Here is a 140,401-nt window from a genome sequence, read left to right as displayed (position 1 = left end):
ATAGTAAAATGTAAAATGTTGCAAATGGCAAAACTGTACATATCTATATTTTTAGGAAATTTAAAGTAAATCCTTTTCTTCAAGGCAAGCTTCAAGAATACGGAATACTGAAAACAAGCAGTTCCTCTTTTCAAAACAGCTAGCAACTAACAATATTTTTTTTTACTCATTCCTAGTTTCCCCCTTGTTATTTTGTTACTTTCTAATCCTCTTCATCTAAAACAGTGCGCATCTCTGCACCGTCCCGTCGACTACGTCTGCCTGTTAAGTTTGTGCCCCATCTCCCCCTCCCTCCCACAGGAACATTTCAGTATTTGCATCTCAAATATTGTAAACGAAAGGGTGTTGTTTTATTTGACAGGTTGGGCTGGCTCGCGGGCATGCTGTGCTGTATATGTGTGAGCGAAGAGCGAGGAGGCAGAGGTAATGAATTCCTCAGTGAAGCAGCGACACACAACAGCTTGCAGATCAATTTTTAATAAGAGATCTGCAGTTCACAAGCAGCGCAGAAAACTGAGTGTGCGCGTGTTTGATAAGGACCCTGCAGTTGCACTTGCATAGTGATAAACATATTGTAATCAGAGGCTTTGACCACAAATCTAATCCCTGACAAATCAGCATTAAGGACACCGACCTCCTTGCGTTTGTTCATTTAGAGATATTATTCATTTTTGTATTAACTCTTTTCTTGGTAAGGTAAGCTTTTCATTTTCCCTGTGCCAGTCCCGTGCTGGAGAGGATAAATCACAATCTGTGATTACACGGCAAGGTGGCTGAGTGGCCAGCAATCTCGCCTCATAGCAAGAACGTTGCAGGTTCAACTGCAGCTTTCTGTGTTGCATTTGCATGTTTCTTCCTGTGTCAGGGTGGGTTTCCCTCTTGCCCTCCTGGCCAAGCCAAGCACATGATCTGGAGAGATGGGTCCCTGCCCACAACTCCTGACACTGAAGTCCTCTACATCCGACCCATCCTTCAATGCCAGGAGTGCCTACAATAACAGTGACAATAAAGTTTACCTTAACTTTAATCATACCGTACCTAATTCATTCGTTGGGTTCAGGCATAAAGATTCCTTCCTGATTTGAAAGATTTCGCATGACAGCGATGGACAGCTGTCATAGAAATACCACACTTCAAATCAAAATATGATATACTCTGGATGTGTATGCTCCACTCAAAATCTTTAAACCAGGAAGGAATTATTTGCTTAAAACCCATAACTTCATAAGAGGCAGGTAAACAATGGAAATTTATCAAAATGGCATGAAAAACCCTGTTGGATCTTTGTAAGGATGTGTAGACATAAACATTGTTAATCAAGCAAGTCCAACGTCTTAAAGCACTTTTACCAGCCTCAGTTAGCATTCTTAGCTATTTATATAATTAGTGCCACCCTGTTCTCCTCCATGTCTTTCGTATTTGGCTCAATGCAGTATGTATCCATGTTTGTTTTTGTAGTTGTTAAAAAGTAGGCAATAGAACAGCTATTCTTCATTAGAAGCAAAAAGTATTTTTCTCTCCCCACTGAGGTTACCGCGGATACCGAGAGTATGTGCCATGCTTACTCAAATCACAAAAACATACTCTTGGCCACGCTGGTGATCACGCTCAGGCTTTTTGAATTTCCATTCCAGCAGGAGAAGACACAAGGCAACAGTTCACTTCACATTGTTAATAGGTGATTGGGGACGGATTGGTGCGTTCTGGGTAAAACGCTGTGTACAAGCAGTAATTTGTCAACACACTATGAAAACATTGTTACGAGAAATCATAAACTCAGCAATTTTCCTCATTTATTGTTCTGCCACGTTGCCGTAGACATTTTATCAGGATAGTAACTTATACTAAAGTTTCCAGTTGTTTATTCTAACACTCAATATAAATTTCAACTTGAAGATCATATCTTACTTTCCACATGCAGTTCTAAAACACTTAAATCTCATCTTTGTGAGCATTGAACCTAGTAACAAATCTAATAGAGTACTGAAACCATAAATATTTCATCCGGGCTGACATTTTGAAAGTAATAACCACCACTCACTGCACAAAAGTAAGTAATAGTCATCCTTCTCTGCCAGTAACCTGTAATAAGTTAACAGAGTGGGCCTAATAGACCCCCCCCTAGAAGAAGCAGCTTAAAATTCTGAGCACACATTTGAGGTGTAAGTATAAGTCTCGTTCAAGCCAGGTGACTGCAGGGAAGGCCATTCATATTCAAGCCTAACACAGGCCCTCTTTTCACATCCATTATTCATAAGAGCACACACACACCACTAACCTTCCTCCAAACGCACATTTGCACCTGAACTAGCTGCAAAAGTGGCTATTGGGTGAACATTAGAGAAGTGGATGTGGCCAAACGCTCAGGTGTGGGAGGAGCCTTGGGGTTTAAAAATGGAAGCCCTGTTGGAGGTGCTGGACTCATGAATCACCCCAAGAGGAAGGAGCTTAAGAGGAACAACCCTGACACTTTATCAGCCCCTTGCCCTTGTCTTTGTACTCGCTCCCGACCTAACCAGCTGCAAAAAAGATGCAATTCCTATAGTTCACCCAGTATGCATAAATAAACAGTCTGTTAAAGGGCTCATAATCTGAAAGTTGGCAATGTTTCCACAGCATCTTCCTGCTTTTAACAAATAGAAGTCTTTTATTGACTAGTGACGACTAAGATCCATTGAAGAAATCAGAGAATAAATCACAGACACTTAATCAAAGAGACAACAGAAGAGCAACACTCATTTATTAGCGCCGCAGAGCGTAAAGAACATTGACAGTCACTTTATGCAGACTGTGGTGAATAAAGCTATCAGGTAAGCACATCACACAAAACAAAGACTCTGAAAGGAGCTAAGATGTGCGGCTAATCACTTAAAGCACCCACAATAATTGGCCAACATTGATTGTGCTTATCTCAGTCTCCACATCAGCAACACCCTCGTAGTAAACACAGGTCCCCATAGTATTTACAACTCCATTTCAATGTTAATCTACAGTTTTATTCAAAAGATCATGATGGACATTTTTAACTGCATTGATATGAGCATGGCAACATATTTTATAAAAAACAATAATTTTGTAAATAAAGCAACTGTGGCTAATAGCGGTAGAAAATAGATGCCCTGTGTAGAATGAATATATGTTCTCTTCCTGACATATCTTTGCCACATTAACTAGGAGAGCATATTGTCCGGAACTGTGTAGTCTAAAGATGCACAACGCTGACTGACTTTGTCCACATTTAATGTGCAACAATCCCAACAATGTCAAAAAAATGATTCCTTCCTTACTCCGCAATTATGGCCTTCAACAACATAAAAATGCCTCAAGCTACAGGACGTTTGCTTTGTCTTCTTAGTTTGATTAGTCAGTCGAAAGCAGATGGACCCATATACAAAGCTTGCAGTGTCTCTCTTCAGAGAGAGCAAGAAAAGGTTTAGACAAAGTCGTAAGGTCTGGCCTATTTTAATCATTTATGTGATGCAGCGACAGTTAGATAGTTATTACAAAGGTGCAGTGATCCGGGGCGTGGACTCCCTACGCTTTCTTGGCACCACCATCACCCGGGACCTCAAATGGGGGCTCATGATCAGCTCCCTCATCAAGAAGGCCCAGCAGAGGATGTACTTCCTGCGGCAGCTGAGGAAAGCCAATCTGACAACGGAGAAGATGGTGCAGTTCTACACGGCCATCATTGAGTCCATCCTCACCTCCTCCATCACCGTGTGGTACGCGGGAGCCACAGCCAGGGACAAACAGAGACTACAGCGCATTGTGTGCTCTGCTGAGAAGGTGATTGGCTGCGAACTTCCATTTCTGCAGGACCTGTACGTCTCCAGGGCTCTGGGACGAGCAGGTCGGAACACAGCCAACCCTTCCAACCCTGGGCACGGACTATTTGAGCCACTCCCGTCAGGCAGGAGGCTACGGTCCATCCGGACCAGAACCTCCCATCACAAGTTTCAACAGTTTCTTTCCCTCTGCTGTTGGACTCATGAACACTTCCTAAGCATCTTGCACTCACTGCACTGTTCACTTCCTATTGCACTACAAAACCTTATATTTTATATTTTATTATGTACATATCATGCCGTTTAGTACACAGTGTTCAATGTTTTGTTGTTGTTGCACCGAATCACAAGGATAATTTCCTATTTCTGTGAATTTTGTTCATCGACAAATGGCAATAAACCCCATTCTGAATATTCTGATTCTGCACAAGTGTGGTCGCTACCACCACAAAGCTGTGGGTTTGACCAGGATCTACAGCACTGACATTGGGTCAGTGTAGCATGAAAGTAGTCCACACAGAAGGGGTCTCACTCCGAGAAGGAACAATAGTACATTGTACTACATTGAGGATGGATACAAGTACCTTGAAATACTACAGACAAATGGCAACCATGAAGAGGTAACAAAGAGAGCGAAAACAGCCAAATACCTACAATGAATAAGGTAAGTCCTGAGAACCAAGCACACCGGCAAAAACAAGTGCCGGGCAATAAAAGGTGGCCAAAGGAAGCGATACAGACCACAGATGTTAAGATGTGAAAGCTCCTCACCGCGCATGGAGAGTTCAACCCCAAATAAGATAAGATATTCCTTTATTGTCCCACATGGGGAAATTTCATTGGTGCAACGCAGGTAGATACAGAGGTAGATACAGAAGAACAGATCACTTATAAGAAGTCTGAAAAACACTTTCAGTAGAAGATCTCCTATAAATAAATAAAAACTCCCATAGACAAATAAATAAATAAATCCAACACCCTGAGACTGTACACTCGAGTTTTTAAATCTGTTCCTATAATTGAACTGCCCTGATTTAATTGATGTGTTAAACAACTTGAAAAGCTATGGCATTTGTGTAAAAGATGAGCATTAGATAGTGTTAAGATGTGTATTAGAAAGAGTTATGATTTGTAATTCTGAGATTAATTGTATTCTGATCTTTTACTTTGTAGAAGAAAATCTTATCTTAATCTAAATCCAAATCAAAGATGTGCAGCCCAAAAGTTAAGCAAATGGTGAACCACGTGTAGCCGATATTAAAACAAAATAATGATTGCTCAAAGTCAGTGAAGATTTGTGTGATAATGATTTAAATATAGAGTGTCTGAGGTGTTGTGGGGGGTTTGTTTCAACATTTGCAGCCAGGAAAGAAACTGAGCGCAATTAGAACGAATGCCAGACCTCTTCCTCCTCTCTCTCCAAACAAAATTGAAAACCCATTGCTTTTCTCTTCTCCAAGAGCAACAGACACATCCAACAAGCTCTCAACAATTCTTGTTCACAACCAACAATCGAATGTGTTTCTGGGAGCTGTGGTGATCTCAGGGCAGCTCATCTCTACCACTTATATAAGAAGCCCTGAGGACATAAGAGCACGATCAAACAGGATTGTGCTCTATGTCCACTGTGCTGGATGAAATAAAACATTAAGCGCTACAACTATGATCTAATTGGTTCCTCAGGCAAGATGTTCACCTGCGTGCGTTCCTCAATCTACCATAAACAAGCTGCCAGTTGGTCTTGTCAAAAAATGCTGCTGGTTTTTACAGCAAGCAAAGGGTTAGACATCACTTGGGTGAAGAATTAAGATAACAGTGAAAACAAAAAGGACAGAGGGTGCTACGTGTAATATTTTCAGATTAATTGTGATAAAATGTGAATATATGATTATATTTCTGTGATGTATTTTATCTGCATCATTAGTCTCGGAGAAAAATGGGTGTGTGACAAACTGCATTTGTGAAGGTATCATAAAGATGGAGCAGGAATGTTTACTCTCCTAGGGAGGGGGTGCAAAAGCCCAGGGGGTTTGGGTAAACATTACCCAAGGCTTGATCTCTAGGAAAAATACAAGCTGTAAAACAAGTGCCTTGATGTGAAGCTGACCAATGAGAAATGTGACCCGCCTATTCCAGAATATCTAATAAAACCAACCAGCATGGGAAAAAAACGGGGTGAGACGCAGGAGGATCACGCAGGCTGTGGTACGCAGCCTGCGTGATCCTCCTGCGTCTGTCCCCGTTTTGACTGCATCAGTTCCGGCGTTTTCTCCCAAGCTTGCCATACAAATGTCTGATATTTCTGTGTCGTTTCATATTCTAAGTTGAATTGTGTTCTCAATGTGTTAAGGAATAGCATCGGTGTAATGTCTGATTCCATGACATTAAAATACTTATATTAATACGATACTAATATTGTGTTATTCACTAGTTTCATTTATCATTACAATCATTATTTTTTCAATCAATTCATCTTTAGATTTAAATAACGCCTTTCATGACACTCAAGTGTATTATTCACTCAACACTTGGTGGTGGTAAACTACTATTGTAGCCACAGCAACCCTGGAGCAGACCGACAGGAGCGAGGCTGCCAATCTGCGCCACCAGCCCCTCTGACCATCACCAATCATTCACTCACACATCAGATGCATACAAGGCAACATGTTGGGGCGGCTTGCTTCAGCCACTGTGACCCCTGGTGTTCCAACGGTCTCCAATCCAAGTACTAACCGGGCCCCTAAACCTTGCATTGCTTCAGAGAACTGACAAGATCAGGCATTGACAACAGGTATGGCTACTTATTCAAATCACCCAAGGCCCATTTTGAAATGAAATTGAATTGAAAACTGTAATTGAATTGAAAGTACAAAGTTGTTTAATGCGTATTGAAAATAAACCACAGTATTGTAACTTTGGCACTTACTTGTTCCCCTTTGTCTAGACAAACACATTATGTAAGACCGATTGTGAAGGCTGAAAGTGCTCTACCTAAAATAACTCCTGGATACTGCCATAACCTCACAGTGTGCGAGTCAGAAGACAACATGCAGGGCTTTGGAAATAATAGTCTGTCTAAGACGCTGGGCCACAAAGGGCTTGAGAGCTGTCAGAGGGTGGCCTTAATGCACATGTGGTTAGATGTGGGAGCGCCAGGCCACATAACGCTGTTCACACTTACCCAGCCCAGGGAAGTTAGTTAATTATCCCCTTGTTTGAGACAAGGTGCCTGGTTTTCAAACCAAGAAAGGAGGAAGTAGGAATTCAAATACATCTTATCTATCCTAGCTCTCACCAGCCCTTTGGCACAAGGATCAATTTACAGGTACAAGCACAGCTTTAGAACTGCTCAGGGCTGGCCGATTAATCAAAAGATCAACAGATCGAGATAGATTCATGTGAAATTGTCAATCATTTAGGAGGGGTTTTTGAATCGAGAGGCTCACGTTCCATCATTTATTATTAAAAATGTGGTTTTGAGCAGAGGTCAGACTTTGGAGGAAGACATTTTGATGTGTTTCATGTTGAATGGCACAGATTACCAATCTGTAAAGCTTACATGGATGAAATCATTACTAAAAGCAATTTTTACTTTGTTTTTGGAAAGACCAAATCAAATAAAATTGAAAGACATTGTGGACCAGCAGCATCCAGTCATCCCAAAAAATAATATTGCTGCGCATCACACTCATTCTGATTTTACATTATACTCTTGGGAAAAAAATACATTTACAGTCAGTACGTTCACATGCAAACAAAAAAAACCGAATAGTTGGCTTTAATCCGATACAATCAGACATCTTCGTGTGCATGTGAACACCTTACTCGGCGTTCAAATTCTCCGATTGAGAGGCCAAGATTATGCGGTTGTGTAATCGCACTGAAACTAAACAAGGCTTGTGCGCATGCTCCACGACCCACGTTGTGTATGAAACCGGAAACAAAACCATACAAGGAAGAACAGAACACCAGGGTTAGCGTGCACTTTATCTGCACAATAACTAACGTGGACATTACATACGAGATGAACAAAAGCTGGAATGTATTTGTCCGCTGAAAACGACGCATATCGCCACCTAGTGTTAGGAGGACGACACATTCTTGTCAGGACTTCGACTTTCTCGTCTGCACGTATACTTGGACAGGACAGAGTTTTGTCAAGACGTCAAAACTGAATGTTATAGTTTTTTCGTTATCATGTAAATGCAGTGAGTATGTTCTCATTTACAAGGGATAAAATCAGGTTCTGCAGGTTTAAGAAGTTGGTTCAAATTTACACCTAACACGCATCAACATCACAACAGCAGGTTTTGGGAAAAGAAGGGAGAGCTGAGTCCTTTGATTTGACTTCTCTCTTTAGATGGTGATTACTAATTTAACCGGATGTTTACTCTCTCAAACACCCACATAAACTGCAATCAGTGATCCAGGGCGCTATAGAAACAGCCCAACTGTTACATTGTATACAGTAATTTTACTGATAACAACATTCATGCTATTAAATGCAGCAGCCGTATTGGAGAATGGCTGAATAGCACAGCATCACAGTTTCTCTGCCACCTTTAACTTGTATTGTAATATTATCGAATGACCACGTAGTGCCAGGCTGTGAAATAGACGGGGGCCCGGGGCCCGTAAGCACTCAAATCGCCGGCGGGCACAGGGTTTGAATTAGGAGGGAGCCCGCCGTGCCCCTGTAACGAAATTCCTAGAAAAAAAATCAAGATTTAACTAGTAATTTGGCCATATTTGGGGCATTTTCATCGCTTAAGTTTCGTTTTGACAGACATGCCACTTCGCAGTATTCTCGCTTCTCATTGGCCGAGCGGTGTCCGTGATCTAATTTCGGTGAAAGCGGGCATCTGATTGGCCGCTGCGTTCAGTTGTGTTCAGGTGTACTCGGAAATGACCGGTCTAATTTTGTGCCAAAAGTGATATCTAGGTTAGCGGGATTATTATATTGAATTAAACAGTATTGAAAGATCATGATCTCTGGTTCATAGGAATTCTGTATTTGTGCTCTTCCTTCATATCAAATAAAAGATAAAAGTATTTAAAATTGTTTTACATGCTAATAACGAGGTTTAAAACAACAAATTTATCTTGTTTTTATGACGCAGCGATGCCGCACGCTCTTGTGGGCCCCTGAAATTGCTGGGGGGGCCCCTGGCCCCTAACTTTGAAAATCTATTCCTCGCCTGAGTGCGCTTGAAAAGAACATTCATTACTACAGTCTGTTCATATGTTGCATTCTTTTCACATGCAGTAATTTAGATACTATTTTTTACATTCAAATGGACAAATTACAGCCCTATAAAATGACACCGTGTCGGTGGTATTCAGTCATGCTGTGTTCCAACTTCCAAAAGGAACTACCGGGTCCTCAAAAGCAGAGACAAGCCACATAAACCCAGTTGAACTTGCAGCTTTGTCTGAGGTTAGACGCACAAGAGTTTCAGTCTCACTAATGAAGCTTGAAAGAGGTCTGGGTAGAGGGAATGAGAAACTAGCGGTGCTAAATATTCCTATAGACCTTTTTAAAAATGGTAAACATTGAACATTTCGGAATGGAGGCAACTGGAGCGAGGCAAAAGTGAAGTGGGACATAATGTGATTTAAATGGAGGAACTGGGATTAACCTCAGAATCTCATAAATATGAAAGATGTAAATAGTTTTGTCATTTGACATTTATGATTGAATTTTACATGATTTGTTTATTTACAACACTTTTTTGATGAAGGCAAAATCCTGATTTTTAGGTCTTTTAGGAACCTTTATAGGAAATACTGCCTACACATTTCTTTTTTTTATTGACAGGTATATTACTTATTCTGAACAAAAACTGTTTATTTTTCCAGCTTTTGTAGTAGTAATTATAAAGATTCCCCACAAAGCCAGTGCGCTTGCTTTGCATGATTTTATTCCATATCGTATGGTTGAGTGTGTGTTTATACATTTTCCATTAACTTATTGAGTGATTTGTTCTGAAATAAATAAATAAATATATAAATCAAACAAACAAATAAATAAATACATATAGAAAAGACAAACTGGCAGTTGCATATTTTTGAATATATTATTTATTACCGTACTTTACTTGTGATCATTAGCAATTATTTATTTTGTCATTTAATTATTGAAAATGTTTCAAGGGTTACTGAATTTTGCCTCCAGTCGCCTTCAATCCGGAATAATGGAACATTCTGATGACAGAGCATTTTAAATGGTCTATTTATAAAACTAAAAAAGAAAACAGTAAGCAAACTAAAAACTCACCAGAAGCACTCCTTTGTGGCCAAAAGATAACTTTGTTTTTTAGGTGTGTTTTCTGAATCATGTTCTGCTCAGTTAGTCTCACAATAACCAATATGAGTGGCAATGGTCAAGCTAACTGCAGTACATTACTACCCCAATGGAGGGTGGGATAAAAACATTTAGAACATCAAAGCCTCGTAATCTAAACATACTGTGAGGACAGATATTTAAGCTTCATTTCAGATTTCTAAAGGAAAAACTGAAGTGATTAAACCAGCAAAATCACTCAAACCAATCACTACTATACAGCATTAATGGCACCGCTTGTTTTTCCATCACAGACTGCAACACATTCCCTTGATGCCAAAAACTAATTTCAATTTAGATATGCACATTTCCATTAGAGTAATTATTTCATTTTCTACAGTCACCCAAAAAGCTTTTAGACACTATTGATTCAATGTAAGTAGCCTCTCTCCATCATAAGCAATCCCTTTCAAAACCAGTTTAATATAATCCGGGCCTCAGTGAAAAGGTGTTGCCGGAGCCGGTCTAAAAACGCAATATGGACTCTTTCCATTAACATGTGGTCATATGAAGCCGTCACACTCCTAATTAACAGCACAGAGGTGGAGAGAGACGAAGCAGGAGGGGACATGCGACAACACTAAGAACACGCTGGAATGTGAGAAGCGCTGAAGCTAAGGTTAGAGAGGTCCCACTGTAGAACCCTCATTACCACCTAAGATTAGGAAGCACATGGAAGAGAAACATTGGCATGGAAAAAAGAGGAGTTTGGGGGGAAATTTGCATTCACAAGGTGTCGCACCACTCAGGAGGAGGGAGAGAGAGGGTGTGTTGGCGACAGACCAGAGCAAGGGCAAAAGATCTTGAAAACAGTGGTCATTAACAGGCAGAACACAAGCCCATAGAAAAACACACATACACTCCAGCCACATTGCCCTGATAGCAGTGAGTAATTAATATTTCACAGGCTGCTTCCTGGAGGAGAATAAGGAAGTTGAAACAATTTAAATGTAAACAAGGGGCATAAAATAGATGTAATGAGAATGAGAACTGGAGGGATAATTGTGGGCTCATTACTAAAGGAATACCTGAGTTTGGCTCAACAGGAAATGTGACAATGGAAATGCAACTAAGCCACAAGAGGTGGCCATCACACCACAAACCAGACAATTTGATATTTTGGCTGATTACAATGAAGATACTGACCTTTTACCACGACACCTGTCAAAACAGAGGCATTTTCCATATAAAACAGGGGCCAAAATGCAATTTCTAAACACCAGAAGATAAAAATGGTAAATGGTAAATAGGTCTGGAACCATAGGGTGGTGTACTGGGTGAGTGTATAAGAGAATCTTTTTTTAATCATTGAGAGAAGAAACTCTTTCTTTTGGCATTTGTTCTGTTAGAATTAGGTTATGTTTATTTTTTGGTAACACTTTAGAATAAAGCATCAATACAAAGCATTTATAAATGTTTTATTTCCGTTATTATTTATTTATTACTATCTATTAACATTAGCTAGCCCTAACACTAACACCTAACGTTAAACCTAATTCTAACCCTAGTCAATTATTTTTATTAAATTATTAGTTTGTCAAAGATTAATAAATATGTATAAATGCTTTGTATCTATTGTAAAGTGACACCACTTTTTTTATTTGGTTATACCTTGAATTCCGCTGTATTATGTGTTTATGTGTAGATATTCCTTTTTTATAACAATAACCCATGCCCCCAGCTCTGTTCTTTTTTCTGCAACAGCAATCATAAAAGATTGACACGGTAGAAAGTGGCAGAGTGGCGCCGGGTCTCCAGAGCCACTTAGATCAATGGGGACCCTTTGAGAGTTGCTCACTTTTTGCCGAGGCTGAGGGACCAGAGAAAGCAGGAGTAACCAGATTACCATAACATTAATAAAACAAACTGTAATCTGAAACAAGAGCAAAAACAAAAGGCTGCATCCGTGTTTTCCCCCGAGGAAGAGTCTGTGCCAGAGCCTGTGTGCACCGCTCTCATAGACACACAGCGGTGGAAGCAGACATGCATGCCAACTGCGACGCATCCAGCCTTGTAATGGCATTGTTTCTGGGAAAGGTTAATTCATCCCAGTTCAGCATGCTGTGATAGATGGAGGGGAAGAAGTGGCAAATGGAGAGGTTAGAAAAAGATGGCGCAGGTCTGAAAATGAAAAGAAATACAGAGTCTGCATTCTAGAGTGTATGGAAAAGGCTTGGAAAATGGACAAGGCTTGAAGGTAAGGTGAAATTGAAAAGGTACTAATCAATAGAGAGATGGTGAATAGCGAGGAATAAATCAGGGCTAATGTGAAATCAAAGGAGTGCGTACGGCTTGGCGTTGACATTTTTAAGGCTGGAGCGCTGTACAGACCCGTGGAATGAAGGGGAATACATTATCTGGGGACGTGTTATCAGTCACAAGCAACCAAGTCACACCCCAATCATCACCAGTTATCGGCTGCAGTTAGCATGTAGGAAGAGATTTTAATGAAAAATGTGTGAACATGAGATTGTAGATGGTAGTTACTTTAAAAATGGCTTTCTGAGGCTGCGGAATCATATTTGTATCACCTATTAAGGAAAAAAGAACATGGGAACAAAGTGAGTACAGAGCTGAGCAAACGGGAATCTTTGGAGAAATAAAGATGCATGAGCATGAATCACTCTGAATGCAACTTTGAGGTGGTGAATGAGAAGGGAAGACAAGCTCTATCAAGAATTTTTTTACACAATGTGTTTTCATCAGAGCTCTTCGCTCTCAGAATGCCGGCCTTCTGGTGGTCCCAAGAGTCTCTAAAAGTACTGTAGGAGGTAGAGCGTTTAGCTACCAAGCTCCTGTGTTATGGAATCAGCTCCCGACCCATGTTAAATATGCTGACACAGTCTCTTCATTTAAGTCCAGGCTTAAAACGTTCCTCTTCGAAATCGCTTATGGTCAGAGTAGTTAGGAACATAAAGATAAACCCACAGCTTTAGCTACGCTGCCCTAGGAGTAACTATGCTGGGGGAAGTATGACAGCACTATCCTCTTCTTCTGACTACTTATGCTATCAAACAATATTTATTTTTTGATTCCACTTGCAAACTGTTCACCGCCTTCTTTTCTTTCTCTCACTTCTGAGGACCTGTGGACCCAGATGCCCCTCCCCTGGTGAAGTGGTCCCTGCCCTGTGTGGACGGTCCCTCATCTGCCTGAAGAGTGGCTCCAGTTCGCCTCAGTCGGTCCCTCATCTGCCTGAAGAGTGGGTCCAGCTCGCCTCCGACGGTCCCTCGTCTGCCTGAAGAGTGGGTCCAGCTCGCCTCCGACGGTCCCTCATCTGCCTGAAGAGTGGGTCCAGCTCGCCTCCGACGGTCCCTCGTCTGCCTGAAGAGTGGGTCCAGCTCGCCTCAGTCGGTCCCTCATCTGCCTGAAGAGTGGGTCCAGCTCGCCTCCGACGGTCCCTCATCTGCCTGAAGAGTGGGTCCAGCTCGACTCAGACGGTCCCTCTTCTGCCTGAAGAGTGGGTCCAGCTCCAGTCTCCTCGTGTCCGTCTGTCCGTCTGTGAGAGTCGGATCTCTCCTTCACTGGAACTCCTCCAGGTTTCTACGCTTTTTTCCCAAAGAGGTTTTTTTTGTAGTTTTTCCTGGCCGAGAAGGAGAGTCTAAGGACAGAGGACCCTGGGACATCGTCCCTCGCCACCACGGACATTGTCTGACTTCATCGCCACCACAGACATTGTCTGACTTCATCGCCACCACAGACATTGTTGATTCATTTCTCCCTGTGGCCCTCAGAGGCAACTGTTGTTGTGATTTTGGGCGTTACAAAAATAAATTTATTTGATTTGATTTGATTTGATCAGAAATGCTTTGATACAAATTCTTCACGCTCTACCTTAAACTTGACAAAGTATGAAGATTTCTGCTTATTGTAAATATGATGCAACAGTCAAAGCATTGTTATATGAAACTAACTAAACGTAAACTCCTGAAGGAATTATATTATCTCATGAATATCAATGCAAATGAAATGTATCTTTTTTAACATTGGTGCTGAAGGTAATAAAATGTATTGTTGCTAAATCAGCTGTAGATCACACTGGCAACATTATTTTCAATTGTGATATTATAACAACAGAAATGTGGCCATTACATTTTTGTAATAATTTGAAAAGGCAACTTCAACAGTCAGTAGAATCTTTTAGATTTTTTGATGTTGTGTTTTACATCACTATGAAAGCTTGCAGATAGAGCTCCAATATCCGGTTCCTCCTGAACACAACGAGCCCTGTTCCATTGTGATTCAGAGATGTCGTTTAATATTTTGGGGTCGTTTACTGCAAATGTGGCATATGACCAGCTTTAATCAAGATCGTCTGTCCTTCGGTTACTGTCAATTTCAAATACAACCCAATTAGAGCTGGGTTGAAATAATCGATTTTCCGATTTTAAATCGATTTGCATATTAATGACCGATTATCGATTCGTACGTCCAAAGATCTTTTTTTTTTATTTTTATTTATTAACATTATTTTCTACATTTCCCTCAGTGAACTTCAATCTACCTTCAAGAAAGATAATTCAGGACTCCTGGATTATCTTTTTTGAAGGTAGATTGACCCTTTTCATCAGTCTTCCATCAGTAACTACCAATACTTGTAAGATTTGCTGTTTAATATTGATATAATACTAGTTTTAATATGTTGCTTCTCTACACAGTCATGAAGTGAAGGAAACGGTTCAAATACATTTTTCATTTTTAATAACATTAACCCCCGGATCAAATCGAAATCGGATCGAATCGGAAATCAGATTGGGATCTGAGAAATCGGAAAAAAACTATTTTGAAACGTAAAAATCGGAATCAAATCGATTCTTGAAATTTGAATCGAAACCCAGCTCTAAACCCAATATACAAATATACATGCTGGAAAATCATGTAGAATGACATTAATATTCAGCTAATCATCACAAACATAAACCAGGAGCCTGTGGCATTTACTCCTCAAGCTTGGCTGATATTTTCCTCTGTGACTTCGGGGACCAGTGGAGCACCAGGCAGATGGCAGATCTAATTGTCTGTGCTGGATTTCATTTGGTTGCCGCCTCGGACTTAAATTGGAGTTAAGAATCACATATGCAACCATAAGTGGGTTATCCAGAAAAATAGGCATGCAAGGGGAATAAGGCGCTTTTACAGAGAACTCGGGGAACATGTAAATTGTGGGTGCCCAAGTCACACTGTAGCCACCATCCACATCTTTGTCTCCAGCTTTATAATGGAAATGATGTGCAAATGGTTTTCTGTGAAGCCCAAACAATTACCGTTTTCCATCCAATCTTTCTCCAAGCTTTTTTTTTCTTCTCCTACTGGCAGTCGATACAGTATAAAAGCATGTCAGCAATAGTGTTCAAATCAGGACACAGCTCCGTTTTGAGGAAAAAAGAGATGTAGAAAATCTGCTTTATCGGATCTGGTGGGTAAAAGGTACAAAAAGGCGACAGGGAAAATGCATTGGTCAAGGTGTAGATAAGGAGGGGATTGAAGAGGGAGTGGAGGATTTGGAAATAAGGGGAAATTAATTTAGCCAAGGGTGGGCTGTCAAAAGTGGTGGAAATGGCAGGAGGTGAAATGATGATGGCCCTGATAGTGAGCACCCTCTGTGGGCCGCTGGAGCGTTCTCCCCCTGTGCATAATATGAGAGGAGGTGGCTTTGGTTGTGTTAAGAAAAACAACCCTCAGACTCTCAGAACAGCTGAAAGAGGTCATTGCCGATAAGTGAATGCACGCTGTGAGGGGGTATTGAAAATAGAACTGCCACTATTCACCCTACTGTCCCCACTAATCCAACTAATCCAGTCACAAAGGGTCAACCAAGTGTTGTCTTTAGGCACCAACGTGCCCTCAACTTGCACACAAATGAAACGTTTATCACATTGTGGCGACTGAAATTGAGTCACTTCATGTTGCTGTGGTTGTTACTTTTAATGGTGATTGACAGCCAACTGAAAAGGTGAATTTACCCCCACCTACTGTAGTTGTACATCTTCAAAGTATATGTTTTACGCTATACCATTAAAAAAAGGGGCGAGATAAAGAGAGAAAGAGAAAGAGAGAGACCATACTCATTTCATGGGGGACAAAAAATCAAGCCCCTAAAGGTAAATTAGATCAATGACATGGTTTAAAGTTAGTATACGTGTTATATTAGGTTACGGTGAGGGTTTAAGTGCATATGACTTTCCACTGAAATGTATTGAACATGATTATATGAATAAGATATTTCATATAAAACGCGCCTATTTTACCTGTTTGATCATTTTTTTGACGCAATTGTACTTCCTGGTGACATGAGAAGCTGATGTGACAGAGGTAATTCCACTACTTGTACCTAGCAACCGTATTGTAAACGAGGGCCAAGGTCTATATAAATTACACAGTAGTTTGATGATGATGATTTGACAAAAAATACCCAATAACACATTTATTCTGTTATATTATCGTTTTCACTGTTGGAAAAATGTGTCTGTTGCTTGTAAATTGTCCCTGCATTTTTGATGGAATTTCGCTTATTGGTGATAGACTGTTTCAGCTTTTATTTTAAAATATTTCTTCACAGATTGAAATTTGACTGATATTTTTCCACAACTTAACTAAACTTAAAAACATTTTAATTTCAAACATTAAAGGTTTTAAAATAAAAAAGAGATTCCAAATTACAAAACTATTAAAAAATGAAAGAAAATGTTAAATTTCTCCCAGGTTTCCAGCAGGCATCGGTGAGTGACAGATCACAAGTGAAGAGATGCCGTCTAGTTTTCCAGGTCATTAGTAGCCAGCACTGTGGGGAGTAATGTAGCGTCTCTAATGCCCACAGAAAAGTCATGTACACTAATGGTGTTGAATCACCACCCCAGGGCGCACGCTCCTCCACCCACTGATAGAAGTGTAGTGGCACTGTCCGTGTTTGTCACAGCCACATTTAAAGGGAACACTCAGGGGGTAATTACTGAAGTGGCAACGCGATACTTTGGGTTACATCTGCTTCTGCGAGTCAACATGACAGATGGGATTTCTGTTTTGGGGTTTTTTGTTTGCGTTTGTTCATTGAAGCTTAGCACTGTTATCTGGACAGCTTCCTCCATCTTGGCTTGAGGTGGCTTGTCTATCACTGTGAGGCTGTATTTTCACAGTTCAGGAGCACTCCAGCCTGTCTGACCAATATCTTTAATTACCCTGACAGAAAGCCTTCCTAGCACCTCTCTATTCTTTCTATGGTCATTATCTCCCGTTAGTTCTTTTCTTTCAGCTTCCCTTTACTGAGGCAGGAGAGTTGGTTTTTGAAGCAGCAATGACTTTGCTGCTGAAAGCAAAATTCCAAAATGTGTTCTTCAAAGTCTGACTTTCAAACTAGGGTTCTTTTTAAGTTAGAACCAGTAAAATCATTATGAAAGTGGTACTTACATCTCCATTTTCTCATTTCCAGATAAAATGGGAATTCGGCAAGTAGAAAACGAAACAATTTATCAATCAATCAAATTATTTTTATAATTTCTACAAAAGTGCAATTTAAAGTGCTTTACATAAAAAAAGACAATACAGTGTAAGTTAATACATAAATAAAATACTGTGTTAACACATTAACATGGTATTTAAAATAGTAAAAACCAGATAAAAGTTCTATTCACTTTTAATGGGAACCACATCTGTCGCTTCAGCGAGAGGCTGACTTTATACAATTGAATGATTTACGAGGTAAAGGGACAAGAGGAAAAATAAAAACAGTGGTTTTCATTCTGATTTCTTTTAAGAGCCATTTCCCAATCCCTCGTCCAATGTTTTTATGGAGAAGCATGCTTGTATTGTTTTGGAGTTATTGTTTCCAGTAAAATAACTCTGGATTGCTGTTAGCTTCTCAGAGCCTTTATTAGTTTTTTATAAGTGGCAATTACCCTTTAAAGGTCAAATAGCCAATCAAGCCACTTCCCTTCACTGCCACTTTTTAATGACCTTGGGGTGGCACATATAGATGTTTAGGGATCAGTTCAAACCCTGTACGACATGCTTAATGCTGCATTTACATTCAACCATTGCCACACTTTCGCATTTGTATATTAGCATGTGCAACAAGAATTCCAATTCCATGTTTCAAAACCACTCCAAAATGCCAGCCATTACAGCAAACAGTTGGTGGTATTGTCAAGAGCGGCTAAAAGAAAACATGCTTCGTAATTAAACATCAAACTGGCCCGTGTATAATTCATGCAGGGGAAAAAACTCAATGTTCAAAGCTAACTCCCAAAGGTCACTTCAACAAGAACAAAAGTATCTCTCCCATCTGTGTGCGCATACAATCATAATCAGAAAAAAGCTTTAGAGACAAGAGCGGGGCATTACTCACGGGCATATGAACACAACTCCAGGTAACGCTCCCGGCCCACGCGGCTGCCAATCACGCCGCTGACAGCTCTGTAATCAGTTGGTAATGACGGGACCCCCGCGGAAAAAGGGGTTGGAACGCTGGAGGAGAGTGAGCGAGTGAGCTGTCAAGACGGGCCCTTCAAGGCTAGGTAGGGGGCCCCCGCATCTGAATCGGATCACAGTGTTTTGCAATGAGAGCCTGTCAGGAGGACCAGGTGCCCGCTGAATGCCGCCCACACCACCTGGCCCGTGCCATCTCAGCCATCTCCGCTTCCTCCTTAGACCTCAGGATGCGAGCGGAGAGGCGGGTGGGGGTACATTTACACCTCATCAGGCGCCTTTTCACTTACAGGCGCCGAAGATCTATTTGCAGCTGAAATCCTCGGCTGATTGGAGCGAGGATACATGCTGAGCGAGATCGGCGACCAATAAAGATATGCCAAGAATACATAGACTGCAGTCATGAGCAGCAATACTGAAATGTGGTGTAATCATAAAGCAGAAGAAGATGCTGCAGCTGCTGTGACGCATCTTCTCCACGGCGCCTACAAACAAATATTCAATCAAGCATTAGATATTCATCTATGTATGCTCAGACTTGGCGGAGTGTAACCTCATGTCTCATTTAACTTGAGCTACAACAAACATCCAACTGAAACCCAATATAAAGTATAATGGCATAAAAACCCCAATTAAAGTAATAAGAAACTGATCACAGTTAAATTCTGATATCTTACATGTTATTCATTAGTTTCCTAGATACATCTTTTTCATTTCCCTTACCCGTGCATGAAGTAGAGCAGAAAAACGTCAGGATCATTTATATATGAAACCATATTTTGATAAAAGGAGATTAAATTGATTCATCAATTCTATTGCGTGAACAGTATCTTTTGTCAGGATCTTTATGACAATATGTATTGCTTAATCCAATTAAGGCACAAAATAATTCAGATCAATGTTTTCTCTGCCAACTCTAAGCCCAGACAAATGCATGGGGTAAATGGTAAAGGGTCACATTTATATAGCGCTCACCCATTCACACATTTATGTACGCAGACACTGGGGGAGAGGCAGGTTAAGTGTTTTTCCTGCTCTGCCAACTTGTGGGCCGGTGGATGTTTAATGTCGAGAGCGGCATTCAAACAGCCGACCTTCGTATCAGAAGACGACTACTCTGTAAGGGCACTGTAAAGGTATGCAAAATCGATGAGCATCACTGCACAGGAAGGAAGCAGAGGATTCGCTGAGAACATTTCCCACAAAGAAGCATCAAAGCCAAATTGAAATGTGTGCAGCAATCTTCACAATGATACTTTTCAACAAGCACAAACATCTCCTGTATTGAATGTAAGGCGCTTTCTTCCTGTAAACTGTGTGCAAGACTGTCAAGTGTCTGCCTCCATGTGTGTTCCAGGGAATGAGGGACAGTGGAATTGATTGTGGCCGGACAGGAGGCAGGCAGGCAGGCGAGGAGCGATGCCCGTGGGGCCGGACGGTGCTGAGTGAGCAATACTTCACCTGCACCTAAGACACACACAAACATTCATACGTAAACACACACAAACGCACGGCCATTAAGATATACCCTCGTCATCCAGCTCATTGATTCGAGGTAGGAACAGGGGGAAAAAGGAAAGAAGAGAACAGCAGGAAGAAGGACAGACTGAGGTGTTGACGCAGAGATTCAACCTTCAAACAATAGTGTAAATGTGAGATGAAACAGATCCCGCAGCCTCTGGTTAGAAGGGACACGACTAGGTCACAAAGACAGCACTTAATGTCCGCTGTCCAGCATGGATTACATTGATATGCACCTAGAGAAATGGAAGATATAGGTTACATGTAAAGTCCTAAAACGAAAAGCAGCGAAATCATGCTTTGGAATGACAATGGAAGATTAAAATAACTGTAAGCCAATCATTTTCCCATGTTTGACAACATTATGAGCACAATTTGTTCCGGATCAAATTCAAACCTGTGTCTCCTTCACACCAGGATCTCATAAAGAGGAAGAGAAGAGACACTACATTTTCTGCGAGAAGCTCACATTTGCATTTTAGGACATTGTGCTAGTTTCAGTCATTCTCTAGGGACACGGCTGTAGAAGTCAAGTGACAGATTGTCCTCTTCTGCCTCGTGAACGGCTTTGGCAAAGAAACAAGCTCATATTAAAAATCTAAAACGTTTTTGGGTAATAACAATAATCATAACTAACAGCTCTATTGATTTTTATTTATGGGACAGATGGATATTAAAAAGCCTCGTAGTTAAGCTGAGAATGAATCAAGACTAAATGATGTGCCATTGGAATTTAGCTATTGCTTTTTCAGAGACTTGCACTAATCGACACAGGATCATAACTCACTGTTAAGGAAGGAGGAGCTGGCAGTTTGAGCTCTTTATAAATGTCACATACAACAAATGCTATACACGACACCACTAGGCCTGTTGTGATAACACATTTTGAAGTGTGATATTATGCTTTATCAAATTATCACGCCATATGTTGTTTAAACTATTTTATGCCACAGACTAAAACACTTTAGTCATTAGTTCTACAATATCATAGAAGTAATGATGTACTAGATAATAAGATCTGATCTTATTATCTAGTACATCAAGCTCGGAGCTTATTGTACTGCAAATAACAGAAAATGTCCCACTCTTACAAAGAAAAAGTTAACAATAAGTCGATACAGTAATTATTCTGACAGGTTTAAAAAAATCTGTAATTCATTTCCTTCATTCATTTCATTTATTTATAAAGAGAAAACCCAATGAGAAAAGTTATCTTTTTCATGGGTCCCTGTTAAAACACAACCCAAACAAAACAACAAACACAGGATACTAAAACACAAATAAAACATTAAATATAATTAATCCACATATAAAAACACAAACATCCACAGGAGCAAAGTTGTTGAAAGCCTTTCTTTCCTGTCTCTGTGTTGATAAGATGGCTCTGTAAGATACAAATGTCCTGAGACCTCAAACGATGAATATTTGAACTGATGTGCAATAAACTTGATAAATAATCAGGCAAAATGTCAAGTAGAGCCTTATAAACAAACAAAAGGCAGTGCTGTTCTCTTCTTGCATCCAATGATTGCCATTCTACTTTAGAATATGCCGGTAAATCACAGGTGTGAGTTCTGTCTCCTTCGCTTGTAATGAACATTAGAGCTGAATGATAAACCGAGTTCAGAGGTTTTAACACTAGAACATGGAAAAATGTTCTTTACGTTAAAAACTGCCTTCTAAAATCAGACAAACATACATTTCTATGGGCATGTGACAATCTTGTTGTAGTAGTTTTTGTTACCTCCAAGATCATAGAAGAGTGGTGCTGTCCCCAATTCCAAATTTTCTTTTCATCAATGTCTAAACAATTGAGCATAGTGCTAAACACAGGCATTAGTTTGTTAATCTCTCCCAATTTCACAACAGAGAGCTTTTATACAAGCCTTTATGCAAGATTAAGAGACCTCTCAAACAGCTGCACATAATCTGCATGCCACACAAAACTCTTTAGTTATGATCGGACTAAAACCTTATCCTATTTACTACAGCTGCGTGCATTATTAAGTGTGACGTAATGTAACAAGTGGCCTATTGTTGCCTATGTTAGTCCCAACAAATAACTCTAATACACGTCTATTGTTCTCTACTCGAGCCACACCGGCTTGTTGAACTTCAAAGCTCGATACTCCAGCCGTGCCGAGCTACAAAAGGAAACCGCCGACACAATAAAAACAAGCAGGAGCATCTCACGCGAGTGTAAATCCCTGCTAATGAATCAATATGCTAAGTGAATATGGGAGTGCTAATAAAGCCTGGGGGAGGGCGTTGTGATGTGATGCTTCTGACGCAAAAGACAGCAATAATGTATTACCCTGTATAGCTTTTTGTTTTCCAAGACCAATTTTACTGCGCAAAACTGGAGAAAATGTTTGATATTATATGTGTTTGCCAGCTAAAGTCAAAATCTGCAACCAACCGCTCCAGGCAAACGTGAATTGAACTTTATTTTTTAACTTAAATGACAAAACTTCTAAGAAAATTATGAAATAAGATGATAATAATAACACTGAAAATCCAAGGGCAAATCTGAGAGAGGAGTCTTGCAGCTATGGAGACAAATGGGACACTGATGGATGCAGATGAGATGCAAAGATCCATGACATCAGAGAGAGGCGTGCGGACAGAAGGATGGAGATGACAGCATCAAAGGAAGAATAATGCCAAATTTATGCTCGTCCCGCCTCTGCTCCAACCTCTGCGCCTCCATCAACAGGAGTGCAAACAGCGCTGTGTCAACCTGAAGATGAGGTTTATGCTTTTCTTGTGGTCACTAAACTGATATACTGTTATGGCATTGTCAATAGGATAAGGCGGTGTATAGTGTATTAGGCAAACCCCAAAGAGTCTTAATAAACAAGAAAATGTCTCTGCACCTTAATTTCTTCCTCTATTCATCTTCTGACATCATGTGTGGCGCAGTGTATTGTAAGGCTTCAAAGGGCTTTGTAACGCTCTCAGTTTGAGCTCTATTATATGAATTAGGGACACAATGGCATGTCATTTGTGTTTTTCTGTCAAACCTACATTGAATTTCACAAATGTAACTATTACAATAATTAAAAGGCCTCCCACTTCTACAGTATGTCTTTGTAGCAGGCGCAAGCAAGTCAGTCTTTTGTGTTTTGAATTAAGGCAGTGCTGTCGAAACCAAGACAGAAAGATGTGCATGTCAAAGTGAAGACACATGGGAGCTAGAAAAAGTTAAAAATGTAATGTTGACTTCAAGCAAAATAATGAACATGCATCTATGCCATTAAACATTGAACAGTAATTAAACTATATACTGTTTAAATAACTAGGAATGCAAATTGAAAGAAGAAATTGAAGAAAACCCAATTGAACCTATTGATATTGCAACTAGTATTAATCTACTCATCCTTTCCCTTGAACAGAAAGCAAGTCACGCAGTAGTGTGCAAGGACATAATTTTGTAAATTGTTTAACATGCCCGTTCCAACACAACCAAACTGACAACTAGGGCTGGGTATTGCCAAGACCCTCACGATACGATAGGAATCCTAATACAGGGGTCACGATATGATGCTGATGTGTATCCCGATCATTTTTTTTAAAAAGGTCTTAAAAATGTACCAAATGGGTAATGTTTTTACTCTGAATAAGAAAATGTATGAAATTTCATGTTTATCCACAAAGCACTTATTTATAAATCCATTATAATCTAATAACTTCATACATCCAACTGATCCAAATAGAAATATATGGAACACATTCTCGTAAAGTATTGCATGTTTCATGCCAAACAATTGGCCTGGTCTGAACATGCTGAAGTATCATCTTCTGCACAGATCAGTGTCTGATCAGGTCCACAGCTCCTTCTCACCTCGACCGAGAGGAGCGCAGCACAAACAGCAGATCAAAAGTACTATTCCACCTCGTTTAAAGCCTACGGGCCACAAAAATCTAAAAATATATATATATATATATTTTTTTTGATAAAAATATATCGATACTGTGACTCAATATCGATATGCGTATCGATACGGAGTCCATGACGATATATCGCCGTATCAATATTTTGAACACAGCCCTACTGACAACACGGGACAAGCCCAGCTTTATGACCTATGGTGGTTGATTTGCCAAGAGTTTTATGACGATATAGGACCTTGAATTTGAACCTTGTCTGATCATCTGTGGGCACAATGATTGTGAGAGCCACGCAGTCCAGTTTGCCTCGGATCAATTTGTGTGCTGAATGACTTCCCCACTCTTCATCCCCATTTCCTCTGGCTGAAAAGCCTTATGCATTAATAGTTTGGTGTCATAACCCAGCTCCAGGCCACGACAGCAAATATACCAAACAACAATTGCAAAGTTAAACAAACCAACCAGTTTCATGGAACGTCTGAAGAGGCAGGGGTGTGTGTGCATGTCTGAACAGGAAGCATGTGTAGTGCTGCGCGATGAGTTGTAGATTAAATACAATAAGGAGAAGAGTGTGAGGTGCAGAGGTGACCGGCTGGAAACAGGATGAGCGAGCGCGAGTCAGTAGCGTGCACAAGCTTTTAAAGGACGTCAAAAGGCCACATCCAGCTCCACCTGCGCACAACACAATAATAATACCACAAGGCAATAACATGGACCCGTGACAAGGGTTTACTTTGAATTCACTTTCAAAATAACCATTGTTGACATTGCAATAGTGATTAAAAGAACCACTTACACAAAATATCAACCATTTGTATCCTATTTGAAAGTTTGCAGTTGATATAGTGTCTGTAATGGCCTGAGATGGAGAGCATGTTGGCTTCTGTAGTAAATCAGAGCTGACGAGTGACCTTTGATAGCCATAGACAGAAAAGGTTACATGAGTGCTGAGGAAAATGGGTCTATCTGTCACTTAACTGAGGGCTATAAATGATTCTGTGTCGGGCTGTATACTGTATGTATGTGTGCGGGTGAGTTTAGACGTGAAAAGTAGGAGTCTGTCCTTTTATCGCCAAAACATTAACGGAAAATTGTTCTCTAAAAAGCAATTTATATACTGCCCTTATCAAACATAAAAGAGATAAAGCATTTGTGATATATGAAGTGCCAGCTTAGCACAGGTATACCTCGTAAAATAATAGGTCCTTCACATTTAAATATAAATATGTAATATAGATCAAACTAAGACCAGGGTGACAAAATAAACACATGCTTAAAAATAAATGGGTTATAAGTAAAATAAGTATGCTATTCAGCACTTTCAATAGCTACATTGTAGAAAAACACATAACTGTAAAAATGAGGCTGTAACCCAATTTATCAAAGTCTTGTTGCATGTGCTATTTCTCTTATTTTACACTTTAGTGTAAAGGTTAGCTTATTCTAACTGTAAAACAAAGCATGAAGCACTTGACCTCGTTTGATTGCAAAATGTGCTCTGGTCCTTTGAGTGCGACAGACTGATTGCTGGCTCGCGGGCTGCGGCACAAAATCAGCAGCTGGTTCGACAGCAGAGAATTCAACTAAGCTGTGTTTTAATAAGTAATGTTGTCTTTAAGGAGCTGCACGGTCAGACTAAACATCTTTGTGATTACTGCTAGCAACTCTAATTTATGCCCCCAGCCACGCCGGTTGTATGTGCCCCTGATACTTCCCCCTCGTCCCCTATGCCCCCCTAGTGCCAAAAGAGCTAAATTAAGCTCAGTGTATTCTACAAACCTCAGCGACCCATGCTATCTAATAAACTACTAATGGAGGGTAACACAAGCGTCTCATTAGGATCCTGCCAGAAGACACACACGCACATACACACTCACTTACTGGAACTTTTCTCTGGCTCCGAGCCGGACATTAATGATGTTCCAGCTGGTTTTAACAACTATTTATTTACTGGGGGGATACTTTTGCAGAAGAGTAAACCTGATGAAAGTGTCTGGGGAATTTGGGAGGTATTATTAATCAATTCAGTCTTTTTTTCTTCCTCTGAAGAATGGAAACCTACATACATTTTCAGCTTTTGCTTTAGAGATGCATATAAATTCTGCATTTTCACCACATTGATTGAACTTCATGCTTGTAACTGAACTCTGTGACCTATAATTGTAGGTAGATTAGTGGTGATCGCTCATATATTTACAAAGCAACTGAAAGTGGTCCTCAAAAATGAACTGAGGAGAATAGAATTTAGATTGACAGCTCAGAATTAGGAGTTGATGAGCGGCGCCTGTTTGCCACTGATAAAAACTGACAGACACGCCACACAAAATAGTTGCATAGTAATGATGGAGCTAAGCCAATAATATTATAATCTGTCAAAATCAAGGCTGGTGTCACCTCTAAACTTATGGAACAACATACAATAGGACTCCACTGGACCCTGACACACCGCCCAGTAGCCCAAATGACAGACACTTATTAAGCATTCGCCCGGGGTGAGATTTGGGTAATGAACGGGAGTCAACAATGAATTATGGATCATATTCTAATGGTTGACTTACCCCTCTCATTACTGGCATGCTAATGTGGATGGGAAGCGGGAGATTACCTGCATTATTAGTGAAGGGGGAAAGAGCAGTGGAGAGGAGCGATTTCTGATGGCCAAGTCATCGCCACATCTATTCGGCTGGACACACTGAGAAAGCACAGTTAATATCCACAGCCCGTGTTTTATTGCAGTGGAAATTACATTGTGTCATTTTCAGTGCTGGGCAATATTTTTCTTTCTGTAAATGTGTTGAAAATGCCAAGAATGATCCAATCAAGTAATGAAATTCTGAGTGCAACAGCAAAAGCATTCACTAACAGCAGTTCAGCGCCAATCTGCAGCGGCGTCCAACTGCTGTAATACATCAGAGTGCATGCATAGGCACCCTGCAGCATTTATCACTGCACTGGTCAAGGTGGAGACATCTCCTGCAATCCATCTCGGCTTTATTGGCACCAAAAGACTGGCTTTTATTCTATGCCCAGAGATTTATGAGCAACTAAAGGCTGGTATTTGTGCATGCGCGTGGATGTATAAATTAGCAAACCAGAGCGCGCCTCCTGCTTTGAAAGGGATCAGGCTGCTGCGTGCTTATTGACACCTCACCTCCCTTACAGTCCTGGCTTTACCCATCTAGCCCTCCATCCATCACTTTCCTTTAAAAGCCTGTTAGGAAACCCAATACCTTTCATTAGCACAAAAAGATTAGCTTTTTAGCAGGCGGGGTGTTTGTGCGCGAGGTGAGAGAAAAAGAGCAGCAGAAACAGTGAGTGGGAGGGATAAATAAAGATAATCAGAGGCGCAAGGAGCCAGGCTGCCACTTAGCTTAACCTACAGCTCCACAGCAGAGCACTCTAACACATGCTTACAACACATTACACACTGTACAATTACACCGCAAAGGAAAGTACTTCAACACAGACAGATATGAACTAAAAAGTACTGCTGTCAAATATAATTGACATTGACAACATATAGTTTTGCAAGATATTTAAGATATAGTTTGCTATATGCACTTAGGGTTAGGGTTAACCCTAACCCATAATTTTTATTTTATTGTTGAAAACCGTGACCATGTTGTTTTAATTATATACTATATATAATAAATAGCACACTTTACAAACAAAAGCTGTTTCCAAAGTGCTGCACATAGTGAAATAAAACCAACTAGTCAACACAGTAATAAACCAGAAAATAGGATAAAAATGGTAAAACAGAATATAACCAGTAAAACAAAAGTTAATTATCTTAATACGTATTATATACATATTTTAGAGAATGAACAGTACATTGAAAAGCTGTTAGTTGCATGCTCAATTTTGTTAGGTAAAGTAACACAAAAGAGAGATTAAAATAATTGACAGCTCAAGTTTCCATACGTCCACCCTAGAGGGCATGCATTATTAAATTTACTAACCGTTTCTTTTCTCTAAATGTCAGTGGACAAAACGGTCAATATTCGCAGTACATTATAAATGTTTACACATGACAAAATCTTAGTTAATGGAGAGCATTTTGGCACAACTTCCAGTCTCATGGGGGCCATAAAGCTTTTCATTCATATGAGGGCAGAAGAAGGTTCTCATTACCCACATTTTGATTAATCTTGAGGGCCCGCCTGGAGTACAAACAATCGCATTGCTTTTCCCCTGAGAGAAGACTGCATCACTTATAGTCCGAAAACAGACACTTTGACCCACTATTTCCCAGTGGAGATGATCTTTAGTAACAGCAAAGGATTGTCCACCCTCTTTGATGCTTTGCCCAGCAGCTCCATCCTAAAGAAAACAATCTACAGAACAAGATTACAGACACATTTTAACCTAATGCCCATCAGCTTTTGGAATAGAGGAAAATCTATACTTCATCTGAGGAGCTGAGGTGTTTGTGCGCACACTGAGTTTGTTTGTGATTAGCCCGCCCCCCCCGCGGCTCACATAATCAGGTTACCGTGGGTGTACGTCTAATTCACAATATGTCTACGTGCACGTGATGGTAAATGACAAGTACAGAAGTCGGGGCAGAGTCGTGCGCACACACACCCACGGCAGAATTAAAGTTATCGATCGGCCCTTGGCATGCTCCCACACAGAGATCAGAGCTTAACCCTGATCAATGTCTAATTTATTTGTTTGTTTGTTTGTCAAACGTGCTATTTTATGCATGGCTTCAATTTCCATCCGTCTCTTGACAACACCGATAATATTCTTAAATCTCAGGCGTGGCTTTGCAGGTGACCTCTTACTCACATTACATGAAGCCTTCAAGAGATTTGACCTTGAGCGAAAACCTGTGATCCAGTCCAAGTGTGTGAACAAGTCAATACTTTCAGTAGAGGAGGAAATTAGGCCTGGGTATTGCCTAGTATCTCGCGTTAAAATACGTATCCCAAAGGTCCACGATATGATTCGAATCCTGATCCTCAGAACTTGATCCTGATACATGGATATCCCTTAAGACCGATGTTAAAACCAATGACTAAGAACTGTAGAACTCTGCAATTTATAATGACTTATTAAAAAGTTTCACGATACACTTACTGCCAAGAAGTCCGTCCCAATATACCACGATATCGATATACGAGTACAGCCCTAGAGGAAATGTCTTTCTACATTTCAAAATTCACAAAACTCCATTTACTGTTTTTCTTGACAAGCTCTTTGAACAATGATTGCTGGAGTCTTTGTCCACAACGTCTTTATTCCACCTGTTGAAGCCGTTTTGTTCATCATAGCGAAACCTCACTCTCCTTTTCCTATTGCCTGCCTCATTTACACAGCTTCACAGATTGTAATGTGTCAGACACTTAAACAAAGAGTTTGAGAGGTGCTCTACATATTTTAATAAAAAAGGAACAATCAAATCCGTTTTTTCAACACAGAACACAGAGAAGACCATGGAGTTCTATTAACTGTCCAAACACATATTAAAAGCTTTGAGAAGATGATTACGTCTATTGGGATATAAGGAAATATCAGTACTGACAACCGAACTATTTTCAATTCACTTATTTGATGTATTGTATTTACTCTTCAGGTTGAGAAGATGATGGTAAAATCAATCAAATAGTATTTTCAGTGTCAGTGATGACCAAGGGAGCACTCAGCATGAATGATTTTGTTTTGTTTTCATTACCTCTCTATGTACCTATAGCAATATGTTGAAAGTATGCCAAGTGTTGACTCCACACAAATCCAATCCTCCTATTGATTAAGGGCAAAACAAACCACATGTTCTATAACAAATACAGGTAATACAGGTAATGATAATAACGATCGAGGACTTGACAGAGAAACAGCCCCACCAACAGGACAACTTTGTTACTGCTGACAAACAAAGACCCTCACAGTAAGCCTCCAATTTCGTATCCAACTTTAAATTCTAGTGCATCTCTTTGTCTCAGCACATCTTAATGAGCCTCTGGAGAGTGGCGTCATGTGAACCTGCTGTAAGAAGAAACTACCAGTGTCTACCAGCAGTGTACAATGCTGCACTTTTTCTCCTCCTCAGAAACACAGGATCTGCAGATTTAGGAAGGACACTGCGATACTTTGCCTGTGAAATAAGGGTGTTCTCTTACACTCTGTTGACTGAATGACCACTGCCCGGGGAGTGGTCAGCTTTCACCCAGAACAACTATATTACGCTGCCTCTTTAAGGTATAGTATAAGGCATATAATTAATCAAATTTTAATCAAGCTCAGTCAGTTCTAACTTCAGTCAAACCAGCAGAAATGAAGATTTAAAATAAACATTAAATGAACTCCATAAATAGGGCAGTGTTATGTTAAATACAAATACAGAATAATACATAAAAACATTATTACGATTTCTCCCATTGTAAAATCCAATTGCTCTGGGTACAAATGACTTCCTGAGCCCGTCTGTGGAGCAGGAGAGCTCTTCTGCCTCAGCATCAACTCATGCAGAAGGCGGCAGCTGTTGTCAAAGACAGAGAGCAGTTTGTCCAAAGTTCTCCATCACAGACACCACAGAGTCCTGATCGACCACATATCACAGAGGAGGACCTTTTAATCTACAGCCAACCCTGTCAGCAAAAGCAAGTGCTTGTGAGCAGAGTTAAAAGTCGGTATTGTCTATGTTTAAATTAATATTGAAATTATATATACCGTAATATTTGAACAATCAATATGAGGACAAAAATGATGATGAATTGTTTTGTAAAATCAACCAGCCATCAGTTGTGTAAAGGTGTTTCAACTGATGACTTTTTTCTGTATCAGAATTATTTATCCAAGAGAGGAATTGTTTTTGTTACAGGCACATTTCAGCCAAGAGAATAAAGAAAAAGTTTGAAATGTAAAATAAAACAATTCATAGCTGGTTCAAAAATATGGGAAACAAGATAAAACTCAAAGCATATAAGAAGATAAAGAGTGCAGTGATGTCCTGCCCAGTGGCCAAGTGGTTAAGGCATCAGCATATTATGCCATGCTCCGAGTGCAGCCAGCCACAGTGTCATGAGTTCCATTCCCGACTCTGGCAATGTACTGCATGTCTTCCCTTCTCTCTCATCCCCCATTTTAAGCTCACCTTTCTTGTCTAATAAAGCCTTTGAGCCCAATTTTTTCTTTTTTTTTAAGAAAAAAGTACAGCGACTGAATGTCCTTGAAACTATTCAAAATGTCATTAAGTTAAGCAGTTGTGGAAGTAGTAGTTTACTATGTAGTAGGGAAAGTAAGGTAAACCTATAGAAAACACTAACTGTACAAGTAACAATACACAATTATTAAGTAAATAAATACTTTTTATTGACGACTTTTACTTCAGAAAGAAGAAAAGTTCAGTACTTTTGACTACGGTGTCCTTTTCTACCTCTGAAAGCTAAAGCACAGTGAGACAAGCTCCACTGGGATGAAAGATGACACAACACAACACATGGTGGGAGATTGGCCGCGCTCTCTAACCCCTTTCTGCCCGTGAACTTGCCTCTCAAATATCACCGAGTCCGAGCTCAGCAGGAAGACCTTTGCAGAACAAAGGAGTGCTCTGATAAGGGGTGGCTCAGCGGTGACACACAGCCTTTCCCCCCCCTGACACTACAAAGATGCCCTGCTGCCCGCCTGGATGCTGCCTCGCTCTTGACTTATCACTCGATGTTGAAAAACACAGGTAACTGGATAAAACAAGGGACGATGGGGCTGTGATTTTGAAGAGGGTTTGGGCCGAGTAATGGAAAAAAGGAAGCCATGGAGAGTGATGGATTTCCTAAAGTGATAGAGTGACTGAGACAGAATAACCTTGACAAGGAGGGTAATATTTCATTCAAACTCAGCCAAGTGTGGTCAATAAATGTTGGGATGTAACACGTGAATTATTCGGGAATAAGATAAAGATTTATTCATTGGATGATCTGGCTTTGGAGTGTTATAATGTCACCGAAGTAAGAGATAGTATAGCTTTGGTTGATATGCAAAATTAGAGTATCGAGTTAATGGTCTATAGTAAAAACAAAATACATACCGTACTGTAATCTCACAAAAAAGGAAAAATTAGCATAATTGGACAGCATCTCATTCTGTTAAGGAAACCACAGCAATCCAAATAAATGCTATTATAAAGTAATTACAGAATGGGCACAAAGTATTGCAATTTTGCGACTTTAAAACATTTTCTTCTACCACCACAAAAAATGTAACCGTGGATATTCTGCCATTTTTATTGTACCTGAGCAAGTCCAAATTTCTCAGCCAAATGTTGTGTGTAAAGTGCTGGCAGAGATACAGAGGTGTGAGACAGATGTGTGGGTCATTACTGTAATCGCTCCATTTACTTCATCCACCCCGAGAGGGACGGCTGGTCAGCGCCATCTGGACATGCAAGCACCAGTGTATACACGGCCAGCGCCAGCCATGGAGGGCTTCAGGAGTAGTCAGCCAGCTACTGAAGGGAAGCCTCAAAAGTGATCATTTTGTGTGGACGAGCATCTCAACCCCTCCCTATAGTCACATTTTTCTTTTCTCTCTTTTCATTAATTCCTCTGCACATTTCCACGAGACCATCTGCCTCAGAAATACAAGAGTGTGCCTTTCCCCCGCAAGACTACAAGAGAAAAATGGAAAAGTCTGTGGTGAATGGGGCACATAGAGGGCTTGTTCCAGTCTCCTGAGAGGATGGTCAGAGCAGAGCGTCTGTGTGTGCGAGTGGTTAAAATATAGAGTCCGTGAGCTCATCTACATGTAATTTCCTGTGATGGTTGAGGACGTGGACGAAGGTGATGAGCGCCTGACAGAGGGTGAGCCAGGCTGAGGCTCTGGACTCAAAGTGTGCCATGTGATTGTCAAGCAACATGATGTCATGGAAACGACACAAGAGAGACAAGAGAGAGGGGGGAATAATTGAGGGAGAGAATCTCGGTTTAAATAATAACATTTGTGATATTAAAAATACTTTGTAGTCTCAAGTCAAAGCCATGCACAGTACGGTATCTCAGTTACAGTGACAGTCATGGGTTTAATAAAGCTGGAGCTCGAATATGACTTAGAAGTAGAAGAATGATTTATTATTATTGTGCAATAACGGTTAACTTGTCTGCAGCCGTAGGTCTTGGTTCTCTCGTTTGTACTTGTGTGTGTATGTGCTTGTATGTGCTTCACATACGTGAACGTACTTGAACAGTTCTATTCCTTTTGTCTCTCCATTGGCTCCCTCTCCTGCTCCACTTATCCCCCTTGTCCAAAGATCTCTTTTTCTGGAATCGCTCCCTTTATCCCCGCAGAGCCAGGCTGACATTGGGCATGAGGTCAGTGAGATGGGCAGACTTGCTGGTGCTGTCAGAGGACTCAAATGGGCTTAGATACAGTGTGCAGAGACCCCCATGGGACACTCTACTAGCCTTCAGCCTCAGGCACACACACACACACACACACACTCTGCAATACAAGTATTTGTGACGTGACATTGACTATACATACCAAAATATTTTAAAATGCAATAGACAATTTAAATAGACAATTTCAACATGATCAAAACACCCAAATGTACTGGACAACTGCCATGGATCATTGTAAAAGCTTGTGTTGTCTTAAAGAGTTGTAAGTTACATTATTTAGCTATGACTTATAACGGCAGCAAAATGGACCTAAAGAATAACATATGTTGCACTGGCTTTGGATGAACGTTATCCTTAAACAGAAGAGGCCTTATTATATATGAGAAAAGGTTAGAAAACTCTTAAATGTCAACTCAGTAAACAAAGTACTTGTTTTATTTAGGATATAATAAGATCCATGTATAAATCTTAAACTTTTAAAAGGGCAATCATTGCAGTGGTATTTTAAGTAACACGGTTAAGAGAAATGTCCCATTTCTCCTTGTTCCTTTACATAAATAGCAGAACATCTGTAAAAGGATGTCATGGATAGTCACTTTGGATTACCAGTGTTGAAAGATGCAGCTGCTAAAACTGTGCCACACTGCCCCCATGTGGCGGAAAGCAATACTGCAGATGCGAAGCGCCAAAAGCAAACTTGTTGCATTTATATATATATATATATATATATATATATATATATATATATATATATATATATATATATATATATATATATATATATTTATGACTGCCTCTGTGTACATAGTCTTACCCAGGTGTAGTGTTGGTACCTCTCCACATGTTGCCTCCTCTAATCCAGCCGACAGCTCTGGTTACAGGATCAGGTTCCAGGTCATGAGAGCTTGCACAGCTTCAGTCACACAGGAGCCATATCACTTTTCCAGTTTGCAACGGTCTGTGCAGGAGAAAACAGATGTAGATTTGACTCTTCCTGGGATGGTCAATAGTGTTTTCCACTTTTTTAGCATTGTCAGGAAGTATTCAGGTAAGGCATAACTAAGCAAGTATAACTTTCTAAATGGCTTTGATTCAACAACCACTTTATATAGTATAGTAACATTTTTCCAGTGAATTCTTCAGGATGGCAGAGGCTCCAGGCAGTGCCAAAAACAGTGCACGTCTGGGCAGCAATGGGGCTGCGGGTGTGCGTGTCCCCCAGGAGCCTTCCCTCAAAGTCGGAGTGGTGTTGGATGAGAGGGTGGACTTCCTGCGGGAGCAGGCTTTCTGTGTGCTGCGGGTTAAGACGGATAAGTGGAACCGCTTCATTGGAGCGGAGGAGAACCAGAAGATTATACTGGATTTTCTAGACCACATCTGGACCAACCGCCTGTTGCTCTTCACTGGACCAGGGGGAACACTGCATGCAGGGGATGCTCAAGTAAGACATGATGACAGCGTTATCCTTCTGTAATACTAACTATATTCTATTCAAATTCTAACAGAGCAAGAATTAGGACAGTGGTAATGTTTGTGGTTAGAGCAATGATGATGCATTTGCTGACACTATTTAAAAAATATGACTTTTATTAAAGCAAATATATAAGCGCATCCATACTAATGTCATTGTTTGAAATAAGTCACTACTTATTTCTGGTGCTTTCAATGCTGTTGAAAGCATTCCTACTGTTTTTTCATCTGTGAAGATGTCCCCTCCCTGGAAGACCAAGATATTATGTGTGATTAAAAGAGGAGTGAAAAGGGTTTCCCGTGAGGAGTTCAAACACCAGCTGAGACTGGGGGAAGTGCCGGGATACCCCATGGAGCACCTTCCACTGGTCATCTCAGAGGTAAAGGGTCAAAGTGCAAAGACCCGAGCAGACTCACCGACAGGACCTGTCTGTGCAGGTGCTTGTGTCTGTGCTGTCCAATGGCCTGAATCACGAGGACTGGCCCCGCGTGGTGTCAGAGGACATCCACAGACACCTGGAGAAGCTCCGGAGTCAAGTGGTGACGCTCCGGGGCCGCGCGGAGGGACGCACGCTCCTGCCGCTGCCGCTGTGCGTGGACAGGGCCCAGACCCGGGACATCGCAATAAGGTCATTCAGCTAAAATGAGTCAGTCACATTTGTGTCCTGGACGTATACATGACTTAACAACTTAAATACCATTGATCAAACATCAGGAGCAGGAGCTACTTCCATCATCAGTCATGAGTAAACAACAGCACTTTGATCATTCCCGCGAAAATGCCCGCGCACCGGATGCACAAATCTATTATACCGGATGTCAAATGTCTTTCTATTTGAATGTTTACTCATTAATACATTTTGTGTTTATTTGGTAGTTTGTTTCTTTGTCTTTTACTTACACTCTCTGTGCACCTGTGTCTCAGCTCGACCGGTTGGCCCGTGGACAGAGGGATGTTGTACTCCATAGAAACTCTTATTATTCAGTGGTCTGGGCAGATTTGGACCGTGCTGCAGAAGGACTCTGGTGCAATGCTCCAGGGGGGAGACCACCCAGTCCCCAGTGTGGAGCTCCACTTCTGGTCTGCTCAGCGAGAAAACCTTCGGGGCATACAGTCACAAGTAAAACCTAGTTCTTTTGGATGTGGATGATGATAGAACAGTTCTTTGTAAAATATACTTAAGAGTGTGGTAAATTTGACATATTATTTCATTTATTTATTTCAGATCCAAAGTACCAAAGTGCAACAGATCATGGACATTCTGAAGAGGGTTGACAGCAGTTACTACTACGCTTTCCAGGATATCTGCTGCAAAGTTGATGATGGTCTCCTGTCTAATTAAATTGACCTTTATACATGCATTACTGTAAAATCAATCAAATGATCTGGATTTTTTTAGCGGTGCTGGAGGCAGACGACATCGACCTGTATCTGCGACCTCTGAGGAGGATGATCAGTATCTTAGAAGAGAGGAGTTTTCCACACACGGAGAGTTTACTGCATTCTCTCTATCACACTCTTTGTCTCATTTGGAGCCACTCTAAATACTACTGCACTCCACAGCGCATGGTGGTGCTTCTGCAGGAGTTCTGCAACTTGATTATTGAAAAAGTAACCCCTTGTACGGAGAGAGGAAAGTTAATCTTGCAACATTTAACCTGCTTATGATCTTACACAGGCGTTTGCATACTTGATCCCTGAGGAGCTTTTTAAGATGGAGCTGGAGGAGGGTGTGGAGCGTGTCCAGATAACAATCTCAGTACTCCAGACTTTCAAGCAGCTGTTCCACACGTACAGGCAGAAGGTGCCTCAGTATTACAAATACAGCCACTTAGTGAAGCTCTGGGACTTTCCCGCTTCACTGGTGTTTCAGCGCACGGATCGCATCATGGACAGACTGCATATGGTTGAGGTCTCTGCTCTTTTATAGGAGAATTATTATAAAATAAAATAGTAGTAAGATACACCTTTTAATTTCTCATCCACAGGGGTTATTTGCAACAGCTCTGGACTTTCTGAAGCTGGAGAAAGTAGAACTGGGTGGATCCAGAGGGAAGGTGTTAAATGAGATGGTTTTCACTCTAAATGAGGAGTTTCACGACCGATGGAGAGCCCTAAGAGAAAGCAAATATGACCCTTTAGACTACACCAAAGATGTGAGAATCCGCTAAAATACTATTTGATACGTTCTTTTCAATTAAAGGTCCTCTGGGTTACAAAAAATAATATACTACAATTGTTGACTCTGCCCAGCTGTGCAGTAATTAAAATACAGTAAAATAAAGCTAAAGAAGCAGTTGAAAGTTTATAGTTTTTAACGTTTTCATTGGTGTCATTTATCAGTAATTCTTTTGCGTGACCATTAATTTAGCAAAAGAGTAATAATCTATCACAGTATAATCACAGTTTTGTTTGTTTTTCCACAGGGTTTTGTGCAGCATTACAAAACATTTATGGAGCAGACCAAAGATTTTGACCAGAGGCTGGGAACAGTTCTTAATTTGGCTTTCCAGCACTCCAAAAACCTCAAGTCCACCTTTAAGGTTTCCCTTAACACTTTTCACAGTGATGATTTGATCTTTGCATCAACAATATACTAATAATGTATATAAATATACATTATTGGATTTATTTTGTCAGTTGCTAACATGTTTTTCTCACATCAAGTTATTGAAAATATTCGGAACGCTGCTTGACAGACCCAGGATCCACCAGCTGTTCTCTCCAAACTATAATGTGGTGTTAGCAATGTTCAGTGAGGAAATAGATCAATGTCAATTTATTCTTGATCAGCACAAAGACCAAGTAAGAGACATAATATTCAGCACGTCAGTAATATTGATAAAGACTGATCGTTACAATTTCTTTTCAGTTGCAGTCTGGCACTGTTACCTTGGGGAAAAACATGCCATCCGTGGCTGGAAACCTTGAGTGGTCTCAAGAGCTTCGGAAACGTATTCTCACCAACAGAAGAAACCTTTGCCAGCTCGCCCAAATGTAAGACTCTTAATGTCACACTAAATGATTGTCTTTTATCATTTGTCAAAGGAAAACAGAGTAACTATAAAATGCATCCAAATGACCAGTGAAACTACATTTTATACGTACATTGTACACATGTACATTAATGTACATGTGTACATGTATGTAAAAATGGTTTGGGGATTTGTAAGGGTTAATATGAAATATGTAAGAAATGTATGCTACTGTAATGATTGCATATTTATAATATCATGACTGAAAACATGACTGCTTTTTATTTGGTAAGGCCTCTAGGAAGTGCAGAGGCTGATGACGTGTTACAGAGGTGTGAGCGTATACTAACGGCCTTAGACCAACACGATGACGAGCTCTTCAAGGAGTGGACGGTGGGACTAGAGAGTATGTGTCAGAAACATCTGAGTGATCCACTGCTGACTTTGGACAGGGGCATGGGCATGTTCCAGGTCAACTTCAGTCCTGTGGTAGGTTGGTTCAAAATACAGCCATCAAAGCTTTCTCAAGTTTATTGATCCTTTTTCTTAATATGTCTCACAAGCTAACCTCTGTATTGAGAGAGGTGAAATATCTTGGAATCCTAAAAAATCAGAACATTCCTAAAACTGCTCTACACCTCTACTCCAAACGTGAGCGTCTCCACATGGTGAGCCGCCTTTTGTGTTACCCAGCTAAATGTTTTATCTACAATCGATAAGTCTCACACGTTTTCCCCCCACAGTACACTCAGACACTGACGTTTGTTACTCAGTGGTACAATCAGCTGCACAGCACTATTCTGGCTGTGGAGCAGGGCCTGGTCAAAGATGAGATGAACAGGGCAAAGCAGCAGCTCGAGCCCGCCGTGCAAGAGTTGACCTGGGCTCAGGATGACCTGTGGTCCTACATCGAGAGCACACGAGACCATGTCAAAGTACTGACTTGCACTACTTTAGTGTATCAATCAGTTTGATAATGTACAAAAATAACTAGCAAACAGATGTAAGTACTATACCATTATAAGCATTCTTCTTGCTGTTATCAGAGCCTCTCCAGTCGAGTCCAGAAGAGCAAAGCTAACGTGGAGGCCGTTCAGGTTCTCATGGGGAGATTTAGTCACCGCGCTTTCATCGTTAGAAAAAGCCGCACTTCAACTCTGCTCAGCTTCTCTGATATAGAAGACAGCGTTACCAAACAGCACGCACTTATAAGCAATACTGGAGAAGACATACACAAACTACTGCAGGTTTGTTTACCTCTTTCTACATTTGTACCACTGTAAGAAGCTGTTGAAATCAATGCATTTGCTGTACTTTTTGCAGGAGAACCAGTCTCTGCTCGGAGTGACAGCCTTGGAGAACTCTGAATGGCAGGCGTATACAGACTACGTGGACCACATGATCCTGTCAGGCTTCTGTAGTTCCGTGCGCTGCTCCCTGCAGTACCTCATTGAAAACACAGACTCAGAACAAAACATTTTGCCACTGTTTGGCCTCCAACTGGTTCTCAATAACAACGAAATGACCTTTGACCCCTGCCTTGATTTTGGACAAACTGGCAACTTTTATGACATTGTGGATAAGATGGTCACTAACATAACAAAAATCGCATCCTTTATTCCACGTGTGGCTAAACATAAGACATTTGATAATTATCAGGTACAAATGTGCTATTTATTTGTTTTTTTTTACTTTCTAGAGAATGGTGTTTTTTACAGGCACATAAACTGTTTTTGTCATCTTGGTTTTGTAGAAGGACATCAATGAAGTGGAGGATTTATCTGACATGTGCCGCACAATCCGTTCAAGGGCACGAGCTGCTATTGCCAAAGTAAAGAGATGTTTTATTGCCTGTTTTACTGTTCATCTAGGCTCTTTTTTTACTATCTCTATTTTTAGGTGAAAGAATACCAGGGCTCGTTTGCTAGTTACCGTTACCTCTGGACTGATGATAGGTAAATGATGTTAAATAAGTAACAGATTGACAGATTGACAGATTGCATTGTGTAAATTTGTATTATTATTATCAGGTCTGAATTTATGAGGCAGTTCTTGCTCTACGGCCATGTGCTAAGTACTGAAGAAGCTGAACTTTATGCTGACTATGAATTGAAGAAAAATCCTCCCACACTGGACAACTTTAAAGAACAAGTGGGCATATCTTCCTCGGACCCTTGAACATCAATGATTCTGTCTGTATGAATCTTCTTTGTTTTCTAGATAAACATGTTTGAGTGTCTGTACGAGCGTGTCAGTAAGATGGAAGACTGCAGGGTGTTCTGTGGATGGCTGCAGCTGGACATTTCACCATTCAAACACACACTTATGAATGTGATCAAGAGGTGGAGCTGGATGTTCAAGGAGCACCTGCTTAACCACGTGAATCAGAGGTAAGACTATCTCTTATTTGTCAATGCTGGTTATGCACAAGTAAAGTGTGAAAATGATCACGCCTCTACTATTGTGATTAGTCACTGATGAAAGGGTTGTTTTTTTTTACATTGCAGGCCAATAAGCTCATACTTTGAGGAAGATATGCGGTGTAGATTTGGACCAAATTAGAGGATATGACAAATAATCTTTGTTCAAGTAAATGCAGTGCGCTCTACATGAGAATTATAATAATGACAAATAATATCTATAGCAATGATTTTTAGACTTAGACTAGTATTGGCTCCCTACAAACTTATAACACACATTTTGTCCAGTTCTCTTTTGATATGGACTGAAGCTGCCCAAAAGTCTTCACACACAACTTCAAATGTGGCCCAAACTAAACATCAGCCAATTAAAGATAATTCTGAGGCATTTTGTTGTTTCCAATGTTGTGTAGAATACTTTGAAAAAGGTATTTACCTACAGAATATTGAATATTGGCATTAAGATATATTTAGTAACAGATGTAAACAGAATCAGTCTGGTGCTACTTGGTAAACGATTGTTTTTTCTTTTCTTTCTTTTTTTTTCTTTCTTTCATTCATTCCTTCATTCATTACAAATTATCAAAAAAGTGTCTGCCTAACAGAAATAAAGTTGTGGTGGCTCTTGGGGACAAAGATTAAACTGAAGAAAACACCAAAAACAAAGCCACTCCAAAAAAAGGATGAGCCGTATAAGGAAGTTTATTTACATGACCAAGCCAAGAGCAATCTATGGTGGAAAAATAAACAGTTGGTTTCCATTAAAAAGAAAATGTTTTAAAACATGGCTTATTCAATTAAATGCACAAACATGTTTCAGCTCTGCCAAGTCTTTTTTGGAGTTCGTGCTCCCTGAATATCGGCCTATGTTGGACCTTTAAGGCTAGATGGTCAATGCGCTAAAAAGTTCAATTATTTGCCAATCACTATATTGGTCTATCTCTAATTGCAATTGTCCATAGATTGCTTACATCTTCTTTATTTTACTGAAACTTGATACCCTCATTATATAACGTTCCTTGTTGCAGCGTGAGGGAACTCGCTGCTTTCGTACAGGACACGGCCCGAGGACTCTCAAAAAAAGTATCAGATGGTGATTATGCTGGACTTGTGAACATCATGGGACACCTAATGGCCATGAGAGACCGACAGATAAGCAATGATCAACTGTTCAAACCTCTCAAGTCCACTGCGGAGCTGCTGAAAACCTATGGACAGCAGCTACCGGAGAGTGTATACATCCAGCTTGAGGTATATGTATATGTATGGCATCCAGATTTATTATAATGTTTTAATCAAATACAATCTTATGTTTAATCACAGGAGCTCCCAGAGAAGTGGAAAAGTCTGAGAAAAATTGCCTTCACAGTCAAACATGAAGTGGCGCCTCTGCAGTCTAACGAGGTTTCAGTTATACGCAGGAAGTGTGTCCGGTTTGAGGTGAGGCTGTGTGTGACCTGTATTAGATGTCAATGTTGCTGCCCCTAACAAAGAGCTCAATAGCTGACATGTAAACCCTCTCATTTTCTTTTATACATTATGTATGACTGATAGCCCTTATCATGTGCACATCTTTTGTGTAGTAGTTATCGTCTACGTTCACTGTAACATACTTTTTTTTCTAGGTCAAGCAGCATGAGTTCAGAGAACACTTTCGAACTGAATCGATTTTCAGGATAAGTGTAGAGGAACCATATAGGAAAATTGATACTGTAAGGAAAATATTTTTGTCATCAAAATTTGCAGTTGTTTAAAAAATACATTTTAAAATGGAAGGGATATAAAAAAAAATATGTCCAGTGTCATCGAGGAGTAGCAGTAATGGAAACGGAAATGAAGAAGCTTCAGGACACAGCAAATCTGTTTGAGGTCAGCTTCCCAGATTATAGACAGCTCCGACAGTGCCGTTCAGACATTGTGTTGGCCAAGGCTGTTTGGGACATGGTTATCTTTGTTAAGGTATACATTACTGTAACTGTTTATTATTCAAAATTTCGATCCCTCTGTAATAATGGTGATTCTAACCCTACAGACCAGTATAGAAGATTGGACTAAAACGCCATGGAAGGAGATCAATGTTGAACAAATGGACATGGAGCTTCGACGATTTGCTAAAGTAAGAATTTGTTCCTAATTTTATATTTTCCTAATATCTTTGTAATTTCCTCTTCTGGTTGAAGGAGATGAAGCTTTTGGACAAAGAGGTGCGAGTGTGGGACGTGTACATGGGGCTGGAGTCCACAGTAAAAAACCTGCTGACATCTTTAAGAGCAGTGAATGAACTGCAGAACTCTGCTGTCCGGGAGCGGCACTGGCAGCAGCTTATGAACACCACCGGGGTAAGACTCTACATGCCAGAGGAACACACTTGTTAATATTATTAGTTTACGTTGAGCTCCAGTTGAAATTAATTGACTTTTTGGTAGTTGATGTATTATTATTATGTATTATTATTTATTTACAGGTAACATTTGTGATGGGGAGAGGCACTACTCTTGGAGACTTGTTGGAGTTACAGCTCCATCGTGTGGAAGAGGAGGTCAAAAACATAGTAGATAAGGCTGTTAAGGAAATGGCAATTGAAAAGGCAAGTTTTTACATTTTACATAGATAACATTTGATTTAAGAATTATTTGTATTTATTTTTTTAAACTCACCATCTCCCAGGTTTTGGCTGAGATAACTCAAACATGGAGCATGATGTCCTTGTCCTATGAGAGTCACAGCAGCACAGGCATGCCTCTGCTCAAAGCAGATGAGAACCTTATAGAAACACTGGAGGACAATCAGGTCAGCATGCGTGTTGGCTCTTCTGAATGTATTATTGTGCGCTGTACAAATTGCCTGAAATTATTCATCTCTAGGTTCAGCTACAAAACATCCTGATGAGTAAGTATGTGGAGTATTTCCAGACAGAAGTGAGTGGCTGGCAGAGGAAGCTCATGGTGGCAGATCTGGTCATCTCATCCTGGATGTCAGTGCAGAGAACGTGGGCTCATCTCAATAGTATCTTCACCAGCAGTGATGACATCCGCTGCCAGTTGGCCAGTGATGCTGAGCGCTTCCAGGGAATACACAATGACCTTCATGTGAGACAAATATTTATGCACGTATGAAACTAACAAACACAGTTTGTGCTTATGGGTGTTTTATTTTTTCTTTCCCACAGTCATTGATGACTAAGATGATAGAGAATTGTAATGTATTGGAGGTGACCAATTTTCCTGGCTTTTTGGAAAACCTTGAGGCCCTGCAGCAGAGACTGTCTGTATGTGAGAAGGCACTGGCTGAGTATTTGGAGACCAAACGACTCACATTCCCCAGGTTTTATTTTGTGTCCGCCTCCGATCTTCTGGAAATAGTCTCTAAAGGAACACAACCCAAACAGGTGATATTTACCTTCTCTGTATTACATACAGAAGTTTATGTTTGATCATTTTCATTATGTTTATATATTTATATAATATATTTTCTAGGTGACAAGGCACTTGTTGAAGTTATTTGACAACATTGCAGACCTACGTTTCACAGACGCAGAGCAAGGTGGAGGCAAAGAGGAGGAGGGGGTGGCAGTGGCAATTGGCATGTACAGCCGAGAGGGAGAGTATGTTCCCTTTTCAGAGGCCTGTGTGTGTGAAGGACAGGTACTGCATATGTCTGCTGACAAGCCATCATTACTATATATTTTAGCACTGACCTTTGCCTAGTGTTTTTTTTTCCAGGCAGAGTCATGGTTAGGCGCATTGGAGAGTACTATGCGTAGTACAGTTCGAAAAGAGATCCAGGAGGCAGTGGCTGCATATGAAGACAAACCTCGTGACCAGTGGCTCTTTGACTACCCTGCACAGGTTCGTACAACATACAACTTAAACTTTTATTTTTATTTTAGACTGCTTATAAAAGTCTCACTGTTTTGTCCCATGTGTAGGTGGGCTTGACTGGAAGTCAGGTGTGGTGGGCTACAGATGTAGAAATAGCATTTGAGAGAGTTGAGGAAGGCTTTGAAACAGCCTTAAAAGACTACAACAAAAAACAAGTAAGCTTTGCTGCATTCTTATACCCTCTGATTATAACTCACGTCAAATGTGTGTGCGTCCGTGTTTATATTTCTACTTTCAGGTCACACAGCTGAACTCACTAATCCACATGTTACTTGGTGAATTAACACCTGGAGACAGACAGAAGATAATGACAATCTGCACTATTGATGTCCATGCTAGAGATGTAGTTGCTAGTCTGATTAGTCAAAAAGTAAGCAACACAACAGAACATATACACACTGTCTTTTAAGACAGTGATTATTCATGTAAGGAATATTTAGAGAAGTATGATTTTTTTACTATTAACAGGTTACAACAGCTCTGGCGTTTTCATGGCTTTCTCAACTGCGCCATCGATGGGATGATGAGACCAAGCATTGTTATGTGAACATTTGTGATGCTCAGTTCCAGTTCAGCTACGAGTATCTAGGAAACACTAACAGACTGGTCATCACCCCACTCACTGACAGGTGCATGCGTAGTGTGTCTAGTTATATCTAGCTATGGGAAAATGAATGAGTAAAATCACTATAAGGGAAAACAACTTTCTATTCAGACTTCTTTTCTGATTTTTAAGATTTAAATGTTGTTTCTAATATGTGGAAATTATTATTTTTGAGGTGTTACATAACCCTGACCCAGTCCCTTCACCTGACCATGAGTGGCGCCCCCTCTGGTCCAGCTGGAACTGGTAAAACTGAGACAACTAAAGATTTGGGGCGCTCCCTGGGCATCATGGTGTATGTGTTCAATTGCTCTGAACAGATGGACTACAAGGTGGATAATGGTATCACCTTATTTGTTGATTTCTTCTTCTTTTTTATTGGCTTTTTGTTCAATACAGTCCATAGGCAATATTTACAAAGGATTGGCTCAAACGGGAGTGTGGGGATGCTTTGATGAGTTCAACAGGATTTCAGTCGAAGTGCTGTCTGTTGTAGCCGTGCAAGTCAAAACTATCCAGGATGCTGTACGCAACAAAAAACACAGGTAAATAAAGAAGTCTCATCACTCAATACACAAACATATATTAATCTACTATTTTTATCTTAGATTTTATTTCTTGGGCGAAGAAATTGAGCTGAAACCAACCGTGGGGATCTTCATCACTCTAAACCCCGGTTATGCTGGTCGAGCTGAGCTGCCAGAGAACCTCAAAGCCCTATTCAGGTTTAGTTTTCAAAATGATACTGTATTTATGTATTAACCTGCATTTATACAGGGAAGGCCCTTGAGAGCAAGCTCTTATTTGCAAGAGCGCCCTATTGACACAAAATAAACATTTTAATAAACTTGTTACACAAAATAATTCAATACTCGTGTGACCAGGGTCAGGTCTGTTCGTTTTCAGGCCGTGTGCGATGGTGATCCCTGACTTTGAGTTGATCTGTGAAATCATGTTGGTGGCAGAAGGATTTATAGACGCTCGTCTTTTGGCACGCAAGTTTATAAGCCTCTATACCCTCTGCAAAGAGCTGTTGTCCAAACAGGTAGCTACTGTACAACAATAAATTGATATACATCATTGCCAAACTTAACCTTGATTCTTCACATGTAACAGTTATGCTGTGTTGTTGTTCCACACCTATTATAAATAATATTTTCTCTGCTGTCAAATGTATTTATTAGGATCACTATGACTGGGGTTTGAGGGCCATTAAATCTGTCCTAGTTGTGGCTGGATCTCTGAAGAGAGAAGACAGGAGCAGGCCGGAGGAACAAGTGCGTGGATTAAATACAAGTGCAAAAATCAAGTTGTTTGTTCTGCTTGTTATCATACTTGGTACATGTGGGACTATTCATTTCGTGAATGTTTTTTGGTTCTTCCCTTTAAAGGTACTGATGCGAGCGTTAAGAGACTTCAATCTCCCAAAGATTGTGACCAATGACGTGCCAATATTCTTGGGGCTCATAAGTGACTTGTTCCCTCAGTTAGATGTACCGAGGAAGAAGGATCCAGAGCTTGAAAAGGCTGTACGTCAGTCTGTGGGTGAGCTGCGCCTGCAACCCGAGGAGAACTTCATACTTAAGGTTTTTATTTCATATTATCTTTCATATTATACTATATATTTGTCACTTTGAGAAAACATTGTTGAAATGTTGTAACTGTTTCCTCAGGTGACTCAGCTGGAGGAGTTGCTCGCTGTCCGTCACTCTGTGTTTGTTGTTGGTGGACCAGGCACCGGAAAGACTCAGGTATGTTATCTATAAACACACAGTTTAAATCATTATTTTGGTAATGAATAATTAAGGTCGCTCTGTGTTTAATTGAGGATTGTTCGTTGATGCCTCATGTATGTTCTGTAACATTGTAGCACATGCTCCAACTATATAAAAAATACTAACACACACTTTATCATGGCTTTTTATCAGATCTTAAAGACTCTTCACAGAACATATTCAAATATGAAGATGAAGCCTATTTGGACGGACATGAACCCTAAAGCAGTAACCACAGATGAACTTTTTGGTTTCCTGCACCCTGCAACTCGGGAGTGGAAAGATGGTAACTAGATTAAAACAGTCCTTTTTTAAGTTGTATTACATGTATAACCTTCTCTCTTTGTGGTTATTATCACTGCATGCAATAATAGTGTCCACACTATTCATCAAATTCATCAAACTGTTTTGCTTTTGCCACAGGGTTGTTTTCATCTACAATGAGAGAACTGACCTCAGTGGGCCATGATGGCCCAAAATGGATTGTCCTCGATGGGGATATTGACCCTATGTGGATTGAGTCACTCAACACAGTCATGGATGACAACAAGGTGATTTTTGAAAATATATTCTATAGATGTATGTATCTAAACCAAACAAATCTAAACCAAACCAATTAAACGTTGAAGGTTCTCACCCTGGCCAGTAATGAGAGGATCAGCCTGTCCTCCTCTATGCGCCTGCTATTTGAGATCTCTCATTTAAAAGCTGCTACTCCTGCCACTGTTTCCAGAGCAGGAATTCTCTATGTCAACCCACAGGACATTGGTTGGAGCTCGTAAGGCAAAAACAACACACACACATTAATGTCATGTGCATTCGCATTGTGAGATTTGTGCTTGTTTAGTTATGTTGCCAGCTGGATAGAAATGAGACAGGCCCAGTCAGAGCGGGCAAACCTGACCATCCTTTTTGACAAGTATGTTCCTTATTGTCTGGAGCAAGTGCGCTGCAATCTCAAAACCATCACACCAATGCCTGAAAATAGCATGGTCCAGGTATGAAAAAAAAAACATATCAGAGGACAAGATTTATCATTGTATAACTCATACATACTACATTTTGTTTTAAACAGACTCTGTGTTCCTTGTTGGACTGCCTGCTGACCAATGAGAACACTCCTCCAGACTCCCCCAGAGAGCTTTATGAGATTTACTTTGTTTTTGCTTGTGTCTGGGCATTTGGAGGGGCACTCTTCCAGGATCATGTAAAGTTTATTTAAATAGTATATGCACATGTTTTGTTTTCTTTAGTGTTAAGCTTAACCACTACTTGATCCTCAGCTGAATGACTACAAAGCTGAATTTAGCCGATGGTGGGGTAAAGAGATGAGAGCAGTGAAGTTTCCATCACAGGGAACCGTCTTCGATTATTACATTGACCCAGAGACCAAAAAGTTTACTCCCTGGAGTGAAACCATAGTGCCTTTTGAACTTGAGCCTGATGTCCCATTACAGGTCTGTTTTTTTATTTTGGATTTATTGGATTTGATTGGCAGGGACTCTGATTCTTACCGTAGTTGGACTTTTCTGCACTAACCACCATTATGATACAAAATACATTAAAACACCTTTCCATTCTATATAAATACATGCACATTTACAAATGCAATACTCATTCTTTCACCCTCACTCATTCACTTTCATATTATTTACAAATAGGTACACTTTTGATTTGTTTTCAGCCAACAAATAAGCCTGGAAGTGAACATTTTTAACTCAGAAATGCTCATCATCAGTGGGTAGTGAGTTCCACAGTTTACAGCTTTCAAGAAAAGGCTGACTGTCTAATTTGAGAAAACATAAATTACTGAAGCTTTCGAAATTTTTCCTAAAGCACTTCCTCTTCCGCGGATAAAGCGGTACAAAATGGATGGATTGATGGATGGACTTCCTGTTTGTAATAAATATTTTGATTTTTTTTAGACCGTATTGGTCCACACTCCAGAAACTATTTGTCTGACATACTTCATGGACCTGTTGCTCCAGAGAGGAAAACCCATTATGTTAGTGGGAAATGCAGGAGTGGGTAAAACTATTCTAGTGTCTGATAAGGTGTCCAAGCTAAAAGAGGACTTCATAGTGGCTAAAGTGCCCTTCAACTACTACACTAATTCTGCTATGTTGCAACGTAAGACCAATTAAAGCGTTCTAGTAGTTAGTAATTCATATTGTATATTTATTTCTGAATATGTTTTGTAGTAACAGTATCATGTGTCTCACTCAAAATTTGGATCACAGGAGTCTTAGAGAAACCGCTTGAGAAAAAAGCAGGTCGTAAATTTGCTCCTCCAACTCCCAAAAGACTCATCTATTTCATAGATGACCTCAACATGCCTGAGGTGGACGTTTATGGGACTGTCCAACCGCACACGCTAATTCGCCAGCATCTCGACTACAACCACTGGTGAGCAGCAAAATAAACCTATTGACACCCCAAAAGCCACCATACAGTGAAAATCCAAAATACAATTACAGGTATGACAGGCAGCGGCTGGTTCTCAAGGAAATCCATAACTGTCAGTATATTACCTGTATGAATCCAACTGCAGGAAGCTTCTCAATCAACCCCAGACTCCAGGTGAACTGTATTTAGATAAGGATTTCTGTGCTGTGAAATGTTTTGTGCAGAGTTATAATGCTATCTTTCATATGCAGAGACACTTTGCTGTGTTTGCGGTGCATTTCCCAGGGGCAGATGCATTAGCCACCATCTTCTCCAGCATACTGTCCACTCATTTTCTCCAAGGAGGATTCAGCTTTGGAGTTTCTCGAACAGTAGGGACTTTAATGCAGGTGAAGTATACTGAATATGTACACACTAACAGAGACTTCTGTCCAATTCAATACAATAGCATTCAAAATGACAGCTTTATATAGCTTCACATTCGTTTTTAAGGCTGCCATTTGTCTGCATCAGAAGATTAGCCAGAATTTTCTCCCCACCGCCATACGTTTTCATTACATGTTCAACCTGCGAGACCTCTCCAATATCTTTCAGGTAATATATTTAAACATTTTCACATGTGTTATTTAACATACATTGTGCAATTGTAGAAAAAGACTCAAGTGTAGTCATCTGGACACATGTTTCAAATCAAGACATTTCGACTTTCATTCGAAAGTCTTTCTGTGGACCTGGTCTTTGAACTCAGACATTTATGCTACTCTGGGCTAGGTAAGCCCTGCTTTCCGGGGGGGACTATCCTGATAATAGCTTGTCTTCTTAATCTATTTGTTTACCTAAGTTTCACCTTAAATTAATCTTCTTTGTTACCCTAACAAGCCTGTAATGGGCCATAGAAATTGTATTGTTTGCTGACTGTTTTTGAGTTGGCATTTTGTTCTTAGGGTGAAACAGTTTCTGCCTTAAAGTGTTGCCCAGTTTATGTAGCTCAGAGAAGCATAAATATCTGAGGTCTCAGACATGATCTGCAAATTGAGAATGAGTTTTGGATGAGAGTCTAAACGTCTTGAATTCTGAAACAGTGTCTAGATGACTACACTTGAATTTGTTTCTACTATGGATCACTCCTGGATGAATGAAGGATTACACCAACTATATTGTGTTGTATATGTGTATATGCAGTTGTATGTTTCTGCACTGTAGTTCTCTCTGTTATTGTCTCCATCTTATCTTGATTGCATGCACACTTATTACTGTCTGCACTGTATGATATCTCAATACTGTATTAAAAGCTGCTTTGACAAGTGGATTGCTCCACTGTGAGATAGCTTAAGTTAAGTCATATTGTGGTGTACAGGGAATCATATTTGCCCTGCCTGAGTGCATCCGTTATCCCATGGAGCTGGTTCACTTGTGGCTACACGAGAGCTCTAGGGTTTACGCAGACAAACTGATGGAAGAAAAAGACGTGGAACTGTTCAAAAAAATACTCTTGGACACTGGCAAACGATACTTCGAGGTGCGTTTGTTTTTGTGTGTGTTCAGAATCTGATACATGATACAATTTGGCTACAACTTTAACAGAAGGTTGTCCCTATCATCATTTTTGTGCTCACAGGGAATAGATGAGTCCATGTTCATCCACCAGCCGCTGGTGTACTGTCACTTTGCACAAGGACTAGGGGAGCCTCGTTATCACCAGGTTTGACATAAGCTGGTTTGACTGACCCTGTTCTGGCAGCTATATTCTTCATTAACTGTGCTAATCTAGACAAAGTCAGTCAATTATCTGTGTATATTATCTGAAGTGCACTTATTCAAAGATGTGACTGCATGGACTTCGATGTCAGCTCTGATCTGTCAAGGCAGGAATGAGGATGAATGGGCTGTCATTAGAAATTTAATTATCATTTGTTTCTATTGAGATTTTAATGTAGAAATTAATGAGCAGTGCTTCTGATAAGAGCTTAATTCCATTACATTATCTAGGCTATATCTGAAGTGATTTGCTGCGCTCACACAAAGTTCATTTGTTTATTTGCTCACATTCTTAGGCCTCTGACTGGGAGAAGCTCCAGAAGACCCTGGCAGAGGCTCTTGAGCATTATAATGAGCTGCACGCTGTCATGGACCTTGTGTTGTTTGAAGAAGCAATCCAGCATGTGTAAGATCCACACATGCTTCAGGGAGATACAGAGAGCCTACAGATTTATGGACGAGGGAGAGACCACACACCAGGCTAAATTAATGCTCTTGCTCTTTTTCTAAAGGTGTCGTATTAGCCGAATTCTGGAAGCCCCTTATGGTAATGCCCTTTTGGTGGGCGTCGGAGGAAGTGGAAAACAGAGTCTCTGTCGGCTGGCGGCGTTCCTCGGTTCTCTGGAGGTTTTCCAAATCACACTGCGTAAAGGCTATGGCATCAGTGATCTGAAGGTTACACAGTTAATTGTGTGAGACTCTGGTTTCAGTTCATTGAATGTGAATTGTGTCGATGTGCCTTGTTTTCTTTCATGACATCCAGAGTGATATAGCAGCCTTGTATATCAAAGTGGGAGTGAAAAATATTGGGACCGTTTTCCTTCACACGGATGCCCAGATTCCAGATGAGCGGTTCCTGGTACTCATCAATGACATGTTGGCTTCAGGTGTCACAATAAACTAATAGTGATTAAATGAAATTGTTACTGTTACTAATATTGTGATATTTTAGGTGATATCCCAGATCTGTTCAGCGATGAAGAGGTGGATATGATTGTGACGTCAATTCGAATGGAGTTGCGAGGCTTGGGCCTGATAGACAGCAGAGACAACTGCTGGAACTTTTTTATTGAGAGAATAAGAAGGCAGCTGAAGGTCTGAATAGTCACACATTTGAAAATACAACATTAAAACAACTTTTGTTTGACTGCATACCCCTGTTTTCCAGGTCGTCCTGTGTTTCTCTCCTGTGGGATTTACTCTGCGTACACGAGCTCGTAAATTTCCAGCTTTGGTCAATTGTACCGCTATTGACTGGTTTCACCCTTGGCCCCAGCTCGCTTTGCAGTCCGTCAGCTCTACTTTTATTGAGAAGATACCTGCATTAGAGGTAAACAAAAATGCATAGTAAATTTTCCTTTTTCTTAGATCTATTATTTATGATATATTTATTTTTTTGGCAGCCAAATGTCAGGTCTTCCATCAGTGAATTTATTTCCTTTGCACACACAAGTGTCAATGAGGTAGGAGTTATTTTAGACTTGGCCATGGTCTAGAGTAGACTTGCTCAAGTCTCCATTTTATTAATATCGTGTGCCTTGTTTTGATGCACAGGTAAGCGTGAAATATCAGCAGAATGAAAAGCACTTTAACTACACCACACCTAAGAGTTTCCTTGAGTTTATGAAACTGTATGGCAACCTGCTGGGGAAGAAACGCACCGAGCTGACGCAGAAGATGGAGAGGTTGGAGAATGGTCTTCAGAAGCTTGAATCCACAGCTACACAAGTAAGAAAAACTAAAAATCTAATTTGAGAAAACCTTTTTTTTTTTTTAAATGTATATAATAGATTTTGATAAGCTTTACTTTTGTTTAAGGTGGAAGATTTAAAAGCTAAGTTAGCAGTTCAAGAGGTGGAGCTGTGGCAAAGAAACAATGATATTGAAGCTCTTATTGCCAAAATTGGACAACAGAAAGACAAGCTCAATCAGGAAAGGGCTGTGGCGGATGGAGAGGAACAAAAGGTAATCATATACGTTCAAGTTCATATTTATGTGACTTTCTGCATTAAACAACTGTGACTTTAGGTAGCAGCCATCCAAGCTAAAGTAACCAAACAGCAGCAAGAAACAGAGGATGACCTTACTAAAGCTGAGCCTGCACTACAGGCAGCCAATGCAGCCCTAAATACTCTGAACAGGGTAAGAACTTTTAAACTTATGGACATATTGTTTCATAAAATATCCACGTATTGTACTGTGTGTGCTTGGCTGTGATCTAGTTAAACCTGACAGAACTGAGGACATTTCCCAACCCTCCAGCCATCGTCACCAATGTCTCAGCAGCTGTTCTGGTGCTGCTTTCTCCCCAAGGACGAATACCTAAAGATCGCAGCTGGAAAGCCTGCAAGATCATCATGAGCAAGGTGATATTTCCACTGACACCTCTTACTAGACCACAATCCTCTTCACAGCTGAACTAATGTTTCATTTACCAAATAGTATGAATCAAATATAACATGATTGTAGTTAAACATTAAATTCTCTCATGCTGCTTCACATAAATGCATTGCAGGTGGATGATTTCCTACAGGGGCTTGTGAACTTTGATAAAGAGCACATCCCAGAGGCTACAGTTAGGTGTATAAAAGACGACTACCTGAGTGACCCAGAGTTCAACCCTGACTTTGTGAAGCAGAAATCCTCAGCTGCCGCTGGCCTCTGTGCCTGGGTCATTAATATCATACGCTTCCATGAGGTACACGTTAGACGTTTAGCTTTTTCAATATATTTTCAGTACATACATGATGATGACTGTACTTTTTCCCCTGGTAATGGTGCCATGTAGATGTTTGTAAGTACAAACAGTATTTGTTGCATTAGTTGTTGCTGGCTTTAAGCTGACATGAGTGTCTCTCTAGGTCATCTGTGAAGTTGAGATGAAGAGGATGTGTCTGTCTCAGGCCAATGCTGATTTAACAGAGGCTGCTGAAAAACTAGAGGTTATTCGCAGGAAACTTGCTGTGAGTCCATGCTTTTTAAAAATATATTTTATGTTAAATAAAAAGTTTTTAACATAAAATATTATATTGATATTTAATATCAATATCAGTTTTTAGAAGACCATATCAACAAAATGATTTTTGTTTGTTAACATCAATAATTACTGTTGTTTTTCTTAGGAGTTAGATGATAATCTGGAAATTCTAACTACAGCTTATAAAACAGCCACATCAGAGAAAGTTTGTTTCCAGGAAGAAGTCAACAACACAAATAAGACAATCGAACTAGCTAATCGCCTGGTAAAAGGATTGGAGGTGAGAATTGATTGAAAAACCTTCAAATTGTAATTTCAGTCTCAAAATAAAGTGCAAATAAATAGCTTTTTGCAAACCTTTTGCCAGAGCGAGAACGTGCGCTGGGGCCATTCTGTGGCCCAGTATCATAAGCAAGAGGAAACCCTCTGTGGGGACGTGCTCCTGACCGCGGCTGTCATCTCTTATGCTGGATCATTCTCTAAAAAGTACAGGAGAGAACTGCTGGACAACATGTGGATGCCATTTTTACGTGAACAGAAGGTGACATTGAAAAATGACTCATTACTTTTTTCCTCATTGTTTGTTAAACTATCAAAATTATTATTAAAATAATGTAATTTTACTTTGTTCAGACAAGCATTCCCATGGCCCAAGGCTTAGATCCTGTGTCAATGCTGACTGATGATGCAACAGTGGCCCAGTGGAACAATGAAGGTTTGCCTGGAGACAAGATGTCCACTCAGAATGCAACTATCCTCACAAACTGTAAGCAAAAATCAAGCTACTTTGTATTATTGCACCATTCACATTATTTGTATAATGACCAACCACGTGTGTACTCTCTTTCAGGTGAGCGCTGGCCCCTCCTCATTGACCCTCAGCTACAGGGAATAAAGTGGATAAAGAGCCGCTTTGGTAGCAGCCTTCAAGTTGTGAGTCTTGGGCAGAGAGGGTGAGTTAACTCTCCCTTCAAACAGTACAATGCGATACATGTTTAAGTGTTAAATATACAGTATCCAGTATCCAGAACACACTATATCATTCCTTCTCTTTGCTTTGAAGCTATGTAGACGTAATCGAGCAGGCTGTAGTGGCTGGGGAAACGGTCCTTATTGAAAATCTAGAAGAGACTATAGACCCTGTTATTGACCCTCTGCTGGGGCGACACACTATCAAAAAGGGCAGGTTTGCATTATTTTTCTTTACTTTTTGCGTATACATTTTTAATTTCTTGAAGCTATATTTCCTGTTCTAAAATATGCAAACTCTTCCTGTTTTGAAGTTGTATAAAGGTTGGGGACAAGGAGTGCTATTTCAATCCAAGTTTCAGGCTGATCCTTCACACAAAGTTAGCCAATCCTCATTATAAACCAGAGATTCAAGCTCAGACCACCCTCATTAACTTCACTGTGACCAGAGACGGGCTGGAGGATCAGCTCCTGGCTCAGGTGGTCAACCAGGAGAGACCAGACCTTGAGCACTTGAAGGTGGGTTTTTGGTTTCACATAATTTCTCTATTCATAACGTGTTAAATCATTATACTGTGTCTCTTCCCTCCAGAGTGAACTGACCAAGCAGCAAAACATGTTTAAGATAGAGCTGAAGCTTCTGGAGGACGAGCTGCTCACACGGCTGTCGGCTGCAGAGAGTGATTTCTTGGGTGACGACGTCCTGGTGGAGAAGTTGGAAACCACCAAACACACTGCTGCTGAAATTGAGATGAAGGTGCCAGTGGTAGGATTAAAACATATTTAGTTTTTTATTCAAACCTGTCACTTCTTTTGTTCAGGTCCAAGAAGCCAAAGTTAACGAATTAAAGATAAATGAAGCTAGAGAGCACTATCGGCCGGTTGCCGTCAGAGCTTCTCTTCTGTACTTTATCATGAATGACCTGAACAAAATCAACGCCATGTACCAATTCAGCCTCAAGGTAAGTAACTACCAGACAGACTGTATGTGTAGTAATGGTTATTATTACAGTAATTATTACATAACTGATTATCACTTTCTTTGGCAGGCCTTTAATGCAGTGTTCCATAAGGCAGTGGAGACAGCAGAGAAGAGTGAAGATGTGAAGAGCCGCGTGAACACACTCATAGACTGTGTAACATACTCTTCTTTTAACTACATCAGCAGAGGTCTGTTTGAAAGGGACAAGCTCACCTTCACTGCTCAGCTGGCTTTCCAGGTGTCCCATTGTATGAGAGGTCATGTAAAAAGAGAGTCTTTCGCGACTTACATTTTTCTTTTTGTTCTTAGCTGCTCCTGTTGAGTAAAGAAATAGATGTACGAGAGCTGGACTTTCTGTTACGCTTCAACATTGACCACACTTATGTCAGTCCACTAGAATTTCTCTCTAATTCAGCATGGAGCGCCATTAAGGTTAGCAAATGTGTCAAAGAGAGACATTGTGTTATGTATATTTGCAGTAGCACTGATAATTTATGTCTGAGTACAGGTCATGAGTTTTACTGATGAGTTCCGAGGTTTGGACAGAGACATTGAAGGTTCGCCTAAACGCTGGAAGAAAATAGTGGAGTCTGAGTGCCCAGAGAAGGAGAAGTTTCCTCAAGAGTGGAAAGGCAAAAGTGCTCTGCAGAAGCTGATCATCATAAGAGCTATACGGCCAGATCGCATGACTTATGCCCTGAGGTAAAAAAGTGTCCTTTTATTATTCCCCAGCCATCTAATTATTTCTCTTTGGGTTGTACCTTTTGTCTGTCTTTTGGACATTGCAGGAATTTTGTCGAGGAGAAACTTGGTGTGAAGTATACAGAGGCCCGGAAGACAGAGTTTGCAAAGTCCTTCCGAGAAAGTGGACCAGCCTCTCCTGTAATTTTCATCCTTTCTCCTGGTGTGGATCCACTTAAGGATGTGGAGTCACTGGGTATGAAACACATTATACATTATACGAAATACAATGTTCATTAGTGTTAGATTTTATAGCAGAAGGTAGCAGAATGTAAAATATGTTCAATGTTTTGCTCATAAACTGTTTTTTTAATGTAAAAATAGAAATTCTTTAAAAAATAATAATCTTTTTGTCAAAGCATTTAAATAAAAGTATTTCAAGTCTTTTTTGTCAACAGGAAAGAAACTGGGTTTTACCATTGACCATGGGAAGCTTCACAATGTGTCATTGGGTCAGGGACAAGAAGCTGTTGCTGAGGTTGCTATGGAACAAGCTGCAAAAGAGGGACACTGGGTTATTCTACAGGTCAGGATGTTTTGTTTGAATTTATCTTTGTAGATAAATAGTAATTGTAAATGGATTGATATTTTTCCCTGCAGAACATCCACCTGGTTGGGCGCTGGCTTGGCTCCCTGGAGAAACTGTTGGATCGCTGCTGTGAGGGCAGTCATCCCGACTATCGAGTTTTTATGAGTGCAGAGCCAGCACCACTGCCCAACGAGCACATTATCCCCCAGGTACACTATAGATGTACAGGAGCTCCTATCCTATCACAGTGCAGATGTTGCACCCACTATGCATGCCATAAATATAGCCATAAAGCTATCTTTTATATTAAAGCATTTACTGTAAGTCTTCCGTTCAACAATAATACACTATTTGTAACTCCATTTCTTGTTTCAGGGCATTCTAGAAAATGCTATAAAGATCACCAATGAACCTCCCACTGGGATGCATGCAAACCTGCATGCTGCTCTCGATAACTTTGACCAGGCAAGTGTTGTCTAACACACAGAACAAAAATACTTGAGCAATACTTTTGTTTGGTCTCCCATTGAACAATATTTAAGAGAGATTAGTCTTTAGTGTACATAGAAAAAGTTTCATATCTTTGAGTTCAGCTCATGAAAAATGGGAGAACAAACAAAAGTGTTGTGTTTTAAACAGATTGAAGCATCACACATGTTGTATTGTCTTTTTAGGATATCTTAGACCAGTGTAGCCGTGAACAGGAGTTCAAGACTATCCTCTTCTCCCTGTGTTACTTTCATGCCTGTGTGGCAGAGAGGAGGAAATTTGGGCCCCAGGGCTGGAACAGAAAGTACCCCTTTAACACAGGAGATTTGACCATATCAGTAAACGTCCTCTATAACTATTTAGAGGCTAATGCACAGGTGGATTGTGTTTATTTTTCATAAACGTATTATGAAAATTGTTTAATTATAGAGTTGTGTTATATTCCCAGGTGCCCTGGGAAGACCTGAGGTATCTCTTTGGAGAGATCATGTATGGTGGACATATCACCGATGACTGGGACAGGCGCCTCTGCAGAACATACTTGGAAGAATACATGCAGCCCAACCAGGTTTGTCTTCTTAAGAAAAGAGGAAAAACAGAATTTTGCATTTAACACTGCCAATCTATTTCATAGACAGCATCATTAGCGTGTAGAGTGTAATATTTTTTAGTTTACAATTGTCCAGCTTCCATCCAAGCACACTTTTGGACATACAGGACTTTATATAATGACTAAACTAAGCCCAGGACAAAGCTGTAAATTAAATGCTATAATTCAATCTTCAGTTTGACAGAAAACTTTCATTAGCGCCAGGATTTGTAGTACCTTCAAATTTGGACTATCAGGTACAGTAATATTTATATTATTATTTAGAAATAAATAAATATAGCTCTAATACTGTCATCATTTCCCTCTACCACATCTCCAGGGCTATCACGATTTTATCGATGAGATGTTGCCCCATGAGAGCCCAGTGCATTACGGGCTGCACCTTAATGCTGAAATTGAGTTTCTGACTGTGACATCAGATGCCCTTTTCCGCACACTGCTGGAGCTACAGTCTCCTGATGCGGTGATGGGGGAGGGGGCTTCACAGACCCTGGAGGAGAAGGTGAGTGCAATTACATTGTACAACAAACATGCTCTGAACAATGAACAATCTGTACAATATTACAGATCATGTTTACATTCTTCACATTGATTCTTTTGTCTCACTCAATTGTACATAAACATGTAAATATGTTGTGAGGATACAATGTTTTATAAGTTAAGTCATAATGTATCTTCATGTTATTTCCTCTGAAGGTTTCACTGATTTAATTTAAATTTCTTATCTTAACTTTCTTTTTGAAAGACTTTCTTTCTTCTGCTAGTCAGCTGCATAATAATTTCCCTTTGGCGGTTATATAAAGAAATTCTGATTCTGATACACATTGCATGTAATCTTATGAACTTACATAAGGGCAATATCAAGTAAAAGTGTTTCCTGCAGGTAAAATCAATTCTGGACGAGGTGCTGGAGAAGCTCCCAGAGGAGTACAATATGTCAGACATCACATCTAAGACGGCCGAGCGTTCCCCCTACATCCTGGTGTGTTTCCAGGAGTGTGAGCGAATGAACACTTTGATCTCTGAGATCCGCCGCTCGCTAAAGGAGCTTGACCTGGGACTCAAGGTAAACATTTATCTTTGCGAGTGTATGTTTTTGTAACTTTCACTCTAACAGTCAATATAAAAGGGGGAGCTCGCAATTTCCTCTGAAATGGAGAAGATCCAGAGTGCTTTATTCTTTGACAATGTCCCTGATACCTGGACCAAACTGGCCTATCCCTCTGTCTACAGCTTGTCAGTTTGGTGCGTATGGTTCCACAATAGACTTGTTTTCATTATTAGTATACCGGTAGTTGGTTTTAATGTACGTCTCTGTATATTAGGTTCAATGATGTGCTGCAGCGCTGTAAGGAACTGGACAGCTGGACTCAGGACCTGTCCTTGCCCAGTGTTGTGTGGCTCTCTGGCCTTTTCAACCCACAATCATTCCTCACTGGTAACAGCTTAGTCTTTAGCCTTCATCCTACTACAAACACTCAAACCATGAATGACTTTGTGATTTGCTCTTTCTCGTTTTCCAGCTGTGATGCAGTCTCTGGCCCGTAAGAATGAGTGGCCACTTGACAAAGTGAACTTAACTGTGGACGTGACCAAGAAATTTAAGGAAGAGTTCAACCAGCCCGCCAGAGAGGGGGCTTATGTCCATGGACTTTATATGGAAGGTACTGTCTATCACAGAGCAAACATTTCTCCCACTGCAACACAGTTTTATAACACATTTGCACTTTGCTGTAGGAGCGAGGTGGGACACTCAAGCTGGAGTGATCACAGAGGCTCGCTTAAAGGATCTGACTCCAGCAATGCCTGTTCTATCTGTCCGAGCTGTTCCCAATGATCGGCATGAGACCAGGAATATCTACGCGTGTCCTCTCTATAAAACTAAGATTAGAGGGCCCACATATGTGTGGACATTTAGTTTGAAAACTAGGGAACGACCAGCCAAGTGGGTTTTGGCCGGAGTAGCTCTACTTCTCAGTGTGTAACATAAATAAATATACATATGGCTTTATTTATATATATTTTTACATGCATAGTCCTTATATTACTAGCGAGGGATTACAACAAGGAGATTATTTGTAAATTTCTCTCTATTTATTGAAAAAAAATCAAATATTCTCAAAAATGTCTCAAAAACACACTGTATTTGTAATAGATAAAGTTAAAGCCTTTTCGAACAAATCAAAAGTATCGGTAACTACACATAAAATACTATAAAGCAGGGGAATAAACACACAGTGCTGCCTCATTAGAGGCATTCAAGTGTGCGTGTTCACTAACACTTGTACCTCTTACAATATACGTTATGCAGCAAGAATTAAATTACACAGGTGAAGTAAATCTGACAAAAAAAACATATGACAGCCAAGGTGTCCTTTTGTCTTCACAGTACAGAAGGACATAGTGTTCACTGCATCAATAAAAAGTAACAAAGGAAATGTGTTTAGACCAGCTTTTTCTTACAGGAGATCTGTAACGCACATTATGTGCTTACAGGTCGACCTGTGTTTGCATGTATTCTTGTCCATCTTCAGTCACTGTCGGACCAGTCAAGCTCCATCATGTCCATTGCTGTTGAAGCCATCTTCACTTTGGTTCCCTGACGCATGCTGCAACTTTTGACAGAGTTCTGGTTGGATGAAGCCCGCATGCTCACCTGGACACCCATTTCCCCTCTGATCTTTTGGCTTAGGGCCTCACTGAGATCATTCCGTACTCCCTGGACAACAACTCCCATATCCCTGTGTCCTCTAACACCCAGCTCAGTCCTGACCCCTCGGCCCGTGGCTTTCATTACGCCTAAATCACCCATGTTCATATTCATGTCCATGTCACCAAGTCGGTCCATGTCCCCTATGTCCTCCATGTCTAAGGTCAACATGTCCCCTAATCCCCCCATGCCCCCTCCCAGCCCTTTTAACATTGTAGGGAGTCTTGATACTTCTACCACTCCTTCCATCCCTCTGTCCTCAAGTCTGTTCTCAGCTCTGTCTGCCTCCCATTCTGCCTCCCTCTCTCGCCCCGAGTCGCCCTCTCCAAAACTCCCCGAGTAGCCCTTCCACATAGTCACCCTGCTTCGCTGTAGTCCCCCTGTGTCCCTGTCCCGCTCCTCCCATGTTCTCTCCTGTCTCTCCACCACCCCTCCTGGAAAGCTCCTCAGTGTCACCTGCACCCGCCCCCCCTCCAGGCTACCCCCATCGTTCTTCGGCCCCCAGGTGCTGTCATTCAGGGTGCCCTCCTCTTCATCCTCTTCTCCAAATCTCCCGGACAGTCCCCGGAGCATGGCTTGCAGTCTGCCGCCCTCCAGAGAAGACCGGTCCAGTGTGGTGTTACTGCTCCGCTCAGTGTCTCCGTTGCTGAGGGTCCGGAACAGAGAGCTGACCCCGGCGCTGCTGACCCCTGCACTGCTGTTGGAGTCCTGAGAGTGTGAGCGGAAGAAGGAGCCAGATGAACCAATGGACAGTGGTGTGAAAAACTGCAAGAAAGGTAAAGAAACACTCCAATACACACAGCTATAGACCATTTGTTTTGCTCTTTGACATAGTGGTACTTACAGGTGAGACGCTCGAGTCCATCAGAAGAGAGGTGGGGCTAGGACTCATATTAGACCTTTGCATTAGCCTCTCCTCCCATAGTTTGAGTCTCCTTTCTCTTTCTTCTAACTCTTTTTCCTTGGAGTAAAGCTCCCTCTCAAGCTTCCGTAGGCGCTCAAGAGTTGACTCAATTTCACACCTATTGGATATGAAAAGATTTACTTTACGTCAAAATGCTTTAATTGTGAGTTTCAGGCAGACATTTCGTTCCTGATTTGAAGGTTTTTGCTACCTTTCCCCATTCAAAAGATATATTTTGTTAGCTTATTTGCCATGGCGACTAAGGACTACTGCAACCCATAAAAAGCAACCCATAAAAACACAAATAAATTGTCCGTTATGTTGGTTTTACAAGGCTCAAGCATAACAAGGTGTTCTTTTCTACAATTCACTGAGTTGCAGATACTAGCTGCTTCCACAAGATGTCACCATTGTTAAGTCTTCTCAGACTTGCAGAAGACACAAACAGCTCTTTATTAAGGAGTATTGTTTATTCCCCTTCTCCTAAACTCCACCCCTTCACCTCTCTCACACAGCACAATCCTCATTGCCCTGTGTCTGTCCAACTTTCCACCCTGATCATAACCACACTCACAATTGATTGCATCACTGTGGTAAATATGCCCAGAATTTCACACCTTGACTCAGTATTGTAGCTTTCACATGCATCTTGTACATTTGTATCGCTACTTCCTGTGTTTACAGTTGATTTTAGATCTTGTCTGACTCCCCTGCTACAGTGCCCACCCCCACAGCTTTTTGCACTGCACTAGAGTGGACCAGCAGAGGAATCTCTTCCATGGACACTTTCCAAAGAGCTTAATATAGACTGAAGTTGCACACAGGGTCACACAAGCAACTTCTCTCAGGGGCAAATCAATGTGTTTACTGTGCTATACGTACTATTATGTATCAAGAATAAACATTATGATATAAAGAAAGAGTACCTCCACTGGTCTTTGTTATGAAGGAAGGAGTTGCACTGATCTGGCAGCCTGCTGTCATTTGCCATCGTCTCCAGGGTTAGTAATACTTGCTTAAAAAGTGGCCGCTCCTGAAGAGACATAAATGGATAGCGGTTAGAAGTTATACAGAATAAACAAAGATGCATTACCAACCACTCCTACCTTTGGATCAGCTTGCCAACATTTCTTCATTAACTCTGCAAAACTTGCAGGACAGCTGGTGGGAACAGTCAGCCTCTGGGAAAGCAAAAGAAGGGGAAAGTGAGTAAAGGAGGTTGAATTTATTGAATTCTGCACAAATAACACACCAAATGTTTTAATCATTGTGTATTCTGCTTTAACAATGGAATTCAGTCTTTTTTAGTATAGACTATTTCCAAGCATAACTTGGTCTACTGCTGAATGAGAGCAGCAATGGAAACGGCTCACTCCAGGGATTAATCCTAAAATATGAACGAGTGGAGGGGGGGGGGGGGGGGGGGGGGGGGGTGCAGAGGGTCAGTGTAGAGTGGTGGAGAGTGGGAAACACAAAAAAGAGACAGCGAGGGAGGCAGTTATTTAGGGAGAGTATTTGGAGATTAGCCAAGAGCTACGCAGGAATCATGTTCTGGGAGTTGTTTGTTGGCTGCACAATGTGGCTGTTAGCGTGAGTGTTCAAGGGGATCCTCTCACTGACTCGATAAAATCAGCCCTATAAACTGCTATAATCAGGCTTCAAATCACAGTGTCCATTCTTCCCTGTGTTTGTGTCTCGTAAATGTTTTGGCCGGGGGCAGTCCGGCCCGGCTCCACTGCTGTGTATCCAGGCCTTACAAGAGCAGAGAACTGACATCAGGACTAAAAATACTCAGCGGCCCACCTCACCAGCTCGCAGTGGAAATCATGAGAGCATTGCATTGTTTTCTCCAGCTTTCAAAGTTTGATAAGTGCACATGCTAGAGAACACTTGGAGATGCATTTTTTGTATTTGTCGGTTGTGTGTACTGTACCTCTTGTTTTTCAACCACCAGCCATGCAACCTGCAACCCTTCAAAGCCTTTGAACGGAACCTCTCGAGTCAGCATCTCCCATAACACCTGGTGGAAAAGCAGAGCATTGGCTTCCATCAAACAGAGTAGCAAGTAAGAAACATAATGAAATTAAAGCCATAACAATTTGACATGAATTGGTGAAGTATTTGGGCAAGTTTTGACCAAAGCAATAGTGATAACTGTTTAACTAGGCCATAACTTAAACTCCTGTTTAGTCTTTTGCTTTGTTGTCACTATCTATGAAATATGAAGAACACTGATGATCCTTATCCACATGATGCATGGGGGGCCCTGACACTTTCAAAGTCATCTATCTTTGCATTATTAAACTAAGAGCAATATCGTCTATAACATAATTTTATGGCTTATAGATGAGGAGCATTGTATACTTACAACTCCATAAGAATATGTGTCACAGGTCTCAGATACAGGCAGACTCTGGATGACCTCAGGGGCCATCCATGGAAACGTCCCCACTACAGTCATGTGAGTGGTGTGGGACAGAAACTTGGATGCTCCAAAGTCACAAATCTGTAGCACCAGAAAAAGAGACCAGTGAGAATGAGGTCTATTTACATAAAGCCTATGACGCCGTGGCTACTGACCTTAAGAACTCTGTCTGCCGTCATCACCACTGAAAAAGATTATATTATTAATCACCAAAGTATAAACATAATAATTGATCCAATTATGAGGCTGTTGCCCATACCATTTCGTGACTTTAGATCTCTATGAATGACTTTAACCGGAGCCTCCGCATGGAGGTAGTGAATTCCTGCCGGGAATATAATGTTTCATTATATTGTTATTTTGCACAACCAAATAATTCAATGATCAGACAACATAGATATATAAATGCATATTATTATACTATCTTAAAATATATGTGTTTATGTTTACCTTTAGCTATCTGTATGGCCCAGGCCATGATCTGCTCCATGTCCATCTGCTCACTCTGCTCACTAGACAGATACTCATACAGAGATCCACCATTCGCAAATTCTGTGAAGCATAATTCAAACTAGTCCTCATAAACAGCAGCATGAATTCCTTTAACACAATATTAAACTAATGATTTCTGGATAAATCCCTAACATCCAAGTATATGTTATTATTGTATCTATTACAAAAGTACATTTTCCTTATTCACCCCTGGTTGTAACTAATTTAAATGTGATGTACTTTTGGCAGCATGTAACATCTTAACCATAATTCTGTCCTGAAGTATAACCACATCCAGACGTTCAAATGTTCTGCCAATAAACACAACATGAAGTATGGTTCAAGAGGATACGGTGATATTTGAAAACATACACCCCTCATCACCGCCGTGTGTTAATGTGTCTCATGACATCACAAGGATCAAATGCTCCACAGTAAAACGGTACACACGCTCAAAGAGGACCCTTAACTTTATTATCTAGACTTCATCTGAATACGGTTCTAAAGACGATTCTTAATCCTAGAGATAGACTCTTAATATTATTTTTCCAACAGATGTGTTTCTCACAGAGACTTGAGCAGCGGCTCTGACCTGTGACAATGCCATAGTTGGGCGACTCCAGCACAGCTCCATAAAACTGAATGATGTTCTTGTGACTCAGGACACTGAGGATTTCAGCCTGTACAGAAGAAAAAAACACAAAGCATGGCCATTATACCATAGATTATATGGAAAATATGTTGAATATTATATATGTCCATTAGACAATTGTATTCTCTTCATATTGTCTGGAAGAGAACCGAACAGTGCCTATCCTCCCTGTGACAAACATTCCATAAATCTGACATATAGGTCAAAACCTCTGCATATGTGAAATATGTGACTGTTGCTCAGCAACATAACGGACCTTAATTTGTTTGACCTCACACTCTGCGACCGATCATAATACATTATACTGTACTGTGCACTAGACCTGTGCACGTGCAACGCACATGCACCAAACACTTCAGAAACAAGTACAAACTCTGTTAGGCATCAGGCCTCAGCTTTTTCTTGTACCTTTGTTTTCCTTTTATCATGAGGAACCTCCCAGTCTGAGAGCATGAAGCCTGAATGACCACACAGCTGGCCTTAATGGACACTAGAAAGAACAGTCTTGGCAATAAATAAATGGGTCTAACTACAAAGAGGCGACTCTGAGGAGAAGGATCAGAGGAGGTATTTTTAATATAAACACATGTTCACAGACATTAGTTTAAGATAATGGAAAACATGCAAAAAAATCCATATTACTACAAAATAACAGCAACTTCATCAAACTGAGACTGCATTTGACCTACCTCTTTGTCAATCTTCAGGAGCTTCTTCACGGCCACCTCCTTGTTCTGGGAAATCCAAAGAGCTCTGTAGACACTTCCAAAGCTGCCGCCTCCACAGTTCTCATAGAAAACCAGGTCCTCATGTTTTATCTGCACAAACGACGATCCAGGGGACGACATGGCATACTGACTCAAACCTTCACTCACACACACAGAGAGACACTCGGCTCTAACCTTCTGGACTTTCCCCACAAGAAAAAAGGTTTCAAAATCAAATCATAGACAAGCGTGTAGATGTGGAAATAAAGAGCCAGTAAGGTGAGGTGAGGCAAATGGATGTTGCCAGTCAGCAGAGCAGTGTGCCAGGGAGGACTAACTGGAAAGTACTGGAAAGAGAGGGAGAGAAAGTTTGTGACTTAGTAAGTTCAACCTCCTAGTAGACTTGGAGGTACCACATTGCCTGATAGTGGTGGTCCTATGATACTACAACAAGGAAGATTTTCCAGGGCTGAATGTGATGAGGAAGTGATTTGTGGTGCACAGTCTCCTTGCTGCAGACACTGTTCAAATATGGTCACTGGCATGTGGGGCATTCCTTCTTCCCGGCTAACTGTGTCTATATAAAGATCTCTCTCACACACACACACATACACACACATACACACACACACACATACACACACAAGGACAAAGCTCTCCAGGCTGCACCACAGGCCTGTACAACACGTCAGACATTGTAAATCACTTAGCAATGAGGGTGACTGCCGTAGAAACCTAAATCTAACCTGAATCACTAGTGGCTGGGCTAAAAACACTTGAGAGGATCTGTTACTCAACGTGACAAAAAAGGACCGTGACATCATCAGGGGCCATAGCAGTGTTTACATCAGAGGTGGCAATATAGAGAACACCTCACTTGTTATAGTAAGTGTAAAACTAGACTTGTGTACAAATGACTACAAGGCAACAGGCACCACCATCAATCAATGTTCATTTGTGTTGGGCGAAACAAACATTGTCCCGGTGATTTTGATATAATTAGATGACTTAGATGGACGTGCGGCTTCAGACTGGTGATACAAATTGAGTAAGAGGTGGTTTCTCTCAGATGTGCAAATGGTTTCGACTGTCGACTAAACCATCAACACAGACTCAACAAGTGGAAAGTACAGGGTTAGGCCTTTGTAAATGTCACTGTGAACTTTATCCAGCAAGAGGCAATAAAAAGAGGATTCCCTTTTTCTGTTGGTTTTAGTTGGTTCCATTTATAACATTAGTAAACAAGGGCGTTTCAAAGGAATGTGTTCATGCGATGTTAGTGTAAATGGACAATCGTAAATGCATGTGTCTCTCCACGTCAGCATTCTTCGCGGGGTAAAAACAAGGCAACTTTACTACTGTAAGAACTTGACAGCTGCAGTGTCGGTGCGACTATGAGGTGCTAAGTCAAAGGATTTTCAAACAACAACCAAATCACTATAGGCCACAGTATTGCATGGAGTGTTACCAATTATTAGTGCCATAAAATAATATTTCTAATCTACTGTTCTCACAATACAGAAAAATACATTTTAATTATTATTTAGTCCTAATTTATCACTGGCTCATTTTCATTTGAGTCCAGTGCCTTGTTTTCTTTTTTCGCTCATGACAACAAACGTTCACGTTTGTCCTTGTCTTTCTTTGTGTATTTATTAGACCACTGTTTCCATGGTTAATACTAGGTTTTATGCAATATAGCAGATCATATTATTGTTGCAAATATTACGTTGTAAATGTCTGTATATTTTTTATTTAGCCATACTATTCTCTCTTGCTTCTTTATGACTTCTATGTAAAATTAAAGCACACTTTTGACATCTAGAAACAAACAAAAAATGGTTACATTCAGATAAACTGTAATCAATTCATAACAGTCACACTGAATGTGATGTGAAAATGGATCTTTATGACAATGAAACATCTGCTGCGTTAAATCTGTTTCACTTTTATTTACAAGGCAGACTCCACATACAGTACAGTCACAAACCACTAGCTGTGTGGCCGTACAGCTGTTCTCAACACACACCAATAATCACAACTAAAGCTTCTGAGGTCAAAGGAAAAGTAATTACATTTGGCATAAACACACTCAAAATATCACACATAAATACATTGAAATACTGACTTCCCTCAATGCGAATCTGATCTGCATCGAGTTCAGGACAATATAAAGGCAAAACTTAGGTGGAAAGTAACACCATTAGGGCTCCAACCTGCTAATACTCATAGGACATGAAATCCTACATCATCTATAGCTATATATAGATTAATGAAAATAAGTACTTTAATATTGTATACCGAAAAGGAGTAATGTTTTGAACATGATAGTGACTTTGAGTCTTTAGTGTAAACAGGCTACACAGTCAGGCAGATACATTAAAACATTTTCAGAGTTGTACAACATGGACAGACCACTTAGATAGAAATGCAATGTATAGAACAAAAAGCCATGCAACATAATTCAACCGAGTTCTATTCATTAAAGATCTATCTAATAGGTTCGAGTAGGTCAAAACAGTGACAAGTAGCACAGTCTACCGACAAAATAGCAGCTTTCTGACTGTAGGAAGAAGATGTTTTTCATGGCACAATGTTGTATGAGTTCTAAACAGCGAGACGCTACAAACCCTCTGATTGTGTTGTTGTTTTTAAGTTTGAATATAGTGATGATAGTGGAAGAAGTACTGTAATGTGGTCTCACGTCCGTCTTGGCTCCAGCCTGTAGGAGAGCTGCGTGAGCGCCCGCTGGTTGTCAATCACACACAGTTTCCTGACGTAGCCCCGCACCTCGGCCTGGTTCTTGTTGGGTTGGCAAATGTCCGGATTGAAAGGTTGGCTTCTGCAGTGTCGTACTTGTCGAATTGTGTTGGCAATAATGCGCTGAATGAGAGATCGGAAAAGCATGAGTTTGATTTTACATTTAGAGGAACCCTTTGATAAGGCTCCATCACTTTGATTTAGATTTTCAGCTTCAAAAATACACCTTCCCAAGAGCCAGACATGTGAAGCAGGCTTTCTTTCCTCGTGCATCCTGCTCTTACTGGTACGCACGATATTTGTTACTGGTTGTATTTATAGCTCCATAAATCTATGAGTTCATTTCCAGCAATAGTAAAGCGTAATGATCAAAAATGGCCAGCCGTGCAACTTCCTATTGCCATTCAATGAGGACAGAGAGTGATATTAAATATGAATTAGATTGAACAGTTTTAATGCTAATTTTGTGCGTTCGATAGATAGATACTTTATTGATCCTTATGACAAACACAGAGCTACTCGGACAAGCTGGCATTGTAGTCAGTGCATGCGTTATAGCCATAGGAACAACGTTTCCATGGAAACAAGCCATGTTGTTAATAGTGACCGAATAAATTGCCACAGACTCACCATTTTTTCAAAGTTGACCATATTGTCAATATGTGTTCTGTTGCCTTCATGTGTAAAGGTCATATCTGCAATAGAATAAAAGAGCAATAGCAATGGATCAAAATCATAACGTGATTAAAATGTCTATGTTAAAATGTAGTTGCACCTTTGAGAAGAAGAGGCATGAAGGGGATGATTGGAGGCTCCAGTTTTGTAACAGTGAGTCGATATGACCGGTGGTTTCTAGAAGGGTCCTGTAAAAGATATTATATAGTTGATGTTAAACCATTCAACACCAATGTGAATTTATGATTAGAGAGGTAACATACCATCATGCTCTCAAACTCAGCATAGAACTTCTTAAACTTGGTAGGAAGTTTCTGTCAGTAAGAAAAAGACAGAGTGTATATTCCATATAAACTCTGACATTTTGTACATGTTATTAGGCCCGAGCGCCACAAGCTGGCGAGAGGCCTATTAGTCTCGTAAGGCCGTGCGAAGCACGGCTGCCAAAGTGAGCGCGAAGCGCTCGCCCACTTCCAAACACTCACTAACGCACTCCTCCACTCATGCACGCCCCGTGCATACTAATTAGTAGTAGGAAAATGGAACATTAGCGTTGTAAACGGGCGAAGCCCGTGCAAAAGTGCGCACTAAACGAGCACTTTACATTGAGATGACGACCGTCGTCGTCATCCCCATATAAAGCACTCATTTGCGCTAAGTGGCTCACGAATACGTTCCCCATCTCTTGCATGTTCCGTGCATATAAACATGTAATGCAAAAATTGAACATTATTACTGTATAGAGGGCCAAAAACACAAAGTGGGCGGAGCCCACTCAAAATTAACGAAAGTACCCGTCAGTGACCAGGGACCCACACCATGAGGTCCGAAAATGTATAGTTTATGATATTTGAAAAATGGGAAACATTGTTTTCACATCGGAACATTCTTCTTCTTTCTTCTTTCTTTCTTCTTTCTTCTCGGGACCAACCCCCCTATTTTTCACCCAGTGAACATTGACGAAAAGTCACAAAAATTTGCACACCTCTAAAAATTGTGCCTCTCTACATTCTGGCTATTTCCCTTTTCTAAAATTAAAAAAATTGGCGCGTCAGCGCCCCCAAATGTACCAAAAATGCATTGAGAGATAGGAAATGACCCAAAAAAAATCTGATCGTAGAATCATGAAATTTGGCGCAGAGGTAGATGGTGACAAGAGAAGTAAAAAATATTATTACGGCAACGCCGTCCGCCCAACCACATGTCGGCCATATTGCTTCAAAAATGGCTAAGCATGACTCGGGAGTTTTTCCAAACGTCGTACTTTTACGAACTCCTCCCAGGGCGTTGGCCCTAAAAAGCTGAAATTTGGTGAAAATGTTACTGAGGAGTGGGACATCAAAAGTTATCCAAATTACATTGATACCTCTCACGGTCTCTGTGTGGCGAAGCCGCAAACTGTAGCTAGAATTTCAGAAATCTCCCAAATTTTACATTTCTGCCGTTTGCGCAGATAAAGTCTGAATTGCGTCAAATTAGAATCAGTTGTTAAACTCTTTGCCCTAAACCTACTTGAAGTGAAATAAATTAATTTGGCGCCACAGCGCCCCCTACAGATTTTATATGGAGGTTAAATGTTTAGTTTTGCTAAATTATATGAAATTTGACCCACAACTCAATTTTGGCATCCCCATCAAAAAAGTCAATGAGACCCATGTCATAATTGTTATGGCTTTGCCGTAGCGATGACCGAAACCTCCCATGTTATTCCAATGGGGAAATCGCCAGAACATGTTTACACTTTAGACTTTCACGAACTCCTCCCAGGGCGTCAGCCCTATTAACCTGAAACTTGGTGAGACTCATCTTCAGGGGTGGACCATCAAAAGTTATCCACATTTTTATTCAAAGAGTCACGGTGTCTGTGCGGCAAAGCCGCACATTTTGCCAAGAATTCAAAATAAAATTGCTTTTTGATGGTAAAACAAAGGGGAGAAGATGTTCAGCAGTAGGCGCAATAAAAGGACAATTGGGGCGCGTTAGCGCCCCCTCCTCTTGCGGCGTGGCGGCAGCGTGGCGAGGGCCGATCATTTCCGCTTGCGGCTATATTTTTACTTTGTTTTTGTATATTTTACTGTAAACGTCTAAACTAGCGCTTGCCTTCCCCGTCTACTCCCTGTCTAAATGATTCTGGTCCGAAAGGCCGTTTTACCTCCCATGTCTGACTCAATCTGCTGACAGCTGGGTTGCTCATCCCCATAATAATGGCAAAGAACGAATTGAGGTTCTTGAATTCCCGACAGCTGCAGGTCAAAAAGATAGTGTTGAATTTTACACAGAAAAGCACAAATTGTCTCCCTCGCGGCACAAAGTAGAGGGGTTTGGGTCAACTCACTGTGCTGCGATCTTGATGAACTTCTTGAGCAGCTGCACTCTCTTACTCAGCTGCCCACAGAGGCACACCTCGGTGACCACCCAGAGCTGGACCTGATTGAACCGTCTCAGGAACAGATCCAAGTTGGCCGTCGTCCTCCTGAAGCTCTGCCGGCCAAATGTGTGGTAGAGGAGCTCGTGCTGAAGAGAGATGTGACATGTAACTAACAGCAACAGTGCGTCTGTGCTGTTGTTATGTGTGGTTAGTGCGAGTGTGCCACCTCATGCACACAGCTGAAGAGCTCCCAGTCGAACAGAGTCATCTGATAGGCCAGGTCCTTGGAGCTCATCAGCTCAAAGGTGGACATGGAACCTGCAGTGGGGCCCTCCTGGTCTGGAAGAGGCGTCTGTTATAGAGGAGTGTGTTAGAGAGGAATGTTATAAGCCGAGGTCTAATAAAAAAGTAGTTTAAAGATATATTCTCTAAAGCATTTATTTTCCTCAATAGTGTAAAGGCTTCACTGAAGATGGTGCTAGAAAAGGCTAAAATGTGCCTTATATAACTTTTCGGGTGGGTACGCCATCTTGTCTCCATGGACATTTTATTGGACTTACCTGGAATTTTCCACAGTATGGCATTCAAGTTATCTATCTTGCATTTATCCAATTACATTTTAATTACTAAAAAAACAACTTGAAAAACATGCAAAAAAAAGCCTGCTCTTACAGTGCGCAGGCTTGCTTCTCGACAGATCTGAACTGTAAGTTGGCCTGATGGCGTCACCTGCTTGTCGCCATGGAGATAGATATTTGTAATGCCATACTGTGGAACGTTTCAGGCAAAGCAATAATATTTCCATTGAAACAAGCAGATAGCGGACCTTCCACCACAAAAGTTACATAGCGCAACTTAAAAATTACAATTGATCTTGAACACTAACTATTACTATACATAACACATATATACTCATAATAATACATCTTTACTAATGAGTTGAGTTGCTCTCGGGGACTGGTAAACAATCGCCCGTTGATGCTCAGAGTGGAAAATACTGACACTTCATTTGGCTTCAGTATTTGCTTTTCTGTAACACACAAATTATGTATTTAATAGCATAACTCATTGAAAATCAACACTTTATATGTAATTAGTGTTTTGTATAGTTTTATCTTACCCCCAGCAGAGTTAAGGTGAACCAGGAGGAGCTCTTCTGTTGTACCAGTTTTGTCTGCCACAGCACTGACCACTTCTCTCCCAGTGGCCACTACAGCAACTCGGATAGTAGTGTAAGTCTGATCACTGCAGTACACTTTTAATAGGACTAGAGAACAAAATAAAACCAGGTTTAATTGTTTTCCCAGATTTTGTCAACAGAAAAAACACTGAATAAAGGTTAAGAAAGTAAAAATAATTAATGCATCATTTTTGACATTGAGTGATACTGAATATTAAACTTACTGTCGTCTTGATTCCTTATGGGCTGCTTTTTTTGTAATCGTTCTTCCCCGTTACTGAACTGTCGTATAAGGGTTTTCTGCAAAAACAATTGGTTAGAATACATACGTTTTAACTCATTGAGATCAAAATCTCTTTTACAAAGGCAACCTAGCCAAAGTGGCCCGCAGCACACATCATAAAAACTTTTTGCACTAAAATAGGAAAGAGGCAATATTCATAGGATTCTCGCTGCTTTTAAAATAGTGCAAAACCCTCTTAGTTTAGTGAGCTATCTGGCTATCTGAAGTTAAATGGCAGTAGACATACCTTTTTTGCAGCCTTTGCTTCATCTGAACTGTAAAAGTAATATATTTGTAAATCATTTAATTGTAAACTGTACAGTTGAAAGTATTTAGTGTATACAAAATACATACTGAATTTTCACCACTTTCTCAAGGTCAGTAGCCAGGTCTTTCAGAGCTCTTAGCACTCGGGATTCATTGGACACACTCCCATACAGCTCCTGAAATAATTCCACAAGGCAAAAATAGTAACTTAACACCACCCTCAAAAATTAAAGTGTGATTTGCTGTTTTCATAATATGTTTACCTCAAGAAAGGAAATAGCAGCAGGCTCCTCTTGCAGCAAGTAGGAGTGAACATTGGCCCAGCGCAGGGACAGGATAAGGATTTTTCTTTTAGCATTGACAGCAAACTCCAGCCGCTCCTGCTCAGAGCCAAGGGGGGATGCAGCATGGTAGGTGCACGCCAGGTTAAAGAAAACTGTTAGTTATTTTTGACATTTTTAATAGATGCAGGGGCAGGCAGCCCCTGAAATGTTTCAGATAAGGAACACTGTTCCTAGTATTATTTCTACTTCTTCTTGAACAATTGGTGCTGCTCTGCAATTGATTCTATTAATTTGCCAAAACACAAACATAGTACTTTGTATGCACTCAACGGTATTTAGTCATATAACTTATAACATGGTCACAGACAAATTAAATTACTTTGAAGCCCCTCCAGACTTTGTTTAAGAAAACTTTGGAAACTAAGGACAAGAAGCCTTTACATTATCATTATTGCAACATTTTAAGTAAGTACAGTATATTGGATTTTGAAAGTTATCATAAGTTCCTGGAAGCTCATGTCTCATTTGTAAAGTTGTAAATGGGCTTTCCCCTCAACCCTTAATGGATTTTATTAGTTAAAAAAACATTAAAAACCATAGTTGCAGAGACATACCTCTGCAACTATACCACAATAGATGCATTACTATTGAAACCATAACTATCTACAAAACTAAGAAAAAGTAATTTACTCCCACATAAGATGTCTTTAATACATAAGGTACATGCTAATAGCAGCTAATAGTTAACTTCTGCCCTTGTCTTGCTTGCTTAACATATTTTGCTCTTACTCACTGCGCTGAATTATTGATGCAATGCTCAATACACATTAGACCATCTTTTGGGACACTTTGTGCATTTTAATAAGGACAATTAGAAGCATCAGCAAAATCTTCCCATTATTTTGTGTTTTAATCCACAGGGTAAAAACATCAGGGAAAGTCCTCTAGAGCCAACTTTAACAAGGGTTATTTTGGACTGAGGCAAAGACAGACAGAATTTCATTAGTGTGCAATGATCAACTGCTGCTTCAGCTTTTCTTGCTCAAACATAAAGAGTTCTCACCAGTGCATTGGCATTTAGCGAACGACAGACATGTTTGTGCTATAAAACTAATGGCTTATTGTAGTGATTGTTTCATGTCAAAAGAAAGGCGCCCATGCACCCTCTGAGCAGATGCAGAAGGATATTGTGCCATAAGAAGAGGGCAGAGCTGGCTGTTGGCCATAAACACACAGTGCATGAGGACAAAGTCATCCAGAGCCGGGTCTGGCAGGAACAACGGAAAAGAAGAGAAATTATGTTAGAGAGATAGAAGCAAACAGCCAAGCCAGCAAGACAAGTGAAAGTCAGATGTAAACCTGGTTCACTGTGATGTATGTCCATCCTCATGGTCTCCAGGAAGTGCTCAAGAATCTTTTCTGGGGTTCCTGATATCACAGTGTATCTAGGGAGGAGGAAAAACATTTGACCATTTTATTATAGGTGTTAATTTAACTTTTGAACATAATGCACTGTAAAGACTGGATGATATTAAAGTGTTATTTGCACTTACTTGATGCTTCCCAGTGTTGAGGTACGAGGGCTCTTTTCCAGCACCAGCACAGCTTGTTCATGCTCTTTTAAACGAACTGTATTTGCTTCAACATCCTAAAAATCATTGAAAAAGATGTAATCTTCTTGTTGCATGGGTTGAGGCATTTAGTGTTCAATGTATAGCTTCTACCAGTAGAGGGAGACAAACATTGTATATTGCAGCTGGCCAGTTACTGGCACAGTATCTTAACAATAGCAGTGTTTTGTTTTTTAAATCAAAATGTATGTCATGTAGATGTTGTAGATGTTGGTGTACCCTGAGTATCCTGTTGAAGTCCTCCTTGTCCACTCGTAGGAAGTGGCAGTTGTCCTCCCTCAGCACTATGGAGGCAGCGCGTGGTGAGTCTGTAACCAGGGCCAGCTTCCCAAAGTCATCTCCTTCATGCAGCGTGCACACCACACCCTAAAACATGTACAATTATAGAAAGACAAAAGATAAGAGTCAACATATTGAGCAAACATAGTCCTGTCTCAATTTCCTATCTACATCTAACCCTTTCTATCTACATCTGTGTATAGTGGCTGTGTAGTGGTGTGAATTAGCTTCTGCATGCAGTCCCTTAAGCTAATTACTCTCTGTGATCATGTGTCATGATGAGCTGAGCAGTTGCCAAATCCATCCAGAGGGATGCAAGCCACTGATGTAAATGTGCATGATCATCGTCTCAAACCTAAAATAAACTTTTCTGCACCTCAAACCTTCTTATTCCATGTGGCATGAATGAAAGTATTAATATTAATTGTAGAAAAAGCAACTGAATAGAAATATTTGGTAGTGTTGAGTCCAAATATTTAATAATATTAAATAATTTAGTAATGTAATTTCTTTCCACTGAACTTGAATAGAACACCTCTGAAACGTATGTCAATTATAACTACTGCTACATTTAGTGCTTCTAATACTACTACTAATAACTACTCCTGCAATTTAAAATGTATCCCATAGTTTAAGGGTAAAAAGTCCATCCATCAATCATCCACTTATCCGGGGCCGGATCGCGGGGGCAGCAGTCTAAGCAGGGCCTCCCAGAGTTCCCCCTCCCCAGACACTTCCTCCAACTCCTCTGGGGGGATCCCGAGGTGTTCCCAGGCCAGTCGAGAGACATAGTTGCTCCAGCGTGTCCTGGGTCTTCCCCGGGGCCTCTTCCCGGTGGGACATGCCTGAAACACCTCCCCAGGGAGGCGCCCAGGAGGCATCCGGAACAGATGCCCGAGCCACCTCAGCTGGCTCTTCTCGACGTGGAGGAGCAGTGGCTCTATTCCGAGCTCCCCCCGTGTGGCCGAGCTCCTCACCCTATCTCTAAGGGAGCGCCCAGCCACACGGCGGAGGAAACTCATTTCGACCGCTTGTATCAGCGATCTTGTCCTTTTGGTCATTACCCAAAGCTCTTGACCATAGGTGAGGGTCGACTCAGCTCCTTATTCACCACAACAGTCCAATGCAACGACTGCATCACTGCAGACGCTGCACCGATCCACCTGTCAATCTCACGTTCCATCCTTCCCTCACTTGTAAACAACCCCGAGATACTTGAACTCCTCCACTTGGGGCAAGGACACCCCACCCACCTGGAGAGGGCAAGCCACCTTTTTCCGGTCGAGAACCATGGCCTCGGATTTGGAGGTGCTGATTCTCATCCCAGCCGCTTCACACTCGGCTGCAAACCGTCCCAGTGCATGTTGCAGGTCCGGGTTTGATGGAGCCATCAGGACAACATTGTCTGCAAACAGCAGAGATGGAATCCTGTGGTCCCCAAACCGGACACCCTCCGACCCCTGACTGCGCCTAGACATTCTGTCCATAAAACTATGAACAGAACCGGTGACAAAGGGCAGCCCTGGCGGAGTCCAACATGCACTGGGAACAGGCAATGCGAACACAGCTCCTGCTCCGGTCATACAGTGACCAGACAGCCCTGAGCAAAGGGCGCCGGACCCCGTACTCCCGGAGCACCCCCCCAAAGGACACCCGGAGGGACATGGTTGAAAGCCTTCTCCAGATCCACAGGTAAAAAGTAGGAAACACAATGTAAGTAGTGACCAACTGACTGTCGAGTGGGCGGGACGGACCCTAAGTGATCCATGCAAGTGGTTTCTTACTTTGCCATAGATGACCACATTGACAGAGCCCTTCTGAATGATGTACCATGATGTGCCCTCTTCTCCCTGGTTAAACACTAGGAAGAAACAACACCATATTTGATCATTTATATTATTATTAGTCATTTTTGCATTTATGAAGAACTGGATGCTATGTTCTGAATTAAGTAAATATATTGGTATACATACACACAGTTCCTGCTTTTGCATGTGATTCAAAAATCACAACACTAGCCAGTTCCCTCTTCACCTGTAAAACAAATTTACATACAATAAATGGTTTGTCATAGTTCATTTGAATGACGGCCCCAAGCCTTAACCTTTTACTACTCTTCAGTGACTTTCACAGCTTAATCTGTCATTATGACACGTCATATCAATTTTAACAGTGGCTCAGACAAACTTGATGAGGTTTGTTTAATTTTTAAATCCTTTGCATAGGCAAATTTCATTAATTCACTAATGCTCCCAAACCAAACTGAGCTTTGGACTTATATAGTTTTATCCACACATTTGAGTGATCTCACTTGCTCTCATTCCCCTAAATTACTAGTAAGGAATAGCATCCAAAAATTGGTTTTATGCAAAAAATTAGATGAATGAAGAAATACGAATCTATTTCAAAAGATGCTTCACACCCCTGTACCACACAATATTTTTGTACTTAAAAATAAATTGTAGATTGTAATGTAGGAATGAAGGGTAGGAGTGCATGAGTGCAGGAGCTGACTCACAGTGTTGGAGAGGTGTGCTAAGGCCTTGATGTGCAGCAGTTCATCATAGATGATCTCAAGGTCGTCTCCTGTCCTCTGACCAGGCCTAGAGACAGTGCGGTTAGTCACACTCACCAGTCACATCGCTCTGCTCTTTTAGGCTAGACATGACCAGCTACACTGGCTTAATATATTCAGTTTCTCATTGTAAATATAAACACTCATATGACATTAAACCAACAACAACAATGACTTCTTGTATGTATTTTTAGGACAAATCATGGGACTTCTTGCTGATATTTAGAAGACTCAACGGTTACAGTAACCACGGTCTAAAAAGCCATACTTACGACTTCCGTAAGATCATGCGCAGCAGAGCATCTGGACCGATCTGAGCGAGGAAGAGGATGGTCTCTGGCAGCTCTTCCTCACTCTCTCTCTTCTCCTCTTCACTGGGCAGTGGTGTCTCCTCATCCTCATCATCAAGGAAACGATAAAACAAGTATTTGTCCTGGAAGCCAAGTTCTTGGTCCACTGAAGAGCACACAGGACAAATGTAAATAAATGTTTTTCTCCATTCTAGGCACCATCAAAGAAATAATAGACTTTAGATTGAGGTGTTCATAAACATTTTAGCTGTATTTACATCTATCTAAGTAACAGGCTAATGTTTTGTTAAAGCAATAGTACATTTACTTAATGATGCTTCAAATCTGAAAATAAACTAATGCCAGAGAGTTACTATAAAAAGTGTTTTGTCACCATGGTTCAGCACGCCTTCCTCCAGCAGAGACTGCCACATCCCAACAGCATGCGACCGGGTCAGAACACAGGCACTCTGCATCACCAGCCAATCCACCAGCTCTGTGCCCACACAGCATTGTCTGCCATACAGATGTGTTTTGTGAGGATTACATAGGCCAAAGGAAAGCCTTTTGAGAGGCCTGTTTGAAATGTGTATATAAAACATATACCTGTAAGTCTTCAAGTGGTACTTCCTGTCCCGGATCATATGTGGGGCTCTGGATAGAATAGCATTTCGTAGAACCTTTCCAGTTCTTTGTAGCTTTTCAGAGGGAATCTATCAAAACAGTGGACCACAACAGCATGAATAATGTACACAGTTAATGCTTATTTGTGTGGTAGAAGCACAAGAGGCGCTCACAAGAGGCGCTCTAGTCTACACACATGCTAATGTTTATATTAGTAAATGTTGCGACAAACACTCCACATAAGCTCCTATATCCTTTACAGCTCACACCTGCAGACAGCAAAAGGGCAGTATGCTAAAAAACAACTGAAGAAAAGCATGCTAACAGGCCAGCTGGGCTCTTTCTTCCTGGTGAATTCATTATGTGGTATTACCATAACTACAGAGGCTCACATCTGTGAGTCATCCCTCGGATCTACTCAGAAATCTCACTCACCTGAAATATACCCTTGTTACCCTTGTTTTAGTACATTCACAAAACCCTTCTATGCAGCTTTACTGCAATACTTGTTTAATACTACATCTTGGCATGAAACACATAGAAGAACCGCAGTGTTGTTCAAACAGAAAAAAAAGTTTGCTATGTTTAATCACAAAAACCTTATATTTACCTTGTGCCCTTTGTTTGCTGTATCAGAGTTCATGTTGTCTTTGTCAGTGAGTCCTGTAAAACAGAGGCATTTTGTGATTTTGTAAATTAAAGACTGAAATGTAAGAATTCTGACAGTATCAAAGTACAAATAAAGCAATGCACTATTTGCTTTTTATGTTTGAATGGAATTTCAAATTCGTTATTAAATAAATTCATTGTATGGTGAAAATAGGTGTTAAATATACGTTTTAGTCAACCCAGTAGACAAGAAATCATTATATCATATAAATATTGATTGTGGGACTGCACAACTAGAATGCTCACAATATTGTATTCTATGTATCAACTATACTAAGCCTCTGTTACATAACAATACAATGACACTCTTGGGTTAGGGTTAGGGTTAGGTCATGTTTAATTATGCATCAGTCAGTGTTTCCCATTAAAAGTCTAAAATTAGAGCTAAACTATTAATATTAGTGTAATAAAATTGTATATGATAATATTTTGTGCTTGTTGTATATATAGTTCATCTTTAAACAGTTCTTTCTTGATCAGTAGAGGTAAGAAAATAAACTCTAAAAATGTTATTAAATGAAAGTACTCTTGAGAATCACATGTGCCAACATAGTATCAGAAACACTGTTTTGCAGTATACTGTATTGCTGGGTTTCAGATTCCTGTTTTATGCAACATTTCAAGGACGTTTCCCTATTCAAAACATATAATATTTAGTTTTAAATTGTGAATTGCTGCAGCAATGGCCCTAATTTATCATCATTCTAAAAACCCTAAATATTATGGGACCCCCAAAAGACGAGCGACCACTTGCAGAAGCTAAAGGGGCTCCAAATAAATAAATGAATAAATAAATAATATTTTTAAGTAAATGGCTTTTAAGTGTTCATTTACTCACTGTCATTGTTGGATCCACTCTCCATCGCTCCATAAGGAGGGGCCAAAAGTCCAGCCAGGCTCTGACGATACTGCTGCATGACACAAAGCATACATCCATTAAAATCCATAGCATTTGGAATCTTCTTTTGTGTCACAAGCAGCTGTTCGGGGGCATGCAGCTTGTGCACTAAAGCCCATTGTAGCATTGTAGATAATTTCCATGCATAACAACTAACATTATGTAAGATACACAGAGAGGCATTTAGCATCGGGTTAATGAGGACAGATGGGCTGTGTGCAGATGTTGAACTTCAAGCTAAATTACACTGAGTTGCCACTGTTACAAAGTCATTACCAAAAAAACAAGTTGTCTGCTCAAGTGTCAAGAGAGAGCCACACGGCAGCAACAACAAACCAAACAACTGTATTTTCTAATGGGGACTGAGGCAGTATCATCCAGGCAATCCAATAATGTTGAGGATTTATTGATCAACACTAGAAAACATCATTGGCACAGATCCATAAATGTGCTTTGGAGGCAATTGGTATGAACAAACTACAACAGTGTCAAATGTACATTTTACAGATTACTTATTGTAAAAAGTTATTTATATACTAAGATTATTTGCCATTTATATCCTATATCCTTAAATAAACATTCTGCATGATGTTGCAGATATATAGTTTCTAACATAATCTCTGTTAAAGATCACTACTGGCTGCTAATATTACAAACCGGACAAAACTCTTGACTCACCTGAGGTAGCCCTATCACAGTCCACAACCAAAGCCCCTTGAGAAGTGCCCTATGCTCCCCTACACCTCACACACACTCCACCGGATAGCACCCCCTCCAAACAAGCCATCGTTCCTCCCTCTTCCTCTAACAAGACCGTTCTGTGCCCCCTTGCTGCAGCGACGGAGAGCCAAGAGACCGAAACGCTTTCCTTCACACAGGTTACCACGGTGATGAGCGGCTACCCCGGTGGAAAGTGGAGGTTAGAAAGAGCAGTACAAAGGGGGCAGAGGAAGGAGGCTGGTAAAAGACGCAATCGCTAAGCCAGAGGGAAGTGTGGAGAATCACATGGGGAGGATGTCATCAGTAATGAGTAGTTTCATTTATTCAAAAAGCTAATTCTAATATTTTCCATAAAAACAAATTTTGCTGGTAATTGCTTGTTAGTGCTACATGCTAAGAAATAATTATTCTATAATTGGATGAGAACTGGGTGGGCACAGCTAGGGGGAGGCAGTAGGATTGAGTACAACAAAACAGCTAATGTTAGATGAGATTTTTTTCTAAACTGAAAAAGAGCCAGGTAGGATATGCAAATAGTGAATAATGCCTATTTCAAAGAGAAGGAGCAGAAGGGAAAATTTTAGGAAGAGAAGAGGATGCAAAGAACAAGACTGTATGGCTTATGAATAAGTACACTCGTATAGCATGTTTCAAATCTTCAAAATACATTACTGAATGAGGTTAAACCACATTGTCAATGTGTAACAATTAGCCACAGGAAACTACTTTAGATAAACAGAGCCATTGTGGAAAACAACAAGTGTCTATAGTAAATAAATAAATCATTTTCTACAGCTTTGTCAGTTCAAAAGCGAGAGTAACCTTATCAAGGAGGTCCACAGCAGGCGGCTCGTTCTATGCCAGAACTCAATCAACAGGTCAATACCTAGTGAAACACTGTTATTTACAGCTACTACTTATAACAATACAAACATAACCATAACCAAAACCAGCATAACTACCTTGTTGTGGTCATGTATTATTATCAAACGGTCAAACTATAAATGAAGATAAGTTTGTTATCTTATGTTCGGGAGCAGGACCACCACACCCCTCTTACGCCCCTTCCTGCGGCTACACTATTTAAGCAAATCATACAGATCAGTGCACAGATCACCCTCTTTTAATTCTTCTAATTCTTCTAATTTATATCCTAGATGGGGGTATCGAGGCTCAGGAGCCAACAGCCCTCATCACCAGAAGCCCCAAAACAGCATCCATTCTTCATGTTTCTTGTACGCCAATAAACACTTTGAATAGTTGCCAAGGTTGTGGTCCTTGCAAGTGAAACAGCAGATCTTTATTTCCAGAATCTGTCCTGTTTTTTGTAGAAAACAGCCTTCTTGTTTTTGTATAATCTTAAATATCGTCACTTGAGTGAAATATGTAGTCTAAAATGCACTTTTAAAAGTCTTATCAGTACATTATAGTTGTAGTAGAGAGCCCTCTAGTGGTTAAACCTATGACAACTACAAGTAAGTACAATAATTAACTATGTAAATGCTGAAGGTTTCTTACCTCCCAAAGAGTTTTAAATTCCCTTTGCTCAATGCGGAGCAGTTCACTGGTCTCTCTGCTGACGATGGTGGCATGGCGTGGCGTGTTGTCCAGGATTGACTCTCCAAATGCAGTCCCAATCCCCAGTGTACAAATAGCAACTGCATCCTGTACAAGGACATGACCAAGAAAAATAAACAAAATGAAAATAAATGCTTGACAACATTCAATGTAAAATCATTCATAAATAGTATTCAGGAATTAGTATCATGATATTCTGCAAATGAGTGTAGACGGCTGCAGCCAGGAGACAGATTAGCATGCTGATAAATGGTAATAGATTCATATATGAGAAAACTGCTGCATGGAATTTCTTAAAGGATTATGTCTTTTGATGCATGATACAGCTGGACACTCCACATTCAAATCAGACATGTGTAACATCACCCACACATTCTTTCATCGTGGTCAAAGTGACATTTCAAATACAGCTGCAGAAACTAGGCCATCAACAGCTCCTTAGGGCCACAGCCATGCCGAGGGTATTTCGTAATAAAGGGGCTTTTTATCGCTACAATTCACCGCAAATCCTCTCTCTCCTCAGTCTATATGAAGCCACAAAGCCATCGCAAATAACTGTGGCACATGTCTCAAAGGAGGGGCAGCAGCTTTACTCTGGAACACTGAGGCATGAACTAATGTACCACAATCATGTCAACACTGAAGACACAAAACTGGGACTCAAAACCAAACACTTTCAATACAATGTAAAAGTGAAAACTGACATGTATAATAAGGTATAAAATGCTATAAGATAAAACAGCCTCAAGTAATAGCAGGTAATAATAATCATATAAGTAATCATTTAAATTGTTCACCAGTGGAAAGAGGGATTTTGAGTCTATAGTAAGAGCGATAGAACTACAGTTTCTTTGATTGTAAGTACAGGCCTTGGCTTTTTATCTTTACCATTAGGAGATGACTGTAGGTTTGTCATCTTTTTCCACATATTCCTTGCATAATATGAAATACATACCTGGTGATTGGCAGTTTCTGACACTTTGACGTCAAGTGAGCCTGAGAGAACGGCGTACCAACTTGTACCAATGTCTCCTTGTCTAAATACTGACAAAAAAAAGAATAGAGTTCACAGCCCAGGGCTCGGCAGTTATTGCAAAGACTATACAGATAGCATCTACTACATGTTGTGTTATACTGTACATTATAGGCCTGTCATATGGTGTGTAGATACATACATGTGATGCCTTTCTCCAGGCACTCGTAAAAGGCACAGCTACAGATCTGCACAAGCAGCGGAGGCGGGAACCTCTGGAAGGCCTTGACCTCTCTCAGTCTGGTGAGAATGATGTCCACGTCCTCACCAGAGCGCTCCGACGGCCTGCACACACACAAGCCATCAGGCGCTAAAAAACAAAGCCACATTTGTTATGCTGTAGATAGGTAATGGAGCAAAGCAGGGTATTTTTTTGGCTCATTAAGTGGTTGTAGTGTGGATTGTTTTAGTGCTATGTCTGTTTTTGTGCTTCAGAGTCCTGGCTTGTGTCTTTGTGATAAGAGCAGAGCTTAAGGTGTTACTTCTCCCGTCGTAGACCTCCCGCGGGGTGTTGATGTTCGAGCTCATTTGTACTGCTGCTGGTTCTAATACACTTAAATCCAAACACATGCACACTGCACGCACTTACTACACACACACACATACACACTAGATAGCCCGTCCATAAGAAACATGAGAAAACTTAACAGCAGATTTGTGAAATGGTAAAATAAGGACCATACTAAGGGCTATTAATTTGTCTACAGAGTGGCTCATCTACGTATGAGTCTTCTCTATTATGCCTCTCTACTTCATCAACTTTTGTCTGCTTCCGCTTAATAATTATCAATCCATTTTCCTGCTCCATCTCCTGAGACGTGTGTATTTCTCTTCAGAGTTTATGCAGAAAGACGAAAGAGAACACTTTCTTCTTTAAGCAGCTCAATTGCTCAATCTTCTCACTCAGTTATTCTGAAATGTTCTGACTTCAATTTAAATCAACACAACCTTCAGATCAAGCTTTTATTACCCTTTCACACTTCATACCTCCTAGGCATGACTCAACTATAAAAAAGCTATATATGAGCAAAACACGCAACACACTGTCTTGCAAAACATAATTCTTCTGAATAAAGAGACGATGCCGACAGACACAGACATTTTATAAATCCACAAGATCTGCCATTGGCTAAGCGTTTTAAATTGAGCTGGGCCCTGCGTGTTTTGTGTGTCTGACTCATCATCTTCCTCCAGCGCCTACAGTTTGGCCTGTGGCGCACGGACACGAGCGTCAGGACCCATAGTGGGCAGGGTTAATACAGCAGACAGGTAAACTCCCACACACTGAAGCCCGTTTAAACACAAAGGTTAACTTACTTGATGTTTATGTATCGTACAAATTATTATCACACAGCAGTCTATTTATTGGTTTAATGTGGTATGCTCCATTGATGTCACTCTTGCAAATCTATGGAGGAATTAACACATGTTTAAAATGTTAACAGTTTACTAAATTGAGCGTTTTATCTGGTTCAGAGAATAGTTCCAATGTTATTAAAAGGAGAAAGTTGCAGAGGTTGAATACAATATTATAATGAGCAATTTGATATTACAATAAAGGTTGAGAGTCTAGGTCCACAAGAAAGAGACAAGAGGAGATTTTGACATAATTTATAATAAATAATGCAATCCAGTTCCCAAATTTGACCTTAGCATTTTTCAGCTTTTTGGAACTACAGTTTCTTAAGAGGTGAAACTCACCAGCATTAACCCTTTTCTGTCCAATTCAAATGTAAACACAAGATAATTTTTCTCATGTTTGGACAATCTTATGCCAATATTATCTTGCAAGATCTAGTGGCATGAGATCTTGTCCCAATTACAATTGTAAAAGGCCAGTGTGAAGCTTTGGCAGAAACCTAATGTTTAAGATAGTAAAGTAATCATATGAAAGCAAATGGCATGCACCTTTATACATGTGATTAGAGCCGTGCAATTAAGCCAATCGTAACAAATGATACGCTTTTATTTATTTTTTTAAACGCAGGCTCTACAGCCAGTATTCTGTCGGTAAAAGCATTTTATTTTATTCTATTTAGAGCAGGTATATAGACTTTGGAGGACTTGACTTTTTTTTTTAAATGATCTCGTCTGATCTCGTAATCTATGCAACATTGGTGGATGCTGTTTTTGTTTCCTTAGGCAAGTCACTTCACCCAAATTGCCAATGAATGTGGCTTGTGAATGTTTGTGGTTGTCAGAGGGGCCAATGGTCGAAGATTGGAAGATTGGAAGAGTGTGGAATGAATGAATAATATGTAAATAATATGTGAAGGGCTTTGGAAAGGCGTTAAATACAGTAGATCAATTGCATAATATCATCATTATCATTGTTCATATTCATAAAGTCATATAAAAAGATTAATATACAATTCTAATCAATTAATATGAGGATTTGTTCATCTTTTTGCAATATCACCAATACATAGCTGACTCTTTCGGGCTCTTGTCTAATCTTAGATATATAGATGTGTAAAACAAAAATAGTGCACATTTCCCACCTTAATAATGCACATTCCTTGTTGGTTGCATGCGCCTCTACAGCGGTGCTCGCTCCTCGTCTGTCCACAAGAATCAGCATTCTCTGTGCTGGAGATTTGACCTGAGTGCTGTTACCTTATCTCCTGCTCCTTCTATAGTCCCAGCCCCTGTCTTCGCCTTTCCCAGCCCTTTTGGCCTCATGGATCAGAACAACAGACAGCTCCGTTTTCAACCGCACTCACGTGAAGGGACTTTTAGCCAGCCAACCAGCACAACAGTCAACGCTTGGAGGCACATACCGAGGCTACAGAAGGTCCGACAGATTGTTTTAGGAAATCTCCATCTGGAAAAGCATCTCTGTTTCCACACACACATATCATAGGTTGATTCATGGCAGAGAACCAACATGTCAGACAGCGTCAACACACTCCCAATGAATATGTAACTGTTGGGGAGATAATCGTGTGTGCACAGCTCTCTCAACACCCCTCTGCCACGCCGCCACCAACAACAACCTCACGACTTGTAAAAGCGCTGAATAATGAGCATAAACTGTGAGACCATGAATAATTGAGTGGCATTTGAAAAGGTCAAGCTGTCTGTCTGCTGCATGGTCAGATATCATGACCTTTCCAACTAGCCTTCTCCATTAAATACGTATAGGAAAGCTCTACATGTACGAAAGCTCTACATACAGGTAAGCTTTGTATACAGGTAAGCTCTACATACAGGTAAGCTCTACATATATACGAAAGCTCTACATACAGGTAAGCTTTATATACAGGTAAGCTCTACATACAGGTAAGCTCTACATACAGGTAAGCTTTATATACAGGTAAGCTCTATACGAATGCTCTATATACAGGTAAGCTTTATATACAGGTAAGCTCTACATACAGGTTAGCTTTATATACAGGTAAGCTCTACATACAGGTAAGCTCTACATATACGAAAGCTCTACATACAGGTAAGCTCTACATATACGAAAGCTCTATATACAGGTAAGCGCTACATATACGAAAGCTCTACATACAGGTAAGCTCTACATATACGAAAGCTCTATATACAGGTAAGCGCTACATATACGAAAGCTCTACATACAGGTAAGCGCTACATATACGAAAGCTCTATATACAGGTAAGCTTTATATACAGGTAAGCTCTACATACAGGTTAGCTTTATATACAGGTAAGCTCTACATACAGGTAAGCTCTACATATACGAAAGCTCTACATACAGGTAAGCTCTACATATACGAAAGTTCTACATACAGGTAAGCGCTACATATACAAAAGCTCTATATACAGGTAAGCTCTACATATAGGCAAGCTCTACATATACGAAAGTTCTACATATACAAAAGCTCTACATATAGAAAGCTCCACATATAGGTAGGCTCTACATATACAAAAGCTCTATATACAGGTAAGCGCTACATATACAAAAGCTCTATATACAGGTAAGCGCTACATATACAAAAGCTCTATATACAGGTAAGCTCTACAGGTAGGCTCTATATATAAGTAAGCTCTACACATAGTTAAGCTCTACATATACAGAAGCTCTACATATATAAAAGCTCTACATATATGACAGCTCTACATACAGGTAAGCTCTACATATACGAAAGCTCTACATAAGATAAGATAAGATAAGATATTCCTTTATTGTCCCACATGGGGAAATTTCATTGGTGCAACGCAGGTAGATACAGAGGTAGATACAGAAGAACAGATCACTTATAGGAAGTCTGAAAAACACTTTCAGTAGAAGATCTCCTATAAATAAATAAAAACTCCCATAGACAAATAAATAAATAAATACCATTGCATGTGATCACGACAGTAATTGCACATGAATATGTGTCACGACAGCACATAGACTGCACATGAATTTCACAGTAATTGCACATGAATTGCACATGAATTCCAACAGCAATTGCACATATGACAGAATTGCACATCAGTATTAGGTTAGGTCAGTATTGCGAGTGTTCAGTACTAACAGTTTTTGTTATAAAGTCTGACAGCAGCAGGAAGGAAAGACCAACAGAACCTTTCCTTCACACAGCGAGGGTGGATCAGTCTCTCACTGAAGCTGCTCTCCAGAGCGGAGAGAGTGTCCTGCAGGGGGTGACACTCATGGTCCAGCATAGATGTGAATCTAGCCAGGACCCTCCTGTCCCCCACCTCCTGCACCGAGTCCAGAGCACAGCCCAGGACGGAGCTGGACTTCTTGATGACTCTGTCCAGCCTCTTCCTCTCCCTCTCTGTGATGCTGCTGCTCCAGCAGGCCACACCGTACAGGAGGGCTGATGCCACCACAGAGTCGTAGAAGGTCTTCAGGAGTGGCCCTGTCACTCCAAAAGGCCTGAGTCTCCTCAGGAGGTAGAGCCGACTCTGGCTCTTCCTGTACAGTGCGTCTGGTTTATGAGTCCAGTCCAGTTTGTGGTTCAGATGAACACTCAGGTACTTGTATGAGTCCACTCTCTCAATGTCCCGTCCCTGGATGTTCACTGGTGAGGGGGCAGTGGGGTGGCGTCTGCGGAAATCCACCACCATCTCCTTGGTCTTCCCCGCGTTGATGAGGAGGTGGTTCCGCTGACACCAGTCCACAAAGTCCTGCGCCAGTCCTCTGTACTCCGCATCATCGTCGTCCCTGATGAGTCCGATGATGGCAGAGTCGTCAGAGAACTTCTGCAGTACACAGCTGTCCGTGTCATGTCTGAAGTCTGCAGTGTAGAGGGTGAAGAGAAAGGGCGCGAGGACAGTGCCCTGGGGCGCCCCCACACTGCAGGTCCGAGTGTCAGACACACAGTTCCGGGCTCTCACAAACTGGGGTCGGTCTGTGAGGTAGTCCAGGATCCACTCTGCCAGGTCATACTCCACACCAGCCGTCTCCAGCTTGTCCCTCAGGAGCAGCGGCTGGATGGTGTTGAAGGCGCTGGAAAGATCGAAGAACAGAATCCTCACAAAGCTGCCAGGCTTTTCCAGGTGAGAGAGAAAGCGATGCAGCAGGGAGATGACGGCGTCCTCCACTCCGATGCCAGACCGATATGCAAACTGCAGCGGGTCCATGGCTGAGCTCACGGTGGAGCGGAGGTGGTCCAGGACCAGCCGCTCCAGTGTCTTCATCAGGTGGGAAGTGAGAGCCACTGGCCTGAAGCTGTTGAGGTCTTTGGCGCGCGGTGTCTTGGGCACAGGTACCAGACAGGAGGTCTTCAAGACCTGTGGTACCACCCTCAGCTTCAGGCTCATGTTGAAGACATGCTCCACAACTCCACACAGTTCATCTGTGCAGGACTTAAGGAGCCTGGGGCTGATGCCATCAGGTCCTGCTGCCTTCCTCACTTTAATCCTCTTCAGCTCACTCCTCACCTGTGCTGCTGTGACAGTCAGTGGTTGGCAGGGGGACCGTGTGCTGGGGGGATGGGTGAGTCCAGGCGAAGTGGGGAGCTGATGGTCCGGGGCAGATAAGCGAAGAGGAACAGATGCAGGGCATTGTCCAGCTGTGGAAGAGGGAGCATGCAGCTGTGCAGGGGGAGGGACGGGTGATTGATCAAACCTCAAGAAGTGAGCATTTAAATCATTCACCCACTGTAGATCCCCCTCTGTCTGGGCAGGGGGGATTTTGAAGCCCGAGATGGTTTTCAGGCTCCTCCACACTCCCTGAATGTTCTTTTGCTGCAGCTGCTCCTCCATCCTCCTCTTGTAGCCGGCCTCAGCCTGCCTGATCTTCCTCCTCAGCTCCTTCTGCACAGTCCTCAGCTCCTCCTTGTTCCCTGACCTGAAGGCTCTCTTCTTCTCCTTCAGCAGAGCCTTCAGTTCACGGTTAATCCATGGCTTGTTGTTTGGAAAACACCGCACCGTCCGGGAGGGAACAATGTTCTCAAAACAGAAGTTGATGTAGTCTGTGATGCACTCTGTGATGGTGTTGATGTCCTCCCCATGTGGGTTATAAAGCTCAGTCCAGACAGTGGTGCTGAAGCAGTCCCTCAGAGCCTCCTCGCTCTCAGTAGACCACATCCTCACCTCACGGGACACCACAGGCTGCCTGCGCACGATGGGTTCATACACAGGCCTCAGATGTACAAGGTTGTGGTCCGAGCTGCCCAGGGGAGGGAGGGGGGAAGAGGAATAAGCCTCCTTGGTATTGGCAAAAAACAAGTCCAATGTTCTATTCTCTTTCTGGTGGGGCAGGTAACATACTGGGTGTATGTTGGTAGAACAGAAGAGGGAGAAGCGTGGTTAAAGTCACCAGAGATGAGGAAGAGAGCCTGTGGATGCTGTGTTTGCAGCCTACAAGTGCAGGAGAGCAGTGCTTCACAAGCATTTTCAGCATTGGCAGACGGGGCCACATAGACTGCGATCAAAATCACATGTGAGAACTCCCGGGGCAGATAATATGGCCTCATGCCAATAGCCAATAGTTCAATTGGTATTGGTAAGCTCTACATATAGGAAAGCTCTACTATAGGTAAGCTCTGCACTAACACTGGCTAAGTTTACATGCACACCAAAAATCAATAATGATCTGATTATTCTAGTTATCTGATATTTACAGGCCATGTAAATGTACACATAGTTTTGTAATGGTATGCCTATAGGACATGTAAGTCCATGACCCAAACTTAAAGTAATCAAACAAAAAAAAAGTCATAAAAAAAGTACAGAAAATGACCAGACAAACTAAAACTAACTGCCCTACCAGAGAATTATTAGAATGCCATCAATTATTTGTGTTGTTTTACTTACAAAGTATCAGGCCTAAAAAGAACTAATTTACACTTAACGCTTCATTAAAAACTACTACATTGGGCTAAATTTGTTGACTTGCAGTTTAGACTGTCCATTTAAAAAATAAACCAAGACAAATAGACATTGTCTAACAGTCAGGAAAAGCTTTTGGACGCTCAGCGCAAAATATTGATTCAATAAAAGGTGTAAGACCGAAGAGAAGAGAGTGCTCTAGTCATTCCTCTGTCTGGTCTAATCTGTGCACCCAACCTCTGGTAATGTGCCACCATTACAACTGAACACGCTACGATGCAATCTTTCTGATAGTATGACTGAAATGTGATGAGGGAATAAGGTTTGATTGTTTGTTTTCACCTTGAATTGTTTTGAAATTTCATATACATAAATACATGTCTACTGACTAGTAATCTATGATTACAAAATCTAAGATAAAATAATATTCCATCCATCCATCCATTCATTTTCTTCGGGGTCGCGGGTGACTGGAGCCTATCCCAGTGACACCGGGCCTTAGGCGGGGTACACCCTGGACAGTGGCCAACTTGTCGCAGGGCCAACACAGAGACATAGACATTACAGACAGTTCACTCACATTCAATCACTAGGGCCAATTTAGAGTCACCAATTTTGCCTAACACATACATGTCTTTGGACGGTGGGAGGAGCCGGAGAACCCGGAGAGAACCCACGATAACACGGGGAGGACATGCAGATGTTATAAGTAATAAGTAATATTATGCATTCTGCCAAACAAAAAATATTATATTTGCATGTACATTGAGCTAGAAATATAATTGTTTGATTACTCATATGTACACACTGTATTTACACATTATGAACTGAATCTTTCTTAAAACAGGTAATCATATTACAATAAACAAAGTCTCAGCTTCAGATTGCCATTAGTAACATAAGGATGTGTCATCATGAGATGTGTAGGTGTAAAGGAGATGCAGCCATACATGCCTCAATGTTGGCCAATTACAATATAGGTGCCTTTTAAAAATATATATTTATTTATGCCTCTTTTTCTCAGGGTAATGAGACAATTTCATAGTAAAACTCTGATCAAACAGCCTAATCTGCCGCCTCAGCTGTATCACCTCTTCTAAGTATAAACCTGAAAAATATAAACACACAGGCCAACACTATAGGTAATTATAACCTACACATTATTGACCATTAATTGTTAGGTGCAATAACAACAGTAGTAGTAGTAGGCCATAATATAAGGCGTCTCTCATCATTTCCCATGTGCTGCAGAGACATCTCGGTGAACCTCGAAGCACCAACGCCTTTCTCGCTGAGGACACAATAACCGCTGCTTCAGGAAGGAGGATGTGCTCCGCCATGTGCATGTTCCAACAGAACAGTAGACTTTGTATTTTAATACAAGCAGCGCGTAAAACAGTGCACACGCAGTATTAGCCGGTAACAATGAATCACGTTGACACGGATGAATGAAGGAGAGCGAAGCAAGCACGAGCATAGCGTGGACTGAGCCGGAGCGTGCGCCAGGGATGCGTTTACGCACCTTTTATCAAGACAGCAGATCCACTCCGCAGATGGAGACAGATTAGGGGACATCTGTACCGCCACCATGTCGACAGAGCAGCGGTGCTGCCGGAGCAAGCCCGCGGTGGACGCTGTTTGTTAATGAATGTGAGCTTAAGCGTCTCGTCCCGCCCCTCCGCCGAGTCTCCTCCAGCTCCAGATGATGCGCCTTCACGGTGGAGAAGATGACTGTGTCACTCTGCCCTAATGGGCTTTTAGAGGCAAAAGGAAAACACAGCACTATGCATCTTCAAAGTAAACCACTAAACCACCATTTCAGATGAAACATCCAAGCTCCAATGCCAATACCCAGTCTAATCATTGTAGTATAAGCAATAAATCAATTATATTATTCATTGATTTATGGGAAAAGTTAATCAAAGCGTCTCCAGATTCTGTCATAGAATGTATTACTGGTGTAGAAACAGCTGTACACACCTTGTGTGGCATAAATATACAGGCTATTATGTAGCATAGGCTACAGTAGAATACTTTCCAGTAGAAAGTAATAGCGAGTAGACGTAACAATAAATAACAATATAATACAGTATCTAGTTTGTGATTATTTGAGGCTATACTGTTCTCTAATTGATTTGCATTTATTTTGTATAACAGTTACCAAATCTATTAAAATACATTCAAAAGTCCTTTAATAGTGGCCTCATGATAAGAAGGCTTCCTGCAGTGCGCTGTGCAGTGGGAGATAATAGCAGTGTGGACATATCATCAGGCTGATGCAGCTGCCTGTGATACACAAGAACATGCAATGGTGCAAGTGCTGCATATTATCAAGGCTAACCTTAAATTTTACCTGGAGAGGTGCACCTAAGGGGAGAATTATATAACTTAAGATAAGATTTTGTACATTAGCAGAGACAGAAACGAATACATTAGTGTCCATCAGGTGAGTTAGTTGTGCGTTTGTTGAACTAATTCTTAGTGCTCCTCCGATAAGATTTTTTCAAGTAAGACCTGAGGGACATCTTCCACTTCAATTGAACTACAAAGGTTTTTTTTTTTTTTTAAATGTCAACACCAGATATTGAGATAAATCTTTAGCATTTTTAATATTAAACACTTTTGAGTACCACAGGCCGACATATTCTTTATAATATGTTATAAGCTTGTTTTGGCTCATTATAGTGGAGATGGTCTAGTTAGAGGCAATGCATTATTCCATTGGAAATCAATTTCTTCAGTCATGCTGAAAGCGATCCAAGAGATCACTTGTCATAACAGTCTGCACAAATTCAGTTTTTTTTTAAAAAACCAAGCTGAAATGATACACCAAACTAAATAAAGAGGGTAAAATCAGCAGGGGTCTGGTATGAATATACGGAAACCAGTAAGGTAAATCATCAGTGGCAGGTAATTTTCTAAAGCCCATCCATCCATCCATCCATCTTCTGCCGCTTTATCCGGGGCCGGGTCGCGGGGGCAGCAGTCTGAGCAGGGACTCCCAGACTTCCTTCTCCCCAGACACTTCCTCTAACTCCTCCCAGGCCAGCCGAGAGACATAGTCTCTCCAGCGTGTCCTGGGTCTTCCCCGGGGCCTCTTCCCGGTGGGACATGCCTGAAACACCTCCCGAGGGAGGCGCCCAGGAGGCATCCGGAACAGATGCCCGAGCCACCTCAGCTGGCTCCTCTCGACGTGGAGGAGCAGCAGCTCTACTCCGAGCTCCCCCCGTGTGGCCGAGCTCCTCACCTTATCTCTAAGGGAGCACCCAGCCACACGGCGGAGGAAACTCATTTCGACCGCTTGTATCCGCGATCTTGTTCTTTCGGTCACTACCCAAAGCTCATGACCATAGGTGAGGGTAGGAACGTAGACCGACCGGTAAATAGAGAGCTTTGCCTTTCGGCTCAGCTCCCTCTTTACCACAACAGTCCGATGCAGCGGCTGCAGTGATGCAGTCGCTGCACCGATCCGCCTGTCGATCTCACGCTCCATCCTTCCCTCACTCGTGAACAAGACCCCGAGATACGTGAACTCCTCCACTTGGGGCAAGGACACCCCACCCACCTGGAGAGGGGGGGGGTGTCCCATTTTCTAAAGCAAACATGAAAAAAGGAAATGATTAGGGCTGAAACAAACAAAGCAAAACGTGTATGCTTGTCTCAGAATACTGTGGTGAACATTACTGTGGGACAGGTAAAAAAAAAAGCTGCTAACTTTGTGTTTAAGTGGCTCAGTATAATTGTTGTGGAATGTTGAAAAAGCTCATTTAGAGGTATATTTGGCTCGATCACAGCCCACATGGAGTCACTGGGCTGACTGTGTGTGTTGTGAGCGAGAGTGGAGCCAACATTTATGCATTGAAACTCAGAGCTTTTCCCCTCATGAGAAAACAAACTCCCTACGCCAGAGAGAAAACAGATAACCATACGGGGCTTGTCTGTCTGCCAAATTCAGCCGATGCACAAACCCAACTTTAACTATGATTGTTTGACTTTTACAACGCATTGGTGCTGAATGGATTTTTCTCTGACACAATAAAGTTGACCAAGTGTCGTCATATTAAAACAAACTCTGATTGTGACTGACACAGAATTTGTCATTTGATCTCTAATTAAGTTTATTTTTAAAATAGCATTACTCTTTACCTAATCATTTCTTTGAGCATAACAACTCTGCACTCTTGTGGACAAACCCTGTAATGGTGATGCACATTTGGAAACGTCCTGTTGGTCTAATTCTTCTAATCCTTTTGCCAAATCTCCTCAGCTGGATCTTGTCCCCATGAAATACAATAAACCTCAAGAGTCAAGACACAGTGTTCCTCTTGTTAAGGTCAAGTACGTTCAATCTTGAGCAGCAGATTCTGCATTCCTCGTTGACAGAAACTGAGATCACAGACAGAGGCCTTGCAACATTACAAATACACTTATATTTATGCTGCCTACTTATTCTTCAGCAGGGGGTTATTCAAAATTATATAATCCTTATGCTCCCTCATACCCTTTATGTCCTGGAGGCCTACCTGTGTTCCTTTAGTAATTATAAATCAGATAATTAGTAGTTTTCAATTATAATTTGTATATAACTATTACCTTTGTTGATTTAATAATGATATTGATGTCCAAAGGATCCTATATACACATTATTAAGGATGTAAAATGGACTTAAAGAAGCAATTTATAGTAAAATACTATTCAAATCTGGAGTCCCCTGGTAAGTGCCGGTCCCCCAAATCCCTGTACCCCTGGTTGGCAAACACTGCTGTACATTTGTGGATTGTATGAAACTACAAATGCCATCACTTTCTATTGATCTTTTACCCAGTTAAATGTCCTCTATATCTGTCCTGTTCTCTATTACGTAGCCTCTAAACTTCACATACCCAGATATAACTCCCTCCATCCTTACTTTCAATTCACTTTCCCTACGTCCCCTCCCTCGGTTACCCTCATTCAAAAGAACTCTTGATTGTGATTGGCCAGTATTTATATCATCTAGGTCCCTGTGCCACCTGGGACAACAGTCTCCAATCAGAACCAGGTCACACTGAGTAGTACCACTCTGCTGGGTCCAGTCCGGTCGAGTAACAGCACCACAGCACCAGGCAGTGGTCACCAGGCTGTGGTCACCAGGCTGTGGTCACCAGGCAGTGGACATGCACAGGCAGGTACAGTTTATCTGCAGGTCATGCATCAGGCTCAATCTGGCATCGTGGTGGCTTTACACAGGTGAATTTTCAAATCTTAGCGTTATGATTTGTACATGGCAGACAACAGGACTGGCAGAGATCCTGAAAGACTAGTAAAGGTAAGTTAAAATTGTATTATTAGTTTGCATAAGGTTAACTAAAACAGCTGGACTAGTTTTACTTTGTTATATAAACATGTTATACCTGGATCATTCAAATTCTTCATCATTTCATTTTTAGTTTGATTATAACCACACATTGATCAAAGAAATTAAATATAAAATTTGGCTTTTCAGACTCCCATCAAATTATAGACTATTTTGGGATTGCAATTAGGAATTGAGTTTAGTTTTGTGTCAGATGCCCTTCCAGATGCATTTTGACAGGCTTGGAACTGGCATAAACTAGACTTTAGACACATTTTTTTAAGATTACAGAAGTAATGCAGTATGTTTACAGTATAGTTATGGCACAGATGTAAGCTACAGTAGATCAATAATGTGACTCTTTTCATGCAGGAGTCTGGGGGATGATCAGTGGGGGATTTCTTGGACATGTTAAACAGGCTGTGCTAAAGATGTAATCAATTCACCTTCCGCTCGATTACGTGCTCGTCGTCGGTGTCCACAGTGGAGCAGTTTACACAGGATTACCCGGCATAATCCATTTACAGTATTTAGGAGCATGAGTCGCCATCTGTCTGTGGGCTATTTATCGCAGTAAGGATCCGTTAGCAGCACAGACAACGCTTTTGGTAAGAATGAACATTGTCATATCAAACTGTATAATAAATAATAGGCTAAGACAAGTAAAGTTTTTAAATCGATAAAGATAGTAGTCGCCTTTTTGAACGATCGCATTCATTGGCTATGTTCAGTAGTTGTCGTAATTTCTGTCACTAAAACATGTAAACGTAACGTGGTTCTAATTTGTTTGAGAATTAGCGCAATTAAAACAGGTTAGGGGATTTGTTATACCTGAAAGTGTTGTTTGTTGAGAAAAAGGTTGTTGCAGTTAGAGTTCGTATTTTTTTAAGTACCCTGAATGTCGCTGACCAGCTGCTACTCAAATTCCCGAGGTTACTTGAACGCCACCTCGCCGCTGGCACACCTGTGGCTGCTGGATGCTGACTTGTTGGTGGTTCTGGGTTTGGTCTTTAGTTAAACCTTGATGTCTGCAAGTTCTCAAATGCAACTGGTCTCCATGCTCTCCAAAAATCTGATCATTATCTGACTTCATGCTAGCAGGTACATCTGATCTGAGTAATCTTTATTTATTTATTTCTGGTTGTTCTCACCTGTGAAGGAAAGTGAGGTAAAGGGGCAAACTAATGTGGAAAAGTCAAAAAATAAAAGGGAAAATGTTAAATATTTTTTTTTCTAATCTATTGTATTTTGTCTTCAAAATTCAACAGAACTTTAAAAAATGTATTAATTGACTGAAACCTGTCACCAGGTGTTCTTGATGATTAGACTCTCTTGGGCATGTAAACACCGACTCAAAATCAGATCATTTTGCTTTTTTAAAAAAAACGTAATTTGTGATATGTTGTTGCTAAAATGTTGTTTACCCTAAGCCTGTTGGTTTACATTATGTCCTTTTTGTTTTTCCTAGGAAACCTCCCGATGATATAATATCGAGAGCCTATAGTGCACTAAACCCAGAACTTTATGCCTGCTGCCGTCTATTACATGGAGTGACATTTTAAACTCCCCTCTTTTTACTTCATATGCAGCAACTAACCAGCTTTTAATAACAATACTTTTGAGTATTTTTTTCCAAGTGTGTTTTTTCAAGTCCAGTGTTTTTCAAAGCTATTCCAAATGATGAGGACTGACAGCAAAGGCCGAAGTGCCTCCCCTCACCGCATAACCTATAACTCCGACTTCCACGCCATCAAGTGCTCATTTGACACTGCGATCACGTCGAAGTCTGGGGCCCGGCAGTCCGCTCTGCACCCGAGCAGACTGCCACCCAGCCTGTCTGACCCGCGCATGTCTCAAACCGGCAACAACCCAGTGAGCAGAGGGCGCGTTGGCAGCACGAGGGGAGCCAAAATTAGTCAAAACATCTTTCTGCAAATGGATAGTCAACAGCTTAAAGCGGATGGGCCAAATGCAGGAGGCACACCAGCACTTTCACCTCAAAGACAACCAATTCCAACTTCCCCTTTTCCTTCAGCCCGAGGTTCATTTGTGAGTTCATCAGCTCCGAGCACCGCCACGGGCCTCTCTACTCCTGAGTTTTTTCCACAAAATAAAAAGCGATCAGAAGAAATAAATTATATTGACAGGGCAGCTCTGGCACAGAAATTCAGCGTAACTCGCAAACTGTTTGAGACAAAGCTAATGGCAGTGCCCGACATTAGGAGAAGCAAGAGGATGGAGCAAGTCGATCATTCCAGAAGCAGTAGCAACAGCTCATGGGACAAGGAAAAAGACCTGAAGCCTGCGGAGATGGACGGCTTGGATGAAGACAAATTCATAAGCCTTCCCATCGTAAATATTTCCTTAGCCAAGCCTTCTGCGCTGGACTCGATGGCAGGCCACCATACATCTTCTAATGCCAGCGATCCAGATGAAGAATCCATCACCCCTTTTATCTGCACTGACTCACTGGATCAACAAACGATATCACAAACTAGTGAGGTGACGCTAGGTGACCATTACAAAGCTGAAAAAGCACACCTAGACCCAGATTTGACCAGCGAGGAGCCGGTAAGAGCTGAGCTAGTTGAACTCGACAACGAATCATCTGAAAGTGATGGGGAGACTGAGAAGGAACTAGAGTCAGACTGGCGGGATACATCTGTGAATTACGTGGCCCCTTGGATAGTGCAGGACCTGGTGGATGATGTGTTTGAAGAACTTAACCTGCAGAAGCTCAAAGAAAATGAGTTCACCGAAAGCGTGCTATGCAAAACAGACGATCGAAGTGGCAGCGTGAACGTGTTTGAGCAGGAGAGCGCAAAATGGGAGGAGCAGGTGAGGGAAGAGTCCCTTAAACCAGCGCATATGGCAGCAGAAGTGAGTGACCCAACAACAGAGGAGAGGGAGGGGATGCAAGCCGAAGTTCTTGATCAAGAGTTGTACAGTTTGGAGAAGGTGAAAGGTGATGAACAGGCGGAAGGAAATGATCAACGTGTGGTGAGAGAGGGAAGCAAGGAGTGGCCGGGATGTGCAAACTCTGGGATCGGGAATGAGGTTTTTGTGGATATTCAAGATGCTCTGTCCACAACAGAAGACGGACGCCCGGATGAGTCTGTTGTGGGGTATGATGAAATCCCTGGAATTCCTGAACTTGGGTCTAATGGTGAAGACGAGACTCAAGCTGGAAAACGGAAGGTCAAGTTCTCCACAGCACCAATCAAAGTAAGGGGAATAAACTTTCTTTCTCTGTGCAGGAAACTATTGACAGTATGAATACAGCATAAGCAATGCTTATTTTGTAGTGTCTACATTGTAGGTTTAAAAGTTTGTTGCCTAAAGCTATGTTTATAAAGCACGTGGAATGAGGACAGGATCCCACATGTTCCTCTGTCAAAGCTGCAATTCAAAGGCAATGAAAACATTCCTACCCATAACTGCATTTACAATCTTAAAAAGTATATACTGTACATGTATAAATATAATCAATTGGTGCACGCTTCGGTTTTTTTGTTCTTCTTCGTAACTTTAACACTGTCCCAAATACTGACTGAATTTGCAAAGGTAAAAAAATATATTCTGCCTATTGCAGTTTTTTAATGTGAAATGTGTTAGCAAAGCAGTAGTTTACATATAGTTCACATGGAATCAATGTGATCTTGGTGTGTTTTAGTGCATTCTAAAGATATACTCACAACTCTTGCATAATAATTTTCTTTAAGGTTTTCAGCACTTACTCAAATGCGTACTACGACAGACACAATGATGACATTGACCCAGTGTCTGCCTCAGCGGAGTATGAACTGGAAAAGCGTGTGGAAAAGATGGAAGTTTTTCCTGTGGAGATCGAAAAAGGTTTCTAAACTTCAATATCAAACTGCTATTTTATGCTACATTAGTGTCACCATCACAAACACTTGTTTTAGGAGAAGAAGGTTTGGGCATCAGCATCATAGGAATGGGTGTCGGTGCTGATCAAGGCCTGGAGAAGCTTGGCATCTTTGTCAAATCTGTCACTGAAGGTGGCGCAACAAAGAGAGACGGAAGGTATGAATTTGTCATTTCTGAACAATTGAGGAGACGGCACATGTTTCTTTTTGCTTTAAAAGTCGATGTTTTTTGTATGCCAGGATTCAGGTTAATGACCAGATTGTGGAAGTTGATGGTGTCAGTTTAGTTGGCGTCTCCCAGTTGTTTGCAGCCACTGTTCTGAAGAATACATCAGGCCTGGTCAAGTGAGTTGTATTTTTAAATAATTCAGCATTGATTATATATATTTTTTTCTCTATTCTTAAATCATGTTAGTTTGCATAATAACTCAGAGGAGAAACTGTTGCTTTTCATTTATTTGCTTGATTTTGACAGGTTTTTGATTGGTCGTGAAAAGGAGGGTGTGGAGAGCGAGGTGGCGCGGCTAATTAATGAAAGCCTGGAAATGGATAACTCGTCCCATACAGTAAGATGATTGCCAAAAATGTTTAGTTTAAGACATCTACATTTTGGAGAAAAAAAACTGCTTATCTATAGGAGCAGAGATGTAGTGAAGGTGAAGACGATGAAAGCAACTCTGAATATAACTCGCTGGGAGACGACGATGAAGAGGAAGATGTATCACAGCTCTCTGGCCTGGATAATCACCAACTATGCATCAAATACCAGCAGGTATGTGGTATATGCAACTTCCATTTTAACATAAGAGGACGAACTGGGATAATCTATGCATTTCTAACTTTTCATAGCTCCAGGTTAAACTCCGAAACAGAACAGACCAACTACAGAGCACTCAAAAAAAGGTAGGTCACTCCACAAGATTGAGATCTCACACAAACCACAGCAGCTTTTGCAATCATTCACTACCTTTGCATTCACATTTGGAGACGGACTCATTTAGCTGTGTTTGCAAAAGCTTTGTTTATGAAAGCACAGCCCCTGCATTTACCATCAGCCCTGCTTTTATCCTTTTTGTGGTAATCTGTGACATAACTGAGTTGGGGACAGTTTTGTAGGTTTTCATTCCAACTTGTTAGATGTTGAGTATAAAATGTGTTATTGTAAAATGAGTATGAAGATGAGTATTACAAAATGCACTAAATAATGAAAATGCGGATGCCCCATTTTAAAATTGGTGCCATGCATAATATTGTGCTGTTGTTTTGTAGTTGCACACAATGAAGGCGCAGCAAGCTTGTTTGCAGAACCAAAAAGCTGAACTAGAACAACAAATAGAAGATGAAGAAGAGAAGGCTGACAAACTGGAGAAGTAGATTCATCTTTTATTTCCGTGTTAATCTGCATTTACCTTACTTTGTTCAATAATATTTGTATCCATATTGTCTTCAAACTGGATGTGGTCAATGTGTTCATTTGGTGAACATGATCATTTTTAGATCAAACAGAAAAACAGGTAATTATCTCACTACTATTGTCCAGGTATTGGCAAGAGGCCCAGACTCTTTGTAGAGTTATCAGCCAGAGATTGGCCGATACCCAGAGCCAATCTGAAAACCTGGAAGTAAAATACAGCAAGGCCAAAAGACTGCTTCGGGAATACCAGAGCAGGTATTTAGAGTTGTTCAATATGAATATCACAGAAGCATCATCATAAAACTGCAGTTTCTAAAGATAATTTCTGATTGTTGCAGAGTGGACGAGGCAGAGAACAGGGAAGCAGAACTGAGGAGAGAGTTGGAGCAAAAACAGGAGCAGCACAAAGCGCTGATGGAAAAACTGTCTGTTCAGGTGAGAAGAGACTTGGAATCACATCAGTGAATTTGCAACTACTAATGCATTTAGTTCTCCTTGTGTACGCAGCAAAAGGAGAGAGAATCTTTATCTGGCAGTAGCAACAACACTACAGAAACTGGTTTGTATGAGACCCTGGTTTTACAGCGTCTTTGGATATAGAATCAAACTTTAGTTGTCGTCCACCAGATGGTGAATGGTATAGCCTAGTCCCTGATACAGGACGTCTAGACTGCAGTGCACACGTCGCCAAGGCTCAACTGGCCCAGAAATCCAAGCGCCACCCTCCCTCCCGGGACAAACTGAGGGAGAGCTTCAGACGACAGGTCAGACACAGACACTTTAAACACTTTGAATAAAGGAGGCGTCTGTGAAATGTGCCCTTTTGAATTCTTGCAGGAAGAGGCACAACAAACATCGGTGGATACACAGTCGCTCCCTGCTCCCACTCCGCTACAGCGAGTCAGCAGAAGTGACCTGTCCAGCACCTCCTCTTTCCCCACGCTCGGCCCTCAACTGCCCTCCAGCTCTCTGTCCACGCCTCCCATTTACATCACCGACACCAACTCTTCACTTCTCACGTCCTCCTCCTCCTCTAAAAAGTCTAAGAAGTTCCCCAATTTCAGGTTGAAGATCTTCAATGTTAAGATTGTCAAAACTTAACTATTTTGTCTGATTAGTCTCTCTTTTTTTTTCTAGTGGTCTTCGGAAGTCTCTCGGCAAAAGGCGGAGTGAAAAGAAGAGTAGAAAATCGAGCAGGTACACAATTTGCCCAGAGTTATCAAACTGAAATGATATGCATACCATGTTAACTGTTTTTTGTACTTTTTGTTTCCTTGCAGGAGTTCTGGCGACTTGGCAGCCGTGCCTATTGGGATCTCTCCAGCGACGTCAGCCACCTCTATGTCTTCATGTCTGCCGTTTCCCTGGTTCGGAGATAAAGGGTCAGAGAAGGTGGAGGATCCGGAGCAATGCAAAGAGAGGCTTAGGTCTGTGTCCAGCAGCAGCCTGCCTTATCTGACCACCACTGGAAGAAGAGACCAGGTACGTACACAAATAAGATCAATACTGTCGTTAAGGTCTCGATTTCCTGGTCCCTCCTACTTGACACATGGCTTTAGATTTACTTATGAATAAACATATACAGGCAAGATGCAGACAACCGCAGAGGACCATTTTGTTCTTGGTTGCAGAGTTTTGGTTTTCCCCTGGGGAGCTCCCGCATGGTGGGTCACGTCTCTAATCACTCTCTGTCTGCGCACTCTTTCACCTTTTCATCCACTGAGGTGAGACTGTCCTTTTCTGTCCTTCCTCCTTGCATGATGTTTTCCCCACCAATTATTTTTTTGTTTGATTCATTTTATTTATTTATTTATTTTTTTTTGTCAGACCTTGGACGACGACTTAATTTCTACCAATAACAACAACCAATGGGAAAGTCTCCCGGTGACGGAGTGGAGCAGTCAGCAGGTGTGTCTGTGGCTGGTGGCGATGAGCATGGACAAATATGCAGCAGAGTTTTCTGCCAAAGGTGTGGACGGGGCGCAGCTTCTCAGCATGGATACTGATAAACTGAAGGTGAGCCCCGGACAAAGAAATATTGCATAGATCTGATGTTTTGTTAGAGATTCAAAAGTTTTTTTTTTTACTTGACACAGTTAGATTACCAAATTACCTTACCTTGTGGGAAAATAATACTGTACAAATAAGCATTTGCTGTAGCCACTAATGTAAATTGGCAGTTGTGTGTCACAACTGGCCAAAAATATTGCCAAAAATATTAATGGGTGTTGCCTTCCCATTTGTACTGTAGGTGCCATGAGACATTCTCTTCTGAATTGTTAATTGCCAAGTATTTTTTATTTTTTTTAATCATTGATATTACAAAAATATTAAATTACAAATGCATTTTCATTGTTGTGGTTAAAGTTGTAATAATTGCTTTAGTTGCATAATTTTAATTGAACTACTGATGTAAACAAGTGGCTTAAGGGGAATGTGAAGAGTGTTCTTCCATCTCGTTTTAGTGACTGTCCTGTTGTACTCTCTGACAGGCTCTGGGTGTCTGCAATCAAAACGACCGCTCTTGTTTGAAGAAGAAGCTCAAGGACATGAGGAAACGTGAGGAAAAGGAGCAGCGAGAGAGAGACAAGAGGCTCAAGGACGAGAGGGACACAGTCGGGACAGAGGAGTCCAGGAGAAGCACCATTCGGACTGAGTCATTGTTGTGAATCCAAATGCCTTTTCGAACTGCATGAGGCTCTAAAATGCCACACACTGACATTAACTTGAAATGTACCCATCTTAACTGGTGTAACGCAGCCTGCAATAATATAACGTACCAGCTGCACCAGCAGATTGTTTTTATATAAATATTTAAATACTTATGTTTTTACTGTTAATTTTAATAAAGTTTACTTATTTAAGAAACCCCTATCTGTGCATTATTGTTCTAATACATACAGATTTCGTAACGTTATAAATATTAGACACAGATGCATACACTTATATTTTTATTTCAAAACATTATTTACATCTGCCATATTTTGCCAACACTTAAAGTCCTGTAAGACATTTGCAGAAAAAAAATGAAAGGCGAGAGCTGTGGATGAAATGTTGGAGACAATTTTAAATGGTAGAAAATGTATTGTGTTGTGTTACTGGTCTGGCTTTTAAAAAAAGTAACAAAGTGCCCCTAAAAAATAAATACAAAACAATACAAAACCCACCCTTAAGTCAACACTGAAAGGCAACATCCACTGACAACCTGTAAGAGTATAGTACGATACCACAACTCCATCCAGTGAAATACAGACTTTGTGCGTGATCATGTGGTTTAGTCCAACATTGTGTTCTGCTGCAACATACAGTTAATGTGCTATTTACCTTCCATCATATGCAAAGGCAGAGACGTACAAGAAATGCATTCAATTAGTCCATGTGCAACTCAATGGTTATCAAAAATGTCCACCATCATGCCAAGTTGTCATCCAGGGTTTCTTTTCCTCCTTTTCCCAATTCTTACTGCTCATTTCCCTTTCCTCCCGTCTGATCCGAACTGCATTGTAACTGGGAATCTTGTCTTCATGTTTGGCCCGCTCAAAAAAAACACACTGCAAAAGGATGGAGCATTTGCATTAGTAATAATATCCCATAATGCATTCATACAATAAAAGGCAAGACTCAAAATACAATGAACTGCTTAAATAGAGGGGCGGAAAACACCACACCGTGCACGAATTTAAACATCACCAGAACCAAACTAGATGTTTACAGCAGAGAGCCAAGGTTTGGCAGATACACCATGTCACCCTTTAGCCATGCAAGTAAACTGTAGCCACACATTTTGCTGTATGTGTGAAAAAAGCCACAAAAAAGGTGAATAATTAAATGCATTCCCAAAGCAACCCAACATTCAAAGGCAATGTCCCTTTCAGCAAAACATTGCAAATAAAATATTTGCTCTATTTAAATACAAGCTGGGTAATTTTACCCTTTGTTTTACGCATTTGTCAGTCTCTCTTTTTCTGAAGGCTCCTCCTTATGCTTTTTGTCAAAGACTCCACACTGAGGAGAGGAATATTGTTAGGTTCAACTTCAATTCTTTGCATATTTGACAGTCATTTCTACCTACTACAGCTGTATTTTAGTATTTGTTCTGTTAATTGCGTTTTTTCCATCCTACCTTCCAAAGAAGAAAAGCCAGCAGGGCCAACAAAAGCAGCCCAAACAGCACAGACAACAAAATGATCCACCACGGCACCCCTCCTCCGAACTGGGCCGAGCGCTGCTCTGGGAACACAGTCAGGCTCACCTGAGGGACAAGGAGATTTTAACAATGGTTCATGAAAAAATCCTCAAAAGTCAAGACATATATTCATATTTACCTCTGTCATAGCATTTTGAAGTTTTGTGTTCTTTAATGTGCTAGAAATACCCAGAGATGCTTTCACTATCACTTCCACATGATGTAGCTTAGAGTAATTCTAAGCAGAAAAAAAATATTAAAAATGTTTTTTCCAATGACACATTTAAATTACTAAACTCTACCTCTATGAAAGTGCTGTTCCAGAGGCGAGAGGTCAGGGTGATGACTGCAGTACTGTCAAAGCCCCGCAGGGAGCACTTGATCTTCACACATTTTGCTCCCTTGCCACAGGACTGGACAGGAAAACACACTGAATATACAGTATAAAATACAAATAACTCAACATGGTAACACTTTATATTCTTACCAAAGTTTCATATTTCTTATCACTTAATCGTGAAAGCGTGGCCTTGTCTTTAATGTTTAAAGCTCTTTTGGTTCTAGGCATGCTGGGTTCCTACAACAACAAAAATACTTAGGATTAGGTTTTTATGTTGAAGATAATTGTATATAGTACAGATTATTTATATAGTACAGATTATGTTTCCACTGACCACTTGCAATTTGTTGATCACATCCATTGGAAAGCACTCAAAGTTGTCCAATCCTGTGGCACTTATTTTCACCAAATACAGGAGCCATTTTTGGTCTTCAGTTTCCCTTGGCCAGTCAATTTCAAGAGAAGCAGTGCCAAAATCTGTCAACCGCTTCCCAAGATTGATAATCTAACAGAACAGGGCAGGTGATTCTCAGCATGACGATTGTATAAAAAGAACATATTACACACTGAACGTTACAAAAAATTGAGCAGCCCCACTCACTCTGAACTGATGAGCAATGGCACTGCCGATGTCACTTTCTGATTTCATGGCACGTTCCCCTTTGACCTCTTCACTGAAATAGACCTGAGATGGTTTGGCAAGACTGAAATGGAAGAAAAAATAAATTTTGTATAATTACATAATGAGTCTGTGTTGTTTAATTTACATGTGTAATTGTTCCATACCCTGTGACAGACAGCTGCAGTATGAGGGCCACCTTTGCCTTTGCCTTGACAGGCACTGTTTTCTGAATGCTTGTCCTTTTAGGAAAAAAAAAATAATAATTTCATTGCAACAATTACGTTTTTTTTTTTAAACAAAACAAAAGTTCTATTCTTACGTATAAGGAAGAAGTTCTATTTCCACTTCAGTTGTGTTGAGAGAGATGCCCGCTGTGCCCAGGATAATGTAAAAGGTTGTCTGTATGAAGGGTAGAAACACAAACATTTAAAATCCAAACTAATAGAAAATGAATGTTTTAAAAAATTGCAATTTTTACCTCTGTTTTTCCTTGGAAGGGATTTCCAATGTCACATTTAGTTTTAGTTCCCTCTTTATTTGCTATGCAAGATACAGTGTTCTAAAAATCAATAAAAGAATGTTAGAATGAAAAAAAATAATAATAATTTGTTACTGTTCTATTTAATTTTCTGTCAAAAAAATTAAAAAGGTTGTCTCGGCGTATTCACTGCACACGAGCCTTACATCAGAACTGCGATAGGCCGAGTAGACGAGAGAAGGCGGTAGAGTGGCATTCACACTGGCTTCATATGCATCATCTCCATTGTGATTGGTCACCGTCACTTCCAATGCAATCTCCTTTTGATCACTTAAGGAGATTACCGGCACACCATCCTCCCTTTATCAAGACAGAATATCAATACATTACCATACAAATTTTTAGGCTGAGCATTTGTGTCTTTTTAGAAAAAATAACTTTATTTGAGGTAAGTTAATGCAACAACCATGCAGACACTTTGACTATTATATGTTATTATTTAGGTGTATTACATGCTCAGTGGAGTGAAGGTTTCGTCGTCTATCGTTCTGTAGCCATATCGATATTTGACCTGCAGGTTGCTCTCACACATATTGTCATCACCACACCCATCTTTCCGGAAATGCACCTGTATAGATCAAAACACAAGACTAAGTAAGCACTTTTAAAGGAGTCACTATTATTAGTCCAGTGTTGCTCCTTTACCAGTGAGCGTGTTGAGTTTGGCTCATCGGCATTAAGAACAGGCGCTGGTGTTGCCACGCTCTGTCTGCGTTTACGTTTGGCATCTTCGATTTCAACAGAAACATCAACAGGGATACCATGCAACTTATCTCGAATATTATCCTGTAAGATGCATTAATAAGATACATTTTTGTACCAATATTAATAAGGATTCCAAATGACTCCGTACCGTGTACCACAATTACCTGGATGACAAGCCGGGATTTCTGACACATTTCCTTGCCTTTGATTTCCAAGTTCAGGATGCCAGAGCTCTTATCAAGAAAAGTGGCCCTCGGAGGCAGTCGGTTTTTACGATGCTCAGCGTCTGCGTCCAGGGAGTATCTAATTGCTAAATAGGCGAATTATTGAAATAATTATCATGTTATTTTATGTTTTTTAATACTGTATCTAGTTACATTACTGTAAAAATGCTTACCCAGCTTGGGAGAGTAACTGGGTGGATTGGCAGTGTAGGTGAAGCAAGCCTTAACCTCTAGGCTGAAGAAAGCATTTTTAAAACATATTATTTTTTTATCAATTTTCTTTAGGGGTCAGGACAGAAAATACTCCCTCTTAGTGTGCATAAAACAGATCATTACTCACTTAAATTGTCACTTACCAAAATTTGTCATCGCAGTTCTTCTTGGTGAGGTCAATTTCTTGAGGTGTGAATGTAATCTTCTTTTCAATGCTGATAACTGGCCGTGCCCTTGAATAATATAAAATATGAATGTTACCATGCATAATAAAGAGAGGATATATGTGTAATTACAGTCTCCACTCACTTGTAGACAAAAATAGCATCAGAAAGAGAGCCCACTGCAAGGTCTGGGTAGGAGTTCTTGTCCAGATCCATGTTGCCGGCCAAAGAGTATCCAAACATCTTCATCCCCAAAGGCTCCCCAGGCAGAATCTAATGTTTCAATGATTCCATTTAAAAGTAATGGTTATGTGTTAGGTTGGTAATAATGCCGCAATATTAAAGATATGAAAACCTTTATTTGTCCCAGAATTTGTAAACTGAAGTTTTACCTGAGCTGCTTTTTTGGACTTGAGACCAGTGCGAGATCCGTGGTATATGTAAACACTTCCAATGCCGTTATCATGATTAGGGGCTCCAACAGCAAAATCTAATATGGAGAAAATAAAAAAATAGTTTAGTTAAAAACGTTTTGTTTTAGTTAAGTTGGAAAGAAATTACAACAAATTATCTCACCATGATAATTATCTTGATTAATATCGCCAAGTTTTGCCACAGCGAGGCCAAACATTGAGTCCTGAGGGCCATCGATTCTTGTGGGTTTGACTTTGTTCCATTTTCCAGCCTTGTTAATATATACATAGACTGCGCCTCCAATTTCTCCATCCTTCTCAAAATATTGTGGGGCTCCAACTACAATATCCTCCCACCTGATAAAGCAATGCTTCATTAAACACATAACAAATAAATTATGTGACATCTTTGTGTTACTAACCCATCTCCGTTGAGGTCAAGAACAGTAACATCATATCCAAAAGATGAGGCCAAGCCCTCCCCTTCTAGAGTGTACTCCTCCAGGACGATCCTGGTTGCCTCTTGTCCTCTTTTCAGCAGCACCACTGCTCCACTGTGGTTGGCTCTGGGAGCTCCTGCCACTATGGTCAGCTGGCCCTTCTGAGTCAGACTCATACCTGTGTCCAGAGAGAAGCCTAGAAGAGAAAGTGGAACTTTTAATGTACATTGTATGAAGGTACACATAAGAACATTTGAAGAGTAAGTATTTTACCAAGATAACTGTTAACAGGGGCCGGAACCAGCGATGGCTTTTTCTCATTTTCATCTCCAAGCTCAAAAGGACCATCTTCATAGATGCCCATTTCAATAAAGGTGTCATTTCTTTGTTCCAATCGAACTATGCCTAGAATGGACAGCAAAATGTTAGAGGACACTTTCTCGACAGCAGTTGAAATTGTAAGTTTTACAATTTGAGTATGTTCACACTTGTTTGATCCTAAATTGAGCCCATTTTAGACCCATTTTACGTGGATTTGGTTTGGTCCTTTATTTAGCCCTGATCTAGTCCAGGTTTAGATCCGGGTTTAGTCTTGGTTTAGTCTCAATTTTGAACCCACCCTTCAATGTCACTGGGACAGCCTGTCAGGACCAGAACAGTGCTCGGCGACCATCTACTGGTGTTGAGCTAGGATTGGTCAGAACCATCTTATCTGGAGGAATATATTATTGTGCTTGTTTTGGGTTGATGAGCTAAACCATAATTCCCTGAACAAACCCACCCAGCCATGGGGAGAAACATGCAAACTCGGCACAGGCCTGGCAACCTACAACATTCTCACTGTGAGGCGAGAGTGCTACCTACTCAGCCACTGGACTAACACAGAGGACACCCTATGGTTGTCTTACCTTTCCAGTTATATGCTCCGGGAGCTCCAAAAATGACATAGTGAAAGTCACTGTCGAAGATAGCTGCTACACCCTGCTGACAGGAGCCAAACATCTCATGGCCTCTGGGTCGGCTCTTACAGAAGTGCCAGCTCCCGCCCTCGCCTGCCCCTGAATCCTCGTTAATGGTCAGGTCCTGATTGAGCATGTAGCAGCGGCCTGTGATGTCACGGGACTCTCCAGGCCTGTTAACAGCAGATCTTATCTGATATCGATGTGCACAAGTCTGTCGGAAAAATCAATAAATAGTCAGCTGTTGATCAAAATGTTATGTATATTTTATCAGTATTTAACACAAACGTTCATACCACAATCTTGCCACCGGGCCCTTGGCTGCTGACAGACACTCCCATCCATTGGTTTTCTTTGTTTTCAGCACTCAGATCCTCTATTGTGAAGTTGATCCATGAATAGGTATTATGTCTACTGCAGTAAAATGTTCACGTGATAGAACTAACCGGTATTGTCAAAGATGACTCTGTCGCAAGAGGAGGAGGTGGAGGTCATGTCACAGCTGTACAGTCCTCCAGTCACTTTAGACTTCTGACCTCTTAGCGCCTTTGCTCTGGGGGCACCAACCAGGAGCCTGCAAGAGATCCACCCATACATTAATGGTGGTCCAGGAAAAGATACATCTCAAACTATCGGGGAAACAACTCACAATAACAGTCATACAACAAATGATGATTAAGCTTTTAAAATATGCATTAGCCTTTTACATCTTTTCCAGATTCTCAAACTCACTTTATAATTTTGTGTACGGTAATTTTCATTCACTCCATATTTGGTATAGCCATAGCTGCCCTGGGGTAGACTGAAGGGAGCAAGGCTGCCAAACTGGCCATCTGCCCCACAGACACTACATTGGTACGTAGGTGGTAGATTGTACATATCATTTAAATATAATACAAGCGCATTCACTCATAAAAGTTTTGTCTGCCAATCAATGGGAAATCAAGTTACTAAAATACTACTCTGTATCATATGCCCGCTCAACACATTGTGAAAGACGAACTGACATTCTTATGGCTGATTTCAACACAGCGGCCATATTCACAGAGAAAGTAACCTCCAAAGCCAATGTTCCATGTCCACACAGTGTATTAGTGTGACTCTTTCAACTGAATACTCTGCTTCACTGGACTGGGATTTCTATCTTTGTCCTCACACAGCTGGCCTTTGTGGACAACTACAAGGTCAAAAGCCACACCCATCTTTATATCTCCATAGGCATCCAATTCCCAGGGTTTTACTACACTATAATTCAAGCAAGTCAGGAATGTCTTAATTCACTGTAAAACTGATGTCAACAAACACACATTTTCTTCAGATTGTATGGGGGAATTATTACTAAGCCAGACAAATTACGCTCTTTGTAACACTGACTGATGCTATTTACATGTGGGATGGTCTAAACCTTCTGAAATACATTTGGAGTTTTGCATCATCTAAATGTCACTGCTTTGCCCTGGAACAACCCTCAGAGACAAACACTTGCTGCTTCAAGCCCCATAGCAGTGGTTCTGCTTTATTTTCACATCAGAACTCTGAATGCACTATAGGAATTGATTGTATGGACAATAGTATGTTGTTATATGGAGTTTGTCTTTTGTATGTTCTTTTAATTGTTCTGTATAAACCCTTTTGTAAAATGAAATATTCCACTCACACACAAAAACAGTTAAATGTAATCTCATAGGTAATCTTTATTGTGCCAGTAGGGTTGTTATTAAAGGCTTGATGCGGTGTCAGCAGGACTCTCAGCAGGACAGTGAGGTTATGGTTTGTTTTGGCCTGTGCCACCAGCCGAGGAAAGACTTAGTCTACAGGAAGCAGCAGCACCAGTGTGTGCAGATGGACTAATGATAATAAGGCTGTAGTCAATTAATCAGTCTGCTGTGTAATCAGTGTAATCACTAATTATTAGCACTATATGACTTTATACGCACAACAGCAGAAAAGACAAGAGTTAGCTGAAGTTTTGGGAGTGGCTGGACAGCTTAATCTGCCTTTTCGGAAGATCATTTTATCATAATTTTGTCTTTCAGTTTGCTCTCTCAACATAGAAGCTTTCACCAGGAAACAACAACATTGTCGAAACATTTTTTTAATCAACTTGTTTGTAAATTGTTTCCTTAAAAAGTTTATTTCCATAGGGACGTAAAGACAATACCTACATACTGTATGGCAAACTTTCCAGTCTTGTACTTAATGAGATCATAAGGGTTCGTTAATATAACTCAGTTTCAACTGAAAAAATTCAGCTAAATGTAATTAGACTAAATAAGGTATCACAAATCCCTCTGTTGATATATTTTGTATCTAATATGTATCTAATATGTCAGCAAAACCTGTCAATTTTTCAGTTTCATATGTCCCAAATATGAGCAGAGAAAAAATGATGTTTCTAAATTAAGCATTTTTCCTATTCACCTCCAGTGTCTCGCCTTAATTTTTAGTCCACCAAGAATTTTCTTTACTCAATCAATGAACATTATTTGTATAGCACTTCACAACAGCAATAACTGAACCAAAGTGCTTTCAATTGCATAAAAACGTGTCAAAATACAAAAATGTATTGAGTGGCTGGTATTGGGACAGGGTCTGTGTATGCTTTTGGTGGATTGTAAGAGCTATGAGGACTGCATAATCTTAGATCATATGCTATTTGAAACCGTAGGTATTTGACAAGGGTATACAAGTATAATTAGATTATATGGAAATGTAATTATCTGTATTAACTGTAGAACTAAAGAAAACCATTAGGTCTATCCTCGGAAGGTTCTGTTTGAGCAATTAAAAGACTGAGTTGAGCGAAAATTGGGTTCCAGGCTCATTTTCAGTGGGTTTGCGGACCTGATGTGGGCAATTGTTTTGAAGCTATATACTTTAAAAGGGTTCAACTATTTTTATTACATTATTCATCTATTATTACTTTGGTCTTTGCTTGTCCTGACAGCAAGGATGTGGGTTGGACCAGTTGAGGACGACTAGCAGAAGACAAAGAAAAGACTGATGTTGTTTATGTGATTATGGATTCTGGGTTTGCTGATATTGTTGTAAATGTGACAATATGATACCTCAATCTGCAGCTTTTAACCATTGAATATTGAGAGGATTCTCCAAACCCATCTTGAGTTACATCTGTGGTTCCGTCTTCTTTGAGTGAAAGCCAAGCCTCACTTCACTTTTTGGTGCCCAGATGTAAAAATGATTCATGCACTATTTGTTCCAACACCATCCATCAAAAAAAATGTTAAGTTAAAGTTGAAGCTAGCCTTAAGAAACCCATCGACACTGGCATTTTGAAATGTATCTGCACAACAACACAAAATGCAAGTACTCAAAGCTCCATCATCACCCTGCCTTCACCTCCTGTAACAATCACTGCCTCTGGCCAAAATCACTGCGGGCAAAAGGCAGAATAAGACCTGATAGGCACCACTGGCAAATGTTGGTGACTCACAGTGCACACCCAACTGTTACACACAAGAATACACACGCCAGGAACACAGAGTGAAGAACTCTACCTGACTCATGAAAGTTGGTAAGCAAAGGAATTTACAGTAGCCTAAGGTTATGTATAAGTTAAAGAACACTCGAAACGATTAACAAGTCATCATCTAACTTGTTTGAGCCAGATGTGCCAGCTAAAAACATAAGACAGCAAATTCCTCCTGTATGTGTTGTCTCAGGTCAGGTGTAAAACAAACTTGCCTTCTTGTCCCAACATGCGCAGTGTCACTTGGCAATAGGCTACTTGTGGCATTTTACACTGAAGGGTTTGACGAGCCCTTGGGTGCTTGACATACTGCTCATCAAGTCTATTTTTTTTTTTTAATGAATGAAAAAAATAGCTAAATAAACAACTGCATTTAGTTTTAGTAAATAGACTACATCTCAATTTAGATGTATCCTTTCTCTTGAATGGCTTGTAATTAGCTCACAGCTGCTTTTTATTTTAGAATTGTTTTTATGTTTTGGGGCTAAAAAAAAGCTTGGGTTTAAATAAATCTGACAAGTTAGAGGAGTTGGACATGAAACTTGTAAAAGTGAATTCTATGCAAGTTTATATAATTCTATTTTGCAAGACTCTACTAGAAATAATTAACAGTCTGCTTGAAGCACCTTGAGCAACAGTTATGATTATTTGAAATGTTCATTACAGTGCACTTTAACACAAATAATGCACTGTTGATCTGGATTTGAAATGAAAGAGTTCTTCTTGATACGCGCGCACTTACATTCTCTTATCCATCGGCTCAAGTTGCCTGTGCATGGCGAGAGAGAAGCCGAAAAGACTGCCCGGATCCCCGTTCTTCCGCAGCACGTTGTCGGTGTCCAGGTTGAAGGCCCGCAGCTTGGCGCATCCCAGCAGAAGGCAGAGCCCGAGCGCACAGGTGATCCGGACCTCCATAACAAAGTGCACTCTCCCTGACCCCGCGTCCTTGGTCTGAAGGAGCAAAGTGTGAGTGACGGAGTGCGCGTCAGTGTTGCCCTGTGTAGACTCCCAACTCCTCCCACCAGCTCTGCTACTTATTACACAGTTATACAGCAGGGCCTGGCCTAGTTCATGCAGCTATCGCAATACCACATAGTATAGTACTTGGTTTATAATGTTCATAAATGTCTTCTTGTTAAAACCCCTAAACCCACTTAGAGCCTACATTTCCTGAAACGCCTGAAAAAAATGAATGTATTTTTTTTTTTTATTAAAACTGAAGCTGATGTCTGTTTTACTCTAATTTGTAGAAACGAGCTCTGCAAAGAATAATTTAGATTTTAAATTCTGCCTAGGTTTTCTTAAATATATGAATGAGTATAGCTGCTTTCTGGAGGGAATGACTGATTGACACTAGATAGAGAATTTGTTGGGTTTTTGCCAATCATTTTATAAAAGCTCAAGGTAAATTCCCTTTCATGAATTTTAGGCACTTGTAATAAAGCTATACGTATCGGCGGAATCCGTATAAAAGTCCTATTATTATTTGTTTTAGTTTATTTTAGGGTCATTTTTTATTATAGGTTTGGAGTACAAACTGACCCTGATTCTTCCAGGAATTATTCATTTTACATGGAAAACGTGGGTACAACATATCAAGCAGCTTGAGAGTTCCCTGTTATCTAATGGTAGACAAAATGGAATAAATAAAGTAAAATTTGGACATCATAAGTGTAATGTCTCATAACTAGGTTCACCCTAGTTGGCCTTATCAAGAAAGTAAAAAGGCCTATTTATTTTTGGCTTAAGGAAACAAACAATATATTTATTATTGGAATGCCTTTTAGATTGGTTAACAAGATTGTATTTTTATATCCTAATCATATTCTATAATACTCATGTTATCCTCGGGTCTGGATGACCCACAGGCGTCTGTTGTAGAACGGCCCTCTCCCTCCACAATATGGTAAAGTGTTGTTGTTTTTCATATTGTCGGTTTGTTTGATTGTTTTATCTGTGAAAAAAATTTAATTAACATTAAAAAAGAAAAAGTGTTTTTAACCAGCACACTTCTATTGATTAAATGCAAATGCAATGGATGACTATCAAGTAGAATGGATTATTAAAGGTCAATATCTGATTCTGATTATAAAATTGTTTGTTTATATTTTGCACGTAGACATGTTCTATGGTTACTGTTGTGTAGAGTCATAATTACAACTAATATACAATAACTCATAATAGCTTACTCATATCATCACAATCACAAATGTAGAGACCTTGACCAGCTTGTCACCATTATAAAGGGCCACAAGATGAATGACAAATCCAGAGGGACCAGTAGCTCTTAAGACATTCCAGCAGACACTGACACAGAGGCTCACATCACAACACTGGCTTTGTTACACACAGAGAGAGACACAGGGAGAGAGAGAACTGCCCACTAGAAAAAGCACAATTAATGGTGGCACAGGGAAAAGGCCAATGCAAGAATGTGCTCTCTGTACAGTTCTCTTACCATATTTAGGTCGTATAAATAGACCTAATTAAGGCTTAGCTTCTGCTTCGAAAAATGAAAATGTCTGATAAAACATAACAAATACATGTTTTATTTGGCTCTATTGACCTTAAATGAACAAAACAGTCCTGGTCAGGTTTTGGAAGTCAAGAGTGTATTTGTGCATTGCTGGACGTGTTTATCCCGTGCCAGGTAAGATCAGCAGCAATAGAATCATAATTATTGGCTCTGTTCAAGGTAGAAAACAAAGTACTCTCTACCACACAGCACAGAAGCTCTTATTTGGAAGGATACGTCACAGGGGATATGACATGAAGATTCAGCCAGTATCACATTTGGATGTCTACATAATCATGGGTACTCTGGGGAAGTAAAGGTCACACAGAGTGAATAAAGAGGCTATGCAGCTTGAATTTAACACTAATTTGTTGACACAAGGTTTAGGTCTAAGGAGAGCCGTGTACAAGCATACTTACTGACTGTGGTATATGAGGAACAGACTGTAATCAATCATGAACAATTTTAATCTGACGCAGTATGCGGCTAAGCAAGGGTACATTACCAAGGGACACTACAAAACATAAATCTATATTGCTTTAGTGTTCACGAGTGAGGAATTTGCGATTCACCGTGAATCACAGTCATGAGCATTGGTTTATTTGGTTTGTTGTGGCCTGAGGTGCAGAGTGAAAGTGCCTGGACCTGCCCTACCACAGCCCTGTGATTGTTCTTAAAGCTGCAGATTCACCTCAGAAGCCTCCACCTGAAGGTGTGGTGCAGTGAGCGAGGCGTGTGTGTACAGCCTGTAGAAACACATAGCCTCTGGGGCTCACAAACACGCACAGATTTCACAAGAGACCGCTCCAGCCCAACACATTTCATAACAGTAACTTCAGCTCAGCTCTGTGGCTTTGGTTAACATGTGCTGCTCATTCTGAATCAGCTGCAGCAGACTTTTAAAAAGGAAAAGAACATGTATTTTTAACCTCTTTATTGTGTTCATCTCATTTATATATTGAAATTAGTCATCAATGTCCTTTAAGCATGCATTTAAGCTTACAGTGCCAAAAGATAATTCAATCTAAATTATTTTATTCCTACACACACATTTATAAATACTGACATGTATTTCTTTCATGTTTGCTTTGTTTAACTATATGTCATACTTTTATAGCCGGATTTGACTGTTGGCATTTTATTTTTGCATTTTGATTTGAGAGAAGCCATCCCTGTCCTAATATTTATAAATTATGAAACTATAACTCCATCCGTTGCTCTAAAGCGTGACTTGAGGCTTAAAACAGTGAATGCAGATGAGATCTCTTTGAACACATTTATTGCTGCCAACGAGATATAATTGATGTTTTTTTTGTCAGCCCTCAGGGAAAGACCAGCCCCTTTATCTGCCTCCTGAATGAGCAGTTCAGACCCAGCCCATGCCAGAGGTTTAAACATGATCTGGAAGCATGAGTCCCCTTGACAGTCAGGTGTGTCTCAAAAGAATTATTTTCTTTTTTTCTCCAAAGTTTGAGGTCTGTACTTAGCTATGTGATTCTACGTGTAGACTAAATTTACTGACATGACTACTTTATTATACACTTTTAGGTTCTACTTTTTTGTTACAAGGTCAATACTCAATAACACTCATAAACAGTAACCCAAATACAGTAATGCAGTAATTAGAAGAACCAATGTGCAGTTTAGTCACACATACTATTGTCTAGCTTAACATTTGTCTACACAGGCTCGAGACTTGTGTGTCAAGCTAAAATAATTTATCAGCGAAGGCATCTGAAATAAATAATCATCTAAAAGGAATAAACTTGTAGATTATTTACTACTTCTTAAACTTTGTTCTGTACCATGCTCCGTGCTCTCCTGTATCTAGCTGGACTCTTTCAGTTCTGTAACAATCACTGTGTGAACAAATCCTTTTTGTACTTTCGAACATCAAAGACATTCATAAGAGGTGACCTAACATAATGTACGATTTCCTGAGTAAAATACATAGAAACCAGTTGTTCCTTATCTCATATGTCCAAATGTCTAGTGTGCAGAGTCGTCAAACTGGTTTTGCCCTGGTATTATTACATATTGCAGTGTTGTGAGTTCGAATCCCTGAAATTGACAATTTACTGCATGTCCTCCCTTCTCTTTCATCCCCCATTTCTCACTCAACTTTCCTGTCTAATAGATCTTTAAAAAAAAAAAAAAAAAACTACTAAATAGTATTACTGAGGAGTGTGCTAAAACGTGAATCCACATAAATTTTGTATGTTAACAAGTGCTTTTAAGTCAATAAATTGTTTGGTTTAGGAAGAGACAATGCCTCCCACTCTGAAAATTTCCAATGTGTCAAAAACAACTAAAAGCATTCCAGCAGTGAAAGTGTGAGGACTGGAGGTCAAAAAGGAAAGTTTTCCACCTTGTTAAAAGCCATTCAAAAGGAGACCCTCCTTTGCTGATCTGGTGACTCAAATTTGATTAGAGTTTTCGTCTTGCACGCTCTCATACATTCTTTCAGATTAACTCATTACCTTGTAACGCAAAAAATCACTTGAAAATGCCACATTAATACACTTAGCTGCAACAAACAGAGTACACACACTTTTTATGCAGTTTCTAGCTGTAAAACTAGTGCCACTGTTTGCCCGATGGCCCTTAAAAGTCAAGGTGAGGAGTTGACATGCCAAAATTGGTGCCAAAACACAAACAAGAATAATTTGTACAAAAGTCCATAATTAAATAAAAGGTTTCACACTGCCGGCTGTGTGCCTGGTGCTATCAAAACGGCACATTTCGACATTCATACAAACTTCCTGCCTCAACAGGTTTGAATATGTCCTACTCATTTTTCAATTTTACACATCTCCATAGAAACCAAGAATTTGTGGCAGTCAACATCTCAGGTAGGTGTGGTATATCACACTGTCACAAAGAGGCAGATTACAGACACACACCTGCCTGGTGTATAAAAAAACTCTACAGATGCAAGTAACAGTATTCATATTCAGAACATTTTACGCATTTTGACACATTTTCATTATTACTTTCAACAGCTTTAAAGAAACATACTTTTTTCTTTTCGTTTTTTCATATTTTAACTAAACATATTTTGCTGTTAGGTTGTGGATATCCAAAACTATATACTAGTTTATGTTTGTAAAAAAAATGAAAATCTTCCGGTACATCTAAAAATGCTCAAACTCAAATTTGAAAAGAACACACTAAGCAGAGACTTAGAAAAACAGTGAAGTGATGGGAGAGAGAACAGGTCTGGACGTGTAAAAGAATGAAACAAATGAGAGAATTCATGAAAAAGATCCTGCGCCTCTCCCTGCCACTCCCAGCTCTTCCCAAAATCAAGCACTCATTTTACTACTCAGAGGTGATTGTACTATCAACATGTTGATTTTACTGAGAACTTTTATGAGTGAATCATTTACAGAACAGCTGACCCACCTTTATTTGCAAAGTTCTTTACATCCCACCCATAAACTGGCACTCACTGTAGTGTGCACTGGCAGGAAGTGAAAACATACACTATGAGGCAATTCATCTTCATAAATGCTTAGTCTCACACGTCATCATTCTGCCATGCCCACTGTCTGAAGCAGTAAACTCATATATTTAACAGTAGCCAAATAGCAAAGAGGATCGACTGAAGACAGTTTTAATGGTTGATCATTTACCATAATGGTGGACAATGTATAACTATTATGTCCCAAAGTTGAGGACTTTGTGTAGTTGAACTGCAGTGTCTACTATGGGCTCACACACATGTAAGAATTATTAAATCCACCTGTAGATAAAAATGCACAAGATGAAAAGATTGAAAAAACATGAGACAAAATGTTGCTATGCCTGGAATTTATAACTGGCATAAATAGTTTTTGTTTTGTTTTCTACTCAAGGAGAGCTTTGCATTATGTAACAATACTAATGAACTTCAAATTTAGTTATTTAAATGTAGACAACTAAATTATCTTCGTAAGCATGCTTTTATACAATCGGTGTAAACAATTTGAAACTTGTCTTTGTGAAAGCTGCCATCTACTGGTCATTCTAGTCGTGACAGTTGTATTGAATATTTTGAGTATTATTTGACTATTGATTTATACACTAATGCCAATATTAAACATGCTGATGTTGCTTTGAAAAGAACTGAGACATTTTGTGTTTTTTATTTGAAGACTAATAAATAAGAATAGAAAAGAGGACTATTGTTGTAATACATTTTAGTATACAAAACCATACAATTTTAAAAAGCCACTGCAGGATTTTACCAGTAGTCATTTCAGTTTGATACATCAGTCATATATTGTCCTCCTCTGGCAGTTTGGTGAGAATATCCACTCCATCCGCTGTAATGACCACTGTATGTTCAAACTGAGCAGACCTGTGTAGATGAAAACATTGAAATATACAGCAGCCCTGAATTCAACGTTTGATGTGTAATAAAAGAACTAAAATATACCTTTTGTTATCCGCGGAAATCGCCGTCCATTTGTCATTTAGAATCCTAAAATCTGGTGACCCTTCCATGAGAATGGGCTCTGTAGAAATAAACAGAGACAAGTATCAAGATGCTGTATTATGTTGAAGCATGGGAATCAGTGAGCTATGGGGGCACTAAAAAGATACCTATTGTGAAAGCCATCCCTTCATCCATTGTCATGTCATTGTCATTTGCTTAAATTAGCAAAGAGAAACAATAGTAAATATAAAATCTAGTTTGTTTATGCATTTTCCTCTTAACATTACAGCGCCGGAGCACAAACTCACCATGGTGCCAGATTTCAGGATGACAATGAAAACTAGAGCCAATTCCATGTCCTATAAAATATGGGCACACTTGGAAGCCACTGGCATGTGCTATTTTGCTGCAATCAAACCCCACCCCCAAAAAATCAGCTGTCAGGATAAAAAGGACATTGTTTTTTGTCATGATTGTGTGTACCTAATAGTGTTTCCTATAACACAGAGGGGAGCCCCGGGATGGCAGGCAGCAATCGCCTCATCTCTGCAGCGTCTGGCAGTTTCCACTAACTTTTTTCCGACCTCATCCACCTGACCAATCAAAAAAGTCTCTGACGTGTCACCATGGTAGCCATCTAAATATACCTGTAATGGCAATGCAATTTCAATAATGCAGTGACAAGTCTATTTTGTTATGGGCTTGCATATCTAACTTACAGTGACGTCAATGTTAATAATATCCCCATTTTGAAGTTTACGGCTGAAACGAAAAATTTGGAACATTTTTGTTTGGTTGAGCACAATAGAGATAGTGGAAGGAGACAAACAAGTATGTTGATCAAATGATGATTCTTTCTTTTCACCTGTCAGGAATGCCATGACACACCACATTATTGACAGAGGTGCACACAGACTTTGGAAAGCCTCCGTATTTGAGCGGAGATGGGTAGGCGCTGTGCTTGATTGTCTCTTGATGTACAATAAAGTCTATTTCATCTGTTGTCATACCAATCTGAAAATCAGGTTGCACGTTTCTCATCCGTTCAAAGACTATAACTAAATTTTCAGAATATGCAAGCCTACCTGTAGTCCCTGTCCGGCGAGCAGCAGCACATGTCTGGCTAACTGACAGGCTCTGGCCAAGCCCTCAATCTGCTCCTCGTTCTTTATCTCTATGTAGTTCGGCCATTCTGGGACTACTCCAGTGCCCACATAGTCAGGGCGCACAATATGCTGCGGAGAAGAAGGTACACTGAACATAACATGTAAGGTCATGGACAGATTTTATCATGCATATTTTCCGTTTCAGCGCCAGCTAGAAATGCAAGTAACTTTTACTATTATAGTATTATTAGTATACAAATAATCCAACAGTATGCTTGTAAATGAACTAAAATGTGTACTTTTGGTACTGCGTAGGCAGGTCTGACAGTCTCTGGGCGCACAATACTGGGGGACTGACTTTTCCAGTTTTTCCAGAAAAAGCACCGAGATTGCTGAGACAGAGGGGTGTGACGACCACAAGCCTTTAAAGCACATATGCCCCTCAGAAAACCTCCAAACCCTGTAAAAAAAAAGAGAATAGTATCATAATATAATTATAAACAATACTAGTCTCGTGTGAGAATTTAAAGTAAGTAATTATAGTGAGCAAGAATCCATCACCTAAAATCAACTGCCTGTCAAAACAATCTTTCTAACAAACGCAGTGAGAGCTGTTTCCAAACGAGCACTGACACATAATGTGAAACATGCTTAAGTATAATCCAGGTGATGCCATTTATAAAATAAACCTGTACCTCTTCCAAGTCCAGCAGAGCAGGGCGCCGCCATGACACCTCTGCTCACGTGCGTCCAAAATCACGTGGTACAGCTACTGTAAAAGGAGTGTCATTTTACATTCCGCCGCACTAAATATGTTACTTTTGTCGCTGTTGTTTAGGAGTTTTAAATATAACATTGAAGTGGTTGTAAAGACTATGTCCATCCCGCTGAACTGTCACTCTGTCCAATATTTAATTAACCGATCTTTCCATAAAATCAGACGCTTTTATTATGTGAAAGTCACACGAAGTTTAAGTTATTTTTGGTGAAGGACGTTCCGGCAGTCGCCCCCCTCCAGCCCGTTAAGCCACTGCAGGGGCATTTGCGCGCCCTGGGGGCGGGGCGTAGGGCGGGGCGTGGGGCGCGGCGTAGGGCGGGGGTGGGCCGGCTTTGCGCAGTGGCGCTTCCCCCATGCCTGGCTACACTTTCCACACTATTATTATGTAATACACAGTAGGCCAGAATAAGGTCACAGCCTTATCAATGACAACTAGCAGGGTTATCTCACAGCGACACTTTCCCAAGGCCACAATAGATAAACCCAGCTTTTAATAGGCTGCACTTCTAAAACAGATGAAAGGCGGTTTTATAGGTGGGGATTACTCCTGAAAAGAGTGCGGTGGGTGCCGTGGTGGGCGTGCCCCCTGTAAACAAAGCGAAAGCCATTGTTGTATCAGCAGCTAATCGAGTTGAGGCTCCCGCGTTAGTCCTGTGACCTTAGTCTCCTACAACTCTGTGTGGATGTGGAGGAGCGAGCGGCGTCACGTTTAATAGCTATACGTGTGGTTATTATGTCCGTGGATTAGACACGGAGGACGGGGGTGTCATTTTCCCGTCTCGTTTCCTAGTTTGTCACGGAGGACGCTTAGTGTACGTGACGTCAAACCAGCATGGCGGTCAAGGTGACTTCGGCATCTCTTTCCTTTCGCATTTTACTCATCAGTTCTGCTACTGTTGTATGTGTTGTCCTCTTCTTTAGTGGGGACTGTCACATTTAGACTTTATCGTGTGCGTCTTGTCGGTTTTTAGTGGATGTGATGATTTCTGAGTGTGTAGCATCATTGGGTTAAATCTCTGGCCTTGGAGAAGCTGCACATCAATGTTAGCTCACTGCAGCTAACCGGCTGCTAATGCCGTTCTGTTCATAGGCATTGATTGTAATTACGTTTTTTTTTTATGGTTCCTTGTTTTCCAAGGTGATTAGAACAGGGTTTGTTTCACCGCAGCCTCTTTCTTCTGTATTCTGAGCTGCTACTAACCTCTATAGGTTAAGAAACGTTAACGCTATGTGTCTACTATGATCTCTTTACATAGATTTCTACAACAAATGTAACTCGTTACTTCAGTTTTTCCCCTTTATTGTCTGTGCATTATGATCTGCCTATAGTTATATGATTGTTACATATATAGTGTTATATTGGGTATCGTTTCTTGGGTGGTGTTCTCAAGGAGACGTGGTATTGTCTAACATGGCTGTGGGCCTTTTATTCTAATCACTATAAACCACTGGACCTTTCACAAATAAAGTAATGTTAATGTTTTCCCATATTAAACTCTGTTGTGTTTTTTTGTAGGTGCAATCCACTAAACGTGGGGACCCTAACGAGCTGAAGGCAATCTTCCAAAAGGTAAATAATGTTCCTTCCCCTATCAAAGCCATGTTTGCATTGAAAACAGTTTTAGTTTTTTTTTTTTTTGCAGATTTATAAATGAGCAAGGTCAAAAAACATGTTTTGGTGGGGTTGATAATGTGCCTAAAGTTAAAGATTCTGTGATGTGTCATGGGGTTTCAATTTTGACATTAGTTACAGCCTTGGGTTGACCACACAGGCCAGGCATCTTAACAGAAAAGTATGGTCCAGTCTTCAAGCCTTTGTTTAGTTATGTTATTGAAGTTGTAAGGCATCCCCTTCCCTCCAAAACATGTGTAATACATATGGTTGCTTTTGTGTTGCTAAATGTACAAAATGCAGGCTTTTATGAGAGTAGCATAGAGGTCTAAGTATCCAGACAAATGACAAGAACAAAATGTCACGCACCATAACGGCCTGCATGCAGCGGGTGTGACCAGAATTGTCACTTATACATGTTTGTCTGAGGACAAATAAAGGTCAAATGGCTTATAAATTATCAGTATTTTATTCTGTCATATCTTACTCAAAGAGCAGTTTAAATTTCCTGCTGAAAGTTGACACATGGTCAAATATAGAAGCAAATTTTATGAATGTGCATCATGTTAATACAAATATTACGTCCTTAGACTTCTTTTAGAGTATAGATGTAACCTTTTAACGGAAATAAATATGAACGAAATATATGAAGGATCTGTTGGCATGTGAGGGAGATATTTAATTTAACTATGTCATGTTTTCTTCTTAGTTTGCCAGTGTGGTGGATAACGATGGAGAGAAGTTTATGACCCCTGGAGATTTTGTCCAGAAGTATTTAGGATTACATACACAGATCCATCACAACCCCAAAACAGTCCAACTTATTTCTGCTGTTGCTGACACTACAAAGGACGGGTAAGTTTAAAAAAGCAACAACAAAAGCGCATTATCATGCACTCTCTCATTTATCTGTACATTTATTGGTCCATATCTGATCCAAATTGCAGTTAGAACTCCTTAAGATTAGATAAGACACCTAATGACTTTAGTATAACGTGGTATGACTTTGGTTACACTTACTTACTACAAGTCTAGCTTTGGTACCTTTTCAACAAATAACTTCTTTTTTTTTAATGGAGAGATGTAATTACCTTCTAATTTGTTCTAATTTTATTTTTGCCCCCCTCTGAACATGGGTGTTTCCACAATGGCAGGCTCATCTCTTTCCAAGAGTTTCTTGCATTTGAGTCTGCATTGTGTGCCCCAGATGCCCTTTTCATAGTCGCCTTTCAGCTGTTTGACAAAAATGGCACTGGAAACATTTCTTTCGGTAAGTCATTCTTTGTGTTTTTCTGTTTTCTTTCATTTGAAAACATACCAATTATTACCTCCTGTGTATTCCTAAGTTTTTAACCCGATTGGTCTATGGGCTAATTCTCTGCACATGCACAGGCTTACCTGCTTGTGGATTTATTTCTACTCTCATGGTGTATTTGACTGTATTATTATGTATTCAGTTTTCTATCTGGATTAAATGTGAGGAAAGATCAGGGCCTGTGAAGAACCATGGAAAGCATCTTGAGGGTTCAGGGATCACACACTTTTTCAGCTGATTCTGTACTTGTTCTGTACAATGATGTACAAATCATTCATTATTAAAAATAATCTTCAATCTTTTTTTGTGTGCAGAAAATGTGCGGGACATCTTCAGTCAGACTACTGTGCACCACCACATCCCCTTTAACTGGGAGTGTGAATTTATCCGATTGCACTTTGGCCATGACCGCAAGAAATGCCTCAACTACCTTGAGTTCACCCAATTCCTTCAGGTACACCAAGCTTTGTACTCTTCTCTTTTAACCTTTACGTCTAGAAACACTACACCATTCAGTAGATCCTATATTAAGACTGGTGTTCATTTTTAGGAGTTGCAGTTTGAGCATGCACGGCAAGCATTTGCTCAAAAGGACAAAGACAAGAACGGCGCAATCTCTGCAATGGACTTCAGTGACATAATGGCCACCATCCGACACCACATGCTCACACCTTTTGTGGAAGAGAATCTTGTCTCAGTAAGTTTGTAAAAATATTAAAGGTCACATTACTGTTATTTTTGTCAACACATTGATACACATATTTGTATAATAAGATAAATATTCCTTTATTGTCCACACATGGGGAAATTTCATTGTTGCAACGCAGGTAGATGCAAAGGAAAAGGACAGATAACTTATAGGAAGTTTATATAGTTTATAAGTTTTATATAATGATAAGTTATTTTGACAACTGCTTCCACATCTAGGCCGCAGGCGGTGGAACATCCCACATGGTCAGCTTCTCCTACTTCAATGCTTTCAACTCACTGCTGAACAACATGGAGTTGATCAGAAAAATCTACAGCACAATGGCTGGCTCAAGGAAGGATACTCTGGTTACAAAAGGTGCACACTTTACTTTACTGCTGACGTAAATTACGGTATCCAATTCATTTAATAATGTTTGTTTTAAGTAGTAAATCATGTCATTTTTCCTGAAATAAAACTGAATATTTGTTTTTATTTGACGTACTCTTTGCATCTAGGAAAATAACCTCCGATCATTTTCTTTCTCTTCAGAGGAATTTGTTCATTCTGCCAATAAGTTTGGTCAAATCACACCAATGGAAATAGACATCTTGTACCAGTTATCAGGCTTGCATTCTCCCTCAGGGTAAACCACACAAAGTCTTCATAGTTAAGATTAACTGTGTTATTTTCAAAATCTATAATTTATTCAAATGTCTGTCCAAATGCACTAGGCGTCTGAACCTTGCTGACATTGAAAGGATAGCTCCATTAGAAGAAGGAAGTCTGCCCTACAACCTTGTTGAAGCACAAAAATTGGTACTTGACAAAATTGCTGTCTTTGAGTTCATAATTTGGTAATGTGTAGTTTATATATTTTGTTGTTTGGTTGCTAGGCTCATGGAGATGGTTCAAGGTCTGTATTGGTTCAAGTTGCTGAGTCAGGCTACAGATTTTTTCTTGGCTCAATTGCTGGAGGTAAGATACTCCACAATCCGTTGCAGTGTGCCGCCTTCCTCAGGTACATTAAAAGTAGACTAATCTTGATATTTATTTTAGCTACGGGAGCAACGGCTGTATACCCCATTGATTTGGTGAAGACTCGCATGCAGAATCAGAGGTCAACGGGATCATTTGTTGGAGAGCTGATGTACAAAAACAGCTTTGACTGTGCAAAGAAGGTGCTGCGTTATGAAGGATTCTTTGGCTTCTACAGAGGTAAGATCTCAGTCAAATCTTTCAGTCTGTGTTTCTTTAACACCCTTACATTTAATTGTGTGATTTCCACAGGCCTTGTTCCTCAGCTTATAGGTGTAGCTCCTGAGAAAGCCATCAAACTTACCGTGAGTAATTCTCTCAACATACTTCATGGTGTTTGTTGTGGTGCTAGCAGTGTAAAGCGCATGCTCAAAAACGGTTGCATAATATACAACTATTTATCTACATGGAAAAACACTTCTTATATGGACAGTTTCATAAAGTAAATAAAAATGTGCTTGTTTTTGCCAGGTAAATGATTTGATGAGAGACAAATTCTCAGAAAAGGATGGTTCCATCCCTTTATTTGCTGAGATTATGGCTGGTGGTTGCGTAAGTGGAATTTCATCTATTGATAACAAAATAATTGCACTCGCATGAGTAAATTATGTGAACAATCTCTTCTCTATTGGCCATGTCAGGCTGGTGGCTCTCAGGTAATCTTCACCAATCCTCTGGAGATTGTGAAGATTCGCCTGCAGGTGGCAGGAGAGATCACCACTGGTCCTCGTGTCAGTGCTCTGAATGTGGTTCGAGACCTGGGCTTCTTTGGGCTGTACAAGGTTTGAAAATAATGCAATTACCGGTACATGTAGACTTGTGGTTTTAATCGTTTGTAACATTTTGTTCCTTGATGTATTTACAGGGGGCTAAAGCATGTTTCCTGAGAGATATTCCCTTTTCAGCCATCTATTTCCCCGTGTATGCACACACCAAGACCTTCATGGCAGATGAGCAGGGCAGGCTGGGCCCACTTCAGCTGTTGACATCAGGAGCTATCGCAGGTAAGAACATCAACAGCAGGTCAATTCCACACTCCCAGCACTTATCATGATTAATGTCACATGGTCTGCTGTGATTTTAATTTAGTATCTCATGTTTCCCAGGTATCCCTGCTGCCTCTTTGGTAACTCCTGCTGACGTAATCAAGACTCGTCTGCAGGTGGCAGCACGGGCCGGACAGACCTCCTACAATGGGGTCATGGACTGCTTCTGGAAGATTCTGAAAGAGGAGGGTTTCAGGGCTTTGTGGAAGGGAGCAGGAGGTGAGCTTGTATGTACCAGTTTGTGTTCAAATGAAGATGTTCCATTTTAACATCTACTTTGTATGTCCAGCTCGTATGTGTCGATCATCACCACAGTTTGGTGTGACGCTGGTGACTTATGAGCTCCTGCAGAGGTGGTTCTACGTTGACTTTGGTGGACAGTAAGTAACAAAAAATCACTTGTCACTCTGCGTTGAGAAACCATTTCTGATGACTCACTCTCTCTGTCTCTGAAGTCGCCCAGCAGGATCCGAGCCTACTCCTAAGTCTCGGATTTCAGAGCTCCCTCCAATCAATGCAGATCACGTTGGAGGGTACCGCCTGGCTGCAGCCACATTTGCAGGAGTGGAGAATAAATTTGGACTCCATCTCCCCAAATTTAAGTCCTCGGGTGTAGTCTCTATACATCCCCCAGAGCCATCCACTGCCACTCCGGCTCAGGGACCATAGTATATCATCATAGTATTTTTATTTCCTATACCAAGAGAAGACATAAAAGAATACGCACAATAAAAAAACATTTAAAAGGTGCTTCATAAATGAGATTTGGAACAAACATCAGTGTCCACCCTCTCCTGAAGTGGACAGTGGGTTGCAGCTGTGGGGGCAAAGTAAAAACCTCAAGCTCCCTCTCAGAGTAGCTATTATTATTATTGTTATTATTTTTTTTTCCCCCGCAGATACTTGTGTGAATAGGACTTCTTTTATTGGACAATATATAAAATATATGCTATTTTAGATTGGTTATGGTGAGTGGGGCTTCACTCTGATGATACAGGATTATACTGTTCATACTAACACTGATGCAGCTGCAGAGGTATAAAGTGCACTCCAACTGAACAGCAAGGCCTTTATATGGACCTTTGGTACTGTCCTCCAAGAATCACTCTTACTGATGTACAGAACATTGTGTGTTTACTTGATAAAAGAATGAAAAGGAAAATTAGCTAATAATAAATTTTATGCATTTCAAATGTCATTGTATTTTATTGATTAAAACCATAGTTTTAATTTATCCAAGGCCTCGTTTGTTTAAGTGCCACAATGACATTGTGAGAAAAGGAATACAGTACATATGAATAATACAATGTATTACAATATGTGTTACAATATTAGAATGCTGTGTGGAAGGGATATGACCAATTACCTTTGAAGAAGAGGTATTTCTGATGGGTTGCAATTCAAAGGCTTTGGAAAATGGCTCCATGTAAAGAAACCCGTTTGGCTTTAGAGTGACTGATCATTAAAAGCCCCAGCTAGTAAAGGTGAAGTATTTTAGTATTTATTTGACCTAAGACTCACATGAGATTTCATAGGAAATTGCTTCTTTAGAACTTGAAATTCTTTCTTTTTCAGAATAAACAAATTAATGAACAAATTAAAAATGCACATTTTTCACTACACAAAGGCTACTAAATTCTAAGGTAAAAATAAAAGGAGAAGCATAAATAATACATATTTGGTTAAAATTGATAAAGTTGCACACAATGTAATATAATGTTTCAGTGGTAGTTAACACGGGACAGGACAAGTCAAAAAAACAAAAGAAAAGCCTTCTGCAGTGAAGAAATAAGGTGCCATGTACAAAGGTTTGATTCGCTTTAGGAGTAGTGGTATGCAAGGTCCTGAGGGTCTCGCGGCGTTTCAATGGCAATCCCTTTCAAATGTTTCAAACAGGACAATTACAGATTTAAATCTAACCCTTAGAGACACATTCAAATGCTTTCTAATTTATAGCCCCGCATTACTTCTCAGGCAGGTTTAAAGTGAGGGAAAAGCAGAACTTAAGCGTCTCAGTCAGTGTGCAGTGTGCTTATGGTTAGTAGCATTAGGCATTGGCCAGCTCCTCGGCTTCATCTCGATTCTCGTTGATCTCTGCCAGTGTTCTGACAAACCGTGTCCACTCATCAGCTTTAGGCACACAAATTTGCTGTAAGAGCAAACATCAATGTCAGTGTTGAATTCAATTTGGGCAAGAAATGTCTTATAAACTGACAAACTGTTGCTTACCTCTCCCACATCATAAACCTGCACCCTCCCATCAGAATCCCCTGTTGCTATTTCTTTGCCTGTGTGAGCCCATCTCACACGATTGAGAGCGGGAGCCCCTTCAACAGACACACTCGCAGTGGGGACCTGCACAGGAATAAATCAACATTGCATTTAAACTAGTCAAAAAGAGCACAAAATGTAAGTGATGAATTAACTTACTTCAGTATCATTGTTCAAGTTCCAAAGGTCCAGGCGTCCAGACAAGTCGACACAAGCGAATAGGGCGGGGTGGGTTGGTGACCACATGGCATCATAGACGTAATCACAACTGTCCTCAAATGAGTATAGTGGACGAGTGCTCTACAAGAAAACAAGTACCAAGAGTTATACTGGTGTTACGGAGACAAAGTATTAAATGTGGCCGTGAGGAAGGCACCTTGGTACTCCACAGTTTCACGGTCCAGTCAAACGACGAGGATATGAAGAGATGGGAGAAATCCACAGGCCCGGGAGCGCTGTGACAGCTCAGGCCCGTCACTGGACCATGGTGGCCCTCAAACACCTCAGTAATGCCCGCCTTACTGTAGATCAAACTCACTCATCAAAACCTTTACGTTCAAAATGTAGATCACTGAAAAGAGCGGTTCTCTGACCTCCCATGACGACAGGCAGTGTAGACGGAGCCATCTTCACTTCCCACCACAAAATTGTTAACATCGCCCAACGGAAAAGCCATGGAGGTGACGGCCACTGCTTTGCTCTGTTTGAACACCAGCTCTAGACTGTCCTGTGGAGTGTAACGGCCACAACACGATCATTAGCTTGAGTTGTGAGCGTGAGGGTAGACTGAGAACAAGCGGGCGGCACCTGTGGCTGGGAGAGCATGTCCAGACTCCAGGAGCACATCTTGCCGTCGGTGGAGATACTGATCAGATTGTTTGCATTCTGAGTGCCCACGACGTTCACGCAGTAAACTGGGTGCTGCATGCAACAGAGCACGTTGAGAAGTGAACGGTGAACAAAATGCTTCGGTAAATGATGTTAGAGGAGACATACAGTGTGTGCGGCTGCAGACAGGGGCGTCCTCTGCACTGGCGTACGCTTGTTGCTCCGGTTGTCCCACAGAACAATCTGTCCCGAGTATGTCCCACCCACTACCAGGTTGGGATGAAACTTTGCAAACCCCGCTGACATAACTTCAGACTTTCAGCAAAAAAGGATAAATATAACACATTTATGACAGGATAAAGCATTAAGTTTGGTGGAATGTAAAATTGGTAAACAGCTCACCTGGCAATGGAAGATGTATTCAGGTGTTCCCTTTTTGTACTTCATATTCCAGACCAGAGCCACTCCATCAGGCTCATGAGGGGCATCTTCATTGTTGTTGTATGAGGCCACTAGCAACTCGGGATACTAGATAAAATGTAGTTTTATTGTAGGTAACTAAACTTAAATAAGTGACATTGACAATGTTCCCAGCTTTACCTGTGGGGACCAGTCAAGACAAGTGACCACTCTGTTTTTAGTCCAGCGCTCATCTGCAAACTCTCTGGTCACAACCAGCTTTGCTCCGGCTTGCAACTCTCTGCACAAAACATGTAATTTAAAGTCGTTCGTCTTTTTTCTTTGGCCATATTTTAAGCTGTTTCCTCACCCCTCCTTGTCGTCCAAGTCTCTCCCGCTGTAGTCGAAGCAGACATCAACCTGCTCGGCTAAAGCTCTCTCTACAATTCTGCTGCCGCGCTCAAAGAACGAAACAAACTCCTCTGAGTGCAAAACCTGCAGCTTCTCCTCCTCAGTGAGCTCTTTGGGCGTGTCTGTGTGCAAAATATCAATATTAGTAGGTTAATAAATACTAAAACTGCCTGTGTAAGATTCTGTTTAAAAGTGTGACTTTTCTAGTAAGGGGTTGGTCACCTGTATGTTTCCATAGAGATGTAAATGCTTTGCCTGGACTTTTTCACAGCATGGCAATAAAATGCTTTTCTTCCATTTATAAAATACCTTATTGCTCAAAAACATGGATTCTTACTGTGAGTGTGAGTGATCAGATCAGTAACTTAGCCTAGTGGTGTCATATGCTGCACTTCCTACTTTGTGGATGATAAAACGCTCTAATTAGATGAAGACAGCTCACAGCAGTCTGATTCTGATCCTCAGAGCTTAACTTTATGACATAGAAAATCAGGTGCAGACGATTTAGTGTCGTATTGTGGAACATTCCAGGCAAAGCAATATCATCTCCATGGAGAAAAGCAGATGGCAAACCTTCCACCAGAGGAAGTTACATAGTGCATCTTTAATTAGGTATTACAACCTACAATGATGTGCTTTCAACAAACATTTACCTTCTTCCTGGTGGTCTCCCATGTCACCTTTCTCCTCTTTAGCATCCTCTGCTGCAGCAGGAGCCGTTATCTCCTCTTCTTCGTCATCTTCTGCAATGCACACACAAAAAGTTATTGATTTTTTATTTATCAATTAGAATGACTGTAGTTGTGATTGATTTTTACCTCCTTTTTGATCAGTATGCGCTTCGGTTGGGGTCTGAGTCTCTTTACAGTAGGACACCAGTTCTTTGGGAGCAAAGTCCACTTGGGTCAGTTTGGACATACCCAGCCTCACTGCTCCGCGTCTAAACATCAAATAAAAATTATGTTTCGAAAAAGTGCCATTTAAAGTAAAATTACCATTGACAGAAATTCACAGATAAAAATGCTGGTACAAAATTAACACCTGAAGACACTTATATACAATATAAAGGTGAAATCACACAAACTGAATAAAGCTGGAAGACACGTCAAAGGAGAGAGAAGGAGCAGTACCCAATCAGCTCAGAATCGGAGTGCAGTTGCAGAGTGGAGGGGTCAGGATCCCAGTGCAAAGTCCTTATACAGCCAAGCCACCAGGTGATATTAGTAAGATATTGTCAACAGAACAAGCAAATGGGAGCAAGAAAATGGGAACGGAAGAAGGGAGCGTTGATCAAGACAAAATGCAAAAAAAAAGATAAAGAGGACAGAGAGAAAGAAAGAACGGAGTCTGTGTTAATTGACATCTATGAACCAGGTCAGATCTTTTTTTATTTTTTTTTTTAATTAGTTATTACACATGTTATAAACGCTTTCCATGCAAGTAACTACAACTTTACTGACCTTGGTCCTGCGTTGCCATCCCCAGAGTCTTGGCTTCCCGCATCGCTGCCCACTGATTTGTTGGAGGGGGACATGGGGGCGGGGACTAGGTAGTGAAACAGACATGTATCCTCTGTTACTACCCGCAGGGGCTGTGCTGTCAGTGGAGTGTTTTGATGGAGGAGGAGGGGAGACATTTGTGTGTGTGTGTTGGATTGTGTGAGTGAACATGCAGTAAGTGGGACAGGACACACAAGGGGGAGACAAAGGGGGAGAGAAGAGAGAATGAAAATAAATGGCAGGCAGGTTTAGGAGTCATGCGATCAGACTGTTACGTAAAATGTAAACAAACAAGGGGAATAAACGCCGCAGTTAAGGGAAAACGCCCCAAATCAATGACGCAAACAGCAAGGAATTATGGGAGTGAATAAGTAAGTTCACGCCATGCAACGCTGTGTGTTTTGTAGTTTTACCATGTTGTATATCAGGTGTGATGCCAACACTCTGCAGCAAAGCCTCAGCCTCTCTCCTTTTCCTCTCAAGGTCTGAGTCTTCATGACCGGACGGCTCACCTCCCCGCTTTGAATCCACCTGTGTGGTAAAAATGTATATACGAGTAACTATGCAGCTATAATTCCATGGCATAGTTTGATATTGATAAGAATAAGAACATACATCCTTCTTTTTCTTCTCCTCTTCTTTTCTCTTCTTCTCTTCCCGAATCTGTGCAATCCGTTGTTTCTTTCTCTCAAGTTCAGCCTTTAACTCACTCTTGTCAGACATTCTGCCAAATAAAGAGGAGTCATTAAAGCCTCTTATAAACGCTTTGCTTAGAATTTCATCTCTGATGTAATTTGTGAAGTAACGTTAGTTCACTAATGGCCCTGAGCGCGTCACACTGAAGACATGTGAACACCAGCCAGCTGTCTGCAACAATGTCTGCTTTATGTGTTTATGCTGTGACTGAAAATACTTTGCTGTGCAAAATTAAATATTAAAATAAAATAAAACATCAGGTATATTTGAAAACAGGCAACTTAATTTTAGCTAACATTTATATTTTATTAAATTACTATTTACAGTGATTGACTAGTTAATTAGGTCAGCTGTAGAACAAATTCTTCTGTAATAAGGTTATTTTAGTACTGTTTTATTTTTGTACTGTTTTATTTTATTTATCTAATTTATTGCTTTAATTTGTTATTATTGTTCTGAATGATCTTATTAGGCCTGGTTCATTTTTTAAATAAACGAGTTGCTTTTCTATTTAGCAATTTTGCTAAACTTTTGGAAATCTTGCAAATAAAACATGCTTTACAGATAAAGTTGTGTTGGATTGGTCACGTTCGTTCCACAGCTTTAAGTACAGTGTTAACACTGGACTGGTGTTGTTGTTGCGGGTGTCGGATCCATGACATTAGCACACACATATCACACATTTTAGCTATATTATAATAAAACCGCAAACATAATTGTTAACAATAATATATTAACTAACACGCTCTTAGTATCAGTATCTTTTGTCTAAGCAGTAGCTGTCAGTAACTGTCAGTGAGGACCGTTAGCTGCTTTGGCTAATCTCCATGGCAGCGCCCATAGATCCACGGGCCAGGCCCATCGCTCCGGTACAATGACGGTTAAAGCATCGTCACAAAACAACGCCTTTTCCCCTCGGTATTCAAGTTTTAAGATTACAGTCAAAAGCAGCATAGTCATTAAAACAAATACCTCCCGCTAGATGTCAATACAAGAGAAGATATGGACTTAATCCAGTCTGTGGTGGGCAGAGGAATGATGCGATGGAAACTGATGATGCTGGAAGAGACAAGCCCGTCTTCCTCTGCGTTTGGCAGGACACAATTAGAAGAGTTTTTGCGCCCTCTAGAGTTACAGAAGGCGCAAAGGCAGTGCAAAGGCAATTAAGAACACAATTACAGACACATGATTCATAGAACTATCTCTTGATTAATAATTAAAAAGTAAGAATCCTGAAAGTGTAGTTATCATTGTGTGGTTTATTGCCAACTTAAAAGCATTAATTACCAAAAAACGGATTGCCTTATAAAGACATTAGACGGCTAATGTCTTGTACAATAGTGAGACGATAATAAACATAGTATTCAAGCAACAGCAAGAACAAACAAATTATATTCACTTTTTTCTCTTGTGCTTTTCTCTCTCAATTCCAGACAACTAAAAAAAAAAGTTTCCTTGCATAAATTATACAAAATTACAATTTTAGAAAAGATAACATGCTGCTAACTAATGTCTCACCATCAGACTTCATGTCTCTCTCTCTCTTCTCACACCTAACCTATAGTCATACAGTATTGCCATTTTAAATAAATTTAAATCTACACTTCAAATGTAACTATAAACTATAAATCAAAATAACATAAAGTATTTGTTTTAATACAATGTAGTATTATAGATAGAGAAAAATATGTGTCTTTATTATGAATATTTCAGACTAAAAGAGACAAACAAACATTTGACATGATTTTATTTCTGGTTTTAGAGGTGTGTGTATTGACATGTTGTATCAAATGAACATAGGCAAACATTTTAGGCTTTTGTGGTTGTTATCACTGTTGTTAAACTACTCCTCTGGCTCAGCTGCTGGCATGGCATAGGCAAAGGGGTCATAAAGATCACGTTTGAAATCATATGGATCGAACAAGGGGTAGGGAGTTTTCTCTGTGGCTGGTGCACTCTCCTCTGCTTTCACCTCCTCTTTCACCACTTTCTCCTCAGCAGGTACCACTGGAGCTGCTGGAGCCTCTGGTGTGGCAGCCTCTGCTACAGCCCGTGGAGGGTGGTCGATGAGGCAGTCAGGGTCCCAGTATGGATCACAGTCGTACTCCATTCCTTTGATGCTGACGGAAGGGGGCGGGGGCGGCGGTGGTGGGACAGATTTTTTGGGAGCAGGAGGAGGAGCAGGTTTTTCGGCCGGAGCAGCAGCTTTGATCTCCTCCTCTGTCTTGGGACGACAGGCGGGGTTAGAGCGGGGATCACAGAGCACAGGCACAGCACCCGTCGGCAGGTACACTATCTGGGGTTTGCAAAGAGAGTCTTTGGGGTTGCACAGGTAGATCCTCTGAGCACTGGCCAGAGAGTCCGGTGTGGGGGCTGGGGTGGTGGGAGGTGGAGGAGGCTGGGTGGTCGTGGCTGGGTCTTCAGTGGTGGTGAGCACGCCCATGGCATTCTGGTTACTGGACGCATCTGGACCATGAGCGTGCTCCAAGTATCGCATTTGTTGGTACAGAATCCTGAGTTTGTCTATCTCATAGATCTGAGGAGGAATTCAGACAAGCAGACTGAGTTCCAGTACCACAACGGCATTCGTGTACGTGTTATTAAAGTCTTACCCCTTCATGATGCCCAATGCTGCTGTAGAAACGGTAGTAGGACTGAAAGTTTGGATCAGCCCGGTACCACCTGGGATCAACATTCCTCTTTGGTCGTGAATTTGTAAAGAAATCATGTGCTTGAGCAGAGCCAATACTAAATGGAGTATCTAAATATGAAACAAGATAGATTAATACAGACAAATTGAAAACAGACAGTGATGAAACAAATATGTACAAAAGGTTGTATAACAAATATGTACAAAATAGTGGAAGAAAATACCTGCTGATTTCCTCATTTTCATCAATGGTGTTGCACTTAGCAAAACTGCACAAAAGATGCAAGCAGATAATATGATTTGTTAAAAAGTATATTTAATGCATCAGTCGATCAAGAAAACAAACCTGGGAATAAAAGTACACAGCCTAACGCTCTCATCAAAGCCTCCTGGGATCGCATCTTGACCATCTGCATTTAAGATAAGATAAGATGAGCCTTTATTTGTCCACACAATGGGGAAATTTTGGTGTTGCAACGCAAGTAGATACAGAAGTAAAAGAACAGATAACTTATAGAAATCTTTAAAAAAAAACACTCTTGATAGAAAATCTCTCATACACAAAACTCTTATAGACAAAACCTCTTATATTCTGAATAAGGAATAGAAAGGAAAATAAGATAAAAAATAATAGGGTAGGCTTTTAGGTAGCCGATATAATCAAGGTTTTTCATAAGCTAACAAAATAAACATTACAATACAAAATAAACATGTACAAAGTCCAATAACAGAGGTAAAATACAGTAAAATAGAACGTAATAATCTCACCTTGCACACCCCCTTTCTTGGTCTAAAGTGGTGTAGAGCACAGAACAGTTCATAAATAGAGTAGTCATCACAAGGTCCATACCCATTGGTCGCTGACCTGAAAGTACAGCAGACTCCTCCCTCTTACATGTTGAGGACCGACGTGGAAGAGCTCATTAGACCAGTGAACATGGGTCTGTTGTAAAGGTGCACTTCAAACAAAATGTCACTCCTTGTAAAGCAGCAGGTAACACCTCTGTGGCAGTGGGCCAATGTTTCGTGCGACCAGTCCAGTCTCTCAGTGGCCTTTGTTGATTATGTTAATATATTGCTGGATTTTAGATGACATTCCCTAGGCAAATATTCAATACAGATGGGGCGCAGATAAAATATAATGACAATCAAGATTTTTGTTTTAAAAAGAAGTGTCACCAATAGAAAACATAAGATCAAAGATTTGTGAATTTACCTTTTAGCAAATTTATTGCAAAATACAATGTCATCAAACTCTGGCTCTTACCCCCATGTGGGAGTATGAGATCATATTCTAGAACCTGAAAACAACCAATAATCCAATAAAGATAACATACTTTTTATTTCTCAAAATGGTATGGTATTGATTTTGGTCCAAAATATAACACTAAAATACCATAAACGACATGCACGGTTACAGTAGACAGACTTGACTAAACATGTCTGGAAGCTCAAAATTGGCCCTCTGTCCCAAAACAGCTGGAAATGTCCTTTAACTACTGGACACGCAAAAAGTAGGGGAAGACTCTGGTAACTGCTGTTTGGAGCTCGCTAAAAAATATGCAGGAATTATTGGCAAGCTTGTTCCAACAATGTTAGTCATGTCAATGTGACAAAGCCTGGGAACAGGGATGTGAACTAAACAATGTATGATAAACTAATAGTTTTTGTTTAATACAACTACTTTAGCCAGCTCTATAAATAAATGAAAGCAATGTAGTAAAGTAAAATGTATAATTATTTTGTGACTTTGCGTATAGGTCTACAAAGGCCAAGAAAATACACACAAAATGCATTCAAAAATGTTTGAGGCTTTTGGGACCTGTCACTATGTCGAGTATGTTTAAAGCAGCAGGTGAGTCTTCGATCAAAGACTGCAAGCAGGAGACAAGGAGTCTGCATGCTTTAGCCAGGTGGCTAATCATCAACATCACATGTAATTGGTCTTTCAGCATGACAAAAATACAAGGTTAAGGGTATATTTTACTACCAAGGTTAAGAGAAAAAAAACATTGCATATTTGGCTGAAAAATGCCTTTACAATGTTGTAAACGGTTCACATTTCATTGAAAGGGGATAGAGGAATATTACTATGGTGGGCCAATACAGTACCTACAAAAACCTTTTCTGTTCTTCTTTGGTGAAACATTGTGTACTGTAGGGGTCAGGGTCTCGGTTATAGTTGTGAGCTGCCTTTCTGATCTCCCAGAATTACAGCATGTCCTGGAGCGTTCTACATACAAGAGTCCGAACATTGTCAAACAAGTGAACTTGTTGACAAGGTGTTTCCATGCTTTGTGGAGACATTAAATGCCTCACCTAAAACTAGACATGATCCTTAACCTAAAATTAACCATCTCAACATTAAACTTTGCTAAACTAATATTGAAGGATTTGCCCCATGGGAACTACATGCAAACAAAATGTCTATTGAATTGTGTATAGACCATAGATTTCAGTTTGCACTATGTGATGAATGCCACCTAGACACACAATGGGCTAGGAAGGCTTAAGATAAGATAAGATAAGATAATATAAGCCTTTGTTTGTCCCACAATGGGGGGAACATAAAGTAGGTACAGAAGTAAACAACAAAGAACAGATAACTTATAGAAAACTTAAAAAAAAACAAAACAAAAAAACGCTCTTAATAGAAAAGCTCTCATATCCTTAATAAAAAGTTAAAAAAATAATAGTAACAATAGTAACACTCTTATTTACAGCAATTGTATGGACGGATAATATTGCACCAAAATGATTGATATTATGTCAGAGTATTGCACATGAATATGTGCCTCAGCATTGTTAAGACCTAAATTAGTGGTTCTCATACTTCTCTTACCAAGTAAAATATTTGGTCTTCCAAGTGCCACCAAAACAAGGACTAACCAAAAGGATCATCAACGGTGTAAAGTTTTAAGTAAATTAAGTAAGATAAGTTTAAATATTTTCCTGAAATCTGTAATGTTCCCATTGACTTTCTATGGAAAGATGAGTGTGAATTTGGAGTATGGAATATGACATCTAATTTTGGGTCAACATTAAAGCAAAGG

At 40.6% G+C, this 140,401-nt stretch overlaps 9 protein-coding genes across 18 annotated transcripts; 3 read left to right on the top strand and 6 right to left on the bottom strand.

The window, feature by feature from the left end:
• The first annotated feature begins 35,788 nt into the window (after positions 1 to 35,788).
• On the top strand, positions 35,789 to 59,983 carry dnah9l (dynein, axonemal, heavy polypeptide 9 like). The gene is made up of 88 exons (XM_072441278.1): positions 35,789 to 35,893; positions 35,999 to 36,098; positions 36,173 to 36,384; positions 36,452 to 36,685; positions 36,762 to 36,929; positions 37,200 to 37,316; positions 37,441 to 37,578; positions 37,646 to 37,770; positions 38,042 to 38,237; positions 38,312 to 38,416; positions 38,492 to 38,683; positions 38,795 to 38,995; positions 39,072 to 39,407; positions 39,502 to 39,579; positions 39,648 to 39,703; positions 39,779 to 39,899; positions 39,969 to 40,138; positions 41,197 to 41,419; positions 41,492 to 41,608; positions 41,794 to 41,880; positions 41,969 to 42,127; positions 42,201 to 42,284; positions 42,349 to 42,507; positions 42,633 to 42,755; positions 42,836 to 42,958; positions 43,033 to 43,257; positions 43,338 to 43,556; positions 43,645 to 43,812; positions 43,891 to 44,016; positions 44,097 to 44,204; positions 44,288 to 44,419; positions 44,518 to 44,678; positions 44,829 to 44,985; positions 45,053 to 45,198; positions 45,262 to 45,378; positions 45,560 to 45,698; positions 45,838 to 45,930; positions 46,045 to 46,239; positions 46,327 to 46,404; positions 46,582 to 46,714; positions 46,852 to 46,979; positions 47,058 to 47,206; positions 47,276 to 47,426; positions 47,504 to 47,635; positions 47,712 to 47,885; positions 48,354 to 48,558; positions 48,669 to 48,834; positions 48,906 to 49,008; positions 49,086 to 49,223; positions 49,327 to 49,428; positions 50,192 to 50,353; positions 50,453 to 50,536; positions 50,889 to 50,998; positions 51,105 to 51,267; positions 51,356 to 51,479; positions 51,545 to 51,687; positions 51,761 to 51,922; positions 51,996 to 52,055; positions 52,147 to 52,320; positions 52,411 to 52,557; positions 52,621 to 52,734; positions 52,815 to 52,958; positions 53,108 to 53,290; positions 53,454 to 53,555; positions 53,715 to 53,849; positions 53,937 to 54,110; positions 54,203 to 54,335; positions 54,420 to 54,522; positions 54,633 to 54,755; positions 54,853 to 55,057; positions 55,131 to 55,295; positions 55,360 to 55,500; positions 55,588 to 55,758; positions 55,830 to 55,952; positions 56,029 to 56,222; positions 56,309 to 56,457; positions 56,660 to 56,787; positions 56,862 to 56,999; positions 57,166 to 57,255; positions 57,465 to 57,656; positions 57,728 to 57,847; positions 58,066 to 58,125; positions 58,209 to 58,391; positions 58,773 to 58,955; positions 59,019 to 59,134; positions 59,215 to 59,327; positions 59,413 to 59,553; positions 59,627 to 59,983. The coding sequence occupies exons 1-88, from the start codon at positions 35,804 to 35,806 to the stop codon at positions 59,872 to 59,874; spliced, it is 12,759 nt and encodes a 4,252-aa protein (XP_072297379.1). The 5' UTR covers positions 35,789 to 35,803; the 3' UTR covers positions 59,875 to 59,983.
• map3k20b (mitogen-activated protein kinase kinase kinase 20b) lies at positions 59,962 to 66,577 on the bottom strand. The gene is made up of 11 exons (XM_072441287.1): positions 65,762 to 66,577; positions 65,013 to 65,100; positions 64,379 to 64,480; positions 64,188 to 64,253; positions 64,084 to 64,112; positions 63,872 to 64,009; positions 63,437 to 63,523; positions 62,610 to 62,684; positions 62,430 to 62,536; positions 61,444 to 61,621; positions 59,962 to 61,364 (listed from the first exon to the last, which is right to left on the bottom strand). The coding sequence occupies exons 1-11, from the start codon at positions 65,918 to 65,920 to the stop codon at positions 60,420 to 60,422; spliced, it is 1,974 nt and encodes a 657-aa protein (XP_072297388.1). The 5' UTR covers positions 65,921 to 66,577; the 3' UTR covers positions 59,962 to 60,419.
• A 1,130-nt stretch (positions 66,578 to 67,707) lies between these two features.
• Positions 67,708 to 92,863, bottom strand: LOC140356381 (rap guanine nucleotide exchange factor 4-like). 3 transcript variants are annotated; one of them, XM_072441264.1, is made up of 29 exons: positions 92,666 to 92,863; positions 84,036 to 84,178; positions 83,816 to 83,904; positions 82,801 to 82,947; positions 80,503 to 80,575; positions 79,606 to 79,658; positions 78,978 to 79,084; positions 78,766 to 78,887; positions 78,354 to 78,537; positions 78,025 to 78,109; positions 77,480 to 77,540; positions 77,291 to 77,367; positions 75,447 to 75,593; positions 75,150 to 75,244; positions 74,956 to 75,041; positions 74,796 to 74,863; positions 73,576 to 73,737; positions 73,400 to 73,488; positions 73,293 to 73,320; positions 72,987 to 73,062; positions 72,703 to 72,849; positions 72,515 to 72,612; positions 71,809 to 71,934; positions 71,550 to 71,728; positions 71,367 to 71,457; positions 69,478 to 69,528; positions 69,315 to 69,402; positions 69,170 to 69,234; positions 67,708 to 68,662 (listed from the first exon to the last, which is right to left on the bottom strand). In XM_072441264.1, the coding sequence occupies exons 1-29, from the start codon at positions 92,731 to 92,733 to the stop codon at positions 68,480 to 68,482; spliced, it is 2,988 nt and encodes a 995-aa protein (XP_072297365.1). In that variant the 5' UTR covers positions 92,734 to 92,863; the 3' UTR covers positions 67,708 to 68,479. The 3 variants fall into 3 exon arrangements, with proteins under 3 accessions (XP_072297365.1, XP_072297366.1, XP_072297367.1); XM_072441265.1 differs by lacking the exons at positions 82,801 to 82,947; positions 83,816 to 83,904; positions 84,036 to 84,178; positions 92,666 to 92,863 and adding an exon at positions 81,241 to 81,470; XM_072441266.1 differs by lacking the exons at positions 82,801 to 82,947; positions 83,816 to 83,904; positions 84,036 to 84,178; positions 92,666 to 92,863 and adding an exon at positions 81,241 to 81,422 and having other exon boundaries at positions 80,503 to 80,572.
• Positions 92,864 to 98,099: 5,236 nt separating this feature from the next.
• Positions 98,100 to 104,650, top strand: LOC140356379 (uncharacterized). Of its 2 annotated transcripts, XM_072441262.1 has the most exons (18): positions 98,100 to 99,703; positions 100,201 to 100,333; positions 100,405 to 100,525; positions 100,609 to 100,713; positions 100,844 to 100,934; positions 101,006 to 101,140; positions 101,218 to 101,271; positions 101,638 to 101,738; positions 101,909 to 102,037; positions 102,121 to 102,217; positions 102,290 to 102,341; positions 102,410 to 102,546; positions 102,620 to 102,846; positions 102,920 to 102,979; positions 103,063 to 103,264; positions 103,414 to 103,506; positions 103,610 to 103,798; positions 104,275 to 104,650. In XM_072441262.1, exons 1-18 carry the CDS (start codon positions 98,156 to 98,158, stop codon positions 104,449 to 104,451), a joined length of 3,651 nt encoding a protein of 1,216 aa, XP_072297363.1. In that variant the 5' UTR covers positions 98,100 to 98,155; the 3' UTR covers positions 104,452 to 104,650. The 2 variants fall into 2 exon arrangements, with proteins under 2 accessions (XP_072297363.1, XP_072297364.1); XM_072441263.1 differs by lacking the exon at positions 103,414 to 103,506.
• A 427-nt stretch (positions 104,651 to 105,077) lies between these two features.
• On the bottom strand, positions 105,078 to 115,066 carry LOC140356378 (integrin alpha-6-like). Of its 2 annotated transcripts, XM_072441261.1 has the most exons (26): positions 114,819 to 115,064; positions 111,033 to 111,160; positions 110,883 to 110,962; positions 110,536 to 110,800; positions 109,901 to 110,032; positions 109,610 to 109,823; positions 109,351 to 109,544; positions 109,167 to 109,264; positions 108,920 to 109,047; positions 108,754 to 108,843; positions 108,571 to 108,632; positions 108,338 to 108,483; positions 108,114 to 108,254; positions 107,921 to 108,036; positions 107,615 to 107,768; positions 107,409 to 107,489; positions 107,250 to 107,329; positions 107,095 to 107,169; positions 106,910 to 107,012; positions 106,643 to 106,813; positions 106,456 to 106,545; positions 106,271 to 106,381; positions 106,108 to 106,206; positions 105,906 to 106,034; positions 105,714 to 105,787; positions 105,078 to 105,333 (listed from the first exon to the last, which is right to left on the bottom strand). In XM_072441261.1, exons 1-25 carry the CDS (start codon positions 114,989 to 114,991, stop codon positions 105,722 to 105,724), a joined length of 3,126 nt encoding a protein of 1,041 aa, XP_072297362.1. In that variant the 5' UTR covers positions 114,992 to 115,064; the 3' UTR covers positions 105,078 to 105,333; positions 105,714 to 105,721. The 2 variants fall into 2 exon arrangements, with proteins under 2 accessions (XP_072297362.1, XP_072297361.1); XM_072441260.1 differs by lacking the exon at positions 105,714 to 105,787 and having other exon boundaries at positions 114,819 to 115,066.
• Positions 115,067 to 117,955: 2,889 nt separating this feature from the next.
• Positions 117,956 to 129,827, top strand: LOC140356376 (electrogenic aspartate/glutamate antiporter SLC25A12, mitochondrial-like). Of its 2 annotated transcripts, none has more exons than XM_072441254.1 (18): positions 117,956 to 117,979; positions 124,412 to 124,465; positions 125,217 to 125,362; positions 125,662 to 125,777; positions 126,137 to 126,276; positions 126,373 to 126,519; positions 126,750 to 126,888; positions 127,063 to 127,156; positions 127,245 to 127,329; positions 127,407 to 127,488; positions 127,570 to 127,728; positions 127,801 to 127,853; positions 128,020 to 128,100; positions 128,190 to 128,330; positions 128,414 to 128,552; positions 128,655 to 128,813; positions 128,884 to 128,974; positions 129,050 to 129,827. In XM_072441254.1, the coding sequence occupies exons 1-18, from the start codon at positions 117,971 to 117,973 to the stop codon at positions 129,261 to 129,263; spliced, it is 2,049 nt and encodes a 682-aa protein (XP_072297355.1). In that variant the 5' UTR covers positions 117,956 to 117,970; the 3' UTR covers positions 129,264 to 129,827. The 2 variants fall into 2 exon arrangements, with proteins under 2 accessions (XP_072297355.1, XP_072297354.1); XM_072441253.1 differs by lacking the exon at positions 117,956 to 117,979 and adding an exon at positions 123,532 to 123,739.
• On the bottom strand, positions 120,714 to 122,913 carry metap1d (methionyl aminopeptidase type 1D (mitochondrial)). 2 transcript variants are annotated; one of them, XM_072440380.1, is made up of 10 exons: positions 122,679 to 122,702; positions 122,417 to 122,577; positions 122,097 to 122,246; positions 121,877 to 122,025; positions 121,731 to 121,773; positions 121,495 to 121,658; positions 121,320 to 121,417; positions 121,179 to 121,226; positions 121,012 to 121,090; positions 120,714 to 120,933 (listed from the first exon to the last, which is right to left on the bottom strand). In XM_072440380.1, the coding sequence occupies exons 4-10, from the start codon at positions 122,017 to 122,019 to the stop codon at positions 120,849 to 120,851; spliced, it is 660 nt and encodes a 219-aa protein (XP_072296481.1). In that variant the 5' UTR covers positions 122,020 to 122,025; positions 122,097 to 122,246; positions 122,417 to 122,577; positions 122,679 to 122,702; the 3' UTR covers positions 120,714 to 120,848. The 2 variants fall into 2 exon arrangements, with proteins under 2 accessions (XP_072296481.1, XP_072296480.1); XM_072440379.1 differs by lacking the exon at positions 122,679 to 122,702 and adding an exon at positions 122,813 to 122,913 and having other exon boundaries at positions 120,715 to 120,933.
• On the bottom strand, positions 129,489 to 135,795 carry LOC140356377 (dynein, cytoplasmic 1, intermediate chain 2a-like). 4 transcript variants are annotated; one of them, XM_072441256.1, is made up of 17 exons: positions 135,671 to 135,795; positions 134,618 to 134,726; positions 134,416 to 134,533; positions 133,964 to 134,099; positions 133,634 to 133,696; positions 133,322 to 133,443; positions 133,157 to 133,246; positions 132,463 to 132,625; positions 132,294 to 132,393; positions 132,096 to 132,221; positions 131,862 to 132,008; positions 131,673 to 131,786; positions 131,459 to 131,592; positions 131,242 to 131,386; positions 131,025 to 131,165; positions 130,824 to 130,949; positions 129,489 to 130,743 (listed from the first exon to the last, which is right to left on the bottom strand). In XM_072441256.1, the coding sequence occupies exons 2-17, from the start codon at positions 134,723 to 134,725 to the stop codon at positions 130,642 to 130,644; spliced, it is 1,935 nt and encodes a 644-aa protein (XP_072297357.1). In that variant the 5' UTR covers position 134,726; positions 135,671 to 135,795; the 3' UTR covers positions 129,489 to 130,641. The 4 variants fall into 4 exon arrangements, with proteins under 4 accessions (XP_072297357.1, XP_072297358.1, XP_072297359.1 ...); XM_072441257.1 differs by having other exon boundaries at positions 133,964 to 134,048; XM_072441258.1 differs by lacking the exon at positions 133,634 to 133,696.
• A 633-nt stretch (positions 135,796 to 136,428) lies between these two features.
• LOC140355720 (uncharacterized) lies at positions 136,429 to 138,364 on the bottom strand. The gene is made up of 5 exons (XM_072440378.1): positions 138,117 to 138,364; positions 137,695 to 137,758; positions 137,573 to 137,617; positions 137,311 to 137,459; positions 136,429 to 137,234 (listed from the first exon to the last, which is right to left on the bottom strand). The coding sequence occupies exons 2-5, from the start codon at positions 137,756 to 137,758 to the stop codon at positions 136,542 to 136,544; spliced, it is 951 nt and encodes a 316-aa protein (XP_072296479.1). The 5' UTR covers positions 138,117 to 138,364; the 3' UTR covers positions 136,429 to 136,541.
• Positions 138,365 to 140,401: the final 2,037 nt, after the last annotated feature.

The sequence above is a fragment of the Eucyclogobius newberryi genome, unplaced genomic scaffold (assembly GCF_026437365.1).
Source record: "Eucyclogobius newberryi isolate DKJ021-1_F unplaced genomic scaffold, fEucNew1.0.hap1 SCAF_12, whole genome shotgun sequence".
NCBI classification, from domain to species: Eukaryota; Metazoa; Chordata; class Actinopteri; order Gobiiformes; family Gobiidae; genus Eucyclogobius; species Eucyclogobius newberryi.
The sequence above is the reverse complement of the archived record's forward strand: the minus strand, read 5'-3'. Positions and strand labels throughout refer to the sequence as shown.

Coding starts and splice junctions, on each gene's coding strand:
- dnah9l (XM_072441278.1), top strand. CDS start 35,804: ATGCTCCAGGGGGGAGACCACCCAGTCCCCAGTGTGGAGCTCCACTTC. Junction 54,111..54,202: donor CATTTTTACGTGAACAGAAG/GTGACATTGAAA, acceptor TACTTTGTTCAG/ACAAGCATTCCCATGGCCCA. Junction 55,296..55,359: donor CTGCTGAAATTGAGATGAAG/GTGCCAGTGGTA, acceptor TCTTTTGTTCAG/GTCCAAGAAGCCAAAGTTAA.
- map3k20b (XM_072441287.1), bottom strand. CDS start 65,920: ATGTCGTCCCCTGGATCGTCGTTTGTGCAGATAAAACATGAGGACCTG. Junction 64,010..64,083: donor CGGCAGACAGAGTTCTTAAG/GTCAGTAGCCAC, acceptor CTGGTGCTACAG/ATTTGTGACTTTGGAGCATC. Junction 61,622..62,429: donor CATAACAAAGACCAGTGGAG/GTACTCTTTCTT, acceptor CATATCCAATAG/GTGTGAAATTGAGTCAACTC.
- LOC140356381 (XM_072441264.1), bottom strand. CDS start 92,733: ATGGTGGCGGTACAGATGTCCCCTAATCTGTCTCCATCTGCGGAGTGG. Junction 83,905..84,035: donor CCTGGAGAAAGGCATCACAT/GTATGTATCTAC, acceptor TTTTTTTGTCAG/TATTTAGACAAGGAGACATT. Junction 73,489..73,575: donor CTGCTATTTCCTTTCTTGAG/GTAAACATATTA, acceptor GAATTATTTCAG/GAGCTGTATGGGAGTGTGTC.
- LOC140356379 (XM_072441262.1), top strand. CDS start 98,156: ATGATGAGGACTGACAGCAAAGGCCGAAGTGCCTCCCCTCACCGCATA. Junction 100,334..100,404: donor TCCTGTGGAGATCGAAAAAG/GTTTCTAAACTT, acceptor CACTTGTTTTAG/GAGAAGAAGGTTTGGGCATC. Junction 102,218..102,289: donor TGGAAAAACTGTCTGTTCAG/GTGAGAAGAGAC, acceptor TTGTGTACGCAG/CAAAAGGAGAGAGAATCTTT.
- LOC140356378 (XM_072441260.1), bottom strand. CDS start 114,991: ATGGAGGTCCGGATCACCTGTGCGCTCGGGCTCTGCCTTCTGCTGGGA. Junction 110,963..111,032: donor AGTCATCTTTGACAATACCG/GTTAGTTCTATC, acceptor ACTTCACAATAG/AGGATCTGAGTGCTGAAAAC. Junction 109,824..109,900: donor CCCTGTTAACAGTTATCTTG/GTAAAATACTTA, acceptor TTTCTCTTCTAG/GCTTCTCTCTGGACACAGGT.
- metap1d (XM_072440379.1), bottom strand. CDS start 122,846: ATGGCGGCGCCCTGCTCTGCTGGACTTGGAAGAG. Junction 121,418..121,494: donor GTTATAGGAAACACTATTAG/GTACACACAATC, acceptor GTTTGATTGCAG/CAAAATAGCACATGCCAGTG. Junction 120,934..121,011: donor ATTTCCGCGGATAACAAAAG/GTATATTTTAGT, acceptor TCATCTACACAG/GTCTGCTCAGTTTGAACATA.
- LOC140356376 (XM_072441253.1), top strand. Junction 127,729..127,800: donor ATTCTTTGGCTTCTACAGAG/GTAAGATCTCAG, acceptor TGATTTCCACAG/GCCTTGTTCCTCAGCTTATA. Junction 128,101..128,189: donor AGATTATGGCTGGTGGTTGC/GTAAGTGGAATT, acceptor TGGCCATGTCAG/GCTGGTGGCTCTCAGGTAAT.
- LOC140356377 (XM_072441256.1), bottom strand. CDS start 134,725: ATGTCTGACAAGAGTGAGTTAAAGGCTGAACTTGAGAGAAAGAAACAA. Junction 134,100..134,415: donor CACACCTGATATACAACATG/GTAAAACTACAA, acceptor CTCCACTGACAG/CACAGCCCCTGCGGGTAGTA. Junction 131,387..131,458: donor ACTGCCTGTCGTCATGGGAG/GTCAGAGAACCG, acceptor TTTGATCTACAG/TAAGGCGGGCATTACTGAGG.
- LOC140355720 (XM_072440378.1), bottom strand. CDS start 137,758: ATGGTCAAGATGCGATCCCAGGAGGCTTTGATGAGAGCGTTAGGCTGT. Junction 137,460..137,572: donor GAAAATGAGGAAATCAGCAG/GTATTTTCTTCC, acceptor TTTCATATTTAG/ATACTCCATTTAGTATTGGC. Junction 137,235..137,310: donor GCATTGGGCATCATGAAGGG/GTAAGACTTTAA, acceptor ATTCCTCCTCAG/ATCTATGAGATAGACAAACT.